Raw genomic sequence first — 125,179 nt, forward strand, 5'->3', positions numbered from 1 at the left:
AAAATGAGGGATGATCTGTGAGGGCCCTTCCAGCTCTAAATCTGTAGAATATATACAAAGTAAGTCTGTAGTTAAAAATACAAAGTGATTGTTGTTTTGAGGCATTAGCAGCTGGGGACTTAATAAAGGAGGGGATATTTGAGCTGAACTTTGAAGGAAACTGGGAATTCTAAGAGGCAGAGGTGAAGAGGGACGTGGTGTCGGGCTGTGCAAAGACAAGACTAGAGTTGGAAGGTAACGTGTGAGAAATAAGAAGACAACTTTGGCTAGAATGAAGACTATTTGAAAGGGAATCATGTATGAGGCTGAGAAGGTCAGTTACATCTAGGTTGTGAAAGGAAGTCTCTCTCTCTCCATACACACACACACACACACACACACACACACCATATATACACAAATATATTTGTCTATATACTGTATATGTATATAAACATGTGTATATACAAGTGTGTGTATATTTACATATATACATGCATGTGTATGAATGTATGTAAACATGTGTATATATAATACGTGTGTGTTCTATACCGGGTAATATTTTCTCAGACCAAGGAGAAAATAACAAAAAAAAATTGCTCATGTCAGAGTATTGAACACTTGGAAATTCCTGTTGTGCTCATTTGTAATTTCGATGGAAGTATTACTTTGAAGCACTGGGTTCCTTTACCTTTATGTTTCAAGATTAGAGGCACTGATTTTTGAGGGATATAATCCCAGAGGGTCAAGAAGCCAACTCATTGTTGTGATTAATGTTTCCACTCCTGTTTTCTCTCTGCATTTAATCAAAATATGTGCTAAGGATCTGAGCCCTTGCAGCGAGAATTGGAGCTCCACCTTAGGCCTGTTCTTCATCGCTTAGCAACCACAAGCAATCTGTATTCTACTGTTTGTTTCCTTTGCTTGACACTTCAGACACCTGTTTTCTCTTTCATTCCTGAAATAAAGCCCCATTGTTTATAACCTTGCAGTTGCCATTGGGGAAGAAATCCAGCTACAGAAAGGCAAAAGTGAAAGGACTGACCCACAATAGGTGAGGCTTAGCATGGGTGGTCCACCAAGGTAGCTGGGTCCCAAGCTCTGTCCTGGTTTCCTGTGTTTGCACTTTCATTCTTACATCTGCTTGGAAGCCCCCACTTGGTTATCCATGTCACCGTGACTTTCTTATCTTCTCTCTTCTTTGGAGAAGGGACACTCAAGCTTCCATCCTGATTCGACAAACAGATAAAGTCCTTCAAAATGGAATTCCTGGGAATACAAAGGTAAAACATTAATTGTCTTGATCTACAGTGGTAGATGCAATTTCCTCAGCAGGAAGGGCCATCACCTTCTAATATCATAGTTCTGATGAAAAACAGAAACAAAGTGATGGGTAGCAGAGAGTAGTGGATAAACAGCTGGTCTCTGAATTAGGAAGACCTAAGTTCAAATCTTATGTCTAACATATGCCAACTATTGACCCTGGGCATTTTAGTCCTTGGTGCCCTGGACAACATTCTTAAGGCTGTGAGTGGCAAGACAATTGTATGTTTGTATTGATAAAGTGAACTCCTCAACTGGCATTCCAACACTAATGAAATCACTGGTCCAGACCCTCCAGATCTCCTTCCCCCCTAAAAAAGAAAAAAGAAAATCTGAGGTATATATCCTGATCTAGTATATTCACTATACTTCTTACTTCTCCAAGCCCTGTCTGTTGGCTATAAGAACTATGTGAAATATCTGAATAAAAAAAAATCTGATATTTTTTGCAAAAAAAAAGAATACCCTTTAAATCCACCCTCCACAGACTTGAAAGTAAATTAAATAATACATTGGGCAGAATTGCAACTAATAAAGGACGTCTGATGTTTTTCTCTGCATTGTCTTTGCTCTTCAAACCATTTACTATCACTAATAATGGAAAATAGGAATTATATTATTTGAATGAAAATAAACAGGAAAGGGATAAAAGAAAAAGGGAATCCCAAGAACTAAAAAATTGCATACAAATGCCATTTTTTTACACTGGCAACAACAATTTTGCCAAGAATATTTTAGAACTAGATTTGAATTGACAAAAAAAAAAACCCCAAACCCCTCATGTCTTATTGTTATTCATTCTTTCTGAAGATCTGCAGATCTAAGCACCTGAAATTTCTTGTTTTCTCATTCAGCTCCTAATTTTTAGTGAAAATTCTGGAAAGAAAACAATGTGAAGATATACTTATGAGGGACTATATACCTTCATTTAATCATGTAAACAGTTTGTTCCAGTTTACCTTTTGTGAGATTACCAGAAAGCCAAGTTTTAGTTACAAGCTCCCTCTTGTGGTCTAAACAGAATAACAGATTAAATTGGAGGGTACCTGGAGACCTTCTAGTTCAACTAAATACGGTAAATCCCTTCTAAAAAATCCTCAGCAATTTAGACAACTTTTGCTGAATAATAGATAGTGACAGGTAAACATGTTTGGTAACATAACAACAATAAGCTAGAGCAGGTCATTCCACATTGCTACGTTGTAATTTTTAGTGATTTTTTTTCCTTACACTGAGCCTAAGTCACCCTCTGCAATTTCTACTTAGTCGGTTGCGTCGCATTTTTCCCTCTGGTGACAATGAAAACAAATTTAATCTTTCTTCCAAAAGAGTCTGTCATATATTTAAAAACAGCTCTTTACCATCCCTCAAGTTTTCTTTTCTGCTGGTTAAATATCCCTAGTTCTATCAACAGATTACCCTATGGCACATTCTGAAGGCCCCTCAATAGCCTGGTCACAAATGTCCTTGTAGAAGCTCTTCAACTTGTTAACATCATTCCTAAAACATGGAACTCAGAGCTCAATATAGTTGTAGTCTGGTCAGGACAGAGTACAGGCATATCAAGGAGATATTGCAGGTTTGGTTCTAGACCACCACAATAAAGTGATGATTACAATAAAGGAAGTCACATTAAATTTTTGTTTTTGGTTTGCATATAAAAATTATACTTACACTATATTATAGTCTATTAAGTGTGCAATAGTATTCTGTCTAAAAACAATGCACACACCATAATTTTTAAAAATACCTTATTGCTAAAAAAAAATGCTAACCATTGTATAAGCCTTCAAGGAGTTGCTGGTGGAGAGTTTTGCCTCAATGTTGATGGTTGCTGATCAATCAGGGTGGTAGTTGCTGAAGTTTGGGGTGACTGTGGCTATTTCTTAAAATGACAACAATGAAATTTGCTGTATTGATTGTCTCTTCCTTGTATTTGAACACTTAGAAATCATTGTGGGTTATTAATTGCCCTAATTTCAGGGAATAGAGAGGCCTGAGGAGAGGGAGAGAGACAGGAACAGCTGGTAAGCAGTGCAGTCAGAAAACACAAAGCATTTATTAAGTTGGCCATCATACATGGGCTCAGTTCATGATGCTCCAAAATAATTACGATTGTAATATCAAAGATCCCTAATCACTGTAACATATAATAATAATGGAAAATTTTGAAATATTGCAAGAATTACCAAAATGTGACATAATGTGAGCACATGCTATTGGAAAAACGGTGCCAATAGACTTGTTTGACACAAAGTTGCCACACATATTCAATTTGTAAAAGACATATCTATGAAGCATAATAAAGTAAAGTATGCCTGTACCTCAACACTATAAATTCCTGTCATCTTGAACACTCTGCCTCATTTAACATATTCTAATACCAGTGCTTTTTCGGGCACCATGTCATACCACCAATTCATACTGAGTTTGCATCCCACCTCAGATATTTTTTATGTGAATAGTACTATCTAGCCATTCTTCCTCCATCTCATACGTAGGAAGTTGACTTCATTTATTTATTTTATAGTTTCCAACATTTGCTTTTATAAAATTTTGAGTTCTAAATTTCCCCCACCCTCCCTCCACTCTCCCAATGCCAAAAATGGCATGCAATCTGATATAGGCTAGACATGTATTATGACATCAAACATGTTTCCCCACTAGTCATGTTGTGAAAAAAGAATCAGAACAAAAAGGGAAAAACCATGAGAAAGAAAAAAATTAAAAAACAACAAAAGAAAGATAACATAGCATGCTTCAATCTGCATTCAGACTCCATAGTTCTTTTTCTGTATGTGGATAGCATTTCCATCATGAGTCTCTTGGAATTGCCTTAGATCACTGCATTGCTCAGAAGAGCTAAGTCTAAGCAAAGTCGATCATCGCGCAATGTGGCTATTACCATGTACAATGTTCTCCTGGTTCTGCTCACTTCACTCAACATCAGTTTATATATGTCTTTCCAGGTTTTTCTAAAGTCCACCTGCTCACCATTTCTTATGGAACAATAATATTTCATTACATTCATATACCACAACTTGTTCAGTCATTCCCTAAATGATGGGCATCCCCTCAATTTCCAAATATTTGCCATCACAAAAAAGTTGCTCTAAATATTTTTGTGCATGTGGACCCTTTCCCCCTTTTTATGACCTCTTTGGTATATAGAACTAATACTGGTATTGCTGGATCAAATGGTATGCAGTTTTATAGTCCTTTGGACATTGTTCCAAATTGTTATCCAGAATGGATCAGTTCACAACTCCACCAACAATGCATTAGTGTTTCAATTTTCCCACATCTTCTCCAATATTTATCATTTCCCTGTCTTGTCATGGTAGCTAATATGATAGGTGTGATATGGTACCTCAGAATTGTTTTAATTTGCATTTCTCTAGTCAATAGTGATTTGGAGCATTTTTTCATATGAGTATAGGTATAGCTTTATTTTTTTCATCTGAAAGCTGCCTGTTCATATCCTTTGGCTATTTAACAATTGGGGAGTGACTTGTATTCTTATAAATTTGATTCAGTTCTCTATATATTTTAGAAATGAGGCCTTTATCAGAGACACTGGCCATAAAAATTGTTTCGTAGCTTTCTGCTTCCCTTCTAATCTTGGTTTCATTGGCTTTGTTTGTGCAAAAACTTTTTAATATAATCAAAATTAACCATTTTGTATTTCATAATGTTCTTTATCTCTTGTTTGGTCATAAATTCTTCCTTTCTCCATAGATGTCATTGGTAAACTATTCCTTGCTCTCCTAGTTTGCTTATCGTTTCACCCTTCATGTTTAAATCATTTTGACTTTATCTTGGTATACAGTGTAAGATGTTGGTCTATGCCTAATTTCTGCCATACTACTTTCCAGTTTTCCCAGCAATTTTTGTCAAATAGTGAGTTCTTATCTCAGAATCTGGAGTCTTTAAGTTTGTCAAACAGTAGATTTCTATAGTCACTGACTACTACGTCGTGTGTACCTAACCTATTCCACTGATCCACTACTCTATTTTTTAGCCAGCACCAAGTAGTTTTGATGATGATCTCTTTATAATACAGTTTTAGATCTGGTACAGCTACACTACCTTCCATTGCATTTCTTTTCATCAATTCCCTTGATATTCTGGACCTTTTATTCTTCCATGTGAATTTTGTTATAATTTTTTTCTAGTGAAGCTGATCTTTTTTAACCCAAGTGTACGCCTTTACATATATCTTAAATTTAATCTTATTAGACATATTCAATCCTCAAGCCCACCTAGATTTGTTGGGGGGAGGCTTTTATCATCTCTCCCTGCTTTGTGTGATCTGCAAATTTCATAAACATGTCATCTATGCCCTTAACAACAACAACAAAACATAACAAGCAGCACAAACCCCAGGAGAGAACCTAAGGACACTCAACTTGAGATCTCTCTTTAAACTGATATCACATCATGGATGACTTCTTTTCAGGTCTGATTATTCAAAGAGTTTTGAATCTGCCTAAACACACTATAGCCAGAGGTGTGCTAGAGCCAGCCCCAGATGGGTCTAATTGTTAAATTTTCAGTGGAAAAGTTGACACCTCAGAAATGAGCAAACGTTGTAGATCAGGGCTAGAATGATCATTTATTTTGTTGATTTCTAGTCTTAAGAAACTGATGGAGAAAATGTTAATAATGTCAATGAAACTTAAAAGTGTGTTGAGTTTTTTATCTCAGAAAACAGGATGATAAATGTTTACCAGCTCACTTCTGTGTATAAGCCCACATGATTTCATCCGATTCACAGGGAGAATTAGTTGACAAGCATTCATTAGGCACTTAATAAGTACTTATCACGTGTCAGGGACTGTGCTAGGGTTACATAGAAAGAAGTTGGGGGGGGAGGGGGAAGGCCCTGCCTTTAGGGAGCTTACAGTCTAAGGGGAATACAATGTGTAAACAAATGAATACATACAAGATTCATGTAGAGAAGATGGGAGGTATCCTTAGAGGGGAAAGTTCTAGCAACTGGGGTAACCAGGAAAGGTCTCCTGCAATAATAAAAAAAAAAAAAAGGTGGTATTTAAGCTGAGTTTTAAAGGAAGCCACTCTCCACTTTCCATCTACAGCTCTACTTGGTTTGAATTCCAAGGAACATGATTCCCTTCTCCCCTCCCTCCTTCCTCTTACCACTTTCCTTTTGTGTGCTGTCTTGTCCCATTACTTTATAAGCTCCTTGAAGGCAGGGACTGCCTTTAATTTTCTTAGCACAGTTCCTTCAACATAGTAGGTGCTTAATAAATGTTTATTGTACTCTATAATACAGCAGGGCATGATATTGCATGGTATGGCTTTGTATGGGACCGTATTGTAGCTAAGAATTGGGATGCCAAGAGGCAGAGATGAGGAGGAAGAGCAGTCCAGGAACCCCGATAACCAGAGCCCCTGGGAATCAATCTGGAATGAATTCGCAGCCTCAAGCCCTCTCTACGTCAAGGTGGCAAAGACTTATTGTTACGCTATACAGTGGGCAAGAGTTCTTAGGGAACCTGCAACTTGAGAGAAGTACAGTTAAAGTTTACATAGGAGAATCTATGCCAAATATGCCAGCTAGGTGAGTCAAGGAGGGATTAAGGAGGAGTTAAGGAGCGGTCAGTTCTTAAAGGAACATGCACTTTCAATATCTACTATGTAGGCATATTGCCCAGAATTCACAGGGGAAATTGCCCAAGGGGGTCGGGGGGGATTTATGGAGGTATGGTTTTAGGCTTGAAACATCACTAAGTCAGCTAGCAGCCAGGGCTGACCAAGCTGCCACCCATCGATGTCATGTTTGACAAGATGGCTGTTGGGAGTTTAGGATGTCTCAAGCCTAAGGCATACATAATGAGGGATTCAGGGTGTATATAATGAGCTAGGGAGTTACTTATAGATAATCTAGTGAAGGATTCATAGGTGCAACTTGTTATTGTACCAAGGGGAGATAAACATTTGACTGGGGCTTGATCATGAATGGTTGCTAGGCACAGTACTGGCACGGGGAGAAACAGGCAGAGATAATGCTCTGAGGCTAAGGAGATTTGAAGCTAGGGAGAAATGTGATTTTACAAACTGGGGTTCGAGCACAGGCACCCAAGCACCCCATCACTGGCATGGGTGGAAGTCAGTACAAAGCAATTATGAGTTCAAGTAGATCAGCATAACTGGGACTTAAGAGTTGGTAGAGGTAAGCAATGTGTAAAAGAAGGAAAAAGTCAGTTGTTAAGTATACAACTGACTTTAATGCTTTGATGACATCTAGGTAAGAAACATTTACAGCACTGGTATCAAACTCAAATAGAAACATGGCCACTAAACCATACATGAGGAATGTGTGCTGCTTTAATCTGGTTCTGGTACTGTGTCTGACAATTGGCTCTATAGCATTTCCTCAAGCTACCTATGGAATAACCCTGTTAAGAAAGGAATTGATATTTTAGTATAACCCACTCTTGATGAAATCACACTAGCTCTTAGTAATCTCCATTTGCCTTTATAGATGTTCACAAATAATTCCTTTACCAATACTATGTTTCTAGGAATCAATCAAGCTCAACAGCCTATTATAGTTTGAAGCCTCTGCTCCTTCCCCAATTCCAGGGGAAAAAAAGGGACATTTGCCCTTCTACAGCCTTGTGGAACCTCTTCAGTTCTCTGTCATCTTTCTGAGATTACTGGCAAGGACTCAACAATCACATCTCCCAGTAAATACCCTGGAATATCAACTCATTGAGGGCAGAAACTAGCTTCTTACCAAATCCTTACTTTAAATTTCAGCTACCTCTTAATCACTTTTACCCTGTCCTAGAAAGGGATCATTATCCTTTTTTTAACCAATGTAGCTTGAAAAAAATCCTTTTTTATTGTTCTCAGAGTCACCAGCAATCAGCTCAGCTCTAATTCTCTTGATACTGTTCTTATAAAACCATGGCTTTCCTTTGTATTCATTGTTACCTGCTCTCTTACTTCCATCTTCTGAAATCTAATTTAAAGTTCCCTTTGTATCCATGTGAGTCTCTTTAGATAACTTCCTCATTGGAATCTGTGTGCATCTTTGATTTTAATTCTTAAGGACTTCTTGTACCTCTTGGGCCCATACTTCAAGTGCATCATAAAACCTTCGAAGGAAGATCCTCACAGAAACTTTCATTTGACAAATATGACATGTCTGTCCTCTCTTCCAGATCAAAATAATCAGCCTGTTGCTATCAATTAACTAATAATTATTTAAGTGACTGTGACCAGAACAGAGAGAAAATTTTTTTACAACTGCTATGTTCTGGTCTACATGTAGACCTAGCTAATCTTATTTCTTCTGGCAATACTTGACAGTTGTCCAGCGTTTTACATACATGTGAGACTTAAAACTGTTCAATAAGGTACCACAGTCAGTTTTACCTGCATCCTACAGTTGAAGAAACAGATGCTCATAGAAATGAAGGGATTTAAATGCCTATAGTCCAACAGTTAGTAAGTGTCAGAGGAAGGATATGACCCCAGGTCTTCTGACTCCAGGGCAGCATTCTATCTCATGCCACCTTTTGGAACGGGCATGGCTGTGGGAAAGGTTTTTACAAAGGAAGAATAGACATGATTGGATAATTAGCAAAGTGGGGTAAACAAGGAAGAGTTATTAACTTCAAGGTTTCAAGCCTAGGGAATTGGATGAAAATGCATTGTACCCCAAACCTGACAAAAATTAATAATTCCAGAAGATTATTTAGTTTTGAGGGGCTCATGTTTGGGAGAAGGGGGAGTTTCAGCAGCTAAGAAAACAGAATGAAGAAACTTTCCACAGTCATATTGTAGAAAAGCCTAAATTTTGACCTTCTACAATTAATAGTTAGTTGATAGATGTGGTGCTATTTGAATTTCAGATAGCAAGAGCTCTTTGTGAGTGGGGGGGGAGGGGGGTTAATTAATTCAAATCAGATTGGCACCGGGGTCCTAGGAATAGCAGCTTCCCCCAAACTGCTAGTCCTTTTTCCAGAGTAGCTCTCAGAGCCAACATCCAGGCTCAGAGGTGTCAACCACAAGCAACACTCCTCAGTGTAGCTCAAATAAGATTAAAATGTAATCTGGAAATAGTTAAATAGCTAATAAAATAATGATACTAAATAAGAAGTTAAAATAAAAATACAATACCACTGTGGCCGCTAGGTGGCGCAGTGGATCAACCACGGGGCCTGGAGTCAGGAAGACTTGAGTTCAAACCCAACCTTAGATACTTACTAGGCAAGTCACTGAATTCTGTTTACCTCAGTTTCCTCATCTGTAAAATGAACTGGAGAAGGAAATGGCAAATTACTCCAGTGTCTTTGCCAAGAAAATGCCAAATGGGGTCATGAAGAGTCAGACATGACTGAAACAACTGAGCATAGAATAGAACGCAGATAATGTTCATAATGTGATTTTCTAAGTCAATATACAACCAGTAGGGGATATTTATATACAGTTTAGTGGCTTTGTTTCTATTTGAGTCTGATACCACTAATTCAGGGAAACAGCTGCTGTGGAGAAGGGGGTCAGCTATCCTCCCCATCAACCAATTACCATGCACAGGGCAGACAAAGCTGCCTATTTACAGCCACAAGACGGCATATTCTGGGCAAGCCAAACCACCACCACCATCTTGACCACAATCTCCCCTTCGGCTGTTAGAGCTATCCCGGGACCCTGAACTTGAGTCCTTGGAATAGCATTGCTTCCTGTCCAGTGCCCTTAGTTAACATACTGGGTAAATCCCTGTCTCTTGAGATGCAATCTTGAAACTGCTCCTGCAGGTGTTAAAGCCACAGCTACCAAAAATTCACTTGCCACTAAAGTCCTCAGCACTTTCAAATAGTTCAGCATCAGAAAAATGATATGATTTTATCAATGTAAATGACATTAAAGCATTAGCATCTGCTTTACTATGGCACCTTAAGGACCCTATTAGGACTTTTCATATGATGCAGTTGAAACCTTCCCTGTGAGCCGTCTCCCCGAACAGAATGTGAGCTTCTTGAGAGTTTAGTAAGCACTCTTAATCCTTCCTCCCTTTCTTCTCCATCCCTTCTCTTTCCTTCCTCTTCTCCTTCCTTCCACCATTCCTTTCTCCCTCCCTCTGTCCCTCCTTCCTTGTATCCATGTCCCCAGTGCCTAGCACTGTACCTACACTAAGTTAATATGTATTAGTTAATGAATGATACTTCTAGAGGTTAAGTTTGCCTCTACCATGCTAAATTGAGGCATAGGATAGTTTCTGGGGGTACAGACTGGAAGGCTACCAAAACGGGGTAGGAGCAAGGCCACTGGCAAGGTGTCCACTTAGACCCTGGTCTCTTTCCACACACTAAGCCAAGGAAAACCCTATGGCATTCCCAGGAAAAGCACCTTGAGCTCTGGGGAAGCATTCTCAGAAGAATGTCTTTAAATGCGTAAAAGAGAGATTTGCAAAGGTAAATTACATTTATGAAAATAAAGGTAATTTAGAGAGGTTAAAGTGTTACAAAGGTAACAATGGGACTGAAATAATGACCAAAATGCTTTTTAAGAAGTTCATGAGGTTTCCCTCCCCCCAGACTTTAAGGAATGGATCATTTCTTTCCCTTCCAACACCACTCTGGCACTGCTTTTAACCTTTATGTTTAAAAAAGAAATATGAGGACAACAGGCTAACTTTCTTTAAAGACAAAAACAAAATACGACACTCCTGCAAACTAATTTATTCTCGCCATGAACTGCCTGGTTATCATTCAATCAGTATTTATTATGCGCTTATTGTGCACCAGGTAGGGCGCTCAGCACTAGGGATATGGAGAGCACCTCGCACCCGCGGTCTAGAACTTGACGGGGAGGGGCAAGGATTATGAGAGGAAGGCGCATGCGCGGAGCGGGCCGTCAGCCCCAAACTCCCCCTGATGGCGCCAGGCTCGAAGCATAGAGTGAGGTGACTCTAGGGGGCAGCAGTCACCGGAAGTGACCGCGCGGGGCTGTTTGGAGTTTGGACTTCCTCTTCCGGGTCCCTCGTGAGCGCTCTTCGGTGCCACTTTCTCTTACTCACTGGCTGATGTAGGAGGTCTCGCTCCGGTGTAGGCGCGTCCGTGTCGTTGCAGGTGAGGAGGGTCCTCGTACGCCCCGGGGGTGAGCGGAGGAAATTCGAGGATCCTTAGCCACCCCCCCACTGTCTCTCCCCTTCCCCCGCGGCCTCCCGTTTCCCATAGGCCCCTGCGGGGTGGGCGTGAGGCGGGCGAGCCCGCGAGCTCCGCCCCCGGGGGCAGGTTTGGGGTGCTCCCTGACGGAGCCCTCGGAGGTGGGGGCTGAAGGTAATTAGGCGGAGGGAGGGTTCACCCATCATGGATATCTTGGGCTTTCTCAGTGCCTCAATTTTCCCCGTATGTTAAATGGTGGGCTTTGACCAAGTGATACCTAAGGGCCTTTTGGGCTCCAAGCCGAGCCCTGCAAACCCCAGGCCCCAAGAATACGGGGGTGTGGTTTTGATCGCACTGGGTTCGTGGGATCATGGATTTAGGGCTGGAAAAGCGATCTCAAAGGACAGTCATCCCTTGTCTTTAGGTTAAACGACTTTCCCAAGGTCACAGGAGTGACAGGTGGGATTTGAACCCACAGAATTACAACAATCCACAGTCCCCGTAAGCATGTGATCCCCCACTGCTCCAGTCCTTAGCCGGACCCTCCCCATTGTTTTCTTTATCTGTAAAATGGGGAGATGAGGTTTGTGCCTGTGGCGGGTAGCGTTCACTCTTATGTCGGGGATTTTTCATGTTCTGTACCAGAATCTAACGATTCAGACTCTGGTTAATGTTCGTGGACTAGTCCTAGTCTGGAAAGGAAGAGGCAGACCTGGCACATTGGTGACCTGAGAACGCAGCGCCTTTGGACAGAAAACTAGTAGTGTTTCCTACATAGCTTCTGAAAACTTACTTTATAAAGCTCTCTTCTGACTGTTTCCTTTGGCTCTCTCCACTTCAGTGTCCCTTGTACCCTATAAAAGCACAGATGTCAAAGTCTGTATGGTATGTGAATTGACATTAAATTGCTTGTCCGTTCTGACCTTATGTGTCGATATCAAAGCAGTGTTTATCAGGACAACTTTCATTTCCTTAGATGAATTCTCTAGAGATTTGAGAAAGAGAGGGAGAGGGGGAGAGAGAGAGACAGAGAGAGAGAGAAAGAGAGAGAGAGAGAGAGAGAGAGAGAGTGTGTGTGTGTGTGTGTGTGTGTGTGTGGACAGAGTTTCCCTATCTTATCCAGACTGGAAGTTCAGGGACTACCCAGGGGACTTGATCCTACTACTTTTAAGTTCGAGATCTCTGACCCCCTAGTCACCCACCCCTCTCCCTGTATGACTCCCCATATTTTACCCCCTTACCACATTAATGCTAGACTTAGTATCAACACTTCCATCGATCCTGGGGCACTGCAACTCAGAACGCTGTGTTCAAGAGGCACCCTCCTCCCCCACCCCCAACTCCCTGGATAATCATGATTGGGGCTTTTAATATTTTTTGTGTCATGGACACCTTTGACAGTCTGGTGAAGGCTATGGACCCTTTCTCAGAATAATGTTTTTAAAAGCATAAAAAAATACAGAGAAACAAATTTATCTTGAAATAGAGTTATCAATATATATTTGTGGGGGAAAAAACCACAAGTTCATGGTTCATAGGTTTTTTTCTGTGGAGTATTTAAGAGGAAAAGAATTGGAGTTGCATAAGATAAGAAAGCAAGAAGGTTGGATCTGTATCACTGTGGCTGTTTCCTCTGATGAAGTCACAGCCCTTTAAAGATTTCAAAGTAGAAATTGCTTACATTTATATAGTGCTATTAGTTGCTGTTTGATGACCCATGTGGTTTAGAATGGTCTTGGTAATAACTGTTGTTTTAATGTGGTGTAATGCCCAGAATGGTTCATAGAAGTATTAATTTAAGATGAGTATAAGATTATGTGTCAAGAAGTCATAGCATAGCCAGCTTCAAAGACAGGAAGATAAAAGATGTGGGTTCAAGTTCTGCTTCTGACATATTCTAGCCATGTGACCCAGGGCAAGTCACTTAACTTCAAGGCCTCTAGGTGACTCCCTTAAGACAGGCAACTTGCATTTGGAAGAGTTTGCTCACATGGAAGTGATACGAATCCCTATAAGATTGTGTGAACTTTTGATTAACTTGTCATAAGCTTTTGATCTTGAGTAAGCAAATTCTTAGGTCAACAGGGAGGAATGATTTGTCAGCAGAGAACAGATGACTTAAGAAAGGTTTTATTTACTCAGATTTATAAATCCACAGGGGAGATTTGCAGTAATGAACTTGAGATTAAAGGACAAGATCTCTGTACATAGTCAAGTCTGCCCTACAGACTAATTTTCCAAAATATCAAATTGCAAGAAACAACAAGAAAATGGGTTAAAGACATATGTGATTTACAGACAAGCAGACAGATAGCTAGAAAAGATGACTGATTACTGTTATGGTTTTTCTTTGTTGAAACAATTTGGGATCTTTACAATATTTTCAAAACTAGTAATTGAATAGGCTTATTCCTTTCCTGGTGTGGTGTGTGTAGCTTTTTTTTTTTTTTGCAGAAGCTAAATTTATATTGCAAACTTATATCTATATATTGCAATACATATTTATATCTAGATTCACCCTGTGAGTAAAGTTTTTTTTAGTAATTATGGCTTTTAATATGTTAGTAGGCTTATTACCAGGGTAGGAAACTATAATGAAAGTGAAGATTGATCAACCGTATTTTGGTTTGTTTTATTTTTATTGGTAAGGTACCTTGGTTGAAACCATGACCAGGTGGGCACGAACCAACACAGCACATAATAAGAAGGCTTTGAAGGCAACATCATGGGAAGATATGAAGCAGGGCTCTACAGAGAGAGCAACCCAAAATCTACAGAAGGATAAGCACTTTCATTCCAATGCTCTATCCCTTAAGAAGGATGCACCCCAATCAAAAAACAAAAAGAAAACATCTTATACCAATCAAGATGTAAATGGGTTCATGGAATATCTAAGACAGAGTGGGAATGTGACAGCAGCAGATAGCCTGGAAATAAGAGAAGAAATAGCAACAGCTCTCAGAAAAGATAGTCGCCGAGAAGGAAGGAGGTTGAAAAGACAAAAAATAAAGAAAAATGCACAGGTAAGATCATTCATGTTTGCTTTCTTTCAGTTCTTACTAGTCATAACCTGTTTTTATACTATTATCACAGCATACATATACATACACGCATGTGCATAATATATGGGTATGTATACACATATACATATGCTTATATACATACACACATACACTTCAGTATTTTTGTGGCTACATGACCCCATTGGTTTGAGTACTCCCTTCACTGGTCTGCATCAGGCTATTCTTATCTGCTTTTTTTCCTTCTCCGTTTTATTTATTTACTTCTTAATTTTGTTTGTTTGTGTATGTATTTATTTATGATTTTCAGCATTCACTTTTATAAGATTTTGAGTTCTAAATAAATTTGTCCCCTTCCCTGAGACAACATGCAATCTGATAAAGGCTATACATATACAATCATATTAAACATATTTGCACATTAGTCTTGTTGTGAAAGAAGAATCAGAGCAAAAGGGAAAAACTATGAAAAACAAAAAAAAATGAGAAAATAGTATGCTTCGATCCGCATTCAGACTCCATAGTTCTTTCTCTGGATGTTGATACCATTTTCCATCATGAGTCCTTTGGAGTTGTTTAGAAATTCTAACTTAGATTATTATATTGCTGAGAAGAGGGAAGTCTATCAGAGTCGGTCATTGCACAGTGTTCTTACTGTGTATAGTGTTCTGGTTCTGCTCACTTCACACAGCCTCTGTAATTTTTGTTCCTTCCATAGAACATCATATATTTACTAGCACTGTATAAATCTAATGTCAATGTTCATTAGATTTATATGCTTTTTCTCCAGAGTTCAAGGTGCGTCCTATAGGATACTTACACAACTTGAGATAATAAATGCTTTTTAAATGATGTAACTATAAAAAAAAATAGTTTCCAAATTGTTTGGAGCTGTTGCTTTGTCGCCAGCAGAATTCCTTTTCCAAGTATGATGTTGAAGAGGATGATTTCTCTTCTCACTTGAAACATATACCAGGGGGCAGCATAGTCCTGTGGAGCTTTAATGCTAGCTCTACAATTAGCTGATATATTTGTTAGGTTGTTTTCCCTGTTCTTTAGTTTTCTTACATGTTTTGTCAAATTGTTTTCAAGCAGAACAATATTTTCTCATCATGGCTTCTTGTTTAAAAAATACTAATAATTTAAACCTTCCCTATAGTAAAGTGTTATATTTTATATTCTATGAAAGGATATGATGCCCAGTAAGTTGGCTATTTCATGCAGGCATAATTCCTGCACTTCTTATGATAATAGTTAAGTGCTTTAAAATCTCATTATACAAATGAAAAAACTAAGAACAGAGTAGGCACCATAAGATGTCATACTAGTTAGTTGAAGAGTTGGCATTAGAACTCTGTAGACTTCTGCTGTCCTCATTATATATGTCAGTTGAAAGCCTTATTCTACATTATACTTTTTTGGGGGTAATATTTTCCCCAGTTACATGTAAAAAATTCTCAACATTCATTTTAAAAATTTTGCAATCCAGATTCTAGCCTCTTCTCTCCCCTGAGATGGTAAACACGTTGTAAAAGAAACACAGACCACCAACCCTCCAAACCCTCCCCCCCCTCCTTTGCCGGAAAAAAGAACCCACGAAAAAAATAAAAGTGGAAAATAGTATGCTTCAGTCTGCATTCAGACTGCCCATTAGTTCTTTCTCTGGATCTACATTATGCTTTGAAAGGGAGTTCTTCTAGTGGCACTATATTAGTTTTTAGAGGACTTGGGCATATCCGATACACCATACGTATCGGATATACAAGTACAAATGATACTTTTTATTCATGGCTTCTTGTTCTATAAGTACTTATCACTTAGACCTGAATTGAAATAAGCTTCCAAAATACCTTATATTAAGATTAGTCTTTTATGCCATTTATTAAATCTGCTATTTTTGTTATATTTTCTAAAGTAAGAGTGGTTATATCCAGGCATCTAGTCAGGGTAATTAAGAGTTAAGGTTTGAGAGTCCCTTAGTATATAATCTTGGTTAAAGTCTCTTCAGCTTTCTGGGCTTTGTTTTCCTCAACTGTAAAATTAAGGAGGTGGGTCTTACATGATCATTTAGATCTCTTCCACCTCTAAAATTTAAGGAGTTCCATGATGTTAGAAAGTTTCTTATATCTGTATTTAGAGATGATACCTAAGAAACTGTTTCCCAAATAGGCGAATTTGAGTAGATAATATTAAGCATTTCTACTATAATTTGTTATTGTTCAGTCATTTTAGTTGTATCTGACTCTTTATGACCCCATTTTGGGTTTTCTTGGCAAAGATCCTAGAGTGATTTGCCATTTCCTTTAACTGATTTTACAGATAAGGAAACTGAAGCAAAGAGGGTTAAGTGGGCTTGCCCAAGGTCACACAGCTAGTAAGTGTCTGGGGCCATATTTGAACTCAGGAAGATGAGTCTTCCTGACTCCAGACCCTCCATTCTATCCACTGCACTACCTATCTGCCCTTTTTTATAATTAGGGTAGATAAAATCCATTATTTTAAAGACAGATTTTTAAAAATCTAATTCATATTACATTTTTAAATTTTTTTTATAAAAAGTTTCAAAATCAAGCTTGAGCACATAGCATAAGCATTAAAATTTAACATTGCATTAAACTTAAAACAATATATTTCTATAACCTTTTATAAATAGTGCATGGTTCTTGTCATCATACCCATTAATAACATTCTTAATATTTCATAATAGGGTCAATATTTCTGTGCTATAGAACATTGGTCTGCAAACTGCACCCTTCAGGCTAAATCGTACCAGCTGCCTGTTTTTGTATGATACAGGAGGCAAGATTAACTTTTATATTTTTAAATAAAGTTTCATAGTATTTAAAAATGTAAAATTCATTCTTAGTTCAGATTGTACAAAAACAGGCACCTGCCATGGTTTGGCCCTTGGGCAGTAGTATGCTGACCCCTGCTATAGAAGATTGTTCTCTAGTGCTAAGTATGATAAATTTTAATGCTGAGAGTGAAGCCATTCAAGAAATTCATGTTTGCTGATGAAGTTTTAAAGGTCATGTCATCTAAGCACCTGTATTCATCAAGAATCTGAATATGTTTAAGTGACAACCTAGCTTTTAAGCAGCAGCCACTTCTTTTGCAGTTGTACAAAGGATTTTTTTTTCCCAGTGAACTAATTCGTTCTATATTGAGAAGTCATTGGGGAGCTGAAAAGTAAGAAAGCTCATCTTTTCCAGTTTGAATAAACAGGAAGAAGAACATGAAGACTTGAGTTAGCTGCGTAATCCAGGGCAATTTTCAGTATTCCTTTTTTGCACTTGACTAAATTTTTATTTTGAATTAGACCCCTGATTTTATTGGTATAGCCAGCTTGTGGTGAGGAAGAGTCTTCTATCAGTAAAGGTCACCACCTGTTCAGCAATTTAGCTGTCTTAGAGAGTAGCCTGGCACACTAAAGGATTAAGTGATTTGACCAGGGTTACACAGCCAGCATGTGTCAGAGTCAGAACTTAATCCCAATCACTCAATCAGTAGACATTTATTAAGTGTTGGCTATGTGCCAGGCACTGTGCTAAGTATTGGGGATGCCAAAAAAAAGGCAAAAGACTGTCCCTGTCCTCAAGGAGCTTACAGTCTAATGGGGGAATCTTGATTGGTTCTTGATGATCAAGGTCTTCTTGATTCCAAGACTGACTCTATGTCCACTACATCACTTGGCCTTTATTTTACTTTGGTTTCTAAAATTACACATTTCCTATTTATGTTTAAGATAATTTAAAAATTCACATGCTAATTTAGTGATAAATGTTTGTTGCTGAGGGCTGAATAATAATGGAGATAGGATGCAATGAAGAAAGTGCTGAGCTTAGCTATGGGACTTGAGTTCAGTGCCCAACTCTGCTACTTATTGCCTGTCTGACCTTGGGCAAATCAGCTAATCTTTCTGGACCCTAGTTATTTCTTCTGTAAAATAAGGGATTGGACTAATGTTATTTCCTGCTCTAGATCATCGATTCTCTAGGTTGCTCTAGGTAAATAAACCCAATTGTTATAGTTGTCCTTGTGAGTATGAGGGAAAAAAATATCCTTTCTCTGTTATGTTGGGAAATACATGCTCCCAAGAAACAATCATTCTATATTCTGAAATAGTTATAAGATTAATTTTATGAAATATAATAATAAAACTATTTTTAAAATGTATAACGTATATAGGTAAATAAACCCAGTTGTTGTATTTGTCCTTATGAGTATGAGGGAAAAAAATATCCTTTCTCTGTTATGTTGGGACATATTATGCTCCCAAGAAACAATCATTCCATATTTTGAAATAGTTATAAGACTAATTTTATGAAATACAACAATAAGACACTATTTAAAAATGTGTAACGTGTATCTTCTAAAAATGAAAACCTGTGTCTATTTCTGAGTTGTGATGAGCATGTATTAAGGTTGTATCATACTATAATAATATACTTTAAGGAAAAACATGATTAAATTAAGTCGTCTTGACTAGTAATTTGAATCATAATTCAGTTTGATTTGATTTAAATCAAATCCATCCTAGTTAGATGAAAGTTACAAATGTTGTGAATGCAGATTTTTAGACTGATATAAATGTCCTAAAGTGAATGCAGATTTCTTAACAACACCATGTCCATCACTGAATAATCTTTGTTTCATTTCCTACAGCTTTTGTTTTTTAACTTTTTGCTTTTTGGAGGGGGGAAAGCAAGGCAATTGGGGTTAAGTGACTTGCTCAAGATCATAGTGCTAATAAGTGTTAAGTGTCTGAGGTTGGATTTGAACTCAGGTCCTCCTAACTCCAGGGCCCATGCTCTGTTCACTGTGCCACCTAGCTGCCCCTACTACAGCTTTTTGCATGATCTTTTATATCTTGGCCTCTGAGACTCATGAGTAGGACACTTGGAGAATTAAAATTTTATAAGCATTTTGAGAACGTTTAAAGGGGCATCGTGACATATTTCAATTCATAACAGTAGCTTTAAGATTTACAAAGCTTTACTTTAATATCATCTGATGTAATTCCTGTAGCGCTCCTGTGAGGCAGATGGTACATATGGTCTTATCCAGTAGTATGATCCATAGATGAGGAAACTAAGGATTTAAGAGGGTGATTTGCCCAAGATTACATCACTGGCAAGTGATGGCATCAGCATTCAAACCCAGTCTTCTGAGTCCAAGTCAAATGGTATTCCAGTATACCATGCTGGCTTATTTTGCTATGTTGAGGTTTTTGAGAAAGAAGTTAGATAGTAAATTAAACATGGGAATGGACAAGTTTTTAAAGTATTGGTGACAGCAAAGAATTCTGCCATTTGCTAAAGTTAGTGTTGGATTGGGTTGTTTGTTTTGTTTTTTTTTTTAACATTTTTGTTACATTTTGAGTTTTGAGTTGTCGCCCTCAAGACTTCCTCCCAACCCCACATTAAAGAAGTCCAACATTTGATATAAATACATGTGTGGAACTATACAACACATTCTTCTGTTTATCAGTTCTTTTTCTGGAGGGAGATAACATTTTTCTTCATAAGGCCTTCATGGTTGATTTCAATGATCATATTACTCAAAATAACTTAGTCATTCACAGTTACTCTTTGAACAATACTGCTGTTATCATGTACGATATTCTTTTCATTCTGCTTGTTTCACTCTGCATTATTTCATGTGTTTTTCCATATTTTTCTAAAACCAGACCGTTCGTTTATTTTTTTTAACAAAAATTAAATATTTTATTTTTCCCCAATTACATGTAAAAACATGTTTTAACATTCTTTTAAAAAGATTTTTGAGTTCCAAGTTATCTCCCTCCCATTGCAAAGGTAAATAATTTGATATGTTATAAACGTACTGTAATACAAAACATTTCCATGTTAAGTTGTGAAAGAAAACTCAGACAAAAAATCCCAAGAAAAATAAGAAAAAAAGCATGCTTCACTCTGCATTCAGTCCCCATCAGTTCTTTCTTTGGAGGTAGATAGCATTTCATCATAAGACCTCCAGAATTTTCTTTGACCCGTGTATTGCTGAGAATAGCTAAATCATTCAGTTGATCATCATACATTACTATATACAATGTTCTCCTGGTTCTGCTTATTTCACTTTGCATCAATTTGTGTGAGTGTTTCCAGGTTTTTCTGAGTGTCGTGCTCATCATTACCACAGTCTGCTCAACATTTCTTAAAGCACAGTAGTATTCCTTCAGTTAGTATTGATTTTAACAATTTAAGAACTTAACATATTTTCATCTTCTCAGGTTTGTTATCATTGCAGAAAGCAAGGCCATGGAGTTGCAGACTGCCCCGCTGTCCTTGAGAGTCAAGATATGGGCACTGGAATCTGTTACCGATGTGGGTCCACTGAACATGAAATAACCAAATGCAAAGCCAAAGTAGACCCAGCTATGGGTATGTCTTTTCACTTTTTTCCCCCCCAATTAGGAAAAAGGGGCCAAGTGTAGTGGTACTTGGCTGTAATCATTGGTACTAGCAGAGGTTAAGGCAGCTGGATTATTTGAATTGCAGAATTCTGAGCTACAGTAAAGTTAAAGTCAAATCAAGTGCCCACAACAAGTCCAGAACCATTACAGTGAGCCCATAGTAGAGGGTAGCCACTAGGATGCTTAGGAAGCCCAGGTCAGAAACGGAGTAACCAAAGCAAATAGAAAGGTCAAGGCTTCCATGCCTCCCAATCTCATAAAGAGGTGGGTGATAGGAAGGAGAAGACCGATGTTTCCATACTGATTTTTTTTTTTATGATCAAGATTTAATTCTTGCCATGTATTTTGAAAATACAATTATTAACTGGGCACGGTGGTGCATGCTTGTGGTGGTCCCTGTTCTCAGGGAGGGTGAGGCTGATGGATCACTTGAGCTTGGGAACTTGGGTTTAGGACAAGTCAGATATTCACATCAAGTACTTCACTGAAGTCCTGTACCAATAGAGTGAGTCCCTAGGAGCAAGGGTGTGTAACCAGGCTGCATAGGAAGGTGTACTCCTGTGCTTATTAGTAGTCGTATCAGACCCTGAGTAACCCCTCAATTTCCAGCTTGGATTAGGTAGAGAGAGATCCATTTCCCCACTCCCCCAAAATAATTATTCTGGAAAGGTAATAGGCTAATAAGCTGAATAAGTCACACATTTTTGAACATGACCAATATAGAAATTTGTTCTGCTTAGCTATGTTTACTTGTTACAACTGTTTCTTTTTCCTTTTTCTTTTTTTTGATCAGGAGGGGGAGGTGGGAAGAAGGAAAAAAATAAATGCTTTGATAATATTTTTTTAATTACAAAAATTATTTTTGAGCATGAATTAATAAATTTGTTATGAATGTCCTGAATGAACCAAACACAGAAATCATTTTGCTTCCATGCAGAATACCTTTAAATAATGCTAGATTTTCTGTAATGTGCATTTATGAGCATGACTAAGACAAGAAATATTTATCTTCACAGGAGAATTTCCTTTTGCAAAATGTTTCATTTGTGGAGAGATGGGACACCTATCTAGATCTTGTCCTGATAATCCTAAAGGACTTTATGCTGAAGGTGAGAACTATTTTGGGACATGAAATAGGACAAATGTTGATAAAAAGTTGGAAAGTAACTTTCCTTTTGAATAGAACATTTTAGTGGTTGTAAGCACTTGGAAGATTAGTTCTTTTCTATAATATATATGCTATAAGCAGGAAATGGTAGCTTTCCTTCATATATTAATAAATTCTACGCAAAGTAGCCAGAGCATATGTATCAACCTTTTTTGGTATACTTTGACATAATTTGTTACAGTATCATGTAGATTTTTACTTTTCAGTGTAGTAATAAACTGCAACAGTAAACTGCATCTGTCAACTAATATTATATTTTTTTCCCCATAAGTGTATTCCTCTGGTTTCATGTACATATATCTTTCACTCCTCTAAAACAGGTATAGGTTTTCCTTTTTAGAAAGTTTACACAAATGTTTGCTTTTTGATGATGGTTTTAGCCAAGTTGAGATAAAGTATATATCTTGTGAAAAATTTAAGTACAGTCACTTTTTAACATTACAAGAATTTGATTTATCAATGTTGATCGCTTTTGTTTTTGTAAATGTTGGGTATATTTTATCATAATGGTTTTGGAGTTGACTCATATTCATGTTTTTAATTATTTGCGATTAAACCACCTCACCACATCTTTCAGTAATTGTGATGAAACCTGAATTGGTTAAAGCTTTACTCCCATGTTTATTCATCTGTAAAATAACCCTACAGCTACCAGACCTTTGTGTTTAAGACACAAGTGAGGGACACCTGCTCTTATCGCCTGGGTTCCACTTGGTCTCTCTCTGCCAGTTATAAGTGGAATGTTCCTTGACTTCTGTCTCTTCTTCTACAATTTCTAGTCAAAAGTGAGAATGGTTGTAGTGGAACATAGGGGTTTTCCTCCCTCCCTATAAAAGGCCAGACTTGTAAAGGCTTCACAGGAGATCCCAGAGAACAGACGATAAAACATAACTTCCCATTCAAGGCAGAGAAGTGCGGGGCTACCAGGATGGAACACTACACTCATCGTCAGATATAGTCAAAGTTAAGGTTGTTCTTGCTGAATTGTCTTTCTTTGTCTCTTGGAAGAATTCAGGTGTGTGTAGGGGGTTTGAAATGATCAATATAAAGACAAAGCAATCATTTTATGTATGTGTTTGTGTGGTATGTGTATGTATACACACATATACATATTAGATATGTGTGTGCATATACACATACTGTGAATATATACACATGTATGTATGGATACAACACATATCTCTTGCGAGTTAGATAGGGGCACCTCTTTTCTGTATCACAAGACAGACTTTGACAGTACTTTGTAAAATTAATAGTTATTCAGAGGTTAGGTAGATTGAATTTTTTTGTTCTTTCAACAGGTGGTGGTTGTAGACTTTGTGGTTCTGTGGAACATTTTAAGAAAGATTGCCCTGAAAATCAGAATTCAGGTGAGATCTCATTTAAAGCTTTTTTGGTGCTCTCTGTTATTAGTAGCTGGCCATTCAGAGACAGTGGAATTTAAATGACACCATAATTTCCTACATGTCTTAATCTCTCACCAATAAATTTTAACCCATAAGTCTCTGACATTGCCTTAGTTGTTATTGTTCCGTGTGTATATTAGTGTCTGTTGAACCAATTAATTAGCTCTTTTCTAGTGCCTCGAATGGGGGGAGGGAGTGTAACTACATAAATAGAATTGAATTGAGTTTTTCCTGAAAAGAACTTTACCTTGAAATATGAAGGAAAGCATAGTTTTATGTTATAAATATCAATTTCCCTTGACTTTTCTCATAGTTTTTTCGTTAGTTGAGGTGCTTAGAATAAGTGTTTTGAAGATTAAAGACTTAGGCCTTTACTTTCTCTTGACCCACACAGTCAGAGCAAAGGATATTCTGGTTAATAGTGAGCTTTAAAAAAAAAATAATTCAGAAGGCATTTCAAGATCTCTGCCAGTTTATAGATGTTTCCACTGACTAGAATCACAAATGAACCATCTTTTATCAGCGTTCCTGATGGCCACAAGTAATTTCTCATAGATTTTCAGTTTTCCTCATACTAATTTTGACACTAAATAATTACATGGAATTGGGACTAGCTGGTCTGAAAATTTCAAACCACTTGGTTATGAAATGGCAATGGAGAGTCAAGATCATTGAAATTCCTATATAAATAAAATCCTTATTTTAGCAAGTAATTTTCTCTCCTTTTTATCATAGCTTAAAAGGTTGACAGATTGATTGGCATGGCTGTCAAGTCTTTATTTGGTCATCCTTTCATAGAGATAATAAAATAAGCCCCAAAACCCCAGATATCATAATGAAAAAAGGACAAGTGAGGTACTGTCTAATCATAATGATAAATTAAACAGTTATTAAACCCTCAATAGTTTACTACTTCTTGTACTTGTGTATTGTGAAGAACTTTGCAAGAATCTATAGTTAAGGTGAATTCTTTGTTTAAACTTATTCATGATCACTTAAAACTTAACCCTGGCATTACTTAAGGCAAGGTATTGATTTCCTAATAAAAAAAATACCAGAGTAAAAATCAGATCTCCAAGGTTCCTGAGTTTGAAGTGTTCTATGTAAACCTGGAAGCAGAGGCTCTGCGTCAATAGTTTAAGTGCAGAAATAGTAAGGATACTCTTTAAGTACTGAAGATGTTAATCACATAGATTATCTAACCAATGATTGTCTTACTGGTTATAAGGCCAGTCCTTGTCAGTCATGAAAGCCAGTAAGTGCTAGCTGTGGCAAGACTTTATAAAAGGCATGGGAAACTTTTCATAGAGTGTTTGTATAGAATAGGAAGCCCCTAATGCTGCTCATGAAGGGAAGCAGGTCAGCATCATCACAGCCCAGGCATCCTTTCTGTGGTCAAAATGTAGTTATAGGTTCCATCCAGTCCCCCTTCTTCAGAAGGTTTTGGGAACCCCAAATTAAAAAAAAAAAGACTTTGTGGTTTTAAGAAGCCCAAAACCATAATCCTACCTAAATATATCTGGTAGGCCCTTGCCACACCCCCAACTCCTGAAAATGCATTTAATCTTCACATCCTGGGTACCTTTTCACAGTCAAGTCTGGAGGAAAGTGAAACTCTACTACATCTTCAGCCATGAGATTAAAATGATGAAATGGAATGTGAATTCTCTCTCCTGGGAGGATCGCCACTTCCAGAATGACAGGAATGACAAGCAGATGGTGTATAATTTCACAGGTGGAATCTTGTGCATTTAAAACTGGTGCTTCATAAGCCTTGCTGTTTACAGACTCTTGGAATTCATTGACTCACTAATGATGAACTCTGGGAAAGAAAGAAAGAGCCTTCTCATCAATTTGTGCAATGCAAAGTAGTTGCTGCATTTCCCTAATTGGAAAGAGAAATTGCCTGTGGTACTCTCAAATCAAGAGTTATAATCAATTACAGAAATGCACACTTTCCTTTAGCAATGGAGTCTTCCCGCCTTGTGATTATTCATGTCAAAGCTAGTTACTTTACTAAGTCTGTGAAGCTCCCAATAGCTGTCTTCATTGTTCTTTTTTTTCCTTGAGTTCTTTTTTCCTTCTTTTACAGATAACATGGTCACAGTTGGTCGTTGGACTGAGGGGATGAGTGCAGATTATGAAGAAATTTTGAAGACTCCCATACCACAGAAACCAAAAAAATTAGTAGCCAAGGTTGTTACCTTTTGATAGCAGACACATAACACCTTATAGTGTTCTAATTTGAGAACAGTCTGACTGTGTCAGAATTCCTTTTGTGCACTGAAGAGGAGTAATACCAGCACGAAACACTCGAAAACAAACATTTGATGCTTAAATGGGAGTTCTGGGGCAAACCTAGTTCTTAACAAAACAACACCTGCAAAGCACGAATGATACCAATTGATAAAAATCTTACTTTCTCAAAAATAATGAAATAATTTGAACAGTCAAAAAATAAGACCTTCTGCATATGGAGGTGAGCTTTTTATATTTTTATAAAAGTTACATTTCTTTATGTAATTTATTTGAGTCCAATGGTATTTTAAGAGCTCAAATTTCTTTAGTATATTAAAATTTATTCTGCTTTTGAATATTTAATAAAAATGACTTTACCTATCATGGTACCTGTTGCCTTAAAACTTCATTCCCAACTAAGTTTCTCTTCATCTGTTTGCCTATGTCATTGTATTCTGTATGTCTTTGGAAACAAGATTCTTCAAAAAAATGGAAATTGGTTCCTGCTTTTTGGAAAAGGGAGAGGTATTATTGGACTCACTTCTACTTTGTATTTTCTCAGAGGCACAGAATCATAATTTAAACAAGACTGAAGTCTATCAGCACCTGTCCCCTTTGCTCCTTGTCCTTGATTTTGGTGAAAGAAATTCTAGCAAAGGAGCAGGTGGACAGTTTCTTGTTGTATTGAGCAAATGGAGTATAAAACCCAGCACTGTGATCATGTATTTAGATGAGTCAGGGTGAGATGGAAGCAGCACCATAATGGAGTTAGAACACTAATCAGGGAGACATTAGATCCTTTGTTTTATTTGATGAATACATGCATACTTAATACATACATTTCACAAGACATAACTCTGCTATTGTACTGTATAATAGAGTGACTCGGGTGTATTGTGTATTTCATTTGAGATTTTTACCTGATTGGATACATTTATAACTAAAGGAAACAGCTGTGATTAGTTACTGCAGCTTTGCTAGCAAAATATTTACCAAATAAGAAAAGAGATACTTTTCACTGTTGTCATTTCTGGGGAACCGAACAATGTTGGTGTTTTTTTTTTTAAACAGGCTTCACTGTTTTTCTTTCTGGAGTAAAATGAAAACATGAGGACAGCAAATATAACTCAGTATCTAAGGTCTTAAAGAATTGGATACTTTAAAAAAAAAAAAAAGGTATAATCTGATGCAGCTGGCCTGAGAAAGCAGCAGCCACCTTGGGGACTAAACACTTAGATTTGCTTGACCTGCCATGGAAGGAGCAGCATACTCCTGTGTCACTTGGAGCCCCTCCAGTCTCTGTACTCTTTCTTGTTCAGTCATCAGGGCAGAATCTTCTCTTCTGGTAGCCCCTGCCTTTACATTTTAAGGTAATCCCAACCCTTGCTTCTAAAATCATCAAAACTACTTTGTAGATGCCAAGTATCTCATTTTAAAATGATGAATCTCAATTTTTAAAAAATGACTGTTCTTGGGAATTCTGACAGGTCCTGAATAATGTGTGTCTCTGGAAAGGAGCTGTAGGTGAATGATAAAAGGCCTAGTGTCTCTCCAGTGCTAAGTGTGTTTAGCCCAGACCTCCTGGAGAAAAGAGCAAAGCATTAGCATTCGTTTCTTACTCACAGTGAAAGATTCAGTTCAACTGATAATGATTTCTTTCAATGTGTTGATTTGAATGTGGAAGGTAGTCATAGAATATTAGCTTTAGAATGAACATAATTCAGAATTAAGTTCTTTGTACATGCAAAGTACTATTCAGCCTGAGGGGGATTAAATACTGCTACTGATCCCCATCCTTGGTGCTTACAGTCTAATAAGACAATTAAACATCATATAGCTTAACCCCCTTATTTTCCAGATGAGGAAACTGAAGTCCAGAGAATGTAACTTACTAACAACAGCCCACATTTTTGGAGTTCTTTAACACCTTTTATCTCCATGTGTTGCATTGACTTGCTTAGGATTACCCAGTTAGTGGCAGAGTCAGAACTAAAGCCAGATCCTTGCATCAAGTTCTGATAATACTGGTACTCAAGGAGCTATGATTTTGTTGTTGTTGCTAGTAAAAGTCTTTCTTCTAATAACACAGATCATAATTTCCTTTGCCTTAGCTTTGGCTGTTTCTGTGGCCTGAAAAAAATTCATTTCCCCATGTGTGACCAGCTGGTGACGGATGAGCCACTTGGTACATGGATTGAATGTCTGCTACCCAAGGCCTAACCTTTCCAGCTTGTGGGATGTGCCAGGGCTGGGACTTTGCTGGCACAGATTTAAGAGAGCTGAGGGGTATCAGAGAAGGACTTAAGTGGAGGCCTGTAGCAGCAAGCACCCCACCATACCCAGGTGGCTGCCAACACAGGTTCTTAGATCTGCTTTTCTAAAGGAAAGCAACTCAAAATGGGTTAACAATCTTGCTTTAATCAAACATGTCATTTACCTAGTTTGGGGGAAAAAGGTCAGCACCCAGAACTTCAGAAAATACAAACAAGTTACAAGAAGACAGAGAAACAGATAAAGCAGACAGGCCTCCAACTGCCTGACCATTACATCCATACCTAGTCACAGTTACCAGAGGGAAGCACCAACATCTGGGTTTTCAAAACCAGAGGCTCAATGGCTGCCCAGAGTCTCGTCTGGTCAAATCACACAACACTTCTCAAAGTGAGCCCCAAAGCAAAGCCTCACATCAGGGTTTATGTCACAACCCTTTTGACTCACTGCCCAATCAAAAAGCAACAAGGTGTGGGCATTCCTAAAAACCTCCTGCCACAGGCTCCAGATGCACTTAAACCTATCAAAGGGCCTAGGAGCAGGGAAGATCTTAAATTCCCATTCTCATAACAAGGCCTTCTTAACTTAAGTGGAAAATGTCTGTACCCTACAAAATCCCCTGTGCCATTCCAAAGGTTTGAAATAGATGTGTTACTTAGATAAAATATTCAAATGGTTAAACCCTATTTCTCCTTTTAGTTATAATGGCTAGGGCTTAACCTGAAGAACTGGAGTAAATGAGCTAGGTCTAGGCAAGAAGTGGCAGGGGGTCAGAGGTATAATAATTATAGTTCCCATTTATGTGACACTTGAGATAATCATTTTATCTTCATGTTTCCATGCCCTGGTAGACAATACATGATAGCCTTATTTTACAGATTAGGAAGCAGTCACATGATTATTTTCCTGGGATCCCACAGCTAATAAGTGACAGAACCAAAATCTGAGTCCAAGTCCAGTGGGACAGTATAACTGGTGGGAAGCAGTAAGGGTTGTACCCCTATTATTCCTGTACTTACCCAGGCCTTGCTTAATTAATTTCTTAATGTGAGAAACGTGCTTGCTCTAGAAGGAAAATACTAGTGAACCCTGGAAAGTTCTCGTTCTGTTTCACATTCATTTTACGTTCCTTTGTGAGTGGGTAACTCCCTAAAGGAGTACACTTGCTCAGACAAATGCAAGGCTATTTATGCCCTGTTCCCAATTCGAATTTCCCCCCTTGTTCTCCATTGTCTAGATGCAACCTCCTGAACCACCTACTTACTGTTCTCCTTGATATGTTCTTCCTCCCTCGTCATGTATCGCATGTGCATTTAAATTAGCTTGCCTCTGCCCTGGGCAGAAGGTTTTGGATAATATTAAACATCTCATTAAGCATGTGTACAAGCTTCCGACTTTTTATTTGATAAGAAACCTGGTTCTGCTAGGTCACAGCTCCTCTGACTTACATCCTGTTATCACTCCTCCTTTGGAAACAGAATTCCTTCTTTTGTTTTGCACAGGAATGTTCCAGGGTTGCTGATAGTAATGAGTATCCATCTGGAGAGCAGATAAATCTTTTCATAAGGAGAGTTTCATGAGGAAAGTTTCTTTATAACATTTGAAAGGGACATTGGCGAATCAGTCTCTCCAGAAACCATATCTCCGAGGAATTTCCCTCCTGAGAAGCCCTCACACAGACATTCCTCCCTCCTCCCCTTTCTCTAGTTGGTGGTCACCTCTCACGAAAAGATTTTCAGAAGAGTTTGTCTGGCTATCTCTACAAGCTCTTAGGCAATGACTAGCCACTGGAAGTAAACACTTTCCTTCTCTATAACCCGGAACACTGATCAAATAAACACTGCTTTTGTTCCATGATGGCTGTGTCAGTTACTCCTCAATGGTCCCACCCGTCATCGCAGTAACTTTTTGGGCTAAGGTGCCACTCCTCTGCCACCAGTCCTCTAAGTGTGTCGTCTTCCTCCTCAGAATCAGTCGGTAAACATTAAGCACCTACTACATGCCAGACATTACCCTAAGCTCTAGGGATACAAAAAGAGGCAAAAGGCAGTCCCTGTCCTTAAGAAGCTTTCAATTTGCCTAATTTAGAAAAGGAAAATAACAAATGTTGCAGGGGATGTGGGAAAATTGGGACACTAATGAACTGTTGGTGGATTTGTGAACTGATACGACCATGCTGGAGAGCAATTTGGAACTATAAAACTATATACCCTTTGATCCAGCGTTTCAATTAGGGCTATATCCCAAAGAGATTTTTTTAAAAGGAGAAGGAATTTTATGTCTCCCCAAAAATATCATTAGCAGCTCTTTTCCTGGTGGCAAAGAACTGGAGATTGAGGGGATGCCCATCAATTGGGAAATTGTTGAACAGTATGATTTTGCTAAGAATGATGAGCAGGATGGTTTCAGAAAAACCTGGAAAGACTGACATGAACTGATGCCAGGTGAAGTGAGCAGAACCAGGAAAACAGTATACACAGTAACAGCAATATTGTGTGATGAAGAATTGTGAATGACTTGGCTATTTGCAACACAACAGTGATCCAAGACAATTCTGAAAGACTCATGAAAAATGCTCTCCGCCTCCAGAGAATGGACCTATGGGAGTCTGAATGCAGACTGAAGTATACTTTTTTAATGTTTTTTTTTTTGACCTGTGTTTTCTTTCATAACATTGCTAATGTGGAAATAGATTTTTCATGACTGAATATGTATAACCTATATCAAATTGCTTGCCTTAATGAGGAGGTTGGGGGAGGGGGAGAGAAAGACAATTTAGAACTCAGAATTTTAAAAAATGAATATTAAAATTTTTTACATGTAATTAGAAAAAGTGGTTTAAAAAGTTACAATTTAATGGGGGAGATAATATTCAAACAAATATATAAAGCAATCTATATGCAGGATAAATAGGAAATTATTACTAGAAGAAAGGTATTGGAATTGAGAGGTTGAGGCTTTCTGTAAAGATGGGACTTTAGTTGGGATTTAAGGAAACCAGAGAGGTCAGTAGTCAGTGGAGGAGGAGGAACATTCCAGATGTTGGGGGGCAGCCAGAAAAAAAGCCCAGAGCTGCGATGGAGTGTCTTGTTTGTGGAACAGCCAAGAGGCCAGTGTCACTGGATTAAAGAGTATACGTCAGAGAGCAATGTATGAGAAGACTGGAAAGTCAGGAGGGTGCTAGTTTACAAAGGGCTTTGAACACCACACAAAGCATTTTGTATTTGACCTAGGAGGTGATAGGAGCCACTGGAGTTTATTGAGTTAGTGGAGAAACATGGTCAGACCAATGTTTTAGGAAAATCACTTTTGCAGTTGACTGGAGAATGGATTGGAGTGGGGAGAGACCCAAAGGAGCCAGGCGCACCAACAGGCTATTGTAGTAGTCCTGGTGTGAGGTGAGAAGGGCCTGCACTGGAATCATGGCCATGGCAGAGGAGAGAAGGGACCGTATTTGAGACACGTTGCAGAGGTGAAATTGACAGGCCTTGAAAAGTCTTTAATACAGGGATTTCCTTTGCTTTAGAATGTATATATCTCCATGACTTAGCACTCTAAGTGCTTAAAAGTCGTATTCTTTCATCACTGGCAAAAGATAATGATGAATGTTAGGTTGATAATTAAGTGCTAAGGGAAAATTGAGATGGAGGGAAGGGTGTTTTTGAAGTGTCCCGTGTTTTGTGTCCTTAAGGCTTAATGTACATGCATGTTAATTCAGTTTGACAAGCTACTAACCATTGGCTAGGTGTACTTGGGAAGATTAAGTCACATTCCCTACCTTCATGGAGCTTACAGCTTAATAGTAAAAAGGGGACATCTTTGGGATTTTTTTTTTTTGGTAAGATGGAGACATGTTATGGGGAAGGCTGAATGTGATGACTTTATTTTAGGGAGAAGAGGGGTCAGACAGCATTTATAAGCTTTGTAGCTTTCATAACTTGTTCCTCCTGTGTGCTAACTAAACAGAGTGGTCCCTGGACTTACTGGCAAAGTCTGTTATTCTATTTATACCTCAGTGACTGATGCTTTTGGCTGTATAAATTATCAATTTCAAGTTTCAGAGACTATTGACGTCGATGATTTATCCTACACAAAAACCTTATCTATTTTAAATATATATGTATATTTTCAGGAATATATATATCAGTAAGGTTTTCCAAATTTATTATGCGTTTATAAGGATTCTGGGTGCTGGGTGGTGATCTACTGAAGTTGATTGATAAATGAAGAAAGGTAAGTGAAGGAACAGAAGAGACAACGGTTTTAGAAACCCAGAGAGTATCCAGGAAAAGGGACTGATCAACAATATCAGATACACCACAGAGAGATGAAGAAGGTTTGAGGACCGAGAAAAGGTCTTCAAGATTTAACAATTAAGAGATTCTTGGTAATCCTTGGAGAGAGCTGTTTCTCTTGAATGAGATCAGAAAGTAGAACAATGGGAATCATTAACCATCTGAATATGACTATAGACATCAATGAACACATGAATACACTGAATTTTTCATTTTATTAAAATTCATTGGTCAAAGGTCATTGAATGCATGTACAAATATAAACCATCGTATTCATTTATTTTATCTGCCATCCTTAGGGAGACATAACATGGCTAGTTGACAATTAGATGTTTTGAAGTCATAATTTTTATCCCTGCTTGCATTGCAAACCAAGCTGGTAGACAAAAGCCACTAACCAGACCATTAGTGCTGGCACAAGCAGGTATCAAAGAACAACATCCAGGAGCCACAGAAAACATACATCAAGAATATCAGGCCGCAGCAACCTACACCTCTTGGCAGAGAGTAGAAGAATTAGGTGTCCAGAAGATCAAAAAATTTGGTTGTTAGGTGCGGCCAGGTGGCTCAACGAGTAAGAGCACCGGCCCCAATGTTGGGATGACCTGGATCAAATCCTGGCTCAGATACTTAGCACCACACCCAGAAATAACTGGTCATGTAACCTTGAGCAAGTTACTTAACCCCAATTGCTTTAAAAAAAAAATTGGTTGCTTTAAGAACCAAAATGCCAGAAATGCCGTGCCTCAAACAAAAAGCTTTTAGTGTCAGCTTAGGAAAGTCCCCTATAATTAGAACAGACATTAAATCAAGGACTGCTGCTATCTGAAATCCTAAAAGGTAATAAGCTATAATTTAAAGAGTTACAATTGCCCTTTTGGGTTTCAGTGGGGACTACTGATGGGCAGTCAAACTGTAGAGCTGTGTTGTCTGCTGAGATTGTGGACTTTGGGGTGGGGGGTAGCACAGATTTTAAGTATGTACCAATGAAAAGAAGAGAACATGTGAAAGTTAGAGCAGTTGTGGAATTATACCAGTAGTATGACTTAGTAAATTGTAGTAACACTGTTTTAAGACCATGTGAAGCAAAGTATCTTGAGCACACTTAAAATGGCCCTTTCAGTGGTCACTGTCACTTATATCTACTGGTTTTCTTTAAAATCAGTTACTGAAGTTACCATAATTTTAAGTCCAAGAACTCTAAAAGAAAGGTACTGTGTAATCCGACTTTCAACTAGTTCCTTCATTAGAAGGAACCTTAGGTTAAGGGCTTATTAAACTCTTCTGATGTTAAAAAGTGAGACCCTCAGCTTAAGTCCATCCTGACCCTTCCTGAGAAGGATCTAGTTGGAGGTACAGACATAAAGCTCTTTAGAAAGAATAAAAGAATAGTTTTCACTGTTCAGGGACAGAAAGAAAACTAGAAGAAATTCTGTCTAGGATATGAGGAACTTAGGATCTGTATGGTTAAGAGGGTTCTGATTTGGCCTCAAAATCACAAGGAGGGGGCCATCCTTTGTTGCTAAGGACTACATTAGAGACTAGAATTGACAGCATCTTTACATCTGAGAAATATCAAGCTGGACTCACAATGTACAACTAACCAAACTTTTACAATCTTGAAAAGGCTTCAGGAGGTGCAAACCCAAACACCATATTGTTGTTAAGGGCAAGCAGACAGTATTTGGAAGTCTCAGTCATATGGGCCATCTGACAGTATGAAAGGACTAAAAAAAAATACTGCACTATAAATGTGTGGTCTAACTGCCCTTGTATTACTAAGCTTACATTTTTCCTTATGTCAAGAAGTAATCAAAAAAACTTACTTAAAATTTTTTGAAAAAAAAATTTTAGTTACTTTTCGTTTGTTTCTGTATGTTGTTTCTTATTTTCTGTTTTTCTCCGGAATTTAACATGTTTATAATCATTATTTCTATTTTTTAAAATGAATCCAAAAAATAGTTAGACTTTATCTCTAAAGGCCCTGTTTTAGAGATGCTGGGAGAAAATAATAATTTAAAAAAATAGATTAAGTTTATATTGGGAAGGTGTGAGGAGGTAGAGGATTGGAAGGGGTGGCCAGCAGTGGCAGAATGCTAAGAAGAGGGCCTTGACTTCATATGAACCTGAGAGAACTCAGGAAAATGGTTCTTTGGGTTGCAGAGAGATGTCCCCAAAGAGGAGGGAGGTTCGCCTGGGAAAGGCTGATTTGCCTTTAGGACCAATCCAATTCATGGATAACTAGAATAGAAGAATGAATGTCAAAGAATAAAGTGCTAATGTAATAGTTCTGAAAGAAGAGTTCACTTAATGTTCTTTTACCTCTCGATATCACATTTTGCAGGTACTTTACATGTATATATAGCAATAGATACTAAATTGATCAGCCACCTTGAATATATATTAAATGACACCAGTAAGTAGTTCCTATTACTGAAATTGATTGAATTCCATTATGTTTTAATGTCCTCCTAATTTCAAGCTCTAAAAGTGTAATACATCTTGTCAGATGCTTCTGACATACAGGCACCTGCTGTTCCCATGAAACAATGTCATCCTATTAATCAACTATTCCGTTTCTAACCAGTCTTCATTTCAGGTTTTCCAAAGATGTAAATTGCACACCAGTCACACTGTTACGACCATTTAGTTCTTAAAAAAAAAAATTAAGAGCACCTTTCCTGCTTCCATATCAATTTACATAATATATAAAATACTACATAACAGTCCATTCTAAGTTACCCAAGCCACCAAAGGGGAGTAGGGGCATGGTGGATCCACCAGTGTACAAATAAACAGTCATTTAAGCCTGACCTTGGAATGTACATTCCACTAAAGGTCCGCTCTGGTGCCTCACTGTGACTCCAAAGTGATCCTAGGCTTTTGAGGGCTGTGTTAGCAGAGACCACGCCCTGGCCAGGCTTTAAGCTGTAAAGTCTTTCAGTAAGAACCTGTGGAAAGATGGTGCATTTGTCATCCAAGGCCAGAACACCTAAGGTTAGAAAGGCTCCTCACTAGGGGCTTGGCCACAGCGATTCATCAAACCATCTGGTAAGGTGGGGATGGTTGTAATTGATGTAGGTGAAGGAGAGACCCATACCCACAAAATCACTGGTCCCTGAAGTACTAGAATGAATTTCATGATTCTCTTCAGCATCTCCATGATTCCATTTGACTTAGACCAATATAAAAATTTGTTCCCTGGCCCACAAACCTGTTGGATGCCAGGGGAAAGTGGGCTCAGAATCAAAAACTGCTGCAATTAATCCACAAAATGAATAGTCCACAAACAGACCCCTGAGAGCTGGACTATTTAAAATATTATTTGTTGATAAATCTCTCATTAGTTGCTTTTTCTATGAACTGGATACATGAAGCAGCTGTTTCCTCAATGGACTTTGACCAGCCACCAATATCTCCAGCAAAATAAGGTAGGATGCCAGAAGAAATTTGGTTCAGATATGATACCTATTGCAAAAAAAAAAAGAAAGAAAAAAAATATATGTATGTATGTATAAAACATATACGTGGATATATATGTTTGTATATGCATATATAATGTATATGTTTTAACTGGACTTTTATAAAATGGGAAATTCTTTAACATAGAACATCTTGTTGGGGTTTGAAACTCTCTGGTGGGGATGAGGCCATAAACTGACCCCTTAAAGTCAGTTTCTGTGTCAGTTCTGGGATGTTCAAGGGGTAAATCTTCCATGACCAAGATCCATAAGTCACTGAAACCAGATATTAAGATTTTTTTTTCAGTTAGCAAAAGTCTATTTTCTTTCCTTCTGCCTCCCCCCATTGGAAAAAAAAGTAAAAGCAGAACTCCTGTAAGCAAAAATGCACAAACTAAACAAATTCCAGCACTGCTTGTGTCAAAAAACATGTCTCAGTCTGCCTTCGGAGTCCATTGTCTCTCAGGAGGAAGTATAGGGGTCCTCTGGAGTTGTGGTTGCTTACTGATTTGGACAAAGGTTTTTTTTTGTTTTCTTTTGGTCTTTTTGGAGGGGGGAAGGCAGGACAAGTGGGGTTAAGTGACTTGCCCAAGGTCACACAGCTAGTTAGTGTTAGTGTCTGAGGTTGGATTTGAGCTCAGGTCCTCCTGACTCCAGGGCCTGCGCCCTATTCACTGAGCCACCTAGCTGCCCCTTGGATAGAGTTCTTATGTCTTTCAAAGTTCGCATGTATTTTTAAGCCTGCCCTCCCTCTATTGCAGAACTGAATTAAGAGATTTTTCTGTCTGCTTTCCCAAAAGAAAAACAGACCAACAGATGTTGTAGGAAGCTCACCGTGCAGGAACTGCCGTCAACACGCTGTATCAGGAATCCTGCACTTGTGATCTCACTTCTGTTGTAATATGGAGAAGGTGGGATGGATGCCAGGGTGACGGACTTCATTGCTACTACGTAAGTGTTACTGGAGGAGGAAAGGAAGCTTCCTCAGTTGTCACAGAAAATTAAGACTTTGAGTAAAGAGACAATGATTACAAAGTAAACATGGTACAGCAGGGGCCGTCTTATTCAGAGAGAAGCAAAACTTTAAAAACAAATTGGCATCTACGCATCTCTTGAGGGTTTACCAGCACTTTTCCCATAGCAAGGGAGGACAATATAATAATCCCTATTTTACAAAGGAGGAAACTGAGACTTCAAGAAATTAAGGCACGTTTCCAGTCATACTTCTAATAAACTTCAGAGCTAGGATTTGAACTGTCAGGGTTGGAATCCAATGTTCTTTTTACCTCAACCTGTAGCTTTTATCAAGACCCTTATTTTTTAGATCAGCAATCGCCATGGAGATATTCAAATATATGAAATAGTGATAGAGGTAAAAGAAGCATTTTGGAAAGGGTTTGCCAATATTTTGAGACTTTCTACGTAGACACTGCTATTTATGAATAGGAAATTTTCTGTTTAATTTTTATTACTGTTGCCAATGGGCTGTCTTTTTTTAAAAATTTCTCTGTCCTCTTTTTTTTTAATTTTTGGAGGGGTTAAGTGACTTGCCCAAGGTCACATGGCTAGTAAGGGTGTCAAGTGTCTGAGGCCAGAATTGAACTCAGGTCCTCCTGACTCCAGGGCCAGTGCTCTATTCACTGAACCACCTAGCCACCCCTTCTCTGACCCTTCTTGCCCATCTCTCAGGATTAAGCTTGTTCCATTACTCCGTAAGTATACCATGTAAATGTGAGCCATGGGAGGAGAAAGATGAAATCCAGAGAAGGATGTAGGGGGACAAGGTGAGCCAAGAGCATTCTAGGCAATTCTTAAATGGCAAATATTTGTTTTTGGTTTGCCTTGGTAGGCAGTTGGAGTTAAGTGACTTGCTCAGAGTCACACGGCTAGTAAGTGACTGAGGCCGAATTTGAACTTAGGTCCTCCTGACTCCAGGGTAGGCACTCTATCCACCGCACCCCCTAGCTGCTTCTCTAGTGTTTGTTTAAACAAAATACTAGAGTTTGTTTAAATGAAAAACGGGAAAGAGGTTAGAGTACCTCTGCCCATTTGTCTCAGCTACTCTGACCAAGAATCACTTGGTCTACTCTCATCCCTGCTGCTTTGTCTCTGTCCAAGGCAAACTCTTCTCTGTACACTACACCTCTTCCCCTTTAAATCTGTACTCTTGCCTTACCCCTTCAATGACATTCTCACTGGAGGCCTCCTTGTTTTGATAAGAAAGACATAAGAAAATGGTTTTATATTCCATCAGGCTCCCAGGCGACAGTAAGCAAAATGACCACCTGGGCAGATGTCCAACAGCCCTTTTACATTTTACTCTCTGTGTGTCTTTCCATAATGGACAAATCCCTGGGGCATCCCTCAAACAGAATGCCCCCAGTGTCCAGCATCTGCCATTTCCGCCAGCACCATCCACCTTGGTCTCCTTCTCTGAGATGCTCCCTCCAGAGCCTCCTCTCAGTTTGCTGTTCTCGTCTTTCTTAGCTCTTCTCCCATCGTTTCTTGTTGGTTCATACTAGCTTGCCCCCAGACCATCATAGTTACTAACATTCATAGAATGCCTTAACATTTGCACTTGACATATATCATTTTATTTGAACTTTATAACAATCCTGTAAAGTAGGTCTTATTCTTTATTCTTATTTTACAAATGGGGGAACTGAGGCGGATTGGGGTTGTGATTTGCCCAAGGTTACCCAGGAAACCTCAGCTGCAGAACTTGAGCCCAGGTTCTCCACCTTCAAATCTAAGGCTTTCTCCATTACTAAATGAAGCCACCAGAAGACCTGTTATTTTGTCTCTTGTTGATTAATTTCTGCCCCCATCAGAAACTTCTTTTATAAAAGTCACATTTCCACTTAAAACATGCATGAGGTAGCTCTCATCTATAGAGAAAAAAAAGCACAACTATACGCAAAAGGTAATAAGTGCTGATCACATGAACACCTGGAAAGCTCTTGTCTAGTAAGAGTTTGCCTTACTTATAATGAGACAAAAAAACTTACATGCAGTTCATAACTAACATAGAAAGGCTGTTAAATGACTCATCTGCCTTCTATGCCTGTTACAGTAGAAAAAGCAACTCTGTCTGATAATAGATCTAAGAAACCTTTATTTGCAGCAATGCCCTCCAGGGATGGGTTAGGATAAAGTTCATTCTGTAAAGTTCAAAACCAGGTTTATGCAGGGCCTTGGCACTGAAATAAAACAGCTAAAAAAAAAATGACAAATGGATCTCAGCTGTGACACATTGGCAAGTAATAGTGACAGGTTCCTTCTCCTCTTAGAGAAGGGTGATGTCTGAACATACTAACTGAATAATAGGACTGAGAAAAGATTTTTACAATCCATTGCTTTGGCTCAAGCGAATTGTCTTTTAAAACATCCAGACAAATAGGACTCTATCTTATTTTTAAAGGCATGTAGGGCAAAAGATTTTACAACTTTTTCCAGAGATGTTCCTATAATTAGTGACTCTATCAAGAAATTCCTCTATCTAAATAAATATTCCATTCTACAGCCTTAGCCCAGTTTCTCTTCTGTACAGGGTAGAGAGGCAGAAGGTGGGATTTATAGCAGGAACGCACAACTGGTTCAATATTAGGAAAACTATCAGCATAATTGACCAAATCAATAACAGTAACAGTAAAAATCATATGGTTATAGCAATAGATGAAGAAAAAGTCCTCAACAAACTACAATGCCCATTCCTATTAAAAACACTAGAGGGGTGGCTAGGTGGTACAGTGAGTAGAGCACTGGCCCTGGAGTCAGGAGGACCTGAGTTCAAATCCGGCCTCAGACACTTAACACTTACTAGCCATGTGACCTCAGGCAAGTCACTTAACCCCAACTGCCCTCCAAAAAAAAAAGGCGAAAAAAACCCACTAAAAAGCATAGAAATCAACGGAACCTTTCTTAAAATAATAAGTAGTATCTACCTAAAACCAAGAACAAGCATTATCTGTAATAGAGATAAACTTAAAGCCTTCCCAATAAGATCAGGAATGAAGCAAGGATGTCCATTATTACTACTACTATTCAATACTGTACTAGAAACAATAAGACAAGAAAAAGGTATTGAAAGAATAAAAATAGGCAATGAGGAAACAAAACTATCACTCTTTGCAGATGATATGATATCGTACTTAGGGAGCCTTAGAGAATCAACTAAAAATCTAGCTGAAACAATTAACAACTTCAGCAAAGTCATACTATGTTAAATAAACCAACATAATTTATCAACCTTTATATATACTGCCAACAAAACTCGGGAGAAAGAGATAGAAAAAGAAATTCTATTTAAAATAACTGCAGACAAAATAAAATACTTGAGAGTCTCCTTACTAAGACAAACCCAGGAAATATATGAACACAATTACAAAACATTTTTATACAAATAAAGACTGATCTAAACCATTGGAGAAATATTAATTGCTCATTGATAGTCCAAGCCAATATAATAAAAATGAAAATCCTACCTAAGTAAATTTATTTATTCAGTGACATGCCAGTCAAAATAGCTGAAGAATTATTTTATAGAGTTAGAAAAAATAGCAAAATTTGTCTGGAAGAAAAAAAGGTCAAAAATATCAAGGGAATCAATAAAAAAAATGTGAAGGAATTCAGTCTAGCAGTTTTAGATCTCAAACTATATTACAAAGCAGTAACCATCAATATAATCTTTTACTGACCAAAAAATAGAGTGGTGGATCAGTGGAGTAGATTGGGTATGCAGTACACAGTAAATAACCATAGTTATCTAGTGATTGGTAAACCCTAAGATCCAAGCTTTAGGGGTAAGAACTCAACATTTGGCAAAAATTTCTGGGAAAACTAAAAAGTGATTAGGTAGAAACTGGCATAGATTGACATCTCATACTATATACCAAGATAAGGTCAAAAGAGATAAATTATTTAGACATAAAGAGTGATATCAGGGGCGGCCAGGTAGCACAGCAAGTAAGAGCACCGGCTCCAGGGTTGAGAAGACCTGGAGATCGAATCCCGGGCTCAGACACTTAGCACCCACCCAGAAACACCTGGCCGTGTAACCTTGAGCAAGTTACTTAACCCCAATTGCTTAGGGGCGGCCAGGTGGCTCAGCGAGCAAGAGCACCGGCTCCAGTGTCGGGATGACCTGGATCAAATCCGGGCTCAGATACTCAGCACCACACCCAGAAATAATAACTGGCCGTGTAACCTTGAGCAAGTTACTTAACCCCGATTGCTTTAGAAAAAAAAAAAGTGATATCATAAGCAAATTAGGGGAGCATGTACATGTCAAATCAATGTATAAGGGAAGAGTTTATGACCAAACAAGAGATAGAGAGGATTATGGGAAGTAAAATAGATAATGTTGACTACATGAAATTAAAAATCTTTTTGCACAAACAAAACTAAGGCAGCCAAAATTAGAAGGAAAATAGGAAATGGGAGAAAATTTGCAGTTGGTTTCTCTGATAAAGGTCTCACTTCTCAAATATATAGAGAACTGAGCCAAATTTGTAAAAAAATGGGAGTCATTCTCCAACTGACAAATGGTCAAAAGATATGAACAAGGACTTTTCAGGAGAAAAAATCAAAACTATCAATAATCACATGAAAAAAATGCTCTAAATCACTAGATTAGAGAAATGCAAATTAAAACAACTTTGAGATACCAAATGACACCTAACAGACAGGCCAATGTGACAGAAAAGGAAAAAGTAACACATGTTGGAGGAGAGTGAAAAAATTGGGACAATAGTGAACTATTGGAGCTGTGAACTGATCCAACCATTCAGAATGAACAATTTGGAACTATACCTAAAGGTCTATAAAACTGCACACCTTTTGACCCAGAAATATCACCCACTACTAGGTCTGTATCCAAAAGAAATCAAAGAAAAGGGAAAAGGACCTCTTTCTGCAAAAAATATTTATAGCAGCTCTTTTTGTGGTGGTAAAGAATTGGGCATTGAAAGGATGGCCATCACCTGGGTAATGGTTGAACATGTTGTGCCATATGATTGTGATGGAATAGTATTGTTCTATAAGAAATGGCGATGGTTTCAGAAATACCTGAGAAGACTAACATGAACTCATACAAAGTGAAAGAAAATTGTACACAGTAACAGCAATAAATAAATAAAGATGATAGATTGTGAAACACATAGCTACTCTGATCAAGTCAATGATCCAAGACCATCCATCCCAAAGCACCAAAGATAAAAAATGCTATCGACCTCCAGAGAGAAAACTGATGAACTCTGAATGATCATTAAAGTATACTTTTTAAAACCTTATTTTTCTTATTTTATTTTGTTTGTATTTTCTTTTGCAACATGGCTAATGTGGAAATATGTTTTGCATGACTTCACATGTATAATTGACATCAATTTTTTTTTCTCAAGGAGGGGCAGGAAGGAAGGAGTGAACTTGGAACTCAAAATTTTTTGAAATGATTGGGTTTTTATATGTGATTGGGAAATAAGAAATAAAAATAATTTTTAAAAAAATATACAGAAAAGATATATACTTTAGGGTTATGCTTCACTATCCAGGATGCTGTAGAAATAAAGGCCTGCAGTGAGATAGTGTTAATGGAAAGAGAGAAGAGAACAGATATGAGGGAGAGGAATGAGCCCAGGATAACTAAAACATTTGAACAGGGGAGACTGAGTGAATGATGCTTCCAGTGAAGGGTGAAGAAGGAAGAGCAGAAGTTTGGGGGAAAACAATTTTAGCCATTGTAAGTGTGAGGTGCTGGTAGAAAACCAGATGAAAATGCTCTGGAGCCAGCTACAGTTGCAGGCCTAGAGCCCAGGAGACAGATTAGGGTTATATAGATTTGGAGGTCATAAGTTAGAGGAGATAAAAGGAAACTGGAACAGTGCTCTGTCAATGCATAGTGTAAAGAACGAGAAGAGAATTGAGGATAGCACCTTGGGTAATGCCCACCTTCAGGCATCAGTAAGAGAAGGTGGTACCAGTGAAGGGAACAGAGAAGGAGCAGTTAAGAGAGAGAAGAGAAAAACTAAGAGTATGATGTGATCTCAAAAGCCAAGGAAGAAGTATCCAGGAGGACCTGGTTTACTGTGTCAGATTCTGCAAACAGATGGAGTAGCATGAGGATGAGAAAAAACACATTGGGTCAGAGGTTCCCAGGGTTATTGGTGACTTCTGAAAGAACAGTGGGATAAGAAGCTACAATGCAAGAAGTTAGAAGAAAGTAGCCAGTGAGAAAGGAGAGGAAGGAGTTTTTTTCCTCTCACTGCACAATAGGACTCTTTGCCAGGAAGAACTGTGGCACACTACCAAGATATCTAGAAACTCCCAAGTGCATTCAATTACTACTCAGTTCCTGTCACACAGGAATAACTGCCATGAACCTTTAAGAGTGACTGGGGTAGAGGCATTGGGTGTAGGTCTTTTTATTTCCTCAACAAAGTTGGTCATGAAAGGGAAGAGACAAATGGAATTGTGACTATATTGGAAAGAAGGGTCCAGGGAAATGAAGGCTGATACTATAAACAAACTAAGGGCACAAGGAATAGTTTACCTGTCAGATTTGTGGAAAACAAAGGAATTTATGATCAAACAAGAGATAGAGAGCATTATGAAATGCAAATGGATAATTCTGATTACATTAAATTGAAAAGTTTTTGTAAAAACAAAGCCAATGCAACCAAGGTTAGGAGGGAAGCAGAACACTGGGGAAAATTTTTTCTAAAATATATAGAGAACTGAGTCAAATTTATAAGAACATAAGTCACTCCCCAACTGATAAATGGTCAAAGGATATGAATAGGTACTTTTCAGGGGAAGACATTAAAGCTATTTATAGTCATATCAAAAAAAATTCTCTAAATCACTATTGATTAGAGAAATGCAAATCAAAATAACTCAGAGGTACCACATCACACCTATCAGACTGGCTAACATGACCAAAAAGGAAAATGACAAATGTTGGAGAAGATATGGGAAAGCTGCAACACTGATTCGTTGTTGGTAGAGCTGTGAGCTGATCCAACCATTCTGGAGAGAAATGTGGAACGATGCCCAAAGGGCTATAAAAATGTGCATGCCCTTTGACCCATCAATACAACTTCTAGGGCTGTATCCCAAAGAGATCATAAAAATGGGAAAAGGACCCACATGTACAAAAATATTTATAGCAGCTCTCTTTGTTGTGGCCAAGAACTGGAAATCAAGGGGATACCCATCAATTGGGGAATGGCTGAACAAGTTGTGGTGTATGAATGTAATGGAATACTATTGAGCTATAAGAAATGATGAACAGACAAACTTCAGAAAAACCTGGAAAGATTTATATGAACTGATGCTGAGTGAAGTGAGCAGAACCAGGAGGAAACTGTACACAGTAACAGCCACAGTCTGCAGTGACTGATTTTGATAGACTTAGCTCTTCTCAGCAATGCAAGGACCTAAAACATTCTCAAAGGACTCATGATGGAAAATGCCATTCACATCCAGAGAAAGAACAATGGAGTCTGAACGCAGAGCGAAGCAGACTATTTTCTTTTTTGTTTGTTTTGTTTTTTCTTTCTCGTGGTTTCTCCCATTTGTTATAATTCTTCTATACTACATGACTAATGTGAAAATATGTTTAATAGGAATGTATATGCAAAGCCTATATCAGATTGCAGGCTGTCTTGGGGAAAGAGGGGAAAAAATTCAAAATTTATCGAAGTAAATTTTAAAAGCTAAAAAGAAATGAATTAATTTTTAAAAAGAAGGGTCCAGGGAAGGTAAAGAGATGTGAAAATGTTTGTTGGCAGATGGGAATGAATCAGCAGTGAGGGAAATATTGATGATGCATAGGAGTAACACCTGGAACAAGATTCTGGAGAAGGAAGGGATGGGCTCAAGGGTATAGACAAAAGGATTAACCCTGTCATAAAGTAGTAACACCTCTTCTGCTGAGACAGAGGGGAAGGAGGAGAAATCAGTGATGAATGATACTGGGAAGTTTTGAACAGTACAACAAGGGATCTATGCAATGAGCCCCAACTGGAAAGAATTCCATGGGCATCATTCAAAATCAGTATTCATAGATCGATAGAGAGATAGATATATCATATACATAAATATATGTGTGTATACATGTATGTGTTTATATGTATGTATGTATATGTATACATACATATACATATGTAATGTAAGGGAAGCTGGGACTTCCTTTCTGGTGGGAAAATAGCAAAAGGCTTCTTCCCCAGCCAGTCACTTTCTGACTCTCCTGAGGTGATTTGCTTGATGAGAGTTGAAAGGAATGGAGATTTTCTTACACTGCCTAAAAAAGGGGCTGAAGAAAAACATTTAAAAAGACAAACTCTACCTGAGGGTTTCTTTGGCTGACTGGGGAACACAACCTCCAAGAGCTGAGATAGACTCTGGGGCTATGATCTAAAAAATCTAAAGTTACTCTCATAAAGGGAAAAGGCCACGTAGCAGCTGCAATTCAGCAAACAACCAGCAGCCAGCAGCAGGTAAGACCCACCAGAAAGCTTCCCAGAAGAGAACTCAGCCCCTGAAAGCACAGCACAGAAACTGGATAAGCAGGAGATGCTAGAAGACTCTGGCTGGTGGTGTAACCACCAGCCCCCAGCTGACCGCAGAGGTTCTGTGGGACGCATGGCTATAGAAGGCTTCTAGCAGGCATGCAGCCCCAGGAGCATGAGTTGTTCCAGTTACATGCTTGTCTGTTTGTTTCCCAAAGGAGGGTTCAATGGGTTTCTAAGAAGGAATCAATGTTGAATGATAAAGATACAATATAGGGTCTATGCAATGAGTCCCATCTAGAAAGAATTCCATGAGCATCATTCAAAATCAGAGCTATCTATACATTTCACTATCCTACTTATGATACTTATGTGCTCTCCATGTGGGTTCCTTCCACACATGTCCTTTCTAAGGGTATTCCCCGAGGTAGGAACTGGTGGGAAAGCATACACTTGTGTGTGTTTGTGGAGAGAAATTCTGCTCCTGGCTCTGCTTCTGACTTTCTGGACTTTGTCACTATGCTGCAACTGAAGTCTACTCCTGGACCTTCCTAAAGTGCCTGAGGCCTCCTCATCCTGGAATATCCAGCCTCTCCAGGAGCCTTCTTAACCTCAAACAGTGATGTCAAACTCAAATAGAAATAAGCATCACTAATCTGTACACAAAGATCTCTGCTGCATAGTGACAGTTTTGAAATGTAATATTATCTATTTTTTATTGTTTTTATTTATTTGGTTAACTATTTCCCAATTACATGTTAACTTGGATCTGGATGGACTCAGAAGTGCTGTGAACCTCAGGCCCTGTATGTTTTCACCCTCTGCCCTGGAACAGCCTACTTCTCTCATTGTTGAGCTCTTTCCAAGACTTCCATAATGTGGAAGGGCCCAGACTACCCAACCTTAATCCTTCTGACTCTGCTTCTGAAGTTCTGAACTCTATATCCTCATGTGAGAGCTTCCCTTTAGCTTGCTTTTCAGCTCCCTTTTATGTATCATCTTTTCTCATCGGATGTAAGCCCCCTTAGTGCAAGGACTGTTTTTCTTTTTGTTTGTATCTATATTTTCAGCATTTATTGCTGTGTCTGGCACATGGTAAGTGCCTAATAAATGCTTGATTTTACTTATTTTGCTATGCTACTTATTTTTTTTTCTTTGAACCAGTGCATCCTCTATTGGCATGATCATGGTGTTGTCAGTGTGGGCTTATGTGCTATGGTTCTGTACAGATACTGATACAAAGCTTGACTTGAACCCGGAGTAACTTTCAGGGGTCTTTCATTAAGAAAGGAGGTGACTATATAGGTCTCTGTTCTATCTCAACTAAATCCTGCTCTGACCTTTTGTCATGGCATGGAGATAACCCGAGGTTCCCAAGGGTTATGGCCAGAGAATACAAATTCTGGTACCATTTAGCTAGTTGCAAAGGCTGTAAGTACAGGGCTACAGTCACATTTTATGTGTGTCATCTAGGGACCAAGCCGCTTCCCAGTGTTTAGAGTAGTTCATCACCAGGTTGACTTCATGGTGATGTACTTTTTAACCACAACTTATGAAGATTGTTTACTAAAGCATAAAGGGGTTATGCTCCACATTAGTAGAAGAAATTGCAGATCATTGAAGGGTTAAAATACAAGTATTTTAACTACCGGGCACTGCTTCTAAGCTCTGACCTGAGATTAATTCAATTCAACACAAATTCAGTGTCTTCTCTGTTCAAGGAGCTGTCCTAGGTGCTGAGGCAGACCAAGATGAATAACACACATTTCCTGCTCCCATGGAGTTTATAATCTGGTAACTTCACATACTCACCTATCATTGGCAGGTTTTCTTCGTGATACAAGGACAATCAAATCTATGGGTTTACTGCTACTCATTTTTGGACAGGTGATATAATATATTGTGTCATCATCACTCACCCAGTCTATGACCTTACAAGACCTGTAAGTACACAAAATAGAGAAAATAAATACTTTATGGTCATAATCTTCTCCTCAGAAGGTATGGGCAAGAAATATCACTCAGTTAAAATATGTTTTGCAAAGTTGTTTGCTATATAACTATATGCATCTATGTTCACCTGTAAAATCACTTCACTTTCCTATCAGAAGCCTTCTTAATACACATGCAAAGGAGAAGAAAACAGTTCTTGCTTTCAAGGAATTTACAGTCTAAGAGAAGATATTGGATATGTATACAAACATAAGACTGGATGTTATATTCTAGTAAAATTGATACAAAGAGAGTTCAGAAGAAGAGGTCAATTTTTCTTTTTCCTGGAGAAGGAGATGGATTAGGGAAAGCTTTGTGGAGGAGACAGCATTTAAACTTGTCCTTGAACAGTTCTGACAGACAGAAGAGATGCCAGGGCTGGCACTTTAGGTGAAAGAAATGATGCAAGAAAATATGGGACAGGCTATGTTCAGGGAATAGCAAGTAGTCCAGTTTGGCTACAGTAAATACTACTTGTAGGAAAGTATCGTGAAATAAGGCTGACAAGGTAGACTGTGGTTAGATTATGGGGAGCCTTGAATGCTGAGCTGAGTTTATGTTATACTTTTTAAGAAATAAGGAACCACTAAATGGTTTAGAGCAGAAAGGCGATAGGATAAAAAATTATTTTAAAAGAAGATAAATCAGAATATTGTTGCTACATAAGAAACAACAGAAGTGATGAATTAAGGAAACTAGGGAAGACTTGTACAAACTGATGCCTCTAGAGTGAAGTGAGCAGAAAGAGAATAATTTATATGATTACAATATTATAAGGAAAAACACCTTTAAAAAAAGAACTGTAAGCAATGAAATAACCAATAATAACAAGGTCCAGAAGCCTAATAGTGACGATGAGGTAATGGAGACAGTGAGTGTAATATCCTTTCAAGAAGTATGGCTGTTAAAGGGAGAAGGAAAATAGATCAGTAATAGTTTTAGCTGCTGGAAGTATCAAGGGAAGAATTTCTTTTTAAGGACTGGGAGATATGAGCATATTTCTAGGCAGAAGGGAAATAACCAGTGGAGAAGGAGAAATTAAAGATGCAGGAGACCTGAATATTAAAGATCAGAGAGTAAAAATTAAAAGAGAATCAGGTTATATACCTTTCACAGCTGTGGGGAGGAAGTGTATTCTTGATGAAACAAAGGAAAAAAGCAATTCCATAAGATAACAACAGATAACTTACATTGCATGACACTCAAAAGCATAAATAAAATTACTGCATCTAGGACAATAACCAAAGCAGCCAAATGTGAAAAAAATATCTATCAAATTTCTCAGATAAGGAGTTGGTATCCAAGATATATAGACATCCAACAAATTTATAAAATCAAAAGACATCTTCCCCATAGATAATAATCAAATGACATGAACAAACAGTTCTTAAAAGAATTGAAAATCATTACCAGCCATATGAAACATATTCCAAATCACTAATAATATGGAAAATTTAAATCAAAATAACCCCAAGATTTCACCAGAAAACCAGAAGATTATCAAGGATAGGAGAGTCAAAGATAGGAATAATCAGTTTTGGAGAAGATGGAGACAAGATAGAAATACTAATGCACTGGTCATGGAACTGTGAATTAGTATAACCATTGTGGAAAGCAATTTGGAGTTATGCAAATCAAGTGGTGAAAATGTCTATACACTTTGACCCAGAGATTCCACTTCTAGGCAAATACCCCCACGAGGTCAATGATAAAAAGAAAAGTCTCATATACACCAAAACATTTATAACAGCGCGTTGGGATTTTTTGTGTTTGCTTGTTTTTTGTTTGGTGTGTAGCAAGATCTGGAAACAAAGCAGATCGGGACAAAGTATAGACTGCCCGCAAAATTGTGCTACATGAATGTAATGGAAACAACAAATACTGAAGAACATGGTAAGCTTTGATGTGGATCTGATGTGAAGCAAGGTATGCAGAGACAAGAAAGATACTACACACAACGATCATAACAATGTAGATGGAAGGAACCACCACAAAACAATCCAAAGAGAATGTTGCAAAATTATAGAGAACAAGCATGCTCCTGAAGAAAAGAAATGAGATATATCCTCATTCCTCTCCTTTGCAGAGGTGAGATGTCCATGAGTTTGTTACACTGAATATGTTTTTAAATTTTTTTAAGTTTTTATTTTGTTTTTAGATTTTGCTTTTTGGAGGGGAAAAAGTGAGGCAATTGGGGTTAAGTGACTTGCCCAAGGTCACACAGCTAGTTTTGTGTTAAGTGCCTGAGGCCGAATTTGAACTCAGGTCCTCCTGACTCCAGGGCCAGTCTCTATTCACTGTGCCACCTAGCTGCCCCCTATATTTTGAATTTTTTTAAAAATGTATTGATCAGTATTTCCTTTTTTCAGTTTTCAAAAATATTATTTGTTATATGAGATGGCTTTTGGGGAGGGATAAGGGAAAGTAGCATGAGAGAAATTCCAGTGGTATAAAAAATAAAAGACTAACAATAAAAATTTATTTTAAAACTAAGATTATACAATTAAAAAGAACAAGCATTACTCAAAAGAAAAGATCTGAGAAGACACCTCCCCCAACTCCTTTTCAGAGGGGAAGGAGAAGGGATCCATGCATGTAGAATATTGAATATATTGTGAGATTTTTTTTAATGTGTTGATCAGTTTTGCTGTTTTTCCTTCTTTCTTTCTTTTGAAAAGGATTCTTTGTTCTATGAAATAACTCTCTGAGATGTGGAGAAGAGGGATATGGGGAAATTTAGGTGGTCAAAACAAAAAACATGAATAAAAATTTATTTTTTAAAAAAATATGCATGAGAGCCAGTGATGGAAGGAGAAAGCTTCCAAAGGAGGTGGAAAGGGAAGACATCAAGGGTACAGAAAGAAGATCCCTTTTCCCAATGAGACAGGAGGGAAAGGGAAGATGGGTGAAGATGCTGGAGTTATGGGATGTAAAGATGCAAAACTGAGAGTACTCATATCCAACAGCCTTGAACTCAGTGAAGTAGGAGGCAAGGTCATCTGCTGAGAATTTGATAGGTGAGGGTGGCTTTGGGAGCTTGAGGAGAAAGAGAAAAAATTGGTACATTGATAAGGGAAAGGTGATAAAGAATCAGCAATAGCCTGTAAAAAAGATAGCAGTCAGAGGGACCAAAGGGTTGTAAATGTATATCTAGAATGGGTCTTGGAGGTCATATAAAGGAAGAAACAGGTTTTGAGCAGAAAATGATAAGTTCAACTTCAGTCACTTCTATAGATCATTTTGGTCATCTTGAGAAGTTCTGAGATACCCAGAGAGAGGCTAGTCCTGTCAGGTACTCCATTAAAAAAAAAAGATACTCTGACTAAACCAGCCTTTACCACAGCACATCTAGTGAATAGTGGTGCTCTCTGGTATGAGTAATTAGGAGATGAGTGGAGATAGAATTTCTGGTATTATTCTTCCTAGGAACAACTTGGAGAACTTGGAGAGATTCCTACATAAATGCCTACATAAGGGAATTGTGTGGAAGGCATTCCCTTTTCCCAGAGTGGGTCATTATGATGACATTAACCATGATGTATTATTCTGGCAGTCATGCAAATGTAACACACAGCCCTAGAGAAGTTTCATTTTAATTGTATTAAATTGTCTATTACATGGTATTAATTACAGTGAATTTTAGAATTTTTAAAGATCGGAACTCTAACTTATTAAGATTATGAAATCAGTGGTAATATTTAATGTAACACTAATAATAGCCCTGCCAACCAAACAGGAAGCACATATTACCATATTTACATTTAAATAAGATTTCTGTGAAGGCAGCATGGTGGAGTAGAAAAGCTACCAAATTCACAAATTTATAGAATCAGAGGACTTGAATTTGAATTTTGGGTCTACTTCTTTCTACTTGTGTTACCTTACTTAATCAGCCATGGCCTCAGTTTCCACATCTATAAAATGAGGTGGCTAGATTACATGATTCCTAAGGGGTCTTCTTACTCTAAATGCAATATATATATATATATATGATTCTATAGTACAAAAGGAATGGCTGGAACCTAAAGCCTAGTGCCATCAGTTTCCAGTGTGGAAAATGTATGACTTTACATGTAAGTACTCATAGTTGGCATAGCTCACAGGGTACCCAACTATATCATCTGGTGTCTACCCGTGGGGAGGGTCACTGGGGTGCTCCAAGTCTCTAGGATCATAGCAGGTGCTAAACTATAGACAACTTTGCAATGGAGTGACAGTAGTGCTAACATTAATCAGATTAGCAGCTGTCAATGAGGACAGGAAGAACTATGTGTCATAGTTCTGTTTACTCAAACATCTATCGCCATCTTCCTCATATTTCCATGAGTTAAGGGAAGGAGGAGGGAGAATGCTTTTTTTTTAGCATTATCACCAGTTTCTTGAGTAGAGAAGTAAGAATGATACCAAGATAATTTGGGAATAGAATAAGGACAATTAGATTATAATCTCCATGAGGTCAGGGAACCATCTTTTGTTTTTTGTATCTACCCCAAACTCCAGATATAGAGTTCTACTTAAAGTAGGCCATTATTAAATACTTAACTAGACAGATAATTATGTGTTAGGGTATAGAGTCAAGTTCTCACCTCTGCCTGAGTATATTCTGTGAAGGATAAGTTGATTTTTTAAAGAGTGTCAGAATTTGGTAAAACATTTTGTTCTTACAAGTAATGGGGGTCCCACTGAGGCCGCTTCATGAGGTCAGACAGGAGGTCAAAAGCTAATTCAGCTGGACCCTCTACTTGCTTTTCTACCCAGACTGACACAACATCACTCTCTTCCAAGGTATATATTTTTACCTGAAAGAGAGAATAGCATTACAAAATTAATTATGGATCTAGTAATTAGTGCTCAAATCAAGAGAAAATATTGCATATGGCTAAAGCATCTTCCTAAATGGTTAGGAACAAAACAAAACACCATGAGGGTAAAAGAGGGTAGTCGCCTCACTTCAAATAATCTGGCCGAACAAGATGTTGGCCCTGGAGTCTAGAGGCAACATGGGGCTGTTACAGTCCTCCTTCCTCCAATTACTGTGCAGTGGTCAAGTTTCCCTCCTGAAAAAAATGAGTTCAATCCTCCCTCTAGGACTCAGCAACCAAACATTTTGAGGTTTCTAAAGATGTTGGACATGGTTTTTCTTCTTCATAAGAAAATGATAAGATATTATTTAGATGCTTATATATACAAATTTAGCAAGACTTGAAGTGTTTTTGCAATATATCAGCAGGAATTTACACACTTTGTTTAGACTTTTAAGTGATTTCTCTGTTGGATGCCCTGGGAACAGAGAAATAGAAAAAATAAAAATCAGCTTAATGCATCCAAAGTTTCAAAGCTGATTCTTTTGTTCATTAGTAGAAACTGATAGAAAATGTTTATTAAATTAAAAACTGAAATAACTTGTCTACATAAAAATCAATGAATAAGCATTTATTAAGTGCCTACTATGTGAAAAGTAGTGCTACATACTGAGGAAGAGCTCTATTTGGGTGGAAAATAAAGTACGTGAGGTGGCATAATGTGAAATACGCCAGGAAAAATTGAATGGAGCCAGGTTGTGAAGGGTTTAAAATAATTGGTTTGCTTGTCTCAAGTCTCTCTCCATTCCAATCCACTCTATACACAACTACCAAATTGATATTCCTAAAGCATAGTTAACCTAATTCAAAGAACTCCAGTGGTTCACTCTGGCCTCTAGGTTCAAAAATATACATACATACATACATAGATAAATAGATGGGTATAGACATACATGTATGAATTATGCATGTATGTGTATATGTATACACATGGATCTATATACATATTGACTGGAACTAGGTTGTGAAGGGCTTTAAAAGCTAATGGATGATAGATAACTATAGATAGATATATAAAAGTATACATACACTTTGATGTATATGCTATAATAGACCTGCATATAAGGCATATATAGATATATGCATATAGGGAGACATACAGACAGATTACATTACTTGTAAGAAGCTCTAAAGACATACATGTAAGTAAAACATGCATCTATGTGAGTGTATGTATATCCATCATCTGTTTAGTATTTAAAGCCCTTCACAACCTGGTTCTAGGCAATGTGTACATACAATATCTATGTATACACACATACGTGCACAATACATTTATATATATATGTCTACCTCTCTTTCTCTAGATAAACAGGTAGATATAGATATGTATTATATATCTGATCTTAAAGTTAAGAGTGAACAATTGAAATTCCTTTAGCAGGGTAACTGATTTTAGGAATATCTATTTGGTAGCTGTGGGGATTGTAGAAGGGAGAAACCTGAGGTGTCAATCAATTGGAAAGCTATTGCTATAGTCCAGGCTAGAGCTGATAAGTTCATAAATCCAGGCAGTGGTGTGTGTGAGTGAACAGAAGAAATCTCCATCCACACACACATACACACATGTGTAGCCATATATATATACACATATGTGTATGAGATGTGGAAGAAGAATCAACAAGTCTTGGCCCCTGACTGGACAGGCGCTGGTGAAAGAGAGGGAAGAATTGTGGGTGGTTTGTGGGCTGCTCACCTGGAAGACTGGAAAGACAATTGTTTTGTGCCTGCACTTTGGCAGAAATGAGAAAGCAGGAGAAGGGGTGGGTTTAGGGGAAAAGATAATGATAGGAATGAGAAGGAAGACCCTGCCCCCCCCCCCAATAAGTAGCTATGTGACCTTCAACAAGTCATTTAAGCACTGGGGGGGGTCTGTTTATCCTCATCTATAAAACAAGGGAGTTGATCTCACTCTGTAAACCTCCGAGGTCCCTCTAGTCTCAAGGAGCTATTTGATTGCTTAAATTTGCCTCTTTCTCTTTGTGTATCTGAGAACAAGCTTCATTTAGGGACCAATTCTTAGGCCCTGGCTCCCTCAGATAAAAGGCCTTCTTCAGGGAGGGAAGCAGGGCATCTACTTAGACATGAATCTATTCTTTTGTCATGGTAACTTTTCTTGGTCCTGTGATTTTGATGATAACCAGAGATGTGAGTGTTGAGCTACCAGTGAGCCCTTGTCCCACCCATTTTCTCCATCTATTTCTGTGTGCTTTGAAGTTAATGTTGAATTTCCAATCTTAAAATCATTCCCATGGCAACAAGCTGTGAGAAGATAAACAAACATGGGGTTAAGACTTCACTGCAGGAATCAAGCAGATGGAAAAACTAGGCTGTGAAGGAGAAAAACCTTTATTTAAACATAAATATCTTCAATAAGAGAAAAGAGAAAATGAGAAACAACTACTAAAAGCAATTTAAAGGTTAAAAGTTATTTACGGACTTCTACCTGCCTGCCTGCCTTCCTTCCCCTCCCCTTCCTCAGTTTACCTTGTACTAAAACACTTTATTATTATTATTATTATTACCACAACTCCTAACAGTCAACAAAACACTTTACCATTTTATCTCATTTGGTCTACAGAACAACCCTGTTGGGTAGGTATTATCACCCCCATTTTATAGATGGCAAGGCCGAGGTTTAGAGAGATTCAGGCATTTGTCACAGCTAATAAGTGTCTGAGGCAGGAGTTCACATCAGTTCTTCCTGACTCCTCCAAGTCTGTCACAGTAGCCGCTATATGGCAAAGCCACCTCAGAAAAGTTATATACAGAGTTTCCCCCAAGGTCCAACACTTAATAAACAATAAAAAAGTGCAAGTATGACTCCTGGAAGTTACTGAGATGAACCCCAATACAATGCACCCTGCACAGGAGGGCCTCCTTCACATCCCCTATCCATGGTGAGTGAGTGGCTCCCTTTAACTCTTTTCCTCAACTGCTACAGCATCAGAATGGCTCAAGGAAGGGAGAAAACATGAGCAAGAGATCCATTGTCTTGAGACCTTCCGGGCTCCTCCTTCCTCTGCGAGGTCACCTTATAAAGTTTTTCCTGACCCCTGTTTATCTGGAGTAGGGGAAGCTATGGAGAATGAGTAGGTGAAAATGACTGCAGTTCTGCATAGACCTGACCCTGAGATTGTCCTGTCACCTGCCCCTCAGTGGAACAAAGGTGTGTGTGTGTGGGGGGGGCCAACGGACCTAATTGTGTGCTTCTTTCATCCACCAGGTCTATTGCCAGGGTGACGCTGGTGCAAAGAAAGCAGCAAAGAAAACCAGCCCTTTTATTTCCATTCACCTCCAAACATTAGAAAGAAAAGGCAGCATTCGCCAGATGGAATAGAGACAAAGTCTCCAAGAAAACACATTTTGTTTTCAAATTAAAAAAAAAAATCAGAGATCAAGAAATTCTGTACCAGATTTACAGAGGCTGACCATGTCCCTAGCATTGAATTATCTCACTACACAACCTCATCCATTTATCTCTTGCTGTAGAACGTGTGTCTGGTCGGTTCAGGTACGTATGTGTGTCATCAGAGTTGTAACAAGGGAAGAATGATCAGGGTACTAGGATCAGGGTACTGGAATGTAGAGGGCATTGACAGCCCTTTCTCATCAGCCCTGCCCCACCCACCCACCCAAACCCATGGTTTAGCAACAGCAGCCTCACAGGAACCTGGGCTCTCTATGCCTGGAACCCAATATTCCAGGATCTGTATCTCCTTCTAACTGTGTGGTACCACAAGATCTCCCTTTGAATTCATCTTTAAAAATTGATTTACAGGGGCGGCTAGGTGGCGCAGTGAACATAGCACCGCCACTGTACTCAGGAGGACCTGAGTTCAAATTTGACCTCAGACACTTAAACACAAAAATTATCCATGTGACCTTGGGCAAGTTACTTAACCCCAATTGCCCTCCAAAAAAGCAAAAAAAAAAATGATTTGTAGACAGTTTTTGCTGCTTACCCTAGGTGATTTTTTTTAAGCCTGCCCCGGTTGTCAAAGTTGCTGGTTATGGCTCTGGATATCCTGTCTATTCAACTAGAGTGTAAGCTTCTGAAGGTCAGAAAAAGGGTTCATTATTTCTTTAGCATCCATGCAGAGAAACAGATGAGACTGAAAGTTAATACTACCCAATCTCATAACCAATTGCCCATGCTTCATGAGAAATTTTGGACATTTCATAACTAATCTGCAATGAGAACTAGGGAAAATTTTCCAAGTCTGAAATAAAGATGAGTTTAGCAGACAGCTTCATTGAAAGCATTATTAAATTAAAAGGTAGGAGGAAGAGAATACCTCCAAGGAAAAATATATAATTTAAAATGTACCCAGGAGATGTTTTTTTCCCTTCTCCTAGTTTCATAGGTATTAGGGTTTCATCATAAAGAGAATAAAAAAAGACAGATACAAATTCTGACAGAGAGATATATGATTAAGTATCCTTCATCCTACAACATTTGCTCTCAATGATTTGGACAATAATTCTGTGCTAACCATTGGTAGTATTTCCCATTATCCTTGGGTTTTTTTTTTTACCCTTTACGAAAGTGCAATTATATAAGAACACTAACTATGGCTTTCTTTTTCATGCCAGATGTGAGTTTGTGCTTTCCAAAGCTGCTTATATTCAAATCTTCAGGTGCTAGATATCATGTAAGAGGTAATTTTTATATTGCTTAAAAAAAACAAACCCTCAGGGCGGCCAGGTGGCTCAGCGAGTAAGAGCACCGGCTCCAGTGTTGAGAAGACCTGGAGATCGAATCCTGGGCTCAGACACTTAGCACCCACCCAGAAACACCTGGCCGTGTAAACTTGAGCAAGTTACTTAACCCCAATTGCTTAAATTAAAAAAAAAAACAAAAAAACAAAAAACCCTGAAGCATCTTTTACCAGTATGGACTGGAGTTAGAGAAAGAGAAAAAAGCATCCTGTAACTAAATCTGTATTCCTTCCCTATCAATAAGCCACTCTTGGCTGGTGACCAATATTGGGACCCAGACGACCTCTGGGGCCATGTAAATGAAGCTTTGACTGCTGCCGTGTGCGAAGAGACAGTGAAAGTACCCTGGCACAGAGGGTAGATCCAAATTAGAGTTTAATGATCTTGCAAAATCACAGTATTTCTTTGGATATTCCTGAAAAATTCCAGAGCCTCTCTTTAAGGAAGATGTGAAAACCTAGACAATGAAACTTGATCATAGGGTCAGTCTGTGATGTTGCTATCTTGGAATGGATCCTGGGCTGCAAAGACTTTGCTGCTTCTAACCCCTAATATCCATTTAAAATTAAATTAACAAATATTCATTGAGGTGTTGCTATCTACAAGGTACTGTGCTATGACATATGGGAGAGATACTGAGAAGTGTAAGACCTAGTACCTGTGCACCTGGAGATGGTAGTCTTAGCTAAGGAGACTAAGCCTAAACCAGTGAAAAGCCATAACACAAAATGATCATAATAGAAGGGATGTAAGGAGGCAACTTATTACTAATTGCTGAATTTATTGTAAAGGAGTCTGGAGGACTTCTGGCTGGGGCATTTGGAAGTTTTGCAGAGCAGGTGGGATTTGGCCTAGGTACTGAATTGATCATAAGGGTTTGGATAAGCTTTGAAGACAGAGAGCACTCTACATGGAGGGAGCAAAAGCCCAGAGGAAAAGGAAATAGAAAGCGTTTTAGGGAAGATGAGTAAACGAGTTTAGTTGGAACAATTGGGGAGCAGTGAGTAGGGGAAAGGTAGGTTTTTCTGTTGGTGGTGGTTGGTTGGTTTTAGTTTGGAATGCTTCTTAATACTTTTCTCAGAGAAGTGCCATTCCAAAATGATTTTATACATACATATGGGAAACAAAAAGCTAGAAAGCTATTCAGATTTGGTACAGAAAGGACTTTTCATCACAGACATATGTCCTGAGAGATTGCCCTAACTGTCAATATTTTGCAGTAACAAGGCTAATACATTATAATCAACCTCTTTGGGTAAAGTCATGAAACATTCCATGGCCAACTGTCCATGAACAACACTGCTCCTATGAACCAAACTGCCTCCTGTAAGGCTGTTTTATTCCGCCAAGTTCTTTTGTGGAGCCCATTAGCCATGCCCACCAGGGCATGCCTCTTCAGCCACCCGATGTCCCTCTCTTACCTTTTCCCCAGTGGTGGTGACTTCCCAACCACTTTTGGCTGCCAGAGCTCCAAGAGCATCCACGTTGCTGTGACTCAAGTATGCCTGAAATGGAATTGTTTCGAGGGGGAGATGTAAGTCAAAAGTGCAGGAATGACAGTGGATACTAGAAACTACTTGCAAGTTGACTGAGAGCCTGCATTCATGGGGCAATTCATGAGCCCTCTCTTTGTACAATATTTCACAAATACTGGGATCACTCAGCCCACTCCTAAGACCAGACTCAGTCCTCAGGGAACTAGGTAATTTCTATGGAAAGTTTTGATTGCTCACTAGTCCAGAACTAGGTTCAAATCTAGAAACTTGCAAAGATCTGGACTGGAGTTTATGCAAATCAGTACTGAAGTCCTAAACTTACAGAACTGGAAGAACCACACAGGGCATCTAGTCCCATCACTATCAGCACTATTTTCATATAAAGCAACAGAGATCAAGCAACCTGCCCAGAGTCATACAGAGCCACAGATCTGTGACCTGAGAAACATATACTGATAGAAATTTGCTTGGGGGAGGACACTAGCAACTGAGAGCAGGATATGGGGATTTGATGCAGATATAGAGAAGACCAAAAGTCATGTAAATCAGAAGTGTCAAACGTGCCAGCTGCCTGTGGCCAGCATCACTTCCCAGCTGAGGAACCAGATTAAAATGTCATTGGGAAATATTTAACAAAATAAATAAAAACACAATAAAACAAAGATACATCACATTTGGGCAGCTAAAACTCATCTTTCTGAGTTCAGATCTGGGCTCAGACATTCACTAGCTGTGTGACCCTGGGCAAGTCACTTAACCCTATTTGCCCCAGTTTCCTCATCTGTAAAATGAGCTGGAGAAAGAAATGGCAAATCACTCCAGTATCTTTGCCAAGAAAACCCCAAATGGGGTCATAGAGTGTCAGACATGACTGAAAATCAACTGAACAATGACTAAAACATTACATTTAAAATTAAGCCAATATGCAGCTATAAGAGTGCTTTGGATTAATAGCTGCCATTTCCTTTCAAGTTTGACATCACTGATGTACATGACACGTAGAGGCCAGGCTCACCCCCTTCAAACTGGCAAAGACGACAAAGCACGAAATCGATCAACACTGAAATAACTTGAGAAGAAATTGTGGCCCAGAAGGCTGGTGCTCTGTGGGGAAACTTTCTGTCTTCCCCCTTTCCTGGAGTGGGCGTGGAAGGGTCTGCTAACTCATACAAGTCTGTCAGTGGCGTGGCATCAGAAGCACAATCAAAACCTGACCACGGGACTATGCTTTTCCCAGGCCCATGCCGCCATCTGTTTGTTCATCTTTTAATGCTCTCAGATTTTTTTTCAAATTAACATTCTCTGTTCTATGTCTGTATCCAGATCTAAAGTTTACATTTGCATCTATAAATCACATTAGGCCTGAAGTCTTATTGTAGTATGGTTTGTAACAGCTATGTGTTGAGCAAACACATTTCTCATCAGATATTATAAACTAATCTTCAAAAAAATCTAGCACCTAGTTTTATGAAAAAGAAAAGAAGTGCTTCCCTCTCAGATTTCTAAGTTAATTTGCATATGAAGCTGTCTAGTATGGAAATTTAATCTACCCATCAGAGAGATATCTGTGTCACCAGGAAGCTAAGTGACTCCCATGTACAAAGAGCGAGGCTGTGTTAGGGGCTTGAACCCCACTTATCCTGATTTAAAGGCTGGTTGTCTATTCCAGAATGGTGCACTACCTCTCAAACTAGTAAATGGGGCTCACAGATACCAGATCTGGGCCATTAACCTGTGAGTAGCTATCTAGAAACAACTGAATTAAAAGCAAAAGCTGTCCAAAAGTGGAATGGGCCGCCTTGGGCAGCAGTAGGCAGCTGGACACCCACTCATTGGGGATGTTGAAGAGAGGATTCATTTCTAAGTACAGGTTAGATTCAATGGCCACTGAAGGCCCTTCTATAATTCTGAGAATCCATTATTCTGTGACTACACAGCTTCCTGTGTCTGTAGCTATAATGAGTAACCAGCTATTGGCCATTTGATTTTGTTTCAAAATGATGGGGTGGACTTGACTTGTTTTTTCTTCTTTAAATTATCATTTTCCTAGGCATCCCAAGATAAATAAATGAGGGGGGAACCACATTTTTTCTGAAGAATTAGTTTCCATTTGGGGGATCCAGTTTATAAAACCATCACCTGTTTGCTTGCATCCCATTCAATACAAAGTGGAGTATCTTCTTTGTGAGGAATAACATATTTCCTGAAATAAAGTTGATAATGTTCAGGAGTGACTTTCACTCTTTGTCATCAGCTCACAACATTCATTCATTCATTCATCTATTCATTCAACACACATTCATTAAGCACTCACTATATGCCAGGCCCTGTGCTAGGCACTGGGATACAAAGAGGAAAAGGGAAACAGTCCCTACTAGCTGGAACTTTATTGGAGAGGACGATACATAAACAAAAAATTGTATACAAAATATGCACAAGCCTCTGAGGTCACCTCCAGCTCTAGATAAGATATGATGAATGAACTTAGACAAAAAGCAATTTGGGGGATGGCATTAGCAATTAGGAGGAGAATCAGGATGCGGGGGTTTGCTGCAACCATGGAAATGATCAAAAAGATGAATAAATAACTAAAAGTTACTCCTAATATTTGCATGATTCACATTCATCAGACTGGTCAAAATGATAAAAGAGAACTGTGAATTGGTAGGATGTAAACTTCTCAACAGGCCTAGAGTCAGGAAGAACTGAATTCAAATCTTGTCTCAGACACTTCCTAGCTGTGTGACCCTAAGCAAGTCACTTAACCCTCTTTGCCTCAGTTTCCTCATCTGTAAAACAAGATGGAGAAGGAAATGGTAAACTAGTCTAGTGTCTTTGCCAAGAAAACCCCAAATGGGGTCACCAAGAGTCGGACATGACTGAACAACAACAAAGTTTCTTGAAGGTATACAGTTTCTTTTTAGTCTTTGTATCCCTAGCAGGTAGCCTTGTGCCTGGTAAGCACATAGTAGGTTTGCTACTTGGTTGACTGGTCCAACAGCTTTTGGAAGGTCATCAACAGTGATGCAGTATAATATAGTCCACTCTGGTGTATATACAACAACTTCTTAAATAGCTATTATAGTTCCTAGACTGAAATCAGTGCTTAAAAAAGATACTTTTGTTAACAAAAAATCCTGCTATATATAATATTAAAGAGATTTTAGCAACTTTTTTAGATCTTACAACACATACCTGCCAAGTCGTATTCTCTTACGTACGATAGCCCCAAAATACCTTCTAATATCATCCTTTAAAGAAACAAAACAAAAAACTACTGATGAATTTTCAGTAAGATACTAGATTTAGAGCTAAAAGAAACCTTAACAGTGAGGTAGGTTGACGCCTCCCCCCCTACTCCCCCATTGTATTTGTGAAGAGACGTAAGGGCCTAGAGGAAAAGGGAGTTGTCCAAGGACATGTGTGTTATAGATAACAGTAGGGATTCCAAACCAGGTCCTCTAGCCCCAAGTTCAATCAGCATTCTTTACTTTTGCACATTTTTACCAAATAATTTTTAGAATTTAGTTATGAACTCTTATACCTGTATGGAATATCCTTTGATTTAAGAGTTAACACTTGCTTAACATATAGAGAGATAAATGGCTAAAAATGCTACTCCTGTGACTTCTTCTCTTGCTCCTTTACTTTATAGCATGGCTACTTTCCTTTATTTCTCAGAACAGAGGTGTGGAGAAGATATGGGGAAAAAAAAAAACAGTTCTGAGATGAAGGAAGTGCCACCACTTCTTAAGTAGGGAAAGACACACGTAGATGGAGATTATGAACATGTAGAGATGGCATAGGTAGGTGGCCCAGTGGCTAGAGCTCGGGGTCTGAAATCAGGAAAATTCATCTTGAGTTCAAATCCAGCCTCAGACACTTACTACCCATGTGACCCTGGGTAAGTCACCTAACTCTGCTTTCCTCAGTTCCTTATCTGTAAAAGAAATGGGGAACCACTTCCAGTTTCTTTGCCAAGAAAACTCCAAATGGGGTCATGAAGACTCAGACATGACTGAAAACAACCGAATGACCACAGAAACTGAATAGTTTATATTTTGTATATGTCAAAGTACTACATAAACAGTTGTTCTTACTGAAAAATGGACAAGGCTTAAATGGCAGGTGATGTATGGAACAGTGTGAGCAAAAGGGTTATACAATGTCACGATTGTGGGAGGAGCCAGAAGGCCTGATCATTAAATCTTTTGTAAGCATGACCTTTGAAATAGGCTTGACTCTGGGGAACTTGATGAGTTCTTCATTATCATCAACAGCATAATAAATGAGAAAAGCGCTGTTGATGTGCCGGCCTTGGCCTTTGGACCATTCATCACAGTTATAAGCCTCAACGCGAACTCCGACTTCCAGCCTGCAAAAGGAAAACGACAGCATAATGAGGCGAATCTGACCAGAACTTGTCATGGACTTCCCTGGCAGAAGAGGAATGGAGGGCTTTAGGAGAACCAGGGTGGATCACTTGGGGTCAAACCTTAGCACTTCCATATCCTGTCTCTTGGACCTGGTCAAGTCTTTAACCTCTCTAGACCTTGATTTCCTCACCTGTAAAATATAGGGTTTGGACTAGACCTTTCACGTCCTCTAAATTTCTGATCCTATGAAATTCATAGAAGAATTTTTTTTTTTATCCTTGAGCAATTTGGATTAAAGGAGGCCCATCCTGTATTCACGCTTATGTCTCCAGTGCATGTTCCTTCAGAGAACTTACTTCTTATTTCAATCGCTTATATAAGTATTTGGGGCATTGCTTGAATTAATAGGCACAATCCCTCATTTGGTACCTTGGATGTGGGAGGAGGGAGAGGGAGGATTTCATTATGTTGTGTAGGTGGTTAATCTTGGGGAGTTCTTTGATCAATTGGATGAGCCTTTGTTGGGGAGTTTGATGGCATCGCCCTCTGAAGGGTGTGCTCATGCCCATTTGACCCAGCTTGTTTCTGTTGATGTTCTTTCCATTTACATTGCTATAGTCATTGTGTATATTGTTTTCTTGGTTCTGCTCACTTCATTTTGTATCTGTTCATGCCAATTGCAGTGTTTCTCATATTTTTCTCAGTATTTTTCACATTCCTCATTTTTTGGCTCAGTAATAGCCAATTGCATTGATGCACCACAATTTGTTTATCCATTCCCCGATCTATGAGCATCTATTTTGTTTCCAGTTTAATAGACAACTAGGTGGTGTGGTGGATAGGATAGAGCACTGGACCTGGCATCAGGCAGACTTGAGTTCAAATCCAGCCTCAGACACTTACTAGCAGTGTAACCTTGGGCAAGTCCTTTAACCTCTCTCAGTCTCCATTTCTTATCTGTAAAATGGATATATAATATCACTTATCTCTCATGGCTATTGGGAAGATAAAATGAAATAATATTTGTAAAGCACTTTGTAAATGCTAGATAGTATCATTATATGCTATTATCATACCATAAGAAGTGCTGCTATAAATATTTTGATGTATATTAGACTTTTCTTTCTACCTTTGACCTCCTTGGGGAATATGCTTAGCAGTGGGATTTCTGGGTCCATGTGACGCATAATAAACTCAGAATGAATTTAATGGCTCAGAGATTTGTACTGTTTTGGTAGAAACCAATCTTTTGTGTTGGCCTATTTTTTTTTAAAAAAATTGTCTTCATTGCAGACTTGGCCACTTTTCCCCACACCTCCTCTTTACTGAGTGTATGTTAGAGACTAGAACCCCTGAGCATAGACTTTAACCCCTGAGGTAGAGGAACAAAAGGATGCTGATTGTCCTCTCTCAAAGTCACCCAGGAATTGAATGAATATTTTTCCTTAGCTCACAATACAGCAGTTCCTCAGCCCAGGAGATGACAAGTGCCAAGATTAAAGTATCAATTGTCTTTGCACCATAAGAACATGGGCTGGCTTGCACAGACAGGAGCAGAGACATTCATGACCTTAGGACAGGGTAACTAGGATGCCAAACAATGAGAATTCCTGAACTTTAGCTCGTATGAGAGAAAGGGAAGGCCTTGGAAGTACCAGACTCAGAGTTGCCCTGCTAACAACCTTAAGGTCAAGAGAACAGGAAGACAGCCTTCAAGTGAGACAAGGGGAGTTCCTGGGCAGCACCAGCATCTTAGAGAGTGAGAGGGATCCCACTGGTGCTCCCCAAAGCTGGAGGAGCAGCAAGAGAATTTAAGCCAAGATATGTGGGAGCAAAAGACTTCATCATTGCCCTTCTCTGTTACCATGAGTTATTCAGATGGTACAGCTTCAATGTGAAGGAGGTTGCCTTCCTGATAGCTCCTTTCAGGGGCAGTTCACCCTTAGAAGTCATACCATAGGGGTGGCTAGGTGGTGAAATGAGTAGAGAGCACTGGCCCTGGAGTCAGGAGGACCTGAGTTCAAATCCAGCCTCCGACACTTAACACAAAAACTAGCCATGTGACCTTGGGCAAGTCACTTAACCCCAACTGCCTTCCAAAAAGCAAAAGAAAAAAAGTCACATCATAAGTCTAGAATTCTATTAGGCTTTTCTAAAAAGAGCCACTCACAGAAATAGCAAGGGATTATCACTCTATCAACCTTTTCTCTGTTTCCCTGGCACAGCACTCCATTGCCTCTTTCCATACTGTTTTTGTTTTGTTTTATTTTATTTGCTTTTTTTACTGGCTGTAAATTCATTCTCAGGCCTGGCTTTCATTCCTCCTTCCTTCTGACTTATACAATCCTTCACTGTCATCAAGACATGCCTGAAGCACCATCTTCTCCATGAAGTCTTTCCTTACCTCCCCTCTTCTGTTAATGCTCTTCCTCCCAAATTACCTTATTTAACTGTCTTGTCTTTAGTATTTATTCTGTATATATTTCTATATGTCCATGTTATCTCCACCAATAGAATATAAGCTCATTATGAAATGAAAGGAAGGATCATTTCATCTTCTGACTTTATATCCCCATAGTACCTGGTACTTAATGATTATTTGTTTCCCTTCCAAGGGGAGAACATAGTAGGACCCTGGGAAAAGGCAGGAAAATTGTATCAATTGGGTAAGGACTACTGTGAGCAAATTTAAATATTTTCTGCTTCTTCTATGGGGTAGACTAAAGGTTTTCCCCCTGACACTGATCTGGAGTTCCCTAGAGGCGAAAAGCCTTCCATGATCACTATGACTGAATCTCTGTTACCCTTAACCCAGCCGAGCCCTCCATTGTCTGTTACCTCCTGCTATTTCTCACCTTTGATCCCATCAAAATCCCATTCTCTTTGTTCCTAGAGTCTGACCTTAGTCCCACCAAGATCCTTCCTAGACTCCTCCTCAAGATCCTCCCTGAACCCTTCTTCCCATCACCCCAGACTACTAGACCACCCCTAGATCCCTCCCACAGTCTTTCTGTATGGAAGATCCATCTTTCCTCCATGAAGGTGCTCAGATTCAATCTAGCTCAGATTCAGTCTCTGTCAGATTGTTCTGGCCTGCTTGTCAATACAAGTGTCACAAATGCTCAGGCTCCTTAAGTCTACCCAATATGGTGAATCTTTAATAAACTCTGTTTTACTTTGGCTGAGAGAAGGCTTGAGCTGAATTCTTTGGCAGGACCCAGTGTGTCAGTATTTTGGGGTCCCAAGTACCCCTAAACCCCATACCTCAACAACACTAGATACATGCATTGTTTCTTTGAGTACTTGTCTGATAGCCAAGGACCCATTTATTCACATCTGTAGAGATTTAGACAAGAACTATCTTTGAGTTATATGATTTGAGATTCCCTAGAAGGGACTCTGTGTGGGGGCAACACAAAACAAAGGGAGAGTACTGGGGCATTGTTGAGGCAGGCAAGAATGGAATTGGCTTGTGTAAGGTTTGAGTTTGGTTGCTAGGCCATCGGTTCTAAGTACTTAAACTTTCTTTTCTCAAAGCATTGGTTTTGTAATCCCCCCAAAAAAGAAAAACCAAACAAATTACAAAGTAATTAAATTACATAATAAAAAAAATCCTTTTGGATACTTAAATAGAACAACAGCAAATAACTGAGAACAGCTCTCTGTAGAAAGAATAATTACAGGGGCTGCTAGGTAGCACAGTGAGTAAAAGTGCCGTCCCCAGAGTCAGGAGGACCTGAGTTCAGATCTGGCCTCAGACACTTAACACAAAAACACTAGCTGTGTAACCTTGGGCAAGTTAATTAACCCCAATTGTCAGTCAAAAGGCAAAAAAAAAAATATGTAAAAGAATAATTAAAAACAAGTACAAAGCAGAATAGGAATATGTAGGGCTAAATGCCAGGCCCATCATGACCAGGAGATGCCATTTTATCACCCATAATTTACTTAGTGGGCATTGGTAAGGTAGTACAAAAGTGCATCTGTACATTTGAAACCAAAGACTACAATTGAAAAATTAATAAAATTTAAAAGTTAAGTGGCACAGCAGATAGAGTGCTAGCCACAGAGTCAAGAAGACCTGAATTCAAGTCTGACCTCAGACACTTTCTAGCTGTGTGACTCTGTTGTTAAGCCTCTTGGACTCATTTTACTCCTCTGTAAAATGAACTGGAGAAGCAAAGGGCAAACCATTCCAGTACCCTAGCCAAGAAAACCCCAAAGGATTCTGGGAAGAGGTAGAGTAGGTTAGAAAATTCCGAGCTCTCAAGATTTTCCCCAAAAAAAAGAGTTAAAATAGCACTTTTGGGCAAAGGGTGGAGGGAGATAAATAAGAATAGGGACACAACCAGAGTCTTCCTGGGACAATTTGAGAAGATTGGAAGAAAAATCCCAGGATGAGATTTGGTCTTGGTGTAGAATAAACACCTCTAGGCTAGGATCCACTTCAACAACAAGCAGCCAGCCTCTTAAACAAGGGGCAAGCCCTGAGGGTGGTTGGTTGGAGAGGCTGCCTCAGCCCCAGCAACAGGAACTTTTACACCAAGAATAGTGGGAAGTTGGGTGTCTGATCCCTGGAAGACTGAGGGAAACTCTGCTGACAAGGAACACCAGACTCAGCAGTGCTGTGAAGAGCAGTGGGGGTGGGAAGTAATCACAAGCACAGAGAAGATGGGTGCAGAAGCAGGGGGGCAGAAAGCCCCTGGCTGTGGGCACTTACAGGAGTTGAGTCCAAGCTAGAGAGGAGAACTGAAGATCTGACGCAAGAGGTACCATCTCCCATACCCCAGGGCTAGAAGTGATTACAAAAATTAACCTATTACCACACACACACACAAAAATGCACAGGCAAAGGAGAAAGAATCCAACCATAGAAAGTTACTATGGGCATAGAGATGATTGGGGTTCATGTTCAAAGGAAGATATTGAAGTAAAGAAATCCCCAAAGAGTGATGTCAAATGGACAGATGCCCAAAAAGAATTCATAGAAGATCTTAAAAAGACTTTAAAAATCAAATGACAGAAATGGAGGAAAAGCTAAAAAAAAAAAAGATAAGAATAATCCAATAAAAACAAGAAGGGTATAAAAGGAAAGTCAGTCAATTAGTAAAGGAGATCCAGAATCTTAAGGAAGAAAATGACACCTTAAAAATTAGAATTAGGCAAAACAAAGGCAGAAAAATTATAAGAGATCAAGAGATAATTAAACAAAATATAAAAATATGAATAATGAAAAAATAGAAGAGAAAGTGAAGTGTCTTATAAGAAAAACAATAGATTTGGAGCATAGATCAAGAAGAGAAAATATAAAAATAATCTGACTAACTGAAAGTTATGATCAAAAAAAGAATCTTTATACAATACTACAAGAAATAATGAAAGAAAATTGTCTTGAAGCATTAGAACAAGGGGGAGTGGGGAAAGTAGAAAGTAGGAAGAGAAAATAGAAATAGAAAAAATCCATTGATCAACACTTAAAAGAGATCCTATGAGGAAAACTCATAGGAATATCATAGTCAAATTTCAAAACCCCAAGCTCAAGGGAAAAAATATTAAAAGCATCAAGATTAAAACAATTTAAATATGATGGTGCCACAATTAGAATTACACAAGACCTAGAAGCAGAGATATTAAAGGACCTCAGGTCTTGGAACACAATATATCAAAGAGCAAAAGAACTGGGGCTCTGGCCGAAAATATGATACCCTGCAAAGTTAAGGTATAATCCTCAATGGAAAAAAAAAAAAGGATATTTGATAAACTCTCAGACTTCCAAGACTTTGTTTAAAAATAAAAACTCCTGAACTTAATAGACATACAAGAACCAATAGAAATATAAAGTACATAACAAAGACTGATTATAAGGGATCCATAAGGACAGACTGCTTACTTTTTATATGTAAAATGTATGTCTGAGATTCTGATTATAATCGGGTACAGAAAGATGGGGGTAAACCTGGGTATAATATGAATTTTAAAAGTAAAACCATTTAGGAACAGCTAAAAAGAGTAATTATTTCATACAAATGAGGTGCAAGAGGAAGAATTGATCCAGAGGAATTAGATGGGGGAGGAGGGCTGGTAGTTCTGGTAACCTACTTTCATCGGGAATGGGTGTAAGAGGGAACAATATTTAGAAGACTATAAAAGTCTTCTAAATTCAGAAGAAATAAAATGGTAGGGGCATAGGGAATTGGGAGAGGACAAGGGAGGGATATTTAGAGGGGACGGTGGGGAAATAGGTAAAATAGGGGTATAGAAGGGTGTTTAGATTTATGGGAATGGCAGGATGGGGGGTGGAGGGAGGGAAAAAGAACGAAGTAAAAAAGTTCACAGCAGAGAACAAAAGAAAACTTACAAAACAAAAGGAAACAAAGAAAAGATGGACAATTCTCAATACAACGAGTATTATTTATCATATAGGCTTTCTTGAAATGAAAATTTATTGTTACATATTTTTAATCCTCTCCTATGCTCTGCTATGCACACAACATGCTTTTATTTTCTTTCTAACTTTGTATTTAAGTTTCAATATTTAAGTTTATGATATGTTTTTGTTTCTTTTCTCTGTTCTCTATTTGTGTTAAATTTGAGTCTAAAATAAAATTTTGGAAAAAAAAAAACCCAAAAGGGGTCACAAAGAGTTAATCATGACTGAAACGAATAAATGACAACAATAAAATGATAAAAATAAATAATAAAAATAATAGGTTGAATCACAAAATGAAATAGATACAATCACTTCAAATTATGTGGCTGTATTCTCCCTCCCCTCAACGAAGCAATGATAATAATAATAAAAATCCAAATCTGAATTCAAGTTATTCAATAAGATCACAAAATAAAAGTCTTAAAAGCAAGGTGTCCCACATGCTTCCTCCGGCACCTCTTACCAGTTCCGAAAAGTATTGTTCACGATAGCATTGAAGACAAGGCGATCACCAATGGTAGACGATCCCCAAAATTTAAACATATCCACCGACTTTAGAATGCAATGTGAGCCACAGAGGCGGCTAAATGAGAAACACAAAAGAAAAAGAGTAAGACCAAAGAGATCCTCCTGGAAAATAAACTAAACATGTTCCTGCCCATTCCTAACCCTTATGCAGGGAATTGCACACTAGACTTAGAATTCTTTCGCCAAGGGCAAACTTGGGGTGAGTGGGTGTGTGTCGGCACAGAGGCCAGTCTGATCTGATTTGGATTATAGTCCTAAAAGGGACTAAAAGGCCTGCTTCAGAGAATATGACGCTGCTGCTCAATGTTGGTTAGAATGGGTGGAATCTAGCTCCAGCTAAGCTACCCTCATTGTAGCTTAAGTTAATTGCTTGCTAAATCTTTCTCTTTTCCCTCCGAAGAATAAAACAAATAGACGGCTTGTGCACGTTGGTAGTGTTACTATGTGCCATCTGCAAAAACTTTGTACTATCTGTGTGTACTGAGGGTGATAATCTACCAAACTGCAGCTAGGTAGTCACCTTGCCCTACTGATAATGGACCTCCTCTCCTCTCCTTCCTAGGGAAGGAGATCCTATGTTAAATTTGATTTAATGAGGGGGGAGATAGAAGAGAGGGCAGACTGGGGGAAGGGGTAATCAGTATGCTTGCCATCTTGGGGTGGGGGGGAGGGGAGAGAGGAAGAGAAAATTTGGAACTCAAAATCTTGTGTAAATGAATGATGTAAACGAAAAAAACATAAAATTTAATTTAAAAATTTTTTTAAAAGAATGTTGAAAACTAAAAATAAATCAATTCTGGAAAAAAAAATAAATCAAGAGGGTGGTCTGATAGGTTCAAACTCACAATGTGGGGTCACAAGCACTCCCAAGTGCAGTGAAACTAGATTAAAACGTAATTAAGAAATGTTTAACAAAATAAAATTTAAAAATTAAAAAAAAATTGTTTTAATGAAATCTACACTCTTGTTCAGGGAGGCCTGGAGCCAGAGACATGGTGTGTACCACCACAGTTGGACTGTAGCATGAGGGAAATATGGAAGAGGTTGTCATATTTTTCTGCCCTTAGGCTGCTGTGGTCCAGTGTCATTGATTCATTCCTTTCACAGCTGAGGGAATGTATCAGCACACTAAAAGGAAGTGGGAAGGTGGTGGATTTTTCCACACACGCAAAAATTATTAGCCCTGCCATTAAAAGAGACTCTTTTGCCTTCATGTCACACTATTTCTGTGAAATTTCGAATTTCAAACAATTGTGTGTGTTCTTTGCTTTCAAAGAGGACCATGGCATCAGGGAAATGATGATATAACTTTCAGTTGACTTTGATTTGAGTGAGGGAGGGCTGTGCAATAATGACATGAAGAAAAGGTTATATTTCATGATTTTCCATAGGTTTAAGTGTTAAGCTTAGTCCTTCAATTGCAGTAGAAAGAACTTGAGGCAAGGACTCAACCACATCTAGGTATACTATTCTTGTTTGCAAAGGAACATGCTCAGAAATGATTCATTGTCATTATAGAATGACAATCTTCTTATTTTATTTAAAAACAAAATTCCTTCATTTAGGCATAGTTCAAAGCAGCAGTAAATACAATTTTCTAAGAGAGGTGCTTTCTATATAAATGAATATTTACATTTTCTTTTAAATTTAGAAAAACATGAACTCTGCTTTTGTTGCATCAGAAGAGATAGTTCCAATTCAAATGTTTCCTAACTCTCCAGCATGCCTTGAAGCTGCTCTGTTCCCTACGTGGATATTTTAAACACAGAATCACCTTTTTTAAAATTGAAGAAAGTTTTAAATGCATTCTCCCCCAAATTACTTCTTTTTCTTCTCATTTCTCATTTAAACCTTTGGCCATAGCAATTCTAACTGGCACTTTCTAAGGTCAGAAAACACTCTAAGTTGCCATAAAAAGGTTTGTAGTGAAAGAATATTTTTTAAGCATAAGAGACTGTTTTCTATTTCTATTCAGTCTATTCCCCTTTGTAATAAAACCATTGTCACAATGAGCTTCTGTGTCATAAGATCAACATCCATAATTCAGAGAAAAGTGTGAAAACTGCCATCTTATTTTTATTTTTGAACTAGGAACTCAGATGGTCATTTTCAGAATAATCTACCTGAACTCATTCTTTGATGACTAAGATTACTTCCATGCTATTATATACTTCCCATCTCACATTGTTTTAACCCTATTCTCCATTCCCACTAACTGCTCCCTTATTCTCCTCCTCTTTAACCTCTCTGACCGCCCACCTCCCACTGTAAAATGATCCAACCATTCCACTGTGCTCTCTAGAATGCCTGATCCATAAGCAATAAACTAGCTTTGCTCTTAATTTTTTTCCTTTCTTGCTCCCTCCATCTTCTGGCTCCCTCCTGATGACACTGGCCACCCTTTCCAATGATGTGGGCACTTTCACACAGCCCTCCCAACTCACTGGTCATAGTGGGTGAGTTGGGATACTTCATGTTCCCCATCGCCTCTTCCAAACTCTCCATCTACCACCATCACTCAGTAACTTCTCTTCCTTTGTGGTTCATTTAATCCATATTTACTACCCAATGAAGATTCTGGTGGCTCTTGTGTACTGACCTCTAAAACACTTCCTTCCTCAATGCATTCAGTGCCTGACCCATAGTCCTTCTTTTCTCCCCAACTTGCCAGAAAAGCCCATTTGGGGTTTTCTTGACAAAGATATTGGAATGGCTTGCCATTTTCTTCTCCATCACATATTATAGATGAGGAAACTGAGGCAAACAGGATTAAGAGACTGGCTCAGGATCACACGGCTAAAGAGTGTCAGAGGTCAGATTTGAACTCGGGTCAGGGGACATCATTTTACATGTAGGCACTCCCTTAAACACCTTAATCTTTCAATTCCTCACTTTGCTCATTTCTTCTGACCTCTCCTTCCACCCCATCTCAGCTACATATAGAGATCACCATAACTTTGATTTTTCCATGACCAACAAGTATCATATATCCATAATCATGAAATGTGAAATCTCCTCATTTGGTCACAGTCTATTACCTCTTCCTTTACCTTGAGACCCCAACCTTGTTCTTTGTCCTCACCATCTCTGCCCTTTAGTTCTTCCCTGGGTCATCACCCCTGCACCAGTCACACTCTCTTCCTTTTCCCTAGGAAGCCAGATGATGCAGTGGAAAGAGAAATGGGTCTAAAGGAAGACCTGAGTTCAAATCCAGCTTCAGACATTCACAAGCTGTGTGATCCTGAACAAGCTATCACTTTACCTCTATCTGCCTCGATTTCCTTGACTGTTAAATGGGGATAATAATAACACCTACTTTCCAGGATTAAATGAGATAATATTTGTGAAGTACAAAGCACTGTTACATAGTACTTGCTTAATAAATACTTATCTCCTTCTTTCCTTCCTTCTTCTCTCCTTCCCTCCCTTCCTCCTGTTCTACCTTCCTTCCTTTCTTCCTGCCTCCTCCCTCCCTTCCTCCCAGCTGTCTGACTGTTCTCAGTTTCCTTTGCCGGATCTTTATTCAGCTCCCATTCTCTAACTTCTTGTGCCCTCTTCTCCTTTCTCTCTATGCTTTTTCACTTAGTGATCTCATTAATTCACATAGATTCATTGATTATTTCTATGCAAATAACTCTCAATTCTATTTGTTCAGCCTTAATCTCTCTAATGACCTCCAGTCTTGCTTCTCAAACTGCCCATTGGATATTTTAAACTTAATAAATTCTAGTTGATTGCCTAGACAAAAGAACAGATTAATCACTTGAGTAAAGGACTATTTGTTGTGGGTGCTCTAAAAAAGACCATTTTAATGAAAGGTTCCATTTCCCCAGGTTATCTATTTCAAGTCTTCACTACACTAACACATCTGATCCTGGCCATTCTGGGCATCTAGCCATCCCTATTTTTTTTTCTTACTCACTTGCAACTCCCCTACCTCTATAGTCCTGCCAGAAGATCAGGTAGTTTTTCCCAAGAGAGGGTCACAGTTCAAAGTTTTACAGTTCAAAGGTCAAAATCAATAAACAACCTTGCTGAAATGTTAGCCACTGTCTCCATCCAAGCCATAATCTGACCCCCAAATGTATTTCCATGATGGTTTGCATGGGGTGGAAGGACAAGTTCAATGCTCTGTACCCAGGTATCAGCAGTCGAAACCATACCGTCCTCCTGATCACAGATGGCATCTGAAATATGAATGGGAAACATTAAATTCAGTAGCTTTAACCAGTGTCCCCGGGGTGGCTACTCCCTCAAGCAGAAGGGTTGACCCCTGTAAAAATGAACCCATTCCCTTCATAAACAACCACCTGCGGAAGCAAACAAGTTCCATTCTGGACATGGATGAGTTTCATCTTCGTGTAAGGGGTTAAGATAACAAAATGGAAAGTGTTTTCTTCTTCTAGAGATGACTGTACCTGGTAGATTGTTCTGGATTTAATATTTTCTTTTTTTATTTAATACTGCAACCATCTTGCTCCCTATTAACGACCCTGTTTCAGAGTTTTGGTTGGAAGAATAGCTAAATACAAAAGAGAATTTAAGATGTGAGATATGTATGCCCTCTGGGGCACAGTGACTGAGCATTCGTTCTAAACCTCTCCGAATGAGAATGCCACTTGCTATGGAAATGCTGTTGGGGTTTTTAAAAAATGCTGTTATGAGCAGAAAAGACACAAGGCTGCTGTACATCTCAGTGTCCTTCTGCTGCTGCAGAATCATATTGCCTTCATTTACTGACAAATTGGTTTTTACTGTCAACAATGGAGAAATCATTTACCCTGGCTGCAAAGAAATAAAATGTATTCAATTATGCTTCCTGCATCATCAAGTGAATCACCAGCTAGGCTTAAATCTCACAAGTGTTGTTGTTTGGGTGGATGCGTAATTCAGAAAGCACGTATCCGGTGGCTTTGGCCAGGGACAGATCTCAGTGTGCAATGTGAGAAGAGAGGAATCTCCATTTAGGTAGGAACTATAACATCATCTGGAGTGGAAATTCCTATAGAAGGAATTACAGAAAGACTGTAATGAACTTCCTCTGGGTCCCAATAAAACATCTTTGAAACAGCTTTCCTTGGCATGTTCCCCAGCGGGCCTGTGGGGAAGAGTAACTACTGCCAGCCCGTGCTCTTAAAGTTCAGATTTTCATTTCTTTATCCTTCTCTGAGTTATTCTTGCTCTGCCTCCATTCTATCACATTTCATTGACTTATCTAGAGACCTTCTTCACAATAGGATGTTTTGGGTCATCCTCTAAACAAAGTGGTCCCCGTGTTCTCTATCTTCTCTCAAGGCTTCTAGCCACATGGCTTTGCCAACTCATGCCGAACGTCTTTGTCATTTCTTTATAAAGGGCCTTCGTTTGGAGTCCACACTCAGCAAAAGTAAATTTGGTTCATGGAGTTAGAGTTAGAAGTCATTTAGGTCAATCCTCTCTTTTTTTTTATTTGAGGAAACTGAGAGCCAGCAGGCAATTCAGAAAAAACAGGAAATAAAAGAATATAGCAACTTTCACCCAAACATCTGAAATGTCCATGTATATCACGCTAAAATACTTTGCCTCAAATCTCAACACCTTTATGAAGATTTTTCCAGATTCATCTTCCCTAGCTCAGGTCTCTCCATGCATTCCACTGCCCTGAAACCTGAAATATAATAAATTATTATGTTATATTAAAAATACAATGTTCAGATGTGAGATAATATGTAAACTTTATAGCCCTTATGCAAACTATATCCATTTGGCAGGTAGGTGTCTACTAGAAAATGACTGAAAATTCTGCCCCAGCATGAGGCAGGAGGCTCTGACTTGAGCTAAGAAAAATAACCAAGCCTCTGCCTTTTTGAGAAGTAGCATGGCACAGCATAATGGGAGAAACAGCCTCAAAAGCAGGAAGACCATGGTTCAAGAACATCTCTATCACCTGCTTACCGTGTGACCTTGGACCAGTCAGTGCTTGTCTTAACCTCTTAGGGCTCGAGCAACTGCTAAGATATGGGTTCTTCCCCTTTTTGGTGACAGACCCCTCCATCAATCTGGTAAAAGACCTCTTCTCAGAATAATTTCTTAAATGCACAAAATAAAATACATAGGATTTCAAAGGAACTCAATTTTATTTATGTAGTTTTCAAAATACTGGAAGGAAAACATAAATTCGTGGACCCCCTGAAATCTATCCATGTCCCCCTTAGGGGTCTGTGGACTGTAAGTTAAGTACCCTTGTTCTAAGATGGTAAGTTATATAGAAGGTGCATCCACCTACAGAGATAGAGGGAGATGAAATCACAAGTTTAGTCATATATATATATATATATATATATATATATGTATTTATATACACACACATAGATATGTATACTGTGTGTATATATACACATAGATACATGTGGACATACATATATGTTTATGGGTGTATGCATATGTAGACACAGCATGTGTGTAATTCTAAATACTTGTAATGAGTTGCTGTTATCTGTATGCTGTTTGGGATATGCTTATCCTACTTCTGGGTCTAGTAGGGGGTGCCATAATGCACAGAGCACCAGACCTGGACTCATCTTCCTGAGTGGAAATCTAGCCTCAGACACTTACTAGCTGTGTGACCCTGGGCAAGTCACTTAACTCTGCCTCAGTTTCCTCATGTGTAAAATGAGGTGGAGAAGGAAATGGCAAACCATTCCAGCATCTTTGCCAAGAAAACCCCAAATGGGGTCATGAAGAGTCAGACACGACTGAAACATCTGAACAATAAAAATCCTACTTCTCCCTTTGGACAGTGAGATGCTCGGGTTCATTGCGTTCACCATTTCATTTCTTCCTCATCACTCCACTTAATGCAACAATGCTGTCTGCACACAGAGCTCTCATAAACGCTTGTGAGAGACTGACCAAAGTCATCAGGTTAAAGGTGTGACTCTCCATCACCTTCAGCTGGGTAAACTCAACCCTAAGGTGGTTGTCGTTTCCCCTAAAAGCGCATCTCCTTCCTTCTGAGGGCTCTCTGCTTGGGTGTCCTTTGCAGAGAAGCAATCACCACTTCCTCTGTCATTAATGTCCCTGTCTCTTGTGCTGTCCATCAGGAGGGATCTTGCTCAATAACAGCGCCCAAGCCCAGCCCCTGCCCAAAGGAGATCCTGAGAACTGAAAAAGCCACTTCTCAGCACCTGATTCTTTGTGCCATTTGCCAGTACCTATGTGGCTACTCTCTCCTTTAGTTAAAAAACAAAGACAAAATTCTATTTTGCAATCGTGAAGAAACTTGGTCTGAATGTCAATAGAAATCCTGTCCCAGTTTTCTGGGAATAACGGTCTATTCTTGTGGGTGGCGTGTTAGTGTCTAAACTCAGAGGAGCTGAATAGGTGGTTCAGCCATCGTGTGAGGCTTGACACCCCCCAGAATTAAGGACAGAAGGCCTATAAAGGTTAAACACCTTTGGCCTCCAATTGAGAGGACCTTAGCATTAAACTGTTCTCTTTGAAATTTTAGGCATGTTTTGCAGGCACCTGCTCCAGGGTCCCACTTACTGTGAGCACAGATTTATTGGTCGTGTTTGGGTCAAACGTCCCATCTGGCAGACAAGAAAAGCTCTATAATACTCGTTTGTGTTCGTCTACGAAATTTGTACTTTGGAGAGGATTGTGTAATACTGACGGCATAACTTGACATTTCAGTTTCATGTGCTCACACTAGTTGGAAAACCAATGAAAAAGTACAGAGGAAAGAACAATCACTTTAAAGTCAGAGGACCTGAGTTCAAATTCCAATTGTGATACTTACTGTGGGTATGACCTTGGGCAAGTCATTTAAACCCTCTGGGTCTTAGTTTGTCTATTTGTAAAATAAGGAAATTGGGCATATAAGGGTTATGTAATAGTAAGGCTTCCATTCAGGTATGGGTTGGAATAGATGCCCACCGAGGTCCCACCCAGATCTGTAATTCTGGGAAGCAGTAAAAACAACTTAATTTGGAAGCTGAAGATCTGGGTTTCAATCTTGACTCTGCCCACTTATGAGTTATATAATATGATGTTACTAAATATTAAACTTAATATAAAAAACTCTTAAAGCTCAAGAGTGTACTAAGACTTTTGGGGCACCCTGTATACTATAAATGCAATGTGCAGAGTATATGTTCTAGTCCTTAAGCTGTGACCTTATGCTTCAACCTGTAAATTGAAGAAATTAGACTAGAAGATCTGAAAGGGCCCTTCTAGATCTAAATCTTTGACACTATGATTTTCTAGGATCATGCCCTTTCATCTTTCAAGAGTTGTTGCTAGGACCATAATCTAAGGATATTATTAGGAATAATGAAAAGTTAATTATCCATACAAACATATTTATATTTTATAAGCAAACAACCCCCAAACTTGTAAATGGCTTTTATGGTCAATAATTGAGGAAAGGCTAAATAAATGATAGTATATTCAGGTTATGGAATATGATTGTGCCATAAAATGACAAGTAGAATGTAAACAAAGAATTGTGGCGAGACCAAGAAGTGATATAGAACGATAATCACAAAATCAGGATGTTATTTACTGGTGGCAACTAAATTTTTGTAAAAAGCAACAAAATCTGATAAATACACAGATGAGAAAGGGCTAAGAAAAGAATTCAGAAGCAAATGAAGCATCATCATTTGGCTAAAGTGGACAAGGGCATAGTTTACTTCTGACAGACTTAATAGGTCAGAGTTTATGGCTTTGTGTAAGACCTAATGCCCTATTTTATATGTTTGTTCTTGTTTACAGTTATTGAGTTTAGGATAAAATAAAGCAAAACAAGATTTCAAGTGAATACCTTTGACATAGACTAAGGTCAAAGGACAAAAGACTGATATTTTTCTTTCTACATGCCTGCCAGTGAAGACCTAGGCAAATAGCAGCTCCTCAGTAAATATTTAATTTATTGCATAATGAATAATAACAAAAAATTCTCCCTGGATCTTCTGTGATGGCAGAAAAAGGCGGCAAAGGGCTCACCAGGGCAATGGCCCCCACTCCCACCCCACAGTGTTCCATGTATAAGAAGGAGAGTCTTCAGTGACGTGATTCTCTTGTCTTTCTGGAACTTACGGTTCTTATTCAGCTTTCCTGCTACTCTAACAAGCTGCATTTGGGACACAAAACATCTTCCCAAAACATGATGTCCCACCTTCTAAGTATGATATTTTGACTGAAACAGAAAGAACTTGGTATTTTCTCAAAAAAATATTCAGCAATAGAAATTCCCCTTAAGCAGTACATTTAAAAATAGTAAGTGCATTTGCAAATGCTTTACTAATGTATGCAAATTGCCCTGACATTAGTAAATGCCTTAATTTTTTTTCAAGCTAGTTTTAAAAAAAAATTATTCCCACTGTACTTTGAAGTGCTTGATGGGCTCAGAGTTGACCTAGTTTTCTCAGATGGCTGATGTTCTGTTGCTTTGTTGGAAATCTATATTCCTTCTCACCTATTACAGCATAAGAACTGATTTTTACTTTTAGATAATTAGCCTGTTCTCTCTTAAGTAAGCTCCATTCGAACCACTGGTATGTGCGGTGACTTTGAAATATAATCAATGAAATTCAAGGAATAATTTTTTTTTTTTCCAATCAAGAAGAATTCGGAATAATTTGCTCTTGATCAGGAAGTTCCATCTAACAATACAGATCTGCACCCACTCTCTGACTCATTGTTTGAATTGTCTGGCATGCTGGTGCTCAGGGTTACCTAGCAGAATGTGTCAGTCTTAAACCTAACTCTAACAGGACTCAGAGCTCCCCTTTCTATCTATGATACCACATTTGCCTCTCTTTTTGTACATAGAGGAAGAACAAAATAAAAAATATGTATACACATTTTGAAAAAAATGTTATTATAATGAAGTTTATGGAATGTAGCCCTAACAACCAATTTCCTACCAGATAGAAGCTAAAATATGTTAATCACCTTTTTCTAGATTACTGTGCCTATTAACATTTGAATGATTATGATTTGATTCTGTTTACTTGTTAATCTGAAATGTATCTTGTCCTCTCAGTACCAGTTGTAAAAACTGCTGTCCAGAGTCCTCTGCAGATGACTTGCATTATTTCCATAATCCCCTGAAAAAAGCCAACTCTTGTCTATAAAAATCTTACCTAAATTATCTTGCTCTCAAGCAGGGGAGAGACAAGTATATTTGATATGTTCGGTCAGTCTCTTGGGAAAGAATTGGTAAGATTGACAAGTTGGATAGGGAGCACTGTGACAAGATTACTGACTAATTACTCTAAGACCAATTAAATACAATTGTGTGAGGTATTATGGGTATTTCCTTTAATAGTACTGTGTACTGTTGATGGTCTTTGCTGGGATGGGGAGCTACTTCCATAAATAAATGAAGATAATCTGAACCCAGAATGATATAAACATCCCACCCAGAAAACATAGTTGATCTTTTTGTGACCCAGTCAATGGTTATAAACTGTGAGCTGGATGTATAATGGGGTCAGAAGGACTTACCTTGGCATCAGAAAGCAAGTTTGGATTAATATGGCAACAACTACGTGTTGTGGTGAAACAAACAAACTGAATTTGGAGTCTCTGCCACTTGCTAATAATATGATTTTGAGAAAACCATTTAATTCCTATGTGTTTTAGTTTCCCCATTTATAAAATGAGGGGGTTGGAGCTGACACCTCCTAAGGCCCCTTCTAACTCTAAGCCTATTATGATTATATATTGCTCAAAAAGACTCACAAGCCTCATTCATATTTCTATCCAACTCTGGGCTCCATTAGTTGCCAATTTATGTTTCTTCCTTTCAAAATTTAGATGTGTAGTTATAAGAAGTTATGGAAATACTTTCTAGACACTGGTATGCAATAAGAAAGGGTGACAGAGTCTAGAACTCTGCATATACTATCAATGACAATTTTAGGAGTTGTATTTCCCCTGAAGGATTGACAGTACTTTGAAACAATCTTCTATCTTTGGTGAGCTGTTGCACACACCAAAGGGATATCCCTTAGCAAGTTATCTTTCTGCCATGGTGAGTCTAAGTATACTTTTTTTTTAGTATTTTTAAAAAGATTCAGCAATGGAGAAGGGAAGAACTCATGACCAAACAAGAGATAGAGAGCATTACGAAGTGTAAAATTGATCATTTTGATTATATTAAATTAAAAAGCTTTTGCACAAACAAAACCAATACAACCAAGACTAGAAGGAAAGCAGAAAGCCTGGAAACAATCTTTACAGCAAGTATCTCTGATAAAGACCTCACTTCTCAAATATATAGAGAACTGAGTCAAATTTATAAGAATAAAAGCCATTCCCCAATTGATAAATGGCCAAAGGACATGAATAGGCAGTTTTTGGATGATGAAATCAAAGATATCTATAGGCATATGAAGTGCTCTAAATCACTCTTGATCAGAGAAATTCTAATTAAAACAACCCTGAGGTACCATCTCACACCTATCAGATTGGCTAATATGATAAAAAAAAAAAAGGAAAATGACAAATGTTGGAGAGAATATGGGGAAATTGGGGCATTAACGGACTGTTGGTGGAGCTATGAACTGATCCAACCACTCTGGAGAACAATTTGAAACTATGCCCAAAGGGCTATAAAACTGTGCATACACTTTGGTCCAGTAATACCACTACTGGGTCTGTATCCCAAAGAGATCATAAAAAATGGAAAAGGACCCACATGTGCAAAAATATTTATAGTAGTTCTTTTTTGGTGGCAAAATATTGAGAATTGAGGGGATGCTCATCCATTTGGGGAATGGCTAAATGAGCTGTGGTATATGAATGTGATGCAATACTATTGTTCAATAAGAAATTATGAACAAGTGTATTCCAGAGAAACCTGGAAAGTCTTGTATGAAGTGATGCAAAGTGAAATGAGCTGAATTAGGAAAACATTGTACACAGTATCAGCAACATTGTGTGATGGATGACCAACTCTGAATGACTCAGCTCTTCTCAGAAACACAATGACCCAAGACAAGTCCAAAGGACTCACAAAAGAATGTGCTATCCACATCCAGATAAAGAATTAATCTGTGAATGTAGATCGAAGCATACTTCTTTCACCTACTTTATTTTTTCATCATTTTTTTCCTTTTGATCTGCTTCTTTTTTCATAACTATGACTAATATGGAAATATGTGTTACATGATAGCACGTGTATAACCTATATAAAACTTCCTACCATTTTAGGAAGAGGAGAGGGGAGAGAGGGAGAGAGAAAACTTTGGAACTCAAAAATTTTGTAAAAATGAATGCTAAAAATTATCTTGGCATGTAATTGGGGAAAAAAACTATTTTAAAAAGGTTCAACAGAGTGAGGAACTGTATTGGGGTACATTGGGGGCTAGTTGGCTTCACGGTGATGATGGGGTTAGTGCATGGCTCCTTTGTCTAAGATTATAGTCAGCACTGCCTATTCGGTTTTTGTACTATGCTAATTATTAGAAAATGTTTCCTTACATTGTGCTAAAATCTGCCTCTGGGAAGAACTGCTCCTAGTTGGATCCTACAAAGTTAAGCAGAACAGACCTAATCCTACCTCCATCCCTTAACTATCTGAAAACAACAATCATGATTCTCCTGAGTGTTTTCTTCAACAGATCTTCATATAGCAAGGTCAATCAGTCAATTGGTAAATGTTATAAATGCCTACGCATCAGGCACTGTGCTAAGCTCCAGGGACACACAAAAAGGTAAGACCAGCCCTGTTTTGGAGGAGCTCACAGTCTAATGGAGGGAGGCAAAATGCAAACAAATAGGTACAAAGAAGTTTTGTAAAGGACAAACTGGAAATAATCAACAGAGGAAAGGCACTAGAATTTAGGGAGACTGGGAATGGCTTCCTATGGAAAGAGGGAATGTAGCTTGGGCTTGAAGAAAGCCAGGGAAGTCACAAGGTAGAGATGAGGTCACCAGTCTTTTTGCCATTCTGGTCACTCTCCTTGGGACTGGCTCAGGATTTTCAATATATTTGCTAAGATTTGATTTTTAGAACTGAGCACAATTCTCTGGATATGGTTTGACTGGAACAGAATTCAGCAGCACCATGAGCTCCCTCCTTGGGGTGTCTATGTCCCTCTTAATACAGCCTAAGATTGTATCGGCCTTCTTGGCTAGCATGTTATGCTGTTGACAAATATTGAACTTCCAGTCTGCTAAAACTCCCAAATCATTTTCTGTCATCTGTCTAGACACATTTCCTCCATCCTGTATTGTGAAGTTAATATTTTGAGCCCAAGAACAAGACTTTATATTTATCCCAATTAAATGTAATTTTATTAGAACTGGCCCATAGTCTAGCTTGGTTGGATGCTGACTCCATTGTCCTCAATTTTATGCCATCTGCACATTGGCTAGACCTTCCACCTTGCTTTTGATAGAGTCTAAGACATTAATACAAATATTGAATAGCTTAGGGGAAGTTTACTATATACTTCCCTCCAAGTCAACACTGACTTTTGCTGTTATTCATTAATTTCAGTCATGTCGGACTCTCCATGACCCCATTTGGGGTTTTCTTGGAAGATATACTAGGTTTGCCATTTCCTTTTCCAGCTCATTTTACAGATGAGAAAACTGAGGCAAACAGGGTTAAGTGACTTGCCCAGGGTCACACAGCTAGTGAGTGTCTGAAGCCCGATTCTCATTCAGGTCTTCCTGACTCCAGGGTCAGTGCTCTCTCCACTGCCCTAACACTGACTTCTCTTTGGGAATAATAAGCCAAAACAAAACACTCACTAGTCTTTGTGTCTGGTCACTCCAACAATTATGAACCTATTGAACCATTTAGTCTATGCCTCTCCATTTCATTCACAACAATGTCATGAAGGACTTTATGCTTTTCATAATGCCTTTCTGAAAGCCAGTAGGTGTGCCTTGTCTACATTCTCCTGACAAGTCTCCTGATGGCAACCCTGTCAAAAAAGGAAATGCATCAAGACTGGCATAATTTTTCTTGAAGATGTCATGCTGGTCCTTAGTGATCACCATTTACCCCTCTGAATGTTCAAAAACAATCTCTCCAATAATATAACCTAGAATTTTGTTGGGGATCGAAGTCAAGTTTATTGGCCTATTATCATTTGTATATACCCCGCATATTTTGAAAAGCAAGACATTTTCCCACCTCCTATTCTGGGAAGCCTCTCCCATTCTCTATAATATTACAAACCTCATTGATGATTGATTAGTAATTACATTCACTAGTTCTTTGGGCACACTGGAATCTGGTTTACACATGCCTAAGTACTCTCTTACCAATTGGTATCTTTTGTTTCAACTTCCTATAAACTTTTTAAATTTTATATTCCCCAATCCAAAGATCATTCTCCTTCCTTGAGAAAACAAAAGCAAAGTAAAGAACAGGGTAGTTTGGCTTCTTCATCATGTCCACCTGGAAGACTGGTCCTAGCCTGTCTTTGGTCTGAAAAAGCCTTTGGCTGTGATTTTGCTTAGCATTTGTTTTTCATTGCCAGCCTTGGCTCATTTTGAGCTTGAATACTCCTGATACTATTCTTACAAGACTTTTATATTGATCCACAGTCTCCTACCCTTGCTTCCAAATACTACAGAGTTTTTCAAACAAAATTGGTTATTAGTTCTCTAGCTATCCATATCACTCTTTGGGCAACTGTACCTTCTCTTCCTCATCTCAATTGCTTTCATATTTTTTGTTGTTTTTGAGAGATTCATCCGCCAACTCCCCAAAAGAACATCCTTTCTTTGAACACTTGGAAATCTATTCTCCCCAAATCTGGAATCTCTGTTCACTTTCCAGCTTAGCCCTTCTCTTTTGAAACCCCTGTCTCCCCCTTTCAGCAGTGATACTCTGGAGTGTATCACAGGTATTCTTAATGATTCCAATTCCTAGTCAAGGACTAGAAGGAATCCCCAGAAGCTGGAGGAGGAAACGACAAACCACTCCAGTGCCTTTGTCGAGGACCCCAAATGGGATCAGGAAGAGTCAGACATGACTGAAATGACTGAACAAAACCCAAAAAATCCTTAGAAATACTTGTCTAGGTTCCTTCTGGAACATAAGAGCACCTGGGGTTGGATAGAGTAAGCTGAGGGGGCCGAAAAAGTGTGATCCTTTATGGACTCCAGGTCATTCTAGGACTGCAAATGGAATGAAAGGTAAATTCTAGAGTGTCCTTAGGCAGGAATCTGGGGCTTACCATAGTTACAAAAGGAGATTAGAATTGTAAAACTGAAAAAAGAAAGATAATCGATACCCTTCACCCAAGGCATGCTTAAGATCTTTACGAACCATGTAGACTGGGCCTGGATTTGACAGAGATCCCAAGAAGATGGGCAAATGAGCTTCACTTACATGGAAAATCCAGCTCTGTACAGCTAGGCAGTGTGCTCTAGACCAGCCCTTCCTAAACTGGGGGTTGTGACCCCATATATTCAGCAGCAGTAAAAGGTTTCTGAAAGTGCAGCCTCCAGAAATTAACTAAAAATCAAATCCGTAATGAATCTGAAGGGTTTCTAGTGGCACTTGCCTATGTTGTATGGAGTAACTTCACGGCAGCCTTGGTTCTGAACACACAGCATGTGCACTTTGCCCTGCACCTGCCCTCAAGCCATGAACACTGCCAGAACCTAAAGGGGGCCGAAGTGGAAAAAGTTTAAAAAGCCCTGCTCTAGACCAGAGGTGTCAAAATAAGAAAATTAAAATTTTAAAAAGAGGCTACTAATCTGTCCATAAGGATTCCTGTGAGCCACACACTGACTAGCTTTAAAATGTAACATCTATATTCTGTTGTATTTTTATCTATTTTGTTAAGCATTTCTCAATTATATTTAAATCTGGATCAGGCTGCACCGGGAGTGTTAAATTACAATATGGAGTGAAATGCAAGGGCTCCTGAACCATATTCCTTTTCATTTTGTAGCCATTGAGTCAGGGTGTCTATAAAGAGCCTTACTAACCATGGAACTTGCTGCTGTGCTTCATCAAGCTTTGGAAGGTGTCCTCCTGCTGAAGTCTGACTTTCCGTCTCTCTGAAGCCAGATCATGTTCCACTCGATCTTGTTCTGTCAGGAGGGTTACCGGCTTTAAACAAACCTACAAAACCAAAATGGACAGCCTCAAGCATTTGGCTAAAGGGTTTGTGTGGCTACACAGGATTTCAAGTAACATTCAGGGCACTTTTCAAAATGTGTTTCTCTGGTATGAGAAGAGGCTGCCAATTTAATTGCCTTAGGCTAAAAATAGTTTTATTTTCTGTTTTCAAATTGCTTAAGTCTGGATGGATTTTCAAATGAAAGGAGGAAAAGGAAAGGAAAAGGGAAAGGGAAAAGGAAAAGGAAAGGAAAGGGAGAGAGCTCCCATCTCTCACCTCCATTCTTTTGCATAGGCTAACCCCCATGCTCTCTCCTCAGCTCAGCCTCTGAGAATTTCTACTTCTCTTCCAAGTTTAACTCGAGGGCTGCTGCATTCTATAAGCGACCTGTTCTGACCCTTCTAGGTTCTCATACAGGCTCTGTCCTCCCCCAAAAAATGTCTTTTGTATTTATTCTTCTATGTATACTTTTCTCTCCAATAGAACTCACACTCCATGAGGGAAGGCATTATTTTCTTTTCTGCCTTTGTAATTCACATTTATATAATGCTTTATTTTTTTTTTGTCTTCTGAAATTCAATCTACCAAAACTTATCTATCAAAAGTGAGCCTTCACATAACAAACTGTTGACAAAATTTTGTTATGAAAAAATTTTCAAATTAAACTCAACATGTATGCATTTTATTAAGCAATAATTACATGCCAGGCACTGTGCTAAGCACTAAAAATAAAGTGCATGGATTTGGTGTCAGGAAGATAGGGGTTCAAATCCTGCCTAAGACATGTTCTTAGCAGTGAGACTCTGGGTAAGTCAACTGACTTCCCTCATTCTCAGTTTATTCTGCTGTAAAATGGGGATTGTAATAACACAACAACAATATTAGCAACATCTCCCTTAGGGCTGCTGTTAGGATTGAATAACATGTGCGTATTTTTTCAAACCACAAGTGCCATATAAATATGAGCCATAGAGATAAAAATGAAAATATCTCCTTCCTTCAAGCAGCGTACATTTTTGCTTTGGGGAAATAACATGCACGTAGAAAATAAATGCAAAAAATTCTGGGGGAGGAATCTCATGTAAAAGATGGCACCTCTACTGATTTTTGAAGGGATCCCAGCATCCCAAGAGGTGCAAGTGACAATGGGGAGCATTCTGGGCATGAAGAATACTATGTACAAAAGAATGGAGGTAGGGAAATAGAATTTCATCTCTAGTTTCTTCATTTATATAGATGTAAATAATTTGAAGACACTAAAAAAATAGGTCTTTAGAATAAGACATTTAAGTTGGGAACTTTTGTTTTTCTCGCCAGAAATAGTTTTCATAATATAATTACTATTCTGATTCTTCAGGCAGTTTTCAGGGAATTGGAATGTCTTAAAAGTAGGTGCCGAGCTAGGAATTAACAGATAAATGCATCAGTGGGGTGATGAGGCTTCCTAATGGAGTACATCATGTTTGGATAGCATAAAATAAATGCATCCACAGTAGAATTATCATGGTCAAAATATTCCTATTTTTTAACAGGCAAACAAAAATAAAGACTCTATTGTACACTGCCTAGCGTATAGCAGGCACTTAATAATGGCTTGTTGTCGATTAAAAAAAAAACAAGTAAAATAATGTTAAATGACATCTGGCCTTTTGATGTGTGTAGAGCTATAGTGCCCGGTTACCCAGCTTGAAGGCCTGCCTGACCAAGCTGGGCCTAGTTAATCATTGCCAGTTCATCCTGAAACACACCTACTATCACTTTGGACAGAAAGCAGTAGCTGCTCTGGGTCACCAAGGTTTTTAAGATCAAATCAGGTCATTGATCTTTCACTTACAGTCTTAACATCTTAACGTTGCATGAATGAATGGGAGTTATGCCAAGGGGAAAATAAAGTTAGGCTCTATCTACGCGTTTTAAGATAAGGAGCTAGCTGAACTTAAAAGTCATGGCAAAACCCCAAGTCACCAGGCTTCTAAGAGGAGGTTTTCAAAAGCAGTTTTTTGGGTTCAGTCTGGGTGGGATTTAAGCATTCTAATCTAACATACTCCCATTCTGCGGAATTTTAGGGAGGGAGGAGGAAGTGAGGAGAAGAGGTTGATGGCAGGTGGGGTTGCTCATCCTTGGATGATGGTTTACAGGGGGGTGGGTGTATGGACACTACTTCTTGCTTTCAGAAAGAAGGTGGGACCATGCTCCAACCCCTGTCCCTACTCACTGCTTCCATATAGCTCCTAGGCAAAGGAGACTTTAAATCCAGAGATGTTTCCTGATACACTCAGGATTTAAACATAAAGCTCAGTCAAAAAATTGATGATTCCATTCTCAAGTGGGTCCCATTGAATACAAATGAGATGGCAAGCTAATCAGATGCCAGTAGGGCATCTGGACAATTCCATAAACTCATATACATCTAATATGTCCCCAGTTGTTGACTTGTCTCCTCATTAGATTATAAATTCTTTCTGAGGGCAGATTATGTAAATTGAGGGAAGAGACTATGTTTTTACTTTCTTTGTATTCCCAGTGCTTGGCACTGCACTTGGCATACAGCAGATGCTTAATAAATGCTTACAGATGGACTGACTCATCTTTGCTTTGATACTGGCTGGCAAAGATGAGTTAATAATGGTAAAACGTTTAGGCACAGAGCCTTGCACATAGTAAGCACGTCCCTTCTCTCCCCTAATAGCTGGTATTTTTATGGCACTTTAAGGTTTGCTGAATGCTACATACACACATACATTTATTTATATATATATACAAACACACATACACATATAGGTATACACACATGTACATATACACATGTGTGTATATTTATAGATGTATATACATGTGTATAAATTTACGTGTGTATACACACATATGTATACACATATATGTGTATATATTTTTTCATATATACACACACAAACATAACTTCATTTTCCATTTACAGCAACCCTTTGAGGTAGGTACTACAAATATGATTTCCCCATTTTACAGTTGAGGAAACTGATCACTGGCTTGCCCAAAGTCACAAAGGTAGTAAATATCACAGCTGGATTTGGCCCCAGGGACTCTGAATTCAAAGGCCAGGCTCTTTTGCCAGCCCTGAATACTCTGAACAGTGCCCTGCTATGATTGACATTTGCCTGACCTTTTGTGGGGAATACAATAGAAAGGAAGAACAATGTGAGTGAGGCCCTGCTGTAGTCACTAGCCAGAGATGGTACCTTTTTTCATTTCCATATTTAAAGAGATAGACAGAGACAAAGGCAGAAGACAGGTATAAATCATTAGGGCCTGACGATAAGACAGAAGAAAAAGCACCAGGGAGCTTCAAAGAGAGGTAAAAAAAAGGGGGGGGGGGACTTTACAAGGTAAGATTTAAATATGAAATAGAAAAAAATTAACATGTTTAAAAGGCAACATTTAAGTGACTTTACCGTATGGCTGTATCCCACCTGACCATAAAAATGGAAAGCCACGGAAGTAGAAATGTGTACCCATAGCAGCCAAGGCTCAACGAGGCTCCCTCCTGAGCAGCCTGGTTCCAGCGGCCCGGCTCTCCTGCTGTGAAGGCACATTAGGCCCATGTGCTTCTTTTATGGGAATATTTACTGCACATGCCGAAGAGCTTATTTTTAAACTTCAGTAACTCAGCAACTTGGACTTTTTTTTTTCCTTAAGGTATCAAAAATGATTGGACCATAACATGAAACTGCTTACTAAATTGCTCTTACTTTTTAAAAAAGAGACAGTTTTGAGTTATAGAGCCACGAGAAATGACCAAACCAGTAAGCAATATTTTTGAAAGCCTAGTATGACCTTCGGATTCTTAAAATACAAGGCCTTTTTTTTTCTGCCTCTCCCACAAACTGCCGAGTTTTATTTTGCTGTCTGACTAAAGAGATGCTACTGCCAAAGAATCTTTCCAGAATAAATTCCAAGAAAAAATGACAAATAATAAAGATACATATCTTAATAGGAGTGTTGATAGACTAATAATGCCAGTTCAGTTTGTGAATATATCTTTGAGCTACATACTAGATTTTCCTTTCCTTTTATTTTATTTTTTTTGCTTTTTGGAGGGCAGTTGGGGTTATGTGACTTGCCCAAGGTCACATGGCTAGTAAGTGTTAAGTGTCTGAGGCCACATTTGAACTCAGGTCCTCCTGACTCCAGGGCTGGTGCTCTGTTCACTGCACCACCTAGCTGCCTCACTAGATTTTTCTTATTTTTCTACTAGATTTTTCTTGAGCAAGATAATTTACCTTTTCTTTTCCAACTGGTTTGGCTACAAAAGTTGAGAATGCCAAGCTAATGAGTTTTTGAATTCTGGTAACTGTATCTTGTACTACGACTTTAATGCCAATCTAAAATGAAAAGAAAAAAGAACATTAGTGCCTATCAATCAATCAATAAACATTTATTAAGCACCAACTATATACAGTATTAGACTGAAGCATTCAAAAACCAAACTGGCTATTCTTTTCAGCTTCGTTTTCTAAAATGTCCTATATCATGGTTCACTCTGACAAATACGCCAAGTTATTTCTCTAAATCACTGGTAAGCTGCTTGTATTTTAGCTCGTAAAGGCACTGGAAACAGAAGGGCAGGACATTTCCCAGGGAGCTAGGACACAAAGGGATTGATTCTTCCTGGGTCTGAAGGATGTAGAAATTTAACCCCTCAGGCATAAACTGGACAAAGATGAGGGCAGAAACAAGAAATGTCTGGGTTCTAATTAATAAGAAACACCTTCTTTGCAACCCTGGATGCCCAACGTTACACATCTGCAGAATTGTGGGAGAACTGGGCTCATTGTTCAGTGAATGAACATTTTTATTAGCTACAAATGATGGACATCCATTTTTGTGTCATCGTCATCATCATATACAAAACCAATCAACAGTCCAGTCTTCCTTTTTAGTCACTGGACTCATTAATACTAATTATACTCTAAAACCTCTGATTAGCCAAAATCCAACTAACCAGAACTCCCAATCAACCAGAAATCTATGTTATGTTGAAATCTTTTAAACACCAAGAAGTAAAAGAAATAAGTGCACGAAAGGTAGAGGGACTCCCCCTTCTTTGATGGGCTTCTCACAAAGCAGGAGGGTCTCATTCTTCTGTCTTCTTTAGTTTAACTTGAGCCTGCTCTCCTTTCTCTTTTTCGCTTTCCTTATGCAGACCATAAGCCCTTGAATCTCTGAAAAGCAAAGCAACTATACAAAGGTATTTCTGTGACCTCAGGGGGTTTAGTTTTTACTGGACATTGCAAGTGCAATATTCTATTGAGCATTCAAAGCTCCTGGATGGCTCTTTTTAAAATACCCCACAAACTGTAATAAGTACAAGAGACTACACTTGACAGTGGAGGCACAAAGGAAGAAAAATGAAACTATTCCTACCCATACAGATATAAAAACTTTGAGGCTTAGTACTTGACCTGGGCCTTAGAGGAAGATGAGAATTCTAAGAAGAGAAGAGTACATAGTTGAATTAGCTACTTATTTGTTTGAGATTGTAAAAGAAGGAAAGTAAGACCAGAAGTGACAGACTTAAGAGAACAAGGAGGGATGGGTAGACTTGATGACACATAAAGAACAAAAAATCAGGTTTGGGAGAAGTAATGAAGTAATGGAAGGGTAGGAGATCATAGTAAGAGAAAGGAATTTGCTAGTCCAAAGCCATGAAGATGGTGAAATCTCAGAGATGATCCCTAGATATCAATAGCTGAGCTAGAGAGAAGATGTAGGTCATTGTGGTTGATAAGTCTATTGAATTGGGAAGACAATGGGGGCAAACTGACTCAAGGAGATATAAAGTATATATTGAAGTTCCCAAGTTTTAGGGTAGGGATTGAAATATAATGAAAAACTAAACTAGGTACCAAAGACTTATGTTCAAATCTAACCTCAGATACCTACTAGCTGTGTGACCCTGGGCAAGTCACTTAACTTGCATTGACTTCTCAATTGTAAAAATGGGGATAATAATAGCACCTTCTCCAGGGTTGTTATTAGGATTGGATGCAACTATATTTATAAGTGCTTAGCACAGTGACTACACATAGCAAGTACTTAATAAAGGTTTCCTTGAGAGAGAAAGGAAAGTGATCTGGCTGGTGGATTACACAGTGCTTCTTAGACTGTGGGTCACAACCCCATTCGGGGTTTTGAAAAATTTGGCAACAGTAAAAAGTTTCTGAATGCATAATGACCAGAAATTAATTTTAAATGATTAATTAATAATTAATCCAAGGTGTTTCTGGCAGCACTTGCCAGTGTTGCAATCAAGGAATTTCACACAGCCTTCGTTCTGAACACACAACATGTACACTTTGCACTGTGCATGCCCTCAAGCCATGTAACACCAGCAAAAGCCGCCAAAACTCAAAAAGGGGTCATAGGCAGAAAAACCGGCATTACAGCAACAAGGATCTAAATCAGGTGATACAAATGGAAGAGAAGTTATAGAGTAATTGCAGAAGAGGGAGAGTCTGGAAGTGGACTCAGATAACAACCTTGAGCTCAAAAAGGATGAAATCTTTTTTTTTTCTTTTTTGCCTTTTGGAGGGAGGAGGGCAGGGCAATTGGGATTAAGTGACTTGCCCAAGGTCACACAGCTAGTTTTTGTGTTGAGTGTCTGAGGTCAGGTTTGAACTCAGGTCCTCCTGACTCCAGGACCAGTGCTCTGTTCACTGCTCCACTTAGCTGCCCCTGAAATCTTTTTTTATGATCTTAGAGAATTGCTTGGGATTTTGAGAAATTACACAAGTCATACAACTAATATGTGTCAGGAGTATGACTTGAATCCCCATCTTCCTACCTCCAAGATAAGTTTTCTATCTACTATCAAGCAATGCCTCTCTGTCCTGGGTTGCCCCATTATTTGTGAGACAAGGCAGCCTTTGGGTCCATAGATTGAGGTCATGGTGGATTTGCATTGATCTGGTTATGCCCTCTCACCCAGTTTCCATATTTGTGTGTCATTGACCTTGGAATAAAATTAAGCTAGTTAGCCATTGGATAGCTATCAACAGCTATGTGAAATGAGAAGAAAATAAGATTAAAGGATCTAAAAACCAGCCCAATGGCCCTGATGGCACACAGTAATCTGTTACTGGGATCTGGGGGTTGAAGCTAATGGATCTCTTGAGCTCAAGAGTGCTGAGTGAGGGGACTAAAGTTGATCCATGGGTCCGCCCCAAGTCCAGCACCACCTTTGTGAGGAACACCGGCAAGGCAAAGCAAACCAGGTCAGAAATGATTTGGTTAAAGCTCTCATGCTGATCAACAGTGGGATCAGACCTATGAGGGGCTGATGAACATCCAGTCTAGGTGACATAACACTCAGTCTCACAAAAACTCATCAATTAAATTAAAAAACAAAACCCCAGGGGTATTAGGAAATAGGTAAAGATTCTCTCTTCCCTGACTTTCCTCTCAAATGGTTAACTAGCTTAGCTTTATTCCAAAGTCAATTGACACACAAATATACATTGATGGTAACAATGGAAACTGGGTGAAAGGTCATAACTAGATCAAAGCAAACCCACCACGACCTTGACATAGCTATTTCTCTACTGGCTCCTTCAAGGCTTATGGGCTCAAAGACTGAATGAGGCACCAAAGGCTGCCCCCCAAAAATCACAAATAACGGGGCTATATCAGCATGCCCAGGACAGAGAAACATTGCCGTTAGTAGATAGAGAACTGATCTGGGAGGTAGGAAGATGGGGATTCAAGTCATATTCCTGACATATACGAGTTGTATGACTGTGTAACTTCTCCAAGACCCAAGCAATTCTCTAAAATCATAAACTGCGGAACCATTGCCAATCTCTCTTTATTAGGGGAGGTAGTTCCCTACACCAATGAAATGAAAGGTGCCAACAAAAACAAAGAAAAATCATTCAACTAGGGCTATTTTAAAAAGAGCTGTCAAATGCTTTGGATGCTCAACAGAGTATTGCAGTTGCAATGTCCAGTAAAACTAAACCCCCTGAGGTCACAGAAATACCTTTTGAATAGTTACTTTGCTTTTCAGAGATTCGAGGGATAAGGAATAAGTCTGCATAAGGAAAGTGAGAAAGGGAAGGGAGAGCAGGCTCAAGTCAAACTAAGGCAGACAGAGAATGAGACCCTCCTGCTTTATGAGAAGCCCATCAAAGAAGGGGGAGTCCCTCTACCCTCTGTGCACATATTTCTTTTATATTTTTTTATTTTTTGCTTTTTGGAGGGCAACTGGGGTTAAGTGACTTGCCCAAGGTTACATGGCTAGTTTTTGTGTTAAGTGTCTGAGACCAGATTTGAACTCAGGTTCTCCTGACTCCAGTGCCGGTGCTCTATTCACTGAGCCACCTAGCTGCCCCACACATATTTCTTTTACTTCTTGATGTATGAAAGACAGATCATTTCAACATAAAATGGAGATGATCTTGTTCATTAGTATCCATGGGATTGCCCATCAGTGCAGGTTTATCTTCTGGGTTTTCTAAGCATTTGTGTCAGCTGTATTATAGTAAAGCTATGATCCCATTAACTCTTCCTCTTCACCATGGAAAGATGAATAAGAAAAGGATCTATGAAGAGTAAGACAACAGAACTTAAAAAAAATGTAAATGGGGTCAGCTAGCTAGCACAATGAATAGAGCACCGGCCCTGGAGTCAGGAGACCCAAGTTCAACCGGCCTCAGATGCTTAACACTTACTAGTCATGTGACCTTGGACAAGTCACTTTAACCCCAATTTCCCTGCCTTCCCCCCTCCAAAAAGCCAAAAAAATGTAAATTTTATTTAATTTTCCCCAATTACATGGAAAGACAATTTTCAACTTTCATTTTTATGATTTCTAGTTCCAAATTCTTTTCCCTCTTCCCCAAAATGGTAAGCAACTTGATATGTTATATATGTGTGCAATTATGTTAAACACATTTCTACATTAGCTATGTTGTGAAAGAAGATACAGAACAAAAGGGGCAAAATAGGAAAAAAAAACCAGAGAAAGTGAAAACAGTATGCTTCGATCTGCATTCAGACTCCATGAGTTCTTTCTCTGGATGTGACCATTTTCTATCATGAGTCCTTTGGAATTGTCTTGGATAACATAATAGAACTTCTTACCTCCATGCTGGTGTTGAATGCTCTGTTGACTTTAGCCTTGATATTGATGATCTGTCCAACCCTAGTGAAGAAGAGTTAAACTTCAATCATCTAGGCATGGTTAATAACAGATCTGAAGTTTATACACATTCAGCAAAGAGTGTGTGGGCTACAAAGCAGTTCCATCTCGAATGGTGAGATCCTGGTGACAATGTCCATGCATGACAAATCAAGGTCAAGAGCAAAAGAAAAAAAGCCCTAATTCCACCATAACACAGCCCTCCCTCCAACACTAAGCATCCTAAGCCATCTGCTCAGAATGCCACCTTAGCCTCAGGAGGAAGGCTGTGGACAGCTACTGAGTACAAAATTAGCTCAGAAATATCTATTATGTTTTGACTATTTGCTAGTTGACTTACTTTAGGCTTTCTATGCTATTGTTGTTTGCCCTTCATTTTTTTTTTTAAGCAATTGGGGTTAAGTAACTTGCTCAAGGTTACACGGCCAGGTGTTTCTGGGTGGGTGCTAAGTGTCTGAGCCCTGGATTCGATTCCCAGGTCATCCTGACACTGGAGCCGGTGCTCTTACTTGCTGAGCCACCTGGCCGCCCTTGCCCTTCATTCTTTAAGAGGACCAAGGACACCACTGGGGTGACATGTTGACTTGATTAAAGTGATGCAGAGCTGTGCAAAGTCACTCTCTCCTCTAGGGCCATCAAAGTCCAGTAGCAGGACAAAAGTCAAGAGTGATAGCCTGGGATGCAATGGATAGCTTTGGTTCTTATAAATTAAGGTCTTCCCCAGGCCTCAGTTTATCTCAATTCTTCTGTTTATGTTATAAAATTTAATTGAATTCAGTTCAACAAGCATTTATTTAGCACCAACTGTGTCCAGACACAGTGTTAAGCACTAGGGATAAATAAACAAATTAAGTCTAGTTTCTTCCCTCAAGGATGAAATGACATTTAAAAAACCCATATAGAAAGTCTTTTACTCTTTCATATCTCTCCCTTCATTTTTTTCTTTTCCTCACTCACTGTCTTCTGCTCTCTCTGTCTGTCTCTCTGTCTCTGTCTCTCTCTGTCTCTCTTTCTCTCTCTGTCTCTGTCTCTGTCTCTCTCTCCCCCTCTCAGCTTGTTTTATCAATGTCTGATCCACCATAATTAATTGGCTAACTCATGCATTCCTGAGGGTATGTTAGAACACCAGGGCAGAGGAGAAGGCCTAGGGTAGGACAGGGTTGAGCTGATTAGAGAGAAGAGGACACAGAGAGAAGGGGAAAGTCATCTTCCCTTTGACAAACTTTGTTTCTAAAACTCAGGGACTTAGAGAGTGGAAAGTGGGAGTTTTCTAGCCACAGGAGGGCAGAAGAACCAGTTGGTCAGAGCCTCTACCTCAAAACAAGACACAGTTCAGGCCCTCAGGGAGGTTAAACTCTCACAGGCAAATAAGATTAAGATAACACTATTTTATTTAAAAATGAAATTACAAAAAATAGATCCTGGGGTGAATATATGTTTGTTTAACATTTCAAGGATATGCCATTTCTTCAAGATGATTACTTTTTCCACAAAAACAGATTGCAGCCCTTCTTTTAGTCAATTGTCTTCAGGAGTTTCTGTGGCTAATAATTTATCTCCTGGGACTAAATTAGTCATAAACTTCTTCAGAATTACCTTCACTGATTGTTCAATGACAGAAATATAGTATATCACTGGATATATCCTTGAAGTCTTTCTATGTATTCCATCCATCCATCCATCTGTCCATCCATCCATCCATCCATTCATCTATCCTTCCAAAATTCAGATAGGCATAGGAGCCCTGAGGATGGCCACATTTCCCAGACCATCAGTCCTTCTTCCAGCCTAGGTCTCATAGTCATTAACTAGGAAATCAACCCCATCGAAGGGGCCAGTCATCCCTGCCAACTGTCAGCCAATTGCCACACACAGAGCAGATGGGCTCTCTTAGGTGAAGCAACAAGGCATCCTGAGGGAGAGGCAGGAGGCATTATGTGCTGGGCAAGTCAGGCCACCATCACCACCTTGACCACCATCTCCTCTCAGACAGTAATAGAGACAGCCTAGGATCCTGAATCTAAGAGCCCTGGGAACAGCAATGCTTCTAGCCCAGTGCCCTCAGCCATCAACTTGCGAAGCAAGCCCTGTGGCTGCTCCTGCAGGGGCCACGGCCATAGCTACTGAAGACCCAGTGACGAAAGGGCTTGCCACCGAAGTCCCTGGCACTGACAAATGTTTCTACATCAGAAACTGATATCAATTTATCAATGGAAATAAACATTAAGGAGGAGACATTAATATCTGCTTTGTTGCTGAACTCTAAGGACCATGGGACTTTCCCATCTGGCTTTCAGCTAAAAACTTCTATGTGTTGTCTCTCCAAAAGAATGAGCTCCTTGCAAGCAGGGGCTGTCTTCCTTTTCTATTTGTATCTTAAATACTTAGCATGGTGCTTTGTACATGGTAAGGGTTTAATAAATGTCTCATTCATTAATTCATGCATTTATATACTTTTACTATTAATTATACTTATTAAATAAAGTTTTCTATTTCCTGTTCTTAATTTAAGAGACAAGCAAGTTGAACATTTTACTTTTCTTTGAGGAAAATAAAACCAAAACTAAGTTATTTTTTGTAAATGGCACTAGATTGATTTTTTTTTTTCCTGTAGGTCAGTGGCCCTTCATGGAACAAAGGTTCCCCACCCTTGCTTTAAATAGCCCCAGAGGAATTCTGCAACACACACATGAAATGTCACAAAATGGCAAAACCAGAGATCACTAATGAGGTTATGACTGGAGTGAAAATAACAGAATTTAGAAATGAAAAAGATACAAAAAATAAACCATGGCATCCCCCCAGAAGGTACATGGCACTCATTTTAAAACTCCTTTTGCAAATAGGTACATTCCTCCTGGAAAAAGAAAATGTATAGGCATGTGAAAGAGGTGGCATAGATCCTCAAAAATAAAAACAAACCATTTAATGCAGCCTTAGAAAATCTGGGTCACTCTAATATCATTAATGACTCGACGAACAATGACATGGACCCTCTGTTGTATTACTCATTGCCTGTAATTTCACACTACTCCACACAGGCAAATGCTGTTTAGAAGTGATGGGGTTAAAAATCAATTCCTATCTTAATCTGGAAGCCAATCAGTACTACTTTGGGATTAGTTTCTGTCCTTGGGTTGTTTTATGTCTCTTAAGTAAGTATAAAAAGAGTTAAGCAGCACATGGGCAAGTTCTTATGATGTAGAAGTTAGTCAATTTCTCCCAGAGCTCTGGGGTGGTCCAACCTTAGCTCATTCTGATCCTGTTACCCGTTCTGCTCCAAATCTTCACTGGCTTCCTATCCAGGGTTGTTGGGAGCATCAAATGAGATCATATTTGTAAAGTGCTTTCTTAATGCTATGTTATTTTTATCATCATCATTACCACCACCATCATCATCATCAACATCATCATCATCATCATCATCATCATCACTGTTCTTAAGTCAAGTTAAAATTCCTCTACTTGGCATTCAAAGCCATATTATTTCATGTCATTCCCCTCCATGTGTTCTAGACTTAAGCAAAATTAAACATTTCTCTGCTCCTGGCATTTGCAAAGTACGCTCATATTTCTGTGCTTTTTCTCAAGCCATTCATTGTCTCGGAAATGCCCTTAATTTCTCTTTTCTCCTGTAAAAGTTCTCCCCATCGTTTAAAGCCCCACTCAAATGCCACTTAATGGGCTAGGAAGGCCCAGCAAATATCCCTCCCTGCCTCACCACTGATAACAACCTACCTTAGTTTTGTAACTCTCTTAAGCATTTATCACGTAATAATGTGCTTTATGGCTAAAAATTCTAGTTTATAATTTTATAGATATAATTACAATATATCATTATAATATATATAATTCATTATTTTATAAAGAGCAAAATGAGCAGAACCAAGAGAAATTAAATTTAAATCAATATAAATTAAATTAAATTAATTTATTTAAATTAATTACATTTAATTTAATAAATAATCCCTCTAATAATACAATTTAATAATAAAACAATAAAAAACAGCAATATTGTTTTAAAAACAACTTTGAGCAACTAAATCATTTGACTATTATAAATACCCAAATTAACTACGAAGGACTTATGAAGGAAGACACTATTTGCAACCAGAAAAAGAATTGATAAATAGATGTATAGAATGATCTTACATACACACACATACACATTTGTGCCTAATATAGCCATCTTTAGGGTTGGGGGGAAGAGAAGGAAAAAAAGTGGAAAAAAATTACTTGATAACTTTATTATATATTGAAAAGGAATAGTGAGTTATACATAATAGATTCCCAGTTTCATGTGCAATCATCTTTTTATAATTCTACTGTGTTATGGAAATGCTTGTGTTATTTCACAAATTAAAAATAAATATTTTTAAATGCTGGTATTTTATCTTCTTACTTGATTTTAAGCTCTTTGAGGGCAGGGACTCTTTCTTATCTAAATTTTGTATCTTATGTGCACTGCAACAAAGTGTCCTGAACACAGCAGTCATTTAACACACATCTTTTGCATTATACTGAATTGTAATTTTTTTTAATGTATCCGGTTACTTTACATGGTTGCTACATTTTTAATTGTTCTGCTTGATTTCATTTCCCTTCATCTCCTGTAATCTATTGTCTTAGTAGAAGAGTTGATGCCAATTTAAACTTCCTGGGAAAACCTAACCTTTGTCAAGCAGAACACATCTAATCTCTTTTCTATTGGTTGGGACCTTCAAATGCTTGAATACACCCATTATCCCTTCCCCTACTTCTCTACTCCAGGATTAACAATCCTAGTTCCATCAACCAGTCCTTAAAAGATCTTTCATCATACTGACTGTCTTCCTCCAGATGCCCTTTAGTTTGCCATTGTCTTTTCTAAAATACGATAGGTAAAATAGAACCCAATATTTGAGGTGTGGTCTGACCAGGACAGAGTACAGTAGGATTACTGCCTTCCTAATACTAGACTCTACATATCTTTATGCAGTTCAAGACCACATTTGATTGCTGTTAGTGAATCACACTATTGACTTCTATTTATAATATCATTTATAATCCACTAAAATGTCCACTGCAATCGTGGTCCTACATCTAGTGCAATGGATTATTCAGACTGTGTAAAAAAAAATAATCCCTCTAATAAAAATATATTTAAACACCTCCATCACCATCCCCATCTTCTAGTTCCAAGTAAAAGGCAATTCACCAGGTGATAAAATCAGTCTAGGAAAGTAAAAAACAAAAGCAAGAAACTAAAAACAATCAACAAAGAGATTCCCTGGGGTCTCAGGAGACCTTTATCTGAGAAGATAAAAACTGTTTATATATTCTCCTTGCTCAAAGGGCCCATACCTGGGTCCCCAATCAAGCCACCTGAGGGAAAAAAATAACTCAAACTGCCCCCAGGTTCACTCTCATCATAAACTGGCAACGTCAGCAATTAGTGGTCGGTAGGGGAGGGCTGCACTCAAGACTCCACTTTCGTCCTGGCCCACGACATTGTCAGAACAATTGCTATCTAGCCATGTCTCATCCATCTTGGACTTGCGAGGTTTGTCTTTTGTACCCAAGGGTAGGTGTTTTTTTTTTTACTGTATCCTTATTAAATTTAATCTTATTCAAATAAGCTCAATGTTCTAGCATGTCAAAATATTTTTTGGATCTTGACTCTGGCATCTGACTCGTTGGTTTTAGCTCCCAGCTCTGTGTCACCTCTAAGTCTAATAAGCATGCCATCTTTGCCTATGTCTAGGTCATTGAAAAAATTGCAAAACAGCCCAGGTCTCTGGAAAACTCCACCAGAGACCTTCTGCCAAGATGATAATCAAGCCATTATTGACTACTGTTTAAATAAAAAAGTAGGTGAAAGGTGTGTTCTTTGGAAGATAGTTATTGACAATATATTAAAAATAGTTTTAAAAACTTACTGTTTCTGTATTTCCTTAGAAATAATTTTAGGTATCATTTTAATTAGAGTAAAAGGGCCTGAGAGACAGATGATGAAACAGAGACTGCTGACCCAAGCAGAGGTGTGGGCTGCAGATCTTGACTCTGTAGCAGCTTTTCAAAAGTGCAATGGGATGTCTTGGGAAGTAGTTAGTCCTCCATCACCAAAGGTCTTAAAACCAGGTATGTCATAAAAGGAATTTCTGTTGAGGACTGGGTTGGACTCAGTAGGTAACTTCCCAGGTTCTTTCCAACTCCTGAGAGTCTGTGAGACAAAGGAGTGGGTTGAACATATATATTTTATATATTTAAGTATTTCCATACTGATGTGGATACAAAGATGCCCTGAGGGTTAATATTAAGGGTTGTTTTTTCAGTACCTCATGAGGCCCCCTGAGCCTGATGTCCTGAAGTCTCTTCCCTTACCTTGGAATACCATAAAACTTCCCCCTTATCCTGAACCATAAAATTGATTGTCTCCCCCCCCATCCTGGGTCATAAAATTTCCCCTGTCTCCCTTATCTTGTGACATCCATCTTTCTTATCCTGTCCCTAAATCTCCAACCCCCATTAGAAACCCTAAAATTATACCATCATCCTACAGGCTGTATAGTTTTCTGTCTATATAAGTTTGGTGCTTTTCCTATATCAGTGCCTTTGTTTAGCCCCTTGCTAAATCTCAGGCCCATATGCTTTTTTGTCAATAAAGTTCCCATAGGCTAAAGAGAAGGTCTAAGTTAAAATCTGAACCAGCTCTCCCAACTCTGACCTCAACACATACTATTCTGGAAACTTGCCTAAATCAATTCATTTGACTCAACCATCAAACGTTTTGCTACAGCTCCTTGGTTAAAAAACTATTATAAAACCCGAAATTAATTTGTTTTTCCAGCACTTAATAAATATTGATTGATTGTTTTAGAGAAGGAGGTATAGGCCAGTGGAATGAGCCCTGGATTTAGAGTTTGAGTTCCTGGGCTCAAATAATTCTTAGCAGCCGTTTGACTTGACTCTAGTCACTTAAGTTCTTTGGACATCAGTTTTCCAATATGGAAAATGAGGTGCTTGAGTCCAAGCTGAACTCTGAGGCCTTTTCTCACTTGGAAATTAAGTGAGGGAAAAAATTACCATTGCTACTGAGGAAAATTAATATTATGCTGTATCATTTTATATTTAATATTAATGTGTAATATACCCTTTCCTGCCAAATCCTCCCAGCTCACCCCTACCCCCATCCCCCAAACTTTTAGCCTAGTTCAAAAGGGACTCCTCCCAGCCTGAATTGGCTGAGGAATGTCCTTACTTCCAACCCCCAAGGCTCTGGACAAGGACTCTTGCTTTGGCTTCTGACTTAGGCAGAAGCCAGCTTGAGTTAAGGCACCCACCCTGCCAGGGGGGTGATTCTTGAGTCCTTGCCTCTCCTAATTAAAGTTTGGGGTGAATTGGTCTAAAAAAAAAGGGAGAGGTGGGGGAGACGAAGATGGCTTATGTTTTCTAACCAAGGTTGCAGGAGGTAGCGTCCCTTGGGTGTCAGAGGGGGATGTGAGCAGCCATATCTGAAAGCCAGGTCCTTTCTAGTCTCTGCAGATTGGTTCTGAGGATTAGTCCTGCCCCATAATGGTAAAGTAATAGGGAAGAGCTGAGATCTATTAGCCCACCTCCTCATTAAAATGTTCACCAATCAGGGTGGCCTTCCGTTTGCCTGAGGTGGGCCAAATTATGTACTGTCAGACCAATCAGAAGAAAGACACACTTAAGTGTATGAGACATTGGCCCTTGCTCAGTGTCTTTGGCACAGAAAGAGGCTAACCATAAAATGCCCCCCCCCTTTTTTGTCTTTTTGGAGGGCAATTGGAGTTAAGTGACTTGCCCAAGGTCACACGGCTAGTTTTTCTTTGTGTTAAGTGTCTGAGGCCTGATTTGAACTCAGGTCCTCCTGACTCCAGGGCCAGTGCTCTACTCACTCCCCCCCCCCCTTTTTTTTAACCAGGTTGCATGCTCCTGTTAATAAAGGATATCTTGGTGAGAGAACTGCCTCAGTCTGCCCTTTGTTGAATTCCAGCCTCCATACTACTCAGACTCTTCAGTGCTTACCCAACAATTTTATAATGAAATACACAATTAGAGGGAGTTTGCTTATTATCATTCATTATTTTTATTAAAGAAAATCAATCCTGAAGCAGCCAGTTTTATACCACCAAAATGTATTCATGAATGCTTGGAGATATTTTTCATCAAAGAAATGTAATTAGGAACTTGGCTTTATATTGCAAATAAGAACTAAGTTTCACTGGGTATTGAGTTTTTAAAACCATTTAAATGAAGTCCAGTGTAACTTACTATGCTGATGACTTGTCTACTGCCTTCAAGTGATGACTACGAGGCACTTACCTGGGAGCCACTTCTGGAATAAATCACTGAGAACCAGGCAAGAGGGTGAGCAGAATTATATGCCTTACCTGACTGTCTCTTCAAACTGTATGTCATCCATTGATGCTGTTACACAGGAGACTCCAGCATGTTTTTCAGCTTCAAATCAACAGACAAAAGAAAGGATTGTTATATCCGATGTATTTCAGCATGAGAAAACAAATAAAAACTGAAATGAATTCATGCTAGCTGGTTGCTCCTCATCAGTCCTGACACCTCTTTGGGCACATTTCTGGACTGCCGGCAGCTGTTCTCTTGATCTATGAGTTATGTTTAGACTGCACGGTATCTTTACTATTGTGTTGGAGGGTTCTAAATTTATACAAGTGTTGGTTTCTGCATTAACACAAGTATACAGCTCATCAACCTGTTTAAATGGAAATTTTTATTGTCAGTGCCAAATTTATAAATTCTATCAACTAACATATATTCCATCAAAGCAGTGTGGTATAGTGGGTAAAGAATTGGCTTCAGATCCAGGAAGGCCTGGGTTCAAATCCTGCCTCTTACACATGGTGGCTTATGTGACCCTGAGTAAGGCATTCAACCTCTAAGGACTCTAGACACCTCTGAGCATGGATTTCTGAAAAGCTGTGAACCTACATTGGTAAAGGAAGCCTCTTTATCTAAGAGTTCCTTGTATTGATGAAATAAAAGGTCTATTTCCTATCAACTGCCTTTTTTAATTTCAAGGAAACCACATTTCCTTGCTTTCTCTAGCCCTTTCTCCCCTCTCCCCCATCATTGACAGCTGACAGCATTTCTCCCATTTTGCCACTCTCAGCACCCAGTAACTTAAAAGACCCTGATCATGTAACAACACAAGACAGTCATCAAGCATTTATTAAGAACCTACTGAGTGCCGGGCATGATGTTAAGTGCCAGAGATACAAAGGAATCAAAAAGAGTCTGCCCTCAGAGAACTCGTTCTCATAGTAGAGACAACATGAAAATAATTGTGTATATACAAGATATATAGACGCATATAAAAATGCTTCATATACACCATTTCTTTTGATCACAATGACCTTGTACACTACAGGTGTTATTGTCCTTATTCACAGATGGGGAAACTGAGGTTCATGGTCACACAGCTAGTATATGTTAAAGGTGAGATGTAAACTATTGAAGTCCCAAGCCAGGATTTTATCCACTTTGCAACACTGACCCTTAAAACCCAATTCAGAGAGGGTCTTTTCAGCTCTGGAGAACTTGGTACTGGGTACACAGTGAGTAGTTAGTGAGACCTTGCTGATATGGTAGCTTGACCAAACTAATATTCTTCTACATTCCTGTAAGGACTTGTGATTTCACCCCTGTGAGAGCTCCCTCCATGCTTTAGTGGATGGTTTAATGCATGTCAGTGACCAGACTGATGCATTATGTGGTGGCCAGTCAGCTGGTACCAGAAGCACTTAACATGCTTGGTCCTTGGATGACAAGTACATTGACTAACACATAAAACTTTCTAGCTTAGCAGGACTGGCTGCACCTCGAACATCATCGGTGTGGCCTTTGAGAACCCATAGTTACAACCATACCAGGATGAAGCCTCAGGGTAGGACTTCAGTGCCATCCAACTATCTTTTACATTAATAAGGTTCCAAGGGAAACAGAAAAGAGGAGGGCCTGTGACTATCCTGGTTTCTGTGCTGCATTTGTTCAATGCTGTTGTATTTTCAGGGTTGTCCTTTTATATCTCCTAGGGGCTTTAAAGCAAAAGATCAAGTGCCCCTTTGGTAAGGATTCTCTGCCTCAGTTACATATATAAAAGCAAAGTTTGTTTAAGGGAGTAGAACATAAAATTGCAAACAGACTGAACGGATTCACTTTTTAGTTCAAAAACAACTTTTCATCTGAATTCTGGCTTTCTCCCATATCACCCAATTAGCTGAGATAGAAACAAAGAATTATATTGCATTTGTATTCTTTTAGAAAGGGTTCCTTTCTTTCCACCTTTATATTTATCAGTGGGGTCAATTCCAGTGAAAATGAGAGAGGAAATATTCCTGGCATACTGCTGCTGGAAACAGAGGTATTCCAAGTTACTGACCTACCTGCTTATCTCTGCATACAGTGCAGGCTGGGGCTACAGACAGGCCAACAGCCAGATAGGGTAGGAAAAATCAACACGGCTAAGGAAGAACTTGCAAAGACCAACTCTACCACTACATGAACCATGGTGAATTACTGGACCCAGTATTATTTCATTTAGTATCCTCATCAGTCCCCAGGGATTCAATGATCATTTCTGTGCAGATGACTCTCAGATGAATCTATCAATCCCTAAGCTCTCTCTAGAACACCTGGCTCACATCTCCAACTATCTTTTCTTGGATATCTTGAAGCAGATGTTTCATATACATGTTAAACTCAGCAGTTCCAACATCACCGAAGTCCCTAGATACCTGCCCTTTTCCTACTTTCCCCATTACTGCTGAGATCACTACTAGTCACTCAGGCTTGTGACCAGGGTGTCATCAGTAACTCTAGTGTCTCTCACCCCTCATATTCAATCTATTGCCAAGACTTGGCAGCTAGTGGTTTCTACCTTCACAACATTTCATGCCTATACAATTGCAATAGCCTGCTGGCTGGTCTCCCTGCCTCAAGTCAAGCCCCACTTCAAGCTATCCTTCACTCAGCTGTCAAACTGATCATCCTAAAGCATAGCTGTGATCCTGTAACCCCTTGACACTCAAACTGCAATGGCTCCCTATTACCTCCAGTACCAAATATAAAATCCTATTTAGCCTTTCAATACCTTCATAACCTGGGCCCTTCCTATCTTTCCAATTTTCTTACACCTTATTATCCGCATATTCTGTGATCCCATGGCATTGGGTTATTTGCTGTTTCTCAAACAGGGCACTCTGTTTCCCAACTGAGATTTTTCACTTTGTCCCTCATACATAGAACTCTCTCTGTCCTCATTTCTGTCTCCAGGCTTCCTTCAAGTCTCAGCTAAGGGTTGTAATCCCACCTTCTGCAAGAAGCCTTTCCCAATTTTCCTTAATCTTAAAGCTTTCCCTCTGAGATCATTCCCAATGTATCTTTTATCTCGATTGTAAATAGTGGTTTTTTGTGTGTTTTGTCTCCCATTAGAATGTGTGTTCCTTGAAAATGGGGACCTTGAAAACAAACTTTCATTTGTATCCCCAGGGTTTAGCACAGTGCCTGGAACATACTAGGTGCTTGATGACTTGGGAAATAGTGAGGAAACATGGCTGAAATAGAATACCACCTGGGAATATTAAGAAATGATGGGAGACTAATGTGAAAATATGTTTGACAGGAATGTATGTGTGGAATCCATATCAGAGTACAAGCCATCTTGGGGAGGAAGAGGGAGAAAATTTAAAACTTATGGAAGTGACTGTTGAAAACTAAAAATAAATAATATAATTTTAAAAAAGAAAAAAAATGATGGGAGAGGTAGGATGGAACAGGACTTATTAAAGGCTTTGGAAGTCTGGCAGAGTACTAGGTAAGACAGAACCATCATAGATTCTTGAGGAATGACATGATGAAAACAGTATTTAAGGAATATTAATTCTCAAACAATCAAGAAGGATTGGAGAGAGGAAAGATCTGGGACAAGGAGAATAGTTAGAAGGCTGGTGCTGTTAAAAAAAAAAAAGGAAAAGGACCCACACGTATAAAAATTTATAGCAGCACGTTTTGTGCTGGCAAAGAATTGGAAATGGTGGGGGACATTCATCAATTGGGGAACGGCTGAACAAGTTGCAGTATGTGATTGTAATGAGTACAAGGATGAGCAAATGGATTCCAGAAATACCTGGAAAGACTTACATAAACTGATGCAAAGTGAGGTGAGTAGAACCAGGAGAACATTAGGCATAGTAACAGAAACATTGTACAATGATCAGCTCTGAATGACCTAGCTCTTCCCAGAAATACCACCCAAGACAATTCCAAAGGACTCATGATAGAAAATATCCAAAGAAATATCCATATCCAAAGAAAGAACTGATGGAGTCTGAACACAGATTGAAGCATACTCCTTTCATTTTCTTTCTTTCTTTTTTTGTGTTTCTTTCCTTTTGTTCTGTTTCTTCTTTTATAACACTACTAATATGGAAATATGTTTTATATGATTGCATATATATACCCTATGTCAAATTGCTTACCATCTCGGGAGGGAGGAGGAAAGGAGGAGAAAATTTTGAACTCAACATTTTATATAAAAAATGAATGTTAAAAATTGTCTGTACATGTAATTGGAAAAAGTAAGATACTATAAAATAGAAAGCTGTTGCTGTTACCAGTTGTGAGGTGATACAATCATATGATTTAGAAATTAAAAAAAAATACCTGGGATATTATCTTAGTCCAACTCCTTCATTTTACAGATACAGAAACACAAAGCTATTAAGTGACATGGCCAAAGTCACCCAGTGGCAGATTGCTAATTCTAAATCTGGTGCCTTTTTCCCACTGTACCATAAGTGCTAAAGGCCTGGTTTAGAGTGTTGACTGTGAGGCTAGACAGGAAGGGATGAAGGTGCGGAGGAGACACAGAGGATGAAAGAAGTCAAAGACAGCTCCAAGGTTTACAACCTGGGAGGCTGGAAGAATGCTGATGCCTCTGACAGAAGTGAGGCAGTTAACACTAAAGCTAAGCTGAACATATTAATCATCCTTTAATGATTCAGAAGACAGTTTGGGATCTTGCAGTGCCTTGGGACCCTCATTATGAACATCAGTTATCATTGTGCTCTGGAGTGTTTGGCTGACAGAACAGCTCTTCTTCTGCCATCATTTGGTCCAGCTGTCATAGGGCATCCCTCCTTTCCTCATGTTTGGCTATTTTATTGGGTAAAATGATGTCCCCCTGTGCACATAATGACAAACAAAGAGATAATGTGGTACCATGGAAAGAGAATAACCTTGAGTCAGAAGACCTGAATTTGAATTCTGGATCTGTTACTAAATAATCCTGGATGTATCACTTTACCTCCCTGAGACTTAACGTATTCATCTGTGGAATGGGCACACAAAAAATTACACGTACTACCTACAATACCTTATGTAACAGAGTTAAGTACTAAATAATAGTTCAAATCAAGTCAACATTTATTAATCTCCTGGTTTGTACAAGGACTTTGTAAAACTCCAAATGACAACTGGGTGACTCAACGGATAGAGTGCCAAGCCTGGAGTCAGGAAAACCAGAATTTAAATGTAGCCTAGGACATTTACATGTGTCCTGGGCAAATCACTTAACCCTGTTGGCCTCAGTTTCCTCATCTGTAAAATGAGCTGGAGAAGAAAATAGCAAACCATTCTAGTATCTTTGCCAAGTAAGTCTCAAATGTGGTCACAAAGAGTCAGACAGGACTGAAAACAACTGAACAATTCTCTAGAAAAGAGATGTTATCTCACAAATAGGCTACAACATGAGTATTATCCTTGTTCTCCTGAAGGCGTGCCATTATGGAACTCTCTTTTGGTCATAGATCTAGAGCTGGAAGGGCCTTCCAAGGTTATCACATCCAACCCACTCATTTTACATATATGGAAACTGAGATCAAGGTTAAGTGATATGCCCAAGGTTACCCATGGAGCAAGCAATAGAAGCAGGATTTGAATCCAGGTCCTCTCACTTTGAGTCAGTGTTTTTTTCACTACACCATGAAAATCTCCTCCATTGTTGTTATAACTATTATTAATGCATGGAATTGCTGCCTAAGACTTGGACTCTTTTAGATCCTGAGTCTCCCAGTGTGGGAAATCCAAACAAAAGATAAGTGCTTTTGGCGGGTAGTTGTATTGGTGGCAAAACCCTTCCCTCACTTTGCTTTTCAATGACTTCACTATGGTGATCCAAGGAAATAACATGAGCTGAAAAATAAGTCTAGATTTTAGCATAAAGGCAGACAAGTGCCTTGTTGATAGGTCACTTAGAAATGGGATCCGAAACTAACCAGGCCAACTTTCTGGTAACTCAAGGAACTTGCCTCCTTGCTTTAGAGACCTAAATAACAATAACATGTGTTGTGGTGAAGATCCCAGGAGTAGCCATAGTAACACTGGGGGTGCAGTTGTCAAATACAGGGTGGTAATTTTTGAACCTTGTCTTTGGCTCTTTGGCTTCAAACACACTCCCCTTACAGGCAGCCCATGAAGCTGGTAATATAAAGATTATCATCCCAATTTTACAGATGAGGAAACTGAGGCAAAGAGAGGTTAAATGACTTGTCCAGGGCCAGACAGGTAGTAAATACATGAGGCTGGATTTGAACTCAAGTCTTCCTGATTCTAGCCTGGCACTCTACACTTAGCTGCCTCATAGATAGGACATAGCTGACAGTGACAGAACCAGGGCTCAACTCAAGGTTGCCTGACTCTGGGTCATGTGACTTGTCCTGCTGCCTCTCTACATGTGATGTGACATTGAATTCTGTATCTGTTTCTATATAATCCTGGATGTATCACTTACTTCCCTGAGACTTAGCTTATTCATCTGTAGAATGTGCACACACATCAAACCCCATATGACATTAGAAAACTAGAACTCATGGCTCACATCTGCCATGGTTTGGCAAAAATATTGGATTGTGTATCAGATTCTCTTCTCACTTTGTCACTAGATGTGTGAACTTGGGAAAATTACTTGACCTCTCTAGCCTTCAGTCTCCTCATTTGTAAAATGAAAGGTCTGGATTCCTTTTCAATTCTCAAGTGTTGTCCTAAGATACCTGCACTCATACATTTGCCCTTGCGACTGGAGGTGAGGGGTTTGGGGTACAGGAGGCCCACCAAGTATTTTAAAAAGAAGCTAGAGGATGGGAAAGCCAATTTGTCTACATTGCTAGTTTTCCCCTGGACCCTATGCCCTGAGAGTTGCTAAAAATCATAGAATGTTAGAACCAGAAGGGGCTTTAGGGGTGATTCAGCCCACCCCCCCTCATCATACAGATGAGGAAAGTAAAGCCTAGGGAGGAGAAGTGATTTACCCAATTAACAATAAAGTCAGCAAGCACATTGCCTGGAAAAAGCATTTGTGTGCTCTGCCCAAGGCATTCCTGAGCAACTCTGTGGAAGGCAGTGAGGAAATCTGACTGAAACAGAATGCCACCAGGAAATATTAAGAGATGATGGGAGAGGTAGAATGGAGTCCTCAAAATGGGGCAGAGTGCTCCTGCTCAGGTAAGCCTCAAACCTAAAATATACACACATATGTGTATATATATTATATAACATATAATACGTAGGCTTTTACTTACCACAAAATAAATACCTAACTGCTTCCAATATAATTTTCTGGAATAAATACTTATAAACAGTATTATTTAAGGGTACCCCTTTTGACTCTGTTAACAATCTAGAGTAATTAGTTGCCTCCAAAATGAAGCAGGTTCAATGTTTGATGTGAAATTTCTCTGAATATTTGCATTTTCTGAGCATTTTGTATAAATAACTGTTGCACATCCCCTTCATTTGGATGTGTATGAAGGTTAGAGGCGGCAGAGCCCTGCCCTTCTGGTGACTGAAACCAAATTCAGGGCTGGGCTGGACACCAAAAGGTCACAGCTGGGGCCACCAAGAGGTCGCAGCTGGGGCTGGGGGAGAGGGGGAGGCTTGTTTTGCCTTCTTTTTTTTTCAGTCTTTGGGAGATTGAATGACCACGCCAAAGGTCACTAGGAATGGAATTTGAGGCAGATAGTGAGGGTTGTGGGAGAAGGTGTGTAAAGGCAGTTTAACTTTCCGTACCGCCCTCCAGAGATAGCCAGGTAGACGCCAGACCCTGAGGGGGCTCCAACAGATGTGTCCGTGTTCCTTCATTTCCACCAGCAGCAGCGCCCACTCTCCCTCCTGGCCGGCTGAGCCTCCCTCTTACCTGCCAGGCTGGCGGTGATGTCTATCCACTTTAGCAGCTGGCCGGCGCTCAGTTCCCCTCGGTGGTTGGCGTGAGAAGGGAAGATGGGTTGGCACATCTGGACCTCGGCGGCGCCGCCCAGCGGCCGCTTCTGGGGGTCCGGGGGTTCCATGCTCAGCTCCCGCGGGCTGCCCCAAAGCTGGCTGCCCCACAGCTGGCTGTCCCAGGAGCACAGAGCCGGCTCTCCCGCGGGCCGTCCGGCTGTCGTCTGCGAGGCTCAGGTCATCTGCCTAAATGCCCAGAGCAGCGCAGACTGACTGCGTCCTGGGTTTCAAAGGGCAGTTGGCGCGTGCAGTGCTGGCAGGGATGGTCCATCCCCCGGTCCTACAGCACCCGCCTCTTCCTGGCCAAGGGAGCACCTGTGTCAGCGGGGCATCTCTGAACTTCCCGCGAGGAGCCGCGTTTAGGGCTTTCCTATTTTGCCCCCACTATAGATCTCAGAGGACAAGTCCTTGCAGAGAAAAATCAGTCATAAGCAATTAAATAAATGCTAATTCTAGGTCTGGCCAGGGGAGCCAGGGGCAAACGAATTAATTCTATTAACTTAATACAGAGGGAAGGAACTAGACCAGGGGATGGGGAACCTGAGTCCTCGAGGCCACATGTGACCTTCCAAGTCCTCAAGTACGGCCCTTTGACTGAATCCAAGCCTCACAGAACACATCTGCCTAATAAAAGGATTTGTTCTGTAAAACTTGGACTCAGTCAAAAGGCCACACCCAAAGACCTAGAAGGCCTCAATGGAGCAGGTGCCCCACCTCTGAACTCGACCAGGGGAAAAACCTGCAGAGTAAATGGTGTGTATTGGGGCCACTAGTAGACTAGACCTAGGTGGGTGGGAGTCAGGAACTCCCCTTAGTAGCTGCGGGTCCTGGGCAGACCACCCCACCTTTCAGTTTCTTCGTGGTAAAACGAGGGTTATAATCGCACCTACTTCACAGGGTTGTTGTGATCATCATATGACACGAAAAAGGTGCTTTGTGAACCTTAAAAAGAGCTACATGATAATAGGTATTATTAGCTATTAAAGACAACAACATGTACATGAAAACAGCATGAAAAGGCAATAGAATTCTGATTAGTTTCAATATCCAGTTTTGTTCCTGGGGAACTGATAATGACTACATCTTTCTCCAAGAAAGTTAGTGGACTACGGGTCCAATCTGTTGCATATGCTGGTACATAGTAAGTGATTAATAAATGCTTGATTGATTCTTTTTAAAAAAAATTTTTTTTCTTTGATGCAAAGGAGGGTTAAGTTGGGGGAGAGATATGCTGGGAAATTACTTTTGTGTAAAAGCAAAGGCATCGGTAAAACAAACAAAAACTAATATAACTTTAAGCTGCATTATTAGAAGCACAGTGTCCAGAATAATCAATTAAGTATTACTTAATTATTACTTAAGTATTAATTACATAAACATTAAGTAAGCATTAAGTATTACTTACTATTGCTTAATTCCTATGTGCCAGAAATAGGCATCTAAGTGCAGGGGATAGAATGTGGGGCCTGAAGTCAAAAGGACTCCTCTTCCTGAGTTTAAATCTAGCTTCAGATACTTCCTAGCTGTGTGACCCTGGGCAAGTCACTTTACCCCATTTGCCTCAGTTTCCTTATCTGTAAAATGTGCTGGAGAAGGAAAGGGCAAACCACTTGAGCATCTCTTCCAAAGAAAACCTAAATGGAGTCAGTAAGGGTCAGACCAGACTGGAAAATGACTGACCAACAAATGTGCCAAACAGCAAGAGATATAAACACTCCCTCTATACACCATTCGAACCACACCTGTATCTTTGCCAAGAAAACCCCAAATGGGATCACAGAGTCAGACAGGATTCAGCAACAACAACTGGTCAACTAAGTGGAACAGTGGATAGAGTGCCAGGCCTGGAGTCAGGAAGACTCAACATCCTGAGTTCAAATCTGGCCTCAGATACTTCCTAGCCATGTGACCCTGGGCAAGACACTTGACCTGTTTGCCTCAGTTTCCTCATCTGTAAAATGAGCTGGAGGAGCAAATGGCAAACTACTCCAGTATCTTTGCCAGGAAAACCCCAAAATGGGGTCATGAAGAGCTGGACATGACTGAAAATGACTGAACATGTAGAAGAGAGAGAGCAGTCTTTTCCTTACTGACTCTAAAGGACAGAACTAAACACAAACAATAGGAAAAAGGGGGCAAGCTCCCATGAGGAACCTTCTAACTCCTAGAGCTATCCAGCAATGGAGTGAGTTTTCATCTCTCACTGGAAGTATTCCAAAGGCACTATTACAAGCTCTCTGTCTGAGATGCTATGGAGGGGATTCTAACAGGGGATAAGTTTGACTACATGCCCACTAGTTTCCCTTTGACTATTGGACTCTAATTCTGGGAGTCAGAATTACCTAGTACATTTTGCTCAATAAGTTAAGTTTGCAGATTTGGAACTGGGCAGTTCCTTTGATGCTCACTAGTCCAGGTCTCTCTCTCTCTCTCTCTCTCTCTCTCTCTCCCTCTCTCTCTCTCTCTCTCTCTCTCTCTCTCTCTCTCTCTCTCTCTCTCTCTCTCTCTCTCTTTTGCTTTTTGGAGGGAGGAGGGCAGGGCAATTGGAGTTAAGTGACTTGCCCAAGGTCACACAGCTAGTAACTGTTACGTGTCTGAGGCAGAATTTGAACTCAGGTCCTCCTGACTCCAGGACTGGTGCTCTATTCACTGCACCACCTAGCTGCCCCAAGTCTCTCTTTTTCACAGATGAAGAAACTAAATCCCAGAGAGGTTGAATGACATGCCTTGGGTGACACTAATAGCAAGTGGTAGAGTCAGGATTTGAACCCAGGTCCCCTGATTCTGTATCCAGTATATTTTCCACTATTCTGAACTGTCTTGCTGAGACTTAATCATAAAATAATGGGGAAAAATATTTTTTTAAACAAACACAAAGCTCAGTATCCCAGTGAATCTTGTCCTTCAAAGTAGTCACCCTAAATTAACTAGCCTGAGAGGCTAGACAAGGGGAAAAGTGTTTAGCAAGCACTTACTATGTGCCAGGCACTGAGCTAAGGAATGGGGATTCCTTATAATATATAATTACATACATGATATATATCATGTATGGTAATTGTATATAATATACAAATACAAGCAAAAAGGAAAAGGTTCCCTGTCCTTGAGAAGCTTATATTTAAATGGCAGAAGACAGCACATAGTAAGGAACTGAAGGGAGAAGAAATGGATTAAGACACCTAGGTGAGGTCAATGATGGCAAAGTCCAGAGAGTCAGAAGAACATCTGGGGAGAGGAAATGAAGCCAGTCCTCAAAATTGAGGCCCCCAAAAGGAATTCCCCAGTGGAGTAGGGGGTTGACTGGTGGAAAGATGTTCCAATGTAGGAAGGCCCCAAGCACTGAGGAAAATTCTGGGGTGAAAAGGCAAATCAATAAGCTATGTATCTATTCCAAAAATCCTTTAACTGCTCAAAATATTTTTGAACATTTGGTCAGAACCTGAGCTACATAATTTTGAATATTCTTAATGGTAGCGTATCTTTTGTCCACTAAGGGTGCCTGAGATTTCTGAAAAGCAGTCAAACATGATTCGGAATACAGTCTGGTGACAAATAGTGATTCATCAAGACCATTATATTCTAGTACCAATCAAAACTGATATCCAATGAAAAAAAGGAATGACTAATATTTCTTCAGAGGTTCATAAATTTTCTCTGAAAGGTTGGGGTTTTTGCGTTCAAATACAAATGAAGGCAGTGGTAACAGTTCAAATTCTAGGCCTCTAAAAAACGTCAGAAAGGGCTTTTTTTAAACAAAGGCAATACCATCCATTTGGTACTTTAAGACCTCATTTGAAGAACTCCCTCCATCACAGTCCTTACTCTGCAGCTCATCATGACCTGAAAATGAAACTGGGCTGTTAAAAATCATGCCAATGAAATACAACCTTTGGTAGGCTTGGCAACACTGGCAAGGTTTCTGACACTCTTGGTGACCAATTGCATCAGCTTTCTGAGGACTAGCCTCCCTACGTATAAGGAAGCTCATCAGCAGAACGATGGCCACTTCAGTCATGACAACCTAGGAAACAAAGAACAATCCCAAAGGGCTCCAGTTCCATGTGGGAGCCCTCCTCTGCTTCTGTGGTAAAGGTGGCAGAGAGGTGGGAAAGGTGCTACAGAATTATATAGTTTTCAGACCATCCATAAACTTTAACTTAGCTCTTGATTTTCTAAATATGAGATTCTTTCCCAGTAACCACTGGGTCAACAGACAAACTATTGGTCAATTGACATTCTTGTTATAGGAAGCCAAAAGAGAGAAGGAATTTGCATCTAAATGGAACACTGGCTCACAGGTTTTCTTGGAAAAGTCAAGCAAGGAGAAGTCAGGGTTGGATTATCCTGTGCCCAAAGGCAGCAAGAAACACCACTTCAGGGGATGCTTGCATCGTTGCCTTGGAGGCTGTGGGGTCAGTCCTCCATTCCTGGTCCTCTCCATTCATCTTGTCTCTCTCTCCTCTCCTCTCCTCTCCTCTCCTCTCTTCTCCTCTCTTCTTTCTCTCCCTCCTTTCTCTCTCTTCTCTCTGTCTCTGTCTGTCTGTCTCTCACACACACACACACACACACATATACACACGTCCCCATCAGTGTTTAATTATCCTTCAAGGTTTCTGTTTAAATAGTATTTCATTTCTCCTATTCTTGAATGAGATCAGGGGGTCATTACTGGCCCTGTGCATTTCAGGTAAGTTATTTGGTCCTAGCTAAATACAATAGAGATTTCTTTCCAATTATTACATGGTATTTGAGCTCACACAGGAGATTGGCAGTTGTAATGCTGATGCCTAATGGTGCTTTTTAAACAACCATAATAAGATAGTAGTAGAAAAGAAGCGTATATCACAATTAAAATAATTTTATTCTGAAATGAGATTTTAAGCCAAGCAGTTCATTTGTGTTGGAGATGAAGAAACAGGCACGTCCCTCAGTGTTTTCCCCAAATTAATTCATTGATAAAAATATACTTTTCAAGTGTCAGCTTTGCACAGACACTGTGCAAGCATCTATGGGGGATACAAAGACACAGCTCCTGACCTCAAGAAAAACTCAATTTAAAAAGTAAATTTGACTGAGTTTCTGGAGAGGCCTTATTCTCCCAAACTCTTGGTAATCATTAATCACTTCATAAGAGAATCTGCAAGAGACTGACCATTATAATTAATTTCTTTTCAAATGAGGAAACTGAGATGCTGAAATTGCCCCAGATTGTGCCAGGGTGCCCCAGGCTGCTAAAAGAGGGTACAAACTGGCTCATGTCAGATATGGAGCAGCTCAAAGCTCCTGTGCTGATCAGTAGTGGGACTGGGCCATAAGTAATCACAGTACTTCCAGCATGTGTAAGATAGGGTTACTTAGTCTCGTTAAGAAAAAAAAAATAGTGCCCAAGAGAGATGTCTTAACAGCATGATGGCAATTGACCTTGGAGTCAGGGAAACTTGAGTTCAAGTCTTGACACAAATTGGCTGTGTGACCATGGGCAAATCACCTGACCTCAGTTCCCCAAACAACTTTCTAAGATTATAAACTGAAAAATATTTGCTCATCTGCATTGATAAAGAGTTTACTCAGTAAGAGTTCTCTGCACCTATGAAATCACAGGTGCAGACTTTTCTTTTTTCTTTCTCTTTATTTCTTTCCTTCTTTTTTCTTTCTTTCACTTTCTTTCTTCCCTTTCTTTTTCCCTCCTTTTTTTCCTTCCCTCCTTTTTCCTTCCTTCCTTCCTTCCTTCCTTCCTTCCTTCCTTCCTTCCTTCCTTCCCTCCTTCCTTCCTTCCTTCCTTCCCTTTTCTTTCCTTTTCATTTAAAGTGTTGGATCTACAATCAGAGACTGTGGGTACATTTTCTGACTCTGTAACTCATTACCTATGGATCTCTGGGTGTCAGACTCCTCCTTGATAAAATGAGGGGGTTGACTTCGGTGACCTCTAAGGTCCTTTCCCAGCCCTAAATCTATGATCTTAATGTGTTTTATTATACTATCCCAACACTCATCATAAACCATTTTAAAAGAAAAAAAAGATTTATCGTACTGCAGTACTAATCTCTTTGCCTTTTCACTGAGGAAAATTTTTCTCCTCTTAGGTTTATCCTTCTAGGAAGAATCACATGCAGAGAGGATGGTAGATGAGAATATTTGGGAATATAACCTAATGCCAACCTCCAGCCATTTAGCAGAATTATTGCCCATTATATATCTCAGCAAGCAGTATGTTAAATATGGATGCCTTTGGTAGAACTTTTACAGTTTTAATAATGACTTTTTACTAAGTTAAAAAAAAACCTTTTACCTTTGAAGTTCTGAATATATTTCAAAAAAAAAGCTGATTTTCAAAAAAGGTATACATTCACATATTTTTTCCTAGAATTACATAAACAATTATGGTTTCTTAAGTGCTTAAAATAATAATGAAGATAGGTTTTAAATAACTCAGAATATTTCTTTTCTTACCTTTTGTTAGAATTTCTTTGTCCCGATTACACATCCTCCAAGATGAAACCAAAAATTAGGTTTCCATAATCAAAGGCAAGTAAAAATGAACTGTAGCTTTGATATTTTAAGGGAATTTATCTAGAGAGAAGACTACTTTTTTTCAGTCATTTCAATGATGTCAAATATATTTTCAAGATTAAGGGGCTTGGAGACAGAGAGGGATAACAGAGGACCACCATACATCATTTCAGAATTTAGTAGATAGGAAGGATACTGTCCAGAGAGATTGCAGTGCAGTCAGCTACTGATCTCCTCTGACCATTTATCATTCAATATCTATGTGCTTCCATCTTAGCCTGAGAATGCGTATGCAAGGACAGGGTAAATCAACTCTGAGATGGAATCGTCTAGCTTGCTTTGACCTGGCTTATTTTCTTTGTAGAATATCAGCCAGACCCAGCTGGATTTGGAGTCCACTAGTGGGGAAAGATGGGGAATAACAGAATGGATAAAGACCCCAAGTTTGCCCTAGAAGACACTGAACCTTTGACTCAGTCTCAGACCTAAGTGTTTGGGGTCTGGAGCCAAGTTGAACCCACAGGAAAAAGCTGGGGGCCTAGGTATTACTATTCTCACAGCTGTTAGATTCCTGCTAGGCAGTTAGGTGATGTAGTGGATAGAGTGTTGGGCAGGGAATCAGGAAGACTAGAGTTAAAATTCTTAGCCATAAGATCATAGGCAAGTTGTTTAACCTGTTTGCCTCAGCTTCCTCAACTATAAATAAATTCTCTCCTTTCTCCTCCCTTCCTCTTCTTCACTCCTTTCTCCTTATTCCTTCCTCCCTCCTTTCCTTCTTTTCCTTCCTTCCTTCTTTTCCTTCCTTCCTTTGGCCGGCCTTCGTTCCTTCCTTCCTTCCTTCCTTCCTGCCTGCCTGCCTTCCTTCCTGCTTTCCTTTCTGCCTTCCCTCCTTCCTTCCTTCTATGCTTTAACAAAATAAGTCCATAATATCAGAGTACTGTCCGACTTTATCATTTAAGTAGAGAGTAGCAAAACATTAAGATTCATCAAGTGTTCTCCTGAAACCAAATTCAATATGATAGCCACTAATTTAATACCAAAATTATGATTAATGTCTAAAATCCAGATTATAATATGCAGTTAGTTGGACAACCTATAGAATTCATGAATGCTCCATCAGAAACTGATACGGAATACAGATACTGAAAATGGAAAATGAATTGGGCCCAGAATTGAACAAGAGGAGGTGGGGGAGGGACTGGATTGCTTTAGAAATTGCAGAGCTCCTTTAATGATCTCCCCTTCCCCTAAAACAAAGCACTATCTTTTAAAATTCCAATATTCTACTGGTGTTGTATGGATGAGAATAATTCTTTTTTTCAAATGCTTTATTAACTTCTGATTTACATCATTCATTTCCTCCAGATTTTGAGTTACAAGTTTTCTTCCTTTTTCCCCTACCCACCACCCCAAAATAGCAGTCCCACAGGATATACCCTCCTCCAGTATGCTCTCTCCCATATTTTCTCCCATAACCCTTTTGACTTTTCCAGTGGATCTCTATGCCTCAGTGACTGTATATCTTATTTCCCAATTACATGTAAAATAGTATTAATAATAGTATATATATATATATATATGTATATATATTTGAATATTTGATTTTAAAACTTTGAATTCCAGATTCATTCCCTTCCTCACTTGTCACCCACCCTTACTGGGAAGATAAGCAGTTCAGTATAGGATGTACATGTGTGGCTAATGCAAAACAATAACATAGTACATATATTGCAGAAGACTGACTATATTTCCCTCCCTCCTATCCCACCTCCCACTTGTTCTATTCTCTATTTTGATCCCTTCCCTTTTCAAAAGTGGGTGCTCCCAACTTCCCTCCCCCCCCATCCTGCCCTCCATTCCATCATCCCCCCTCTCATCTCCTTCCCCCCTACTCTCATGGAGGGTGAGATATCCTATTTAGTGTGTATTTCATTCCCTCCCCAAGCCAAATTCAATGAGAATAAAGTTGATCCATTCCCTTTTGCCTTTCTATTCTTCCCCTCCATTGTAACCATTTTCCCTTGCCTCTTCTGTTTGAGATAGTTTACCCCATTCTGTCTCTCCCTATCTCCTCTCATTATATTCCTCTCTCACTTCTTAATTTCACCTTTTAAGTATCATCCCTTCCTATTAAATTGGTCCTGTGCCCTCTATCTATGTATACCTGTAAGTATATATACACACATTCACATATGTATTCATATGCCCATATACCCTCATATATAGACATATATATATAATATATATGTATATATACATACACACACACACACACATATATATATTTCTATTCCCTTTAACTGCTGAGAAAAGTTTAATAAGTTACAATTATTGTTTTTCCATGTAGGAATGTTAATAGTTCAACTTTGATAAGTTCCTTATGATTTCTTTTCCCTGTTTACCTTCTCATGCTTCTCTTGCTTCTTGTATCTGAATGCCAAATTTTCTGTTCAACTTTGATTTTTTCAGCAAGAATGCTTGAAAGTCCTCTATTCCACTGAGTGATCATATTTTCCCCTGAAACATAATACTCAGTTTTGCTGGGTAGGTGACTCTTGGTTTTAATCCCAGGTTCTTTGACCTCCAGAATATCATATTCCAAGCCCTTCGATCCCTCAGTGTAGAAGCTGCCAGATCCTGGGTTATCCTGATTGTGTTTCCACAATACTCAAATTGTTTCTTCCTGGCTGCTTTTAATATTCTCTCCTTAATCTGGGAATTCCAGAACCTGGCTATAATATTTCTAGGAGTTTTCTTTTGGGGATCTTTTTCAGGAGGTGATCAGTGGATTTTTTCAACCTCTATTTGCCCTCTGTTCTAAAACATCAGGGCAGTTTTCTCTGAGAACTTCCTGGAGGATGATTTCTAGGTTCTTTCTTTGATCATGGCTTTCAGGTAGTCCATTAATTTTTAAATTATCTCTCCTGGATCTATTTTCCAGGTCAGTGGTTTTTCCCATGAGATATTTCACATTGCCTTCTATTCTTTCATTTGTTTGGATCTGTTTAACAGCATCTTGATTTCTTATAAAGTCATTAGCTTCCATTTGCTCCAGTCTAATTCTGAAGCAATGATTCTCCTCATTGAGCTTTTGAGATTCTTTTTCCATCTGGCAAATTCGGCTTTTTAAGGCATTCGTCTCCTCATTGCCTTTTTGAGCCTCTTTTGCCATTTGAGTCAGTCTGTTTTTTAAAGTGTTATTTTCCTCAGTCAGGCTGTTGACTCTCATTTCATAATTTTCTTGCATTGTTCTCATTTCTCTTCCCAATTTTTCCTCCACTTCTCTTATCTGCTTCTTAAGGTCTTCTATGGCCTGTAACCAGCTCGTATTTTCCTTTGAAGCTTTTGGTGCAGGAGTTCTGACTTCACTGTCTTCCTCCTGTTCCATGCTTTGCTCCTTTTTGTCCCCCAAATAGGAGTGTAGTGTTGGAATCTTCTGTCTGCTTTGTTTCCTTTGCCTGGTCATGTCGCCCCTCAGTCACTTGACCCCTGGGCTTTTTGTCACAGTAGGACTCTGCCACCAGACAGGGGAGCTTTCATCCCAAACACTGGGGTTTTCTCAGAGGTATTAGATGGGTGCCCTCTCTGAAGCCTCCACACCTTCTGGCAAGCTGGACATACACCCCAGGACCTCTACCCTAGACTGCAATCCAGATCCAAGCAGGTTAAAGCAAGAGCGATTACCCCTCAGCCTGGTGCTTGGTCCCTCTACACTCTGCAGGCCAGGAGCTGAAGGTGCCATGTGGCACTGGCTCGCTTTGCCAGGCATCTCAATGGCTTCTTGCCCCGGGGGCAAAAGCCACGCACTCCCACTTACTGATCCCAAAGTCCAGATTGCACTGACCTCTCACTTTGTCCTTCACATCTATGTGTTGATAATTCTGGAAACAGCCACAGCTGCTGCTGATCTGGGGTTCCTCCAGACAGGGACTGGTCAGGCCCGCCCTGGGGCTAAAGCCTAGGTGTGGGGCTGGTCTGGGCTCCCAGAGCGCTGTGTTTGCCAATTCGTGCCAGCCTGCTGGGCTGTCCTCAGCGGGAGGTTAGCTTCTCTGTGTCATTTTGTGGGTTCTGCAGCTCCAAAGTTTGTTTAGAGTCTCCTTTTTACATGGATTGGGGAAGGTAGAAGCCAGAGCAGCAGGGAGGCCCTGCTTCTACTCTGCCATCTTGGCCAATGAGAATAATTCTTCAAAGAATTCGAAATGAGTTATCACTCAGAGAGGAATGGAGGGGAACATGGTGGGTATGAACATGCTACCACACATAATAGATAAGGGGCTGGGAAGAAGGGCTAGAATAAAGGTTATTATCATAGAAATGTCTGATGGGAAAAGAAAATGGGTGGGTCAAGTGCAGAAAGCAAGGCATAAATGGATGGGCTGCTCGTGTACTACATGCAGGGAAGCCTTGAACATGTTCATGGATGCCCAGGATGGGATTTGGGGAGGATGTGGCTGTGAGTCCCTCAGGATGGAAGGAATGGATGGGCTGGAATCTGCATTGTTGATTCTACATCTTTGAGATACTCAGTCAGTGGAATGTTTGAGTATAATAAATAAGAATAATTAAGTTAACATAGAAAAAATGTTTCTATGAAAGTACTCTAAAGAAGAGTGACCTGAGATTATAAAATGGTTAGGGGACACTGAAGAAGAAACTGGAGATCTGTCAAGAAACTGGAGATCTGTCATAATACCTCGGCTAGCTAATGTAGCTTTCAGTCAGAAACCTGTTAAGGTATGTTTGGATTGTTTGTTTCAAAAAAATTGTTTGTTAAAAAAGGAACTCAGGGGCAACTAGGTGGTGCAGTGAGTAAGAGCACCGGCCCCAGAGTCAGGAGCCCCAGGATCAGTTCTGGCCTCAGATACTTAGTACCCACACAAAAAAGAACTGGCCGTGTAACCTTGGGCAAGTTACTTAACCCAAATTGCTTTAAAAAAAAAGAAACTCAGTGAATAGTTTTCAGAATAAATTTACCAATTGCTGTGCTTTTGTCAGAGGAAAAAAAGACACGATAGAGCATGTATTTAGAGCACTGTAGTGGAAAGGGGCAAATAGATTTTTTTCCATTGGGTCCAAAAGGACTGAACCAGAGGAAATGAATGGATGTTGCAGAGAGTTAAACTGAGGCTCCATGCAAAGAATACCTTCCTGACAATTGAATATCAATATCTAAGAACAGACTGGGTTGGGATGTACTGGGCTCCCTTTCACTTGATTTTTTTTAAGGCTGGTTCTCCTATCTCTCCCAGGATGGAAATGTAGGGGCTACACATAGGTCTGATCTCACTACTGATCTTATCCAGTGCTTTGATTTCTTGTGGCCCCCTTCCCCTGGTGGGGTTACCATATTGGTGCCAAATTCACTGAGGACACCTGTTTGGTTGAATGACCTCCTGACTTCAAGATAGCCTCCAACTTCAGTCTCTTCTAGTAACAGGAATTATGGGAATGTGTCACCATGTCAAACTACTTAAAGTCTCCACACAAAATTAAAATCACTTGTGGGGACTTTCTAGATGGGATTACAGTTCATTAGAATGATAGCTAGCATTTATATGGAATTTTATAGTTTGCAAAGAGCTTTACAAATATTATGTCATTTGATCCTTACAAGGACTCTTGGGGTAGTTACTATTATTATCCCCATTTTACAAACGAGGACTCTCAGGGTAAGGGAGGTTAAATGATTTCTCCAGGGTCACACAATTTTCGAAAGGTTTGAGTTGTGCTAGATCAACAAAGGGTTCCCTTGTATTTCTGAGTTTCTGTGATTCTCTGTGTAACACAAGTTCTGGGGTGACTATTCCAACATTCAACAAAACTGGGTTCTGAATTGGCTTCTTATTTTATACAATGCTCATAGGGCAAGACCAGGTCTCTTCAACCAGATCTGTGAAACTGTCAATCAAGTTTATTCACTGGCTTTTAAGGATTACTAAATTGATCCAGAACATTTCATAGTCTAAAGCCTTTGTTTGATAGATTCAATAGAAGTGCTAGACTTTGTTCACTCCTAGTTCATTTACTGACTCAATGGAGATGTTCTTACTTGATAAAAATACCAGGGTGAATTGAAAGTGGAGGTAATGAATTTATTGCTTCAGTTGACACCCACACCCTCATATGTGAAATTCTTTTTTTTTTTTTTGCTTTTTGGAGGGCAATTGGGGTTAAGTGACTTGGCCAAGATCACACAGTTAGTTTTTATGATGTGTCTGAGGCCGGATTTGAACTCAGGTTCTCCTGACTCCAGGGTCAGTGTTCTATTTACTGTGCCACCTAGCCGCCCCATATATGAAATTCTTATTATTCATTTAGCCCCAATATTCTGTCAAGACAAGCAGGATGCCTAGTGGACAGAGAGCCAGCTCTGGAGTCAGAAAAATGTTCATTTCCTGCTTTTGACATATATTGACTTTGTGACCTTGAGCACATATCTTAACCCCTTAGTGCCCCAGGAACAGAGTAGGTGCTGATTTGTATTGACAGAGGAAATTTCTTTCCAGGAGCTCCCTAAACAGATAAAATCATTGGCCAGGTACAAAAAATAAAAGTTAGACCTTACCTCCAAATTTGAAATATCATAGATTCAATTTTCACATAGGGTTTCTCTGCCAATATTGAAGAGTAAAGTCAAATTAGTGATGGAACTCTGATTTCCAGCTAAGACTTGGGCATTTTGCTGGAGATTCTCCTATTTGATGGAGAGAATGCCAAAGCAACAAGTTGTGACTACATTAGAGGAGAGATGTTTAAAGAGGAAAGACATTTTTTTTTCTTATTTGAAAGAAGATGTGTGATTTAGACACTTTCCAGGATCAACTGTAGACATGTTAGGAGAGAAAGACTTGGGAAGCTGTAAATACATAGAGGAAGCCAGTTACTCAACATGTCTCTGATTCCCAGCTTGCTTCCTTAGAGATTTTTTAGGAAATTGGGCACTTTTCTCCTAGTGTGATCTGATACACACACACACACACACACACACACACACACACACACACACAAAGGGAGGAACAGAGGGAGATAGAGAGACACAGAGAGACAGAGAGAGACAGAGAGAGAAAGACAGAGAGACAGAGAAAGACACAGAGAGAGAGAGAAAGGGAGAGAGAGAGACAGAGACAGAGAGAACTCACTGTTTGTTTTCTGGAATATTCTTATCTGTATATTGTCTCCAATATCCCTTGGCTATTTGCTTGGATATATGGCATTATTCTCTATTCTCTGTAACTAGCATGTGGTAGAAACAATTCAAATTAGTAAGAGTAAACTAAGGCTACCCCCTTATTCTCTTTTTAAGGGATAGCAACAAGGAAGTTGTTGGCTTTTGTTTTGAACATAAGATTTATCTTCCAAGACCAGAAATATTTAGGGTGCAGATCTCTGTCTGTCTGTCAATCTATCTATCTATCTATCTATCTATCTATCTATCTATCTATCTATC

At 39.1% G+C, this 125,179-nt stretch overlaps 2 protein-coding genes across 3 annotated transcripts; one reads left to right on the plus strand and one right to left on the minus strand.

The window, feature by feature from the left end:
- Positions 1-11,242: 11,242 nt before the first annotated feature.
- On the plus strand, positions 11,243-26,098 carry ZCCHC9 (zinc finger CCHC-type containing 9). 2 transcript variants are annotated; one of them, XM_069085034.1, is made up of 6 exons: positions 11,243-11,408; positions 14,094-14,467; positions 20,715-20,865; positions 21,914-22,006; positions 23,367-23,435; positions 25,564-26,098. In XM_069085034.1, the coding sequence occupies exons 2-6, from the start codon at positions 14,111-14,113 to the stop codon at positions 25,680-25,682; spliced, it is 789 nt and encodes a 262-aa protein (XP_068941135.1). In that variant the 5' UTR covers positions 11,243-11,408; positions 14,094-14,110; the 3' UTR covers positions 25,683-26,098. The 2 variants fall into 2 exon arrangements, with proteins under 2 accessions (XP_068941135.1, XP_068941136.1); XM_069085035.1 differs by lacking the exon at positions 11,243-11,408 and adding an exon at positions 11,505-11,618.
- A 6,413-nt stretch (positions 26,099-32,511) lies between these two features.
- ACOT12 (acyl-CoA thioesterase 12) lies at positions 32,512-111,359 on the minus strand. The gene is made up of 15 exons (XM_069085036.1): positions 111,140-111,359; positions 103,305-103,374; positions 94,851-94,911; positions 89,990-90,091; positions 85,600-85,735; positions 73,679-73,835; positions 69,584-69,703; positions 62,539-62,689; positions 61,510-61,565; positions 60,454-60,517; positions 58,240-58,323; positions 51,900-52,033; positions 47,055-47,183; positions 36,571-36,697; positions 32,512-35,743 (listed from the first exon to the last, which is right to left on the minus strand). Exons 1-15 carry the CDS (start codon positions 111,288-111,290, stop codon positions 35,597-35,599), a joined length of 1,689 nt encoding a protein of 562 aa, XP_068941137.1. The 5' UTR covers positions 111,291-111,359; the 3' UTR covers positions 32,512-35,596.
- Between the last annotated feature and the right edge of the window lie 13,820 nt (positions 111,360-125,179).

This window comes from Petaurus breviceps, unplaced genomic scaffold (genome assembly GCF_028583685.1).
Source record: "Petaurus breviceps papuanus isolate PSGF00001 unplaced genomic scaffold, PetGlider_PUasm1.0 175, whole genome shotgun sequence".
NCBI classification, from domain to species: Eukaryota; Metazoa; Chordata; class Mammalia; order Diprotodontia; family Petauridae; genus Petaurus; species Petaurus breviceps.

Excerpts from the sequence above, each read along its gene's own strand:
- ACOT12 (XM_069085036.1), bottom strand. The coding sequence starts at position 111,290 with ATGGAACCCCCGGACCCCCAGAAGCGGCCGCTGGGCGGCGCCGCCGAG. Across the intron at positions 103,375-111,139 it reads CATCACCGCCAGCCTGGCAG|CTGAAAAACATGCTGGAGTC; the intron begins GTAAGAGGGAGG and ends GTTGATTTGAAG. Across the intron at positions 85,736-89,989 it reads AACCAGTTGGAAAAGAAAAG|GTTTGTTTAAAGCCGGTAAC; the intron begins GTAAATTATCTT and ends TTGGTTTTGTAG.
- ZCCHC9 (XM_069085034.1), top strand. The coding sequence starts at position 14,111 with ATGACCAGGTGGGCACGAACCAACACAGCACATAATAAGAAGGCTTTG. Across the intron at positions 20,866-21,913 it reads CAAAGTAGACCCAGCTATGG|GAGAATTTCCTTTTGCAAAA; the intron begins GTATGTCTTTTC and ends TTATCTTCACAG. Across the intron at positions 22,007-23,366 it reads TAAAGGACTTTATGCTGAAG|GTGGTGGTTGTAGACTTTGT; the intron begins GTGAGAACTATT and ends TTCTTTCAACAG.